Source organism: Scyliorhinus canicula, chromosome 10 (genome assembly GCF_902713615.1).
Source record: "Scyliorhinus canicula chromosome 10, sScyCan1.1, whole genome shotgun sequence".
Taxonomy (NCBI): Eukaryota; Metazoa; Chordata; class Chondrichthyes; order Carcharhiniformes; family Scyliorhinidae; genus Scyliorhinus; species Scyliorhinus canicula.
The window spans coordinates 22,164,348-22,285,913 of record NC_052155.1 but is presented as its reverse complement, the minus strand read 5'-3'; the positions used below and the strand labels follow the sequence as shown (position 1 = coordinate 22,285,913).

The window sequence follows — 121,566 nt, the reverse complement described above, 5'->3', positions numbered from 1 at the left end:
ACCCATTAAACACCAGTGTCACTGGCAAACCTGTGCTGCACGCAAACCACCCCGGGATATCTGCGTTCCTCTAATTCTGGCCTCTTGTGTATTCCCGGTTACACAGTGATTAGTATTGCTGTCTGACGGCGCCGAGGTCCCAGGTTCAATCCCAAACCCGGGTCACTGTCAGTGTGGAGTTTGCACGTTCTCCCGGTGTTTGTGTGGGTCTCACTCCCACAACCCAAAATATGTGCTGGGTAGGTGGATTGGCTGCGCTAAATTGCCCCTTCATTGGAAAAAAAAAACAAATTGGACACTTGAAATTTATTTTACAAAAAGAATGTTCCTGTGAAACACTCGGGATGTTTCATTATATTAAAGGTGCAATATCATAGAATCATAGAATTTACAGTGCAGAAGGAGGCCATTCAGCCCATCGAGTCTGCACCGGCTCTTGGAAAGAGCACCCTACCCAAGATCAACAACTCCACCCTATCCCCATAACCCAGTAACCCCACCCAACACTAAGGGCAATTTTGAACTCTAAGGGCAATTTATCATGGCCAATCCACCTAACCTGCACATCTTTGGACTGTGGGAGGAAACTCGGAGCACATATAAACTGGGTTTGCATTTGTAGGAAACCAACATTTAATTTTGTAATTAGGTAAGGAGACTATCTTTAGTTACGTCGGTACCAGAATCAGTTCCGATCTTTGTTTATTAGTGGGAGAGCAGCACGTGAAGATTCCTCCCCAGGAAGGATGCAGTGGTTCAAGTGGGGGCAGGAATGCCCTTGAAGTGGGTGCAAGGTGACAGGCTGCGATATCTTTCCTTTGCACTTAAAAAGACAGAACCACTGGAATAGATTCAGAAATTGACAGCTGTTAAACTTACTTCAGTAGGACAGCATAAGGGATCTATTATTAACAAAAGTATAGGTACGATCCAAGAATGTAAAGGCAAAGTAAGTTCTGGAAACCACAAGAGAAGTGGAATAACTGGCAGCTTAAGAGCAGCTGATTTGTGAAACACTGCCACCTAGTGTAAATATTGATGTGGTTGAAAAAGAATCCTATTTACTGATTCAGTGGACACTAGGTGGGCTGGACCTGTATTAACAAACAAATGAAACCATTTTGAGCTAATCTAATGGGAGATTTTTGTCTGTCTAAATGTCTCTGGATGAAATGGATTTTCAAAGAGTTATCATGTAACATGGATTGTAACACGGATTGTCAATTTATTTGGAGGTTGGAGACAGTAACAACAGTTCTCTGTTTGACAAGCCTCAGCTTTTCATGATATTTGATTTTTTTTTAAAAATCAGTGATGGGATTAAGGAACAGAGAGTGGCGTTTCTACATCTGAGATAACCAGTAAGTTCAGAGGCAGTTAGTTCTGTAGTTGGTAGCAGAAGTTGTAAGGACCTGCTGAGTTTATCCACGATTTTCTGTTTATATTTTAGAAGGATTAGGAATGGGTAAAACAAAGGCATTTGGGGTTCAATGTTGAGGTCATCCGTTCTGGATCCAAGGCAGACAAATTGGAATATTTGAAGAACAAAAAACACCAAAGTGCGCAGGAAAAGGTGATTTGGATGTCATGTATAGAAATCGCGAAGCTAGCACAGGTACAAAATGTAATGAAATATATTTGTGGAATGTTATATTTTAGATCTGGGGCTTTGTTTGGTGGGTGGAATGTAAGGCAAGGTTGGGGGGAAAACAGAGTTATTCTTTACTTGTCGAGCCATGGTCACGTTCCATCTCGGTACTGTGTTCAGTTTTGGTCACCACATTCACCCCTTGTGGAGAAAGAAGCCTGGGGGGAGGGGGGCGGGGCGGCGGCGGGAGAAGGAAGGTGTGGGGGGGGGGGGGGGGGGGGAGCTGTAGGACTGGTGATATGACTAGAGCTTGTGAGGTGTACCAAGGTCATTGGTGGCTGCCCACTGGCTTGCGACGATTGTGCGAAACAATGAACAAATGAACAGTATACAAGTAAAACGAGAGAGAAAAAATGTGCAACATGTACATTGGAACTCTGATTGACACGAGGAGTCCGATAAAAGTCCAGTGGAAACATCAGATCGACACGATCAGTCTGTTGGGCGCCCTCGATGTTCTGCTGGACCGTCGCAGCGGTGCCGGTGACGTCGGGCGGTGGCCGTCCTCGACTCCGGGAGCGGTGGTTGTGATCTTGTGTCCGTACCCCTGGTCGGTGCCAGTGAAACTCTGGTTGGGGGAGGGGGTTCCTGTGCGCTGGGTTGCTGGGGCGCCGGGGGGAATGGGGACTGGGAGAAGGGCGTTGGTGTGGGGGGTTGAGGCCGCACGACGGTGGGTGCCAGATCTCGAAGGGAGACCCGTGTCCTGTCGCCCGTCGGGATACTCCACGTACGCGTACTGCGGGTTGGCGTGGAGTAACTGGACTCGTTCAACCAACGGAACGGACTTGTGCACCCGCACATGATTCCGGAGCAGGATGGGCCCGGGGTGGCCAGCCAGGTCGGGAGAGGGGATCCTGCGGACGACTTCCTAGGGAAAACAAGAAGACATTCGTGAAGTGTTTGGTTTGTGGTAGTACAGAGGAGAGACCGAATTGAATGGGGGGTGTCGGGGATGACTTCTTGCCAGTGGGAGATAGGGAGGTCTCTGGACCGTAGGGCCAGTAGGATGGTCTTCCAGACTGTGCCATTCTCCCGGTCGACCTGACCGTTACCCCGGGGGTTATAACTGGTCATCCTGCTGGAGGCTATGGCCCTGCTGAGTAGGAATTGACGCAGTTCGTCGCTCATAAAAGAGGACCCCCGGTCGCTGTGCATGTACGCGGGGTAACCGAACAGGGAGAAAATGGAGAGGAAGGCCTTTATGACGGTTGTTGTGGTCATGTCGGGGCAGGGGATGGCGAAAGGGAAGCGGGAGTACTCGTCAATCACGCTTAAGAAGTAGGTGTTGCGATTGTTGGAGGGGAGGGGACCCTTGAAGTCCATACTAAGACGTTCAAAAGGGCGAGACGCCTTTACTAAATGAGCTTGCTCGGGGCTGTAAAAGTGCAGTTTGCACTCTGCGCAAATGTGCCAGTCTCTGGTCACGGTCCTGACCTCCTCGATGGTGTAGGGCAGGTTGCGGGTCTTGATAAAGTGGTAGAAGCGGGTTACCTCTGGATGGCAGAGGTCCGCATGGAGGGCGCGGAGGCGGTCAATCTGCACGCTGGCGCAGGTACCGTGGGACAGGGCATCAGGAGGCTCATTGAGCTTCCCAGGACAAGGGGAGAGGGAGTTCCATCAGGGGGCGCATGCGTTCGGGGTCGGGGCCTATCACTCCGTTACGCACTACGTAGCCGAGGATGGCTAGACGGTCGGTGCTAAACACGCACTTATCCTTATTGTAAGTGAGGTTAAGGAGTTTTGCGGTACGGAGGAATTTTTGGAGGTTGGTGTCATGATCCTGCTGGTCGTGGCCGCAGATGGTGATATTATCAAGATACGGAAATGTCGCCCGTAAGTCGTATTGGTCAACCATTCGGTCCATCTCCCGTTGGAAGACCGAGACTCCATTTGTGACACGGAATGGAACCCTAAGAAAATGATAGAGGCACCCATCTGCCTCAAACGCAGTGTACTTGCGGTCACTCGCACGGATGGGAAGCTGGTGACAGGCGGACGTAAGATCCACCGTGGAGAAGACTTTGTATTTCGTGATCCTGTTAACCAGGTCGGAGATACGGGGGAGAGGATACGCGTCCAGCTGCGTAAACCTGTTGATGGTCTGACTGTAGTCAATGACCATTCGGTTTTTCTCCCCAGTCCGAACTACCAGCACTTGGGCTCGCCAGGGACTGTTGCTGGCCTCGATGACTCATTCCTTCAATAGCCTCTGGACCTCGGACCTGATGAAGGTCCGGTCCTGGGCACTGTATCGTCTGCTCCTAGTGGCGACAGGCTTACAATCTGGGGTGACGTTCGCAAATAAGGGGGGTCCACTTTGAGGGACACGAGGCTGCAGACAGTAAGGGGGGGGGGAATAGGGCTGCCAAATTTGAAAGTCAAGCTCTGCAGGTTGCACTGGAAATCCAGTCCTAAGAGTGCCGGTGCGCAGAGGGAGGATGTGAGGGTCCGTGCCTCAGCGAGGCTCAAGGTGTCCTTCTCTAGCAACGTCTGCCGAATTGCAGAGTGTTGCATGCCTGCAACAAAGGCATCATGGATTAACAGTTCTGTGTGCTCTGCCGCAGTAACTTGTGGGCAGGCGCAATTTCTCCCTAGGACAACTTGGGCCCGATAAAATTCATCAAGCAACTCACCGGGAAACTGTTGCCTTGTAGCTAGGAGATACCGTGCATAAACTTGGTTAACAGGCTCGAGGAAATGTCCTTTCAGAAGGTCCATGGCCGCGTCATAATCTCGTTCGTCCCCAATCTTCGAGTAGACGGCGGTGCCCACGCACGAGTGGAGGATGTGAAGTTTTTGCTCCTTGGTGGGCTGGCTGCCTGTGGTGGAGAGGTGGCTGTTGAAACACGCCAGCCAGTGTTTAAAAGTTGCTGACGCGTTTGTAGCGTGTGGGCTGATGCGGAGGCAGTCTGGTTTGATCTGTAGCTCCATTTTAAACTTCTAGTCGATTAAATTGATGTACTATCAATTGGCCACGAGTCGAGATGAAGATCCAAACATTAGGCTTTAATCGACTAGTTGTGTGCTCGGCCGTCGACTTACAGAAAAAGGCCGACTGCTGGGTCCTACGGGTTCTTATAACCCGCCTCGTATGCGGGACTACTTGCCTCCCGACCATTCGGTGAGCAGTCACATGACTAGTCTCAACCAACCAGCCGAGAGGCACATGACCGGCCTGAGCCAATGGGCAGCGAGTGTTCTACACCAATGGCAGATAGGTACCGTAAACCTCCTAGTCATATCACCACAGCGGGCGTACAAGCTGCTGCATGGTTCAGAATCAAGTACAGAACCTTTGCCTGGATGAAAGATAATAAATCAAAACAGTCAACTTGCAGAATTACTTCATGCCCAGTTGTACAAAAGACTGAGCATTAATTATTCCAAAGTTCTTCGCACCTCCACCTCCCATCTTTCAGCCTTCACAAACCAATAACTTTAACACATCCCCAAGTCCCACTCACCCCCTCAGCTAGGTGCTTACCCAAGTCCAGCAATGTCTTGTGCCTTTTCAGCAATCACTAAGAGGCAGCTTAAAACCCAACACTCTGACTAAGTGTATGGCCATCTGACCAGACTTGGTGGCAATGTTAGCTCGACTACACTCCTAGAATTCCGTACTACATTAAGGAGACACAACATAATTGCAAACAAGAGTATTGTATCCAGTTTTGGTCTTCTTACCAAAAAGAAAGGATATACTTGCCTGAAGGGGAGGGCAGTGAAAATTTATCAGACTGATTCCTGGACGGCAGGTGTGATGAATTAGGAAATTTCTATATTTTATATTTATTGCAGTAATGTTATTAAAAACCTGGGTAAAATACATAGACAATGGACGGAATTCTCCCCCCCCCCCCACGCCAGGTGGGAGAATCGCTGGGGTGCCATGCGAGTCCCACCACGCCGCCCCGGCACCCGCACGCGATTCTCCCACCCCCCCCAAAACCAGCGTGGCGAGAATCACGGCATGCCGCTCAGAGAATCGTCGCTCGCCATTTGCAAAAGGCGAGCAGCGATTCTCTGGGCCGGATGGGCCGAGCGTCCACCCCAACACGACAGGTTCCCGCCGAAGCTGTCCACACCTGGTCGCTGCCGGTGGGAACTGCGCGGGGACGCTGGGGGGAGTTCCTGCATCGGGGAGGGGGGGGGGCTCCGATGGGGTCTGGCCCCCGATCGGTGCCAACCGATCGGCGGGCCGGCCTCTCTAAGGGAGGACCTCCTTTCCTCCGCCCCGCAAGATCCATCCGCCATCTTCCTGCGGGGACGACGGCAACCCCTCGCCTGAATTACAAACAACTCGTTCTTAGCCATGTTCAGTTTGTATCTGGAGAACCGGCCAAATTCCCTCAGGGTTGCCATAATACCGCCCATCCCCACCATTGGATCTGATACATATAACAGCAGATCATCCGCATATAACGAGACTCTATGTTCCACTCCCCCCCGTACCAGCCCTTTCCAGCCCCTAGAAGCTCTCAGTGCAATTGCCAGCGGCTCTATGGCCAGCGTAAACAGCAGTGAGGAGAGAGGACAGACCTGTCTTTTCCGACAGTGCAGTCTAAAGTAGTCCGATGTTGTCCTGTTCGTCCTTACACTCGCCTCTGGGGCCTGATACAATAGCCTAACGCAGTCGATGAACCCCGCCCCGAACCCGAACCGTCCTAATACCTCCCACAGATAATCCCACTCGACCCGGTCAAAAGCCTTTTCAGCATCCATGGCTACCTCTATCTCTACCTCCCTACTCTCCGGGGGCATCATAATCACGTTGAGCAGCCTTCTTATGTTGGCCACCAGCTGCCTCACCTTTACAAACCCGGTTTGGTCCTCCACAATTACATCCGGTACACAGTCCTCAATTCTGGTCGTCAAAATCTTGGACAGTAACTTGGCGTCCACGTTGATCAAGGAGATCGGCCTGTATGACCCACAGGCCTCCGGGTCCTTATCCCATTTCAGAATGAGCGAGATGGTGGCCTGTGACATCGTCGGGGTTAAATTCCCTCTGTGTCTTGCCTCGTTAAAGACCCTGACCAGCACCAGCCCCACTATCCCGGCAAATTTTTTGTAAAACTCCACCGGATACCCGTCTGGCCCCGGGGCTTTACCCAACTGCATGACCTTCAGGCCCCCCAACACCTCTTCGATCCTGACCAGGGCCCCCAGTCCATCCACCAACCCCCTCCCCACTTTTGGGAAGGTCAGTCCGTCCAAGAATCGCCACATCCCCCCCCGGTCCCCCGGGTGGTTCCGAAGTGTACAACTTCCTATAAAAGTCCCTAAAGACCTTGTTCAGCCCTGCTGGATCACCCATTAGATTACCTTCCCCATCCACTACCCTCCCTATTTCCCTAGCCGCTTCCCTCTTCCTCAGTTGCTGCGTAAGCATTCTACTGGCCTTCTCCCCGTGCTCATAAATCGCACCTTTTATCTTTCTAAGCTGCTCTACAGCCTTGCCTGCGGTCAACACCCCAAACTCGGCCTGCAGCCTCTGTCGTTTCCTGAGTAACTCTGGCCTTGGGGATTCTGCGTAACTCCATCCGTCCGTAGAATTTCCTTAATCAGTCGGTCTGTCTCTGCCCTATCCGTCCTGTCCCTGTACGCCCGGATTGAAATCAGCTCCCCTCTCACCACTGCCTTCAGTGCCTCCCAGAGCACCGCTGCCGAGACTTCTCCAGTATCATTCACCTGCAGGTAATTCTGCATGCATTTCCTTAGCCTCTCGCACACCGCCTCGTCCGCAAGTAGTCCAACTTCCAGCCTCCATGGTGGGCGCTGAAAGCTGTCCTTACAAAATTGCAGGTCTACCCAGTGCGGAGCATGGTCCAATATGGCAATTGCCGAATATTCTGCCCCCACCATTCCGGCCAGCAGGACCCTACTCACAACAAAGTAGTCAATTCGGGAATACACCTTGTGGACGTGGGAGTAGTTTGAGAACTCCCTCTCCGTCGGCTGGCTAAATCTCCACGCATCTGCTCCCCCAATTTGCTCCATGAACCCTCAGTTCCTTTGCCATCGCTGGCAACCTGACCATTCTTTTTTAAAAAAAAATAATTTTTATTCAAATGTTTCAACAACGGATTTTCTCCCAACAATAAAATAAACAAGGCATAGAAAAAATAGAAAGAAAAGCCCCTCCCCCCCAATACAAAGCAATAAATTAATAACAAAAAGGAAAGTAACAAACATACAGTTGCAAAAACAAACCGCCTCAACAGACCCATAATTCCGTCCGCCCCCCCCCCCCCCGGTTGCTGCTGAGATTGACCACCCCCTAACACTCCACCAGGAAATCAAGACAAGGCTGCCACCGCCAGAAGAACCCTTGCACCGACCCCCTCAGGGCAAACTTGACCCTCTCCAGTTTAATGAATCCAGCCATTTAAAAAAATAAAATAATTTATATTCAAAATTTTCATAAAATATCATCAAAAAGTAACAATTTTTTCTTACAAACAGAAAAAAAACAGTACCCCCCCCCCCCCCCCCCCCCCGCGCATACAGAAAGGAAGAGGTAAATGAACACCTGCCATTCGCTCAAAACACACGCCCACCCCTTCGACAACCCCCCCCCCCCCCCCCGTGTATACACGGAGAAAGAGATAAATCAACGCCCGCCATTAGCAGAGAACAACTATGCCCGTCCCTTCGGTCCAAAACAACAAAACAACTCCCTCCCCCCCCCGGGCTGCTGCTGCTGCTGCTGGCCTTTTCCTATCGTTCTGCCAGGAAATCCAGAAATGGCTGCCACCTCCTGAAAAACCCCTGCACTGATCCCCTTAGGGCAAATTTCACCTTCTCTAATTTAAGAAACCCTGCCATATCGTTGACCCAGGCCTCCACGCTTGGGGGCCTCGCAGGGGCTGGTTTAGCTCACTGGGCTAATCGCTGGCTTTTAAAACAGACCAAGCAGGCCAGCAGCAAGGTTCGATTCCCATACCAGCCTCTCCGGACAGGCGCCGGAATGTGGCGACTAGGGGCTTTTCACAGTAACTTCATTGAAGCCTACTCGTGACAATAAGCGATTCTCATTTCCTTCCACTGAAGAAGAATCCTCCGCCGGGCTACTAGGGACGCAAAGGCCAGAACACCGGCCTCTTTCGCCTCCTGCACTCCCGGCTCCACTGCAACCCCAAAAATTGCGAGTCCCCAGCCCGGATTGACCCTGGATCCTACCACCCTCGATACCGTCCTTGCTACGCCCTTCCAAAATTCCCCCAGCGCTGGGCATGCCCAGAACATATGGGCATGATTTGCTGGGCTCCCTGAGCACCTGATACACCTGTCCTCGGTCCCAAAAAAACAGCTCATCCTCGTCCCAGTCATGTGAGCCCTATGCAGCACCTTAAACTGTATGAGGCCAAGCCTCGCACAAAAGGAGTTCACCCTCCCCAGGGCATCCGCCCATATCTCCTCACCCAGCTCCTCCTCCCATTTACCCTTCAGCTCCTTGACCGAGGCCTCATCCATCTCCTGGTACGCTGCCGATATCCTCCCCTCACCAACCCACAGCCCCGAGAGCACCCCGTCCTGGATCACGGGAGACGGCAGCAGAGGAAACTCTGCCACCTGCCGCCTGACAAACGCCCTTACCTGCATGTACCTAAAGGCGCTCCCCGGGGGGAGCCCGAACTTCCCCTCCAGCGCACCCAGGCTCGCAAACTTCCCGTCTACAAACAGGTCCCTCAACCTCCTGATAACTGCCCTGTGCCAACTCAGGAGCCCGCCATCAATTCTCCCCGGGACAAACCGGTGGTTGCCCCGTATCGGGGCCCTCATCGAGGCCCCGACCTCCCCCCTATGCCGTTTCCATTGCCCCCAAATTTTGAGGGTAGCCGCCACCACCAGGCTCGTGGTATACCTCGGAGGGAGCGGCAGCGGCGCCGTTACCAGCGCCTCTAGGCTCGTGCCCACACAGGACACCATCTCCATCCTCTTCCATGCTGGCCCCTCCCCCTCCGTCACCCATTTACGCACCATCGCTGCATTGGCAGCCCAATAGTACCCACAGATACGCACCATCACTGCATTGGCAGCCCAATAGTACCCACAGATACGCACCATCGCTGCATTGGCAGCCCAATAGTACCCACAGATACGCACCATCGCTGCATTGGCAGCCCAATAGTACCCACAGATACGCACCATCGCTGCATTGGCAGCCCAATAGTACCCACAGATACGCACCATCGCTGCATTGGCAGCCCAATAGTACCCACAGATAATGAACCCAGCCATGTTGCTGATCCAGGATTCCGGGCTCGGGGGCATCGCGTCCCCCCCACTGTAAAAGAATCCTGCGCCGGGCTACTTGAGACGCAAAGGCCAGAATACCAGCCTCTCTCGCCTCCTGCACTCCCGGCTCCGATGCTACCCGAAAGATAGCGAGCCCCCAGCCCGGTTCCACCCTGGAACCGACCACCTTGGACAAGGTCCCCGCCACCCCCTTCCAAAACCCCTCCAACGCCGGACACGCCCAGAACATATGGGTGTGGTTCGCCGGGCCTCCCGAACACCTCCCACACCTGTCCTCACCCCCAAAGAACCGGCTCAGCCTGGCCCCAGTCATGTGCGCCCTATGCAGCACCTTCAGCTGAATTAAGCTGAGCCGTGCGCAAGAAGAGGAAGAATTCACCCTCCCCAGGGCGTCCACCCACGTCCCCTCGTCGATCTCCTCCCCCAGCTCCTCCTCCCACTTCGCTTTCAGCTCCTCCACCGAGGCCTCCTCCCCCTCCTGCATCACCTGATAAATTGCCGAGATCCTACCTTCACCGACCCACGTCCCCGAGAGCACCCTATCCTGCACCCCCCTTGGCGGCAATAGCGGAAACTCCGCCACCTGCTGCTTAACAAACGCCCTAATCTGCATGTACCTGAAAGTATTCCCAGAGGGGAGACCCCACTGCCCCTCCAGCCCCTCTAAAGTCGCAAACTTCCTGTCGAGGAAAAGGTGCCCCATCCGCCTGATGCCAACTCAAAAACCCACCATCTATTCTCCCAGGTGCAAACCGGTGGTTTCCCCGTATCGGGGTCCAAACTGAGGCCTTCACTTCCCCCCTAGGCCGCCTCCACTGCCCCCAAATTTTGAGGGAAGCCACAACTACTGGACTCGTAGAATACCTTGCCGGGGGGAGTGGGAGCGGGGCCGTCACCAATGCCTCCAAACTCGTGCCCACACAGGACGCCACCTCCATCCTCTTCCATGCGGCACCCTCCCCCTCCATCACCCACCTACGGATCATTGCCACATTCGCAGCCCAGTAGTACCTACACAGGTTGGGCAACGCCAAACCACCTACCTCCCTGCCTCACTCCAGGAATACCCTCCTCACTCTCGGGGTCTTCCGCGCCCACACAAACCCCAGAATACTCTTATTAACCCTCCTAAAGAAAGCCTTCGGAATCAAGATGGGGAGACACTGGAAGAGAAACAAAAACCTCGGGAGCACCGTCATCTTAACCGACTGGACCCTGCCCGCCAAGGAGAGCGGCAACGCATCCCACCTCCTAAACTCCTCCTCCATCTGTGCCACCAGCCTCGAAAAGTTTAGCCTATGTAGGGCCCCCCCAGCTCCCACCTATCTGGACGCCAAGATATCTAAAGCTCCTCTCCGCCCTCTTCAACGGTAGCTCCCCTATCTCCCTCTCCTGGTCCCCCAAGTGCAGCATAAACAGCTCACTCTTCCCCACGTTGAGTTTATAGCCTGAAAAGTCCCCAAACTCCCCAAGTATCCTCAACACCTCTGGCATCCCCCCCCGCCGGATCCGCGATGTTTAACAGTAAATCATCCATATACAGCGACAACCGGTGCTCCTCCATTCTCCCCGCACAATCCCCCTCCAGTTCTTCGAATCCCTCAGCGCCATAGCCAGGGGTTCAATCGCTAACGCGAAGAGCAGGGGAGACGAGGGCACCCCTGCCTCGTCCCCCGGGACAGCCGAAAGTCCTCTGAGCTCCTCCCATTCGTCACCACGCTCGCTACCGGGGCACTATACAGCAGCCTCACCCAGCTAATGAATCCCTCACCAAACCCAAATCTCAACACCTCCCACAGGTAGCTCCACTCCACCCTATCGAAGGCTTTCTCCGCATCCATCGATGCTACTATTTCCGCCTCCCCATCCGCCGTCGACATCATCATAACATTAAGAAGCCGCCGCACATTGACATTCAGCTGCCTCCCCTTCACAAACCCCATTTGGTCCTCATGGATGATCAGCGTGACCACATCCTCCACCCTCCTGGACAGTATCTTAGCCAACAACTTTGCATCCACGTTGAGGAGTGAGATCGGCCTGTAAGACCCACACTGGAGGGGGTCCTTATCCCGATTCAGAATCAGTGAAATTATTGCTCTAGACATCGTCGGGGGCAAAGCCCCCCCCTCCCTCGACTCATTCCGGGTCCTCACTAACAATGGGCCCAGCAGGTCTGAGAACGTCTTATAAAACTCCACCAGGAACCCATCAGGCCCTGGTGCTTTCCCTGTCTGCATGCTCCCCAACGCCTCCATCAGCTCCTCCCAACTCGATTGGGGCCCCCAGACCCTCCACCCGCTCCTCCTCCACTCTCAGGAACACTAGCTTATCCAGAAAGCGGGCCATCCCGCCCACCTCCCTAAGGGGCACCGACCAGTACAGCTCCACGTAGAAGGACCTGAACACCCCATTAACGTCCCTAGCACTCCGCACCAGGTTCCCTCCTGCATCTGTGACTTCCCCTATCTCTCTCGCTGCCTCCCACTTCCGGAGCCGGTAGGCCAGTATCTGACTTGCCTTCTCCCCGTACTCGTATACCGCCCCCCTCCACTGCGCCTCCGCCTTCCGGGTGGTCAGTATATCGAACTCCGCTTGGAGACTGCAACGCTTCCTCAAAAGCCCCTTTGCTGGGACATCCGCATATCTCCTGTCCACCCTTACCATTTCTTCCACCAACCTTTTCCTCTCAACCCTCTCCCCAACCTGACCGTTCTTGAGCATGACTGGTCCAGGCTTGGGTCCAGGACTATATTTAAGTCCCCGCCCATGATCAACTTACGCGAGTCCAAGTCGGGGATCTTCCCTAGCGTCCTCCTAATAAAATCCACATCGTCCCAATAAGGGGCATACACACTGACTAGGCCTACTCTCACCCCTTCGAGCTTACCCCTCACCATAACGAACCTGCCACCCCCATCCAAGACTGTGCCCTCCGCCTCAAATTGTACCCTTTTAATCAATCAGGATCGCAACCCCCCTTGTCTTAGAATCAAGCCCCGAATGAAAGATCTGACTGACCCAGCCCTTCCTTAACCTAACCTTGTCTGCCACTTTCAGGTGCGTCTCCTGCAACAAGACTATGTCCGCCTTCAGAACCCGCAGATGTGCAAACATACGCACCCTCTTCACTGGCCTGTTTAACCCTCTAACGTTCCAGGTGATCAGCCTGGTTGGGGGGGCACCACCCCCCCCCCCCCCCCCCCTTGCCAATCAGCCATCCCCTTTCCTTGGCCAGCTCCTAGCCATGTGTCGCGCTTCCTCTGCCCGCCTCCTGGCTGGCTCTACCCCATACCTCCTCACTGTTACCATGCCCAGTTTCCATCCCTGTCAGCAGAACAACTCCCCCCCCACCCCCGGCAACACCATCCTATGATCTAACCCGTGTCCTAATCTAACCATATGGACATCCCCCACCTCTGCTTCCGTTGACTAGCTGCACTCAGCTAGCCTGGGGCTCCCAACCTCGGCACCAGCCTGTCTCCCATCCATTGTTCCCAGTCACCCCTCCCCCGACCCCTCCACACCACTTCCCTAGATCAGCCCTACTTAAGCAAACACTCTAAACAAGTCATAAACAACCCCCACAATTCAAGTTAAACAAGAAAAAAAAGAGATAAGAAATAACAGGCACTAGTCCAAATCTGATGGTTGTTAACTTTATTTATTTTTCCCGATTAAGGGGCAATTTAGTGCAACCAATCTACATACCCTGCACATCTTTTAGGTTGTGAGGGTGAGACCCATGCAGATACGGGGAGAATGTGCAAACTCCACATGGACAGTCACTCGGGGCCGGGATTGAACCAAAGTTCCTCGGTGTCATGAGGCAGCAGTGCTAACCACTGTGCCACAATGCTGCCCTCACTTTACTTCAAGAAATTTAGAGTACCCAATTCTTTTTTCCAATTTAGGGGCAATTTAGCGTGGCCAATCCACCGAACCTGCACATCTTTTGGGTGAAGTTGTGGGGGTGAAGCCTACGCAGACATGGGGAGAATATGCAAACTCAACACAGACAGTGACCCAGGGCCAGGATTCGAACCCAGGTCCTCAGTGTTGTCGGCCCAGTACTATCCACTGCACCACCGTGCTGCCCTCTAACTTTATTTACAAGTAGTATTTGAACTATATTGGTTTGCTTAATTAGAATATTTAGTGGCAGATTTGGAAGCATGTTAGAGTTCCATCTTTGATTTAAGAACCGTTAACTGTAAAGCTATTCTTTGTTGCTAATGTGGCTAATTTTATATTAAATTAAAGTTTGCTTTAACATAAGAAATTAGTCAGTACTGTATTATCACTCCTGTGATGCAGCCGCCTTTCACAGTGTTACAGATTGCAAATAGCTGGGTTTTCATCCAGGATCCCAACACAGGAGTTTCGCAGAATGAGGCGGCGGGGGGGGGGATTTAATTGAAAAGGTGAAATATTCTGACAGGGCTAGTCAGACTGGATGCAGCGGTATTGTTTCCTCTGGCTGGGGGGGGGGGGGTTCCAGAACAAGGGGTCACAGTCTCAGGATACAGGGTAAGTAACTGAGGCCAGAGCTAAGGAGACACATCTTCACTCAGTGGGTGGTGAACCTGTGGAATTCTCTACCATAGAAGGCCAAGTCACTGAATATATTTAAGGAGGAAATCGATTTATAGACTCTCAAAGCATCAAGGGTATGGGGAGAGCACAGCAGTATGGTGTTGAGATGCAGGATCAGTCATGATCAGTGAATGGTGGAGCTGGCTCGAAAGGCTTAATTGACCTAGTCCTTATTTTCTGTTTCTAAGCTGCTGTTGATTTCACATTCAGGCTAGAATTAAGAAACAAAGTGCAAACTCAATAGTTTCACAATCAGAAACTGGAGTCTTGTCAGTAGTTACGGACCACATACACTAAATAGAGCTGCAAGATAAGGTACTAAACCCCAGTTGGTTTGCATGCACTCTCTTCAGATGTCTGGAGAAGAATCCAAATCACATACAGAAAACTTGAATAGCAACAAGCTATACAGTTGCATATTTATTTTTATTCAGACAAATACAGAACAAATTGTATCACAACAGCTTTTTATGACATGATCAACAACAGGCACTCAAGAGTGCTCACAGATATGTACATATAAAAAAGGTGCAGCATTCAGCCGATCATGATAAAAAGTTAAAATACCTGAATTTTCAGACTTAAAGCTTGTGTGCTAATCCAATTCAAACATACTCTGCAGGACATGACCAGCATGAAATAGACACAAGTACAAAGCAGAATTCTGCATAACACCACAGAAATATGCTGTACTTTAAAATCACTTGACTACTTTGTAGTGTTAGTGCTGAGCCTGAGCCCTTGAGATCTCACTGCACACATTTAAACTCACACAGAAATCTGACCATTTATCACTTTTGCAGCATGTAATATTGGAACATCTGCTAGAGGTAACTCCTCATTTTCTGAAGTGTCCAAAGCCCACATATGGAATGGATATGTTAATTTATTCTGGTGGTGAGAGTGTTGCGGGGGGGGGGGGGGTCAATGCCAATGGTGTGAAGCTAGTCAGGTAAACATTAGCTATTCTGTTACAGATTCATAAATAGAGAACAATTGCCTGGAATGAGATTTGTTTGTCCAATGAGAATTCATTAACGTGACAAGGCTCAAAACAGAAACAAGGGGTGGGTGCAAAAAAAACATGTCAATTCTTCAGGGAGACACTAGATAACCCACTATGTGATAGCTCCTGAAGTAGCCACTCTACAAGTTGAATTCGACTACCATTTCAAGGAGTTCATTATCATAAAACCTACTGCCTCATTTGCCAAAAATAATTCTTCAGAAATATGTTTAACCAATGGTTTCACATCCTGGACTGATGAGAATTTTTCATCGCGTTTACATCTTGCAGCTAGGTTAACCTTTCCATGAAGATGAGAGTTTCATTAGGTTAAATTTACCACAGGCCAGAAACTTTGAAACTACTTGCAATAATGGAAGACAGGTCTATGGATGCTGGTTACTGGAAGCCATTCATTGCAGGTTTTAAAACTGAGCTGATATTGGCCATGGACCAAACATAAAAATCAATTGAGACAGACCCCATAGGCTACCGCTAAGGCACAAAGACCATCACAGCCTGATCAAGATGGTGGGATTGTTAACTCAGAAGAATGGGTTTTATAAATGATAGTCAGATGGATCAAAGTGACCTCCTGGGGCAAAGATCTTTGAGGGAAATTGTTGCATGTTGATTTTCCTTCCGTCTCTCTCTCCCCTCCCGGTCAAGATGGTGGTTTATCTTGTTTGTGTAGAGTGAATGAAAAAAAGGTGCCTTGTGTGATTGAAAGGGAGTCAGGCATGTAAATTTAGATAGACGCAACACCTGATTTGCACACCAAATCGTGCAAAATTCCATACATCTGAATTTCGTCAGATCCACTCAGTCTGAGGTATAAATTCTATATCAATTTGGCAGGGTCTGCACATCTATACTAACAACTACCATTACCCGGTTAGATTATCACTTCTGCGCAGCAATGAGGAATTTGTAAAAAATAAAATACTTGAGTATTTTGTATGACTGCATGGATTTTTTTTGTCCTTTTATCTCTATATTTCAGTCAATTCCTGTGCAATATCCAAGGTAGTTAGAACAAAACCCATTAAAAAAAGGATGAACGAGTTGGGTAAGGAAGAGTTGAAGCACAACAGCGGCAGCCATTTTCTCATACCCACGAGGTTGCAATTAGCTGTAATATGAATGGACAAGCTTTCAGGACACAAAGCAACTCCGCTGTCCATGTTCAAACTAAATGAGGTATAACTAATCCATTTAGGTTAAGAAAACCCTTTACATATCTAGCACAGAACTTTTCAGTACATGAAACATCTTGTACAGTATTAAGAAATACACGTTAACTTGACTCATTCTTATTCTTCGCAAATGCAGTTAATTGTTGCTTATAGACGAGAATTGTCAGTAACGTTTGTATAACATTTTCTGGAAGGAATGATTAGATTTGAAATGGATAATCCCTCCTCAGTTAAGGCGGCTCCAGGTGTTCAAGTTTGTTACTTTTAAGAATACAGGAGTTTAAGGCTTCGGTGGTAAAATCCTCTGAGAATTTTCAGTGGTCAAAATATGAAAAACAAGAGTCACGGCCACACGACTAGTAATAGTCCAAGTGAATCTCAGTGTAATCAAGGGCCACTAAGCAGGTCACCACAAAATGTAAAACGCCATCATTCAGTGTAGAGAACATATCTCACCGTATTCTGGAGCACTCACCCAGTACATTCAGCTGATACACATATTTAAAGCACTCATCAGTGACTCAGTCTGATCAGTCCAATGGTGCAAAATGCATTAGCCCATTTTAATAAGTGGAAGAAGCAGTACTCATGGCATCATCACCAAGTTTTGTGCTGCTGGGATATATGCTGGCAAAGTATCGGACATCCCGGTCTCGATCAGCCTGCAGTGCCACAGCGATTTTCTCTATGGCTTCCTGGTGAGAGCTGCCCGAGTTTACAAAGTATTCTGCAAGAGAATGAGGAGATGAACAGACTTGGTAGGATGACCTAAATTTTCTCTCCTAATTCTTTCCTTCCCAACCCCAACCACAAATTTCCCAGATTTCAAACTGAATAAGACAAGACATAGGAGCAGAATTAGGCCACTCGACCAATCGAGTCTGCTCCGCCATTCAATCATGGCTGATATTTTTCTCAAGCACATTCTCCTGCTTTCTCCCCATAACCCCCGACACTCCATGAATATCGATATGCCAGACTTTGGAAGTCTCCCTTTAAAATTTAGGAGAACCAAATGTTTACCAAACATATCTATTCAAAGTTGTCTCTTGCTACTGTGAGTATGAAGTATTGGCAATCTATATACATCCTGCCTTCCTTCAGATTAATATTGTGAACATTGAGCTTTAGATGGATCAGAGATTGATCCATTTTTCTGAATTTAAAAAAAAAATAAGATGACAATTTCTGACCAAATCAGAAAATCGTAGTTGTTCCAACACAGGAGACCATTCAGCCAGTCATGTTCATGCTGTCTGCAAGAGTAACTCAGTAACTCACCAGGTCCTACTCCCCTACCTCTCCCATTGTCCGACAAATTCTCTCTTCAGATAATTATTCAATTCTCTTTGAAGGCCTTGATTGAATTGCCTCATTACACTCAGGTGCACTCTAGATCCTAACCAATCATATGTTTTCATGTCACCACTGCTTGTTTTGCTAATAACCTTGAATTGGTATCTGTTGGTTTGGATCCTTCCCATAATGGGTACAATTTAACGTGGCCAATCCACCTACCCTGCACACCTTTGGGTTGGGGGGGGTGAAACCCACGCAGACATGGTGAGAATGTGCAAACTCCACACAGACAGTGAGCCAGGGCCGGGATTCGATCCCAGATTCTCAGCGCCGCAGTCCCAGAGCTAACCACTGCGCCACCATGCTACCCCATGAAGCACTTTATGTTGGGGGGGGGGGGGAGAGAGAGAACCCTGGCACAGGCAGTCAACAGCACGGAGGTGTGAGTGGAGGACCCTGGGACAGGCAGTCAGGCAGTCATCACAAGAGAGACATACGTTCATTGGCTGGATGAAACTGCTGTGAGGGAGGGTTATCAAGTTACTGAGAATGAGAAAAACACATTTTTAAAAGAAGGGGCTACTTACATTTAAGCAAAAGATGAGCAATAGGGAAATAAAATCAAGAGCAGGTAAAATAAAGTTATATAAGTAACCAAAAGAAAATAAATTTAACCCAAGGGAAGCAAATTGAAGCCATGGCAGGACAGCTCAGTCATGTAGAATGCATATCTTGTAATATGTAGGAATTCATTGACGCTCTTGGTGTCCTAGATGACCACAAGTGCAGGAAGTTTCACCAGCTGCGGAATCGAGCTCCAGGTTTCAGAGCTCGAGCGGTGGCTGGAGTTACTGTGACGCATCCACGAGACGGACAACACGTTCAGAGAGATGGTCATACCACAGCTTAGGAACCTGGAGGCAGAAAGGGAATGAGTGACCACCAGGCAGTCCTTAAAAACTAGGACGGTACTGCAGGAGCCCCTTGGGGTCCTGTTCACCAATTGTTTTTCATTTTGGATATTGGTGAGGCCATTTGTTCTTCGGAGTGAAATTAGAACCAGTTTTGTGGCACCACAGGTGGCTCTGCTGTACAGGTGTAAAAGTGAAACTGGGAAAATGTCATTTGGAAGTCTGGCAATACCTGACTTAAGGGTACATGAGAGAATGTAGGGAAAAATCCCACAAAGGGTTAACAGCAGCTGCAAAAGAAGGTTTTGAAATGTAGATAGCCTTTTATCAAACAGGCGTCAAGAAAACAGCTTGTGACTATTCAAGCTATAAAACTGATGCATGTCTTTTAAGTCACAGCCGACTGAACTTTTAGTTATATGGAAAAAAAGCAATATTTCGCACCTTCTTTGAAGTTAATTATTTTAGTAAGCAGCTAAAAAAGGATTGCTAGGATCTTCAGTTGAATTGGGTGACAAATGTTTAGGTGTGAAATTCTGCTGACACCAGGTGAATATGGGACACTGGAGACAACGTGACAACGGGAACACACATTTGACTCTGATTTTCGGAGTCAAGAGTTCTGAACTGGGGGGGACTATTTGGTAATAAAGTAACTTTAGAAGTGACAGAAACCAGATGCAACACCCCTCTAGGATCAAAGCACTTTTGAACATCACAAGGGAAACAATGTAATTAGAGTTCGATGAGCTGAAGTCATGCTCAATATGAATACATAGTCATGTTAGAAATAATTCAGATTAAAGGTACCTTGTACAATCTAGGAGTAAAATAAAGTTACTTTACTATAATGTCATATCAACTTAATAACTGCTAGAAGGGGAATATAAACACTAAATTGGGGACAGCCAGCAGAGTCAGCTCTCAAAGCTGCCCTCACTCATGGGAAGTATAGAATATAGCAACCGAACAGAACAGCGAATCCATCTGAGGAAGACCAAAAGTTAGAGAGATTGTCAAGGTGGACCTGAAGGTCTTTTCAACCAACCAGGAGAATCCAGAAGCAAGATCTTTTTACTTTTCTGTAAAGACAGCAATTGCATCTTTTAAAAGAAAAAAAATAATAAAATAACTTGAAGTTTTAACCTGAAACAGTGGTTATTACAAAGTCTACTTTACTTACTTAGCAACGCGGGAGCCAGGACCGATGCTACTAAGTGGCAAGTAGATAAAATTCTTCTTTCAATTCCATGTTATACCGGGGGATAACTTCAAAATATAGATTGACCTGAATAGCACCGACCTGCATAGGAGTCAGGGAGTGAGAATCCCTGTTCACCATTTGGTGTCTTATTGACCCATTTTGGTATAGGAGGAATTCAAAGGATAGTGGTGATTTTTTTTTTACTTCAGAGGGGATAAAGAAGAGCAGTAGTGATAGTGGATTCGTTAGTTAGGGGAGCAGGCAGGCATTTCGGTGGTCCCAGACATGGCTCCAGGATAGAATGTTGCCTCCCCGGTGCCAGGATTTCATGGAGCAGCTGTAGGATATCCTTCTGGAGGGAGCATGAAAAGCCAGGAACTCCACGTTGGTACCAATGAATTGAGCAGGAAAAGGGGCAGCAGCAGGAAAGGAGACTTTCGGGGGCTAGGAAGGAGATTGAAAAACAGGACTGTAAAGCAACAACCTTGCAATTACTGCCAGTCCCACGTGCAAGCCCAAATAGAAATAGGAAAATTGAATGATTAAACATGTGGCTGGAAAGCTGGTGTAGGGAGGGAGGGCATCAGAGGCATTGGGATCAGTTCTGAGGAAGGTGGGACCTGTACACGCCGGATCATCTACACCGGAATAGGGCTGGAATGAATATCCTCAACGATTTGCCAGTGCTGTTTAAACTAGATTGGCAGGGCGGCGGCCGGGGGGCACGGAGGGCAATTTCAGAGCAGGGAACAAGAGATGGAGACTTACTGAGTAGCTCTGAAAGACAGAAGAAGCCCAGGTTTAAAAAAGTGTGCAGCATAGAAATTTAAGTGTTGAAAAATATATGCAAATACAAGGAACATAGTAAATCAAGCCGATGAGCTCAGAGAGTATAGATAGACAAGGCAGCATGATAAAAAGTTATTATAGAAATTTGGTTTAAGGAGGGGCATAAATGGTCCCTGGATATAGAATTTCCAGGCAGGATAGGGATGGGGATAAAAAGGTGGGGGTATTACTGGTTAAAGAATCAATTACAACTGTGAGGCAAGATGATATACTGAATGAAGCATCAAATGAAGCCACATGGGTTGAGCTCAATAACAAAAACACATCGCTAGGATTGTGCTGGGCCAAATAGTGGAAGGGAATGAGAAACGCAAATATGTAGGCAGATTTCCAAATGCAGAAACAATAAGGCAGTTATCGTGGGGACTTCCCTACCCGAATATCAACTGGGATATGAACAGTGTGAAGGACACAGGGGGCACAAAATTCTTGGAACTACATTCAAGAGAACTTTTTTAGCCAGCACGTAACAAGTCTAAAGAGAGGTGGCGCAATTCTAGATTTAGTCTTGGGAAATTAAGCTGGGAAAGTAAATGTAACACTGGGGAAACTATTTTGGAAATAGTAACCTTAATTAGTTAGATTTAGCACCATTGTGGAAAAGGACAAAGATAGAACATGACTAAAAGTTATAAATTGGGGGAGACACATTTTACAAAGTGGAGAGATGAGCTGACAAGAGTGGACTGGATACAACTATTAAAAAGGAAAGAAAAGGTCAAAGCAGTGGGAGGCATTCAAAAGTGAAATTCTATGGGCAGTGTCTCCACAAAGAATAAGAGCCTCCTGGTTATTCAGAAACATGCAGGTAAGATGAAAGAGGAAATAAATCTTATGACAGTCAGAAAAGACCTAAACTAAAAAAAAAAATCAATTTTACAGGATGTGGGCACTGTAGGAAATGTAGGCATCTCAGGCTATGCCAGCATTTATTGCCGATTCCTAGTTGCTCTGAGAAGTTGGTGGTCAGCTGTCTTCTTGAACCACTACAGTCCTTGAGGTGTAGGTTACACAGTGCTGTTAGGGAGGATTTTGACCCAGTGACAGTGATAGATTGGCGATATATTTCCAAGTCAGACTGGTGAGTGAATTGGAGAACCTCCAGGTGGTGGAGTTCCCAAGTATCTGCTGCTCTTGTCCTTCAAGATGATAGGGTTTGGAAGGTTCTGCCCAAGGATTCTTTCGTGAGTTACTGCAATGCACCTTGTGGATGGGACACATGGCTGCCACTGTTCACCAGTGACGGAAGGACTGAATGTTTGTTGATGGGGTATCAATTAAGCAGCTTCTTGAGTGTATTGGAGCTGCACTCATCCAGGCAAGTGGAGATTATTCCATCAGACTCCTGATTTGTGCCTTGTAGATGGTGGACAGGCTTTGGGGATCAGGAGGAGGAGTGTTATTTGCCACAGGATTCCCAGCCTCTGACCTGCTCTTGTAGCCACTGGCTAGTCCAGTTTTGTTTCTGGTCAATGGCAACACCCACAATATTGATAGTGGGGGATTCAATGATGGCAATGCCGTTGAATGTCAAGGGACGATGGTTAGATTCTCTGTTATTGGAGATTATCATTGCCTGGCACTGTGTGGCTCAAATGTTATTTGCCATTCGTTAGCTCAAGCCTGAATATTTGCCATGCCTTGCTGCTTTTGGACATGGACTGCTTCAATATCTGAGCAGTTGTGATCGGTGCTGAACATTGACTGTGCAATCATCAGCGAGCATATCCACTTCTGACCTTCTGATGAAAGGAAGGTAATTGATGAAGCAGTGGAAGATGGTTGGGCCTCGGCTGCTAATAAAGAACCCCTGTAGTGATGTCCTGGAACTGACAATGATTGCCTCCAAATACCATAATCATCTTCCTTTGGTGCCAGGTACGTGTCCAATCAGCTGAGTGACCCTGGTGGAACCCAAACTGACTTACTAGGGTAGAAAACCTAGAGGAGTATAGAAAGTACAAGGGTGAAATAAAAATGGAAATTAGGAAAACAAAAAAGGATACCAAAAACTATTGGCAGGTAAAAATCAAAGAAAATCCTAAAATGGTTCACCCATACATTAAAAGCAAGAGAATAACTAAGGAAAAGGTACGGCCCATCGGAGATGTGTATGGTAACTTGCAGGTTGATTCAGAAGATGTGGGCAGGGTTTTCAATGAGTACTTTATCTCGGTCTTCACTAAAGAGAGGAATGACTCAGACATTCTAGTCAAAGAGGAGGAGTGTGAAATATTAGATACAATAAATAGTGAAATAGTGGAGGAACTCGCATTCTTGCAGGTGGTTAAATCACAAGGACCTGAAGAATTGAAAGAAGCCAGGGAGGAAATGGCAGATGCTTGGAGGACCATTTTCCAATCCTCACTAAATACAGGTGAATTAACAAAATTGGAGATCTGTGAATGCTGTACTGTTATTTGAAAAGGGTGTGAGGGATAGGCCAGAAAACTATTGGCCAGTCAGTCTGACTTCAGTGGTGGGCAGATTATTGGAAACAACTCAGAGACAAGAAGGGCATGGATTGATCAGGTGATTTTGAGGTAAAAATAGTGTCCTACAAACTTAATAGAATTTTTTGAGGAAATAATGAGGATTGGTGAGGGCAGTGCAGTGGAAGGGCAGCAAGGTGGCACTGCTGCCTCATGGCATCGAGGTCCCACGTTCGATCCCGGCTCTGGGTCACTGTCCGTGTGGAGTTTGCACATTCTCCCAGTGTTTGTGTAATGGGCAATTTAGCATGGTCAATCCACCTGAACATAGAACATAGAACAGTACAGCACAGAACAGGCCCTTCGGCCCTCAATGTTGTGCCGAGCCATGATCACCCTACTCAAACCCACGTATCCACCCTATACCCGTAACCCAACAACCCCCTCCTTAACCTTACTTTAATTAGGACACTACGGGCAATTTAGCATGGCCAATTCACCTAACCCGCACATCTTTGGACTGTGGGAGGAAACCGGAGCACCCGGAGGAAACCCACGCACACAGGGGGAGGACGTGCAGACTCCACACAGACAGTGACCCAGCCGGGAATCGAACCTGGGACCCTGGAGCTGTGAAGCATTTATGCTAACCACCATGCTACCCTGCTGCCCCTGTCCAGTACCTGGACTGTACATCTTTGGGTTGTGAGGGCGAAACCCACGCAAACACGGGGAGAATGTGCAAACTCCACACGGACAGCGACCCAGAGCCGGGATCGAACCTGGGACCTCAGCGTTGTGAGGCTGTAGGGCTAACCTACTGCGCCACCGTGCTGCCCCCCAAATCACTGTTAATGTTATCTGAATGATTCCCACCACTGGCCTGTAGTTGCTGGACTTATGGATGCAACATTTGTAATTCTCCAGTTTTCTGGCACCACACCCTGTATTCAAGGAGAATTGAAACATTAAGGCCCAGGTCTCTATAATTTAATGAAATTTAAACAACATTTTTTCTCTCTCTACAATTTCCTCCCATACTTGCCTCAATTCATCGTCCTAGGGACATATCAACTTTAAGTAACCAAATACCACCCCTTTATCAATTTTGAGTCGATCCAATGTCTCAACTACCTCCTCTTTCTCTATGACTTGTGCATCTTCTGACTAAATAAAGACAGATGCAAGTACTCATTTAGTACCTCAGCCACGCTACCTCCTCTATGGGAAATCCCCTTTACGGTTCTTAATCAGCCCTATTCCTTTTACTGTTTATATGCCTGTAAAAGATTTTTGCGTTCATTTTGTGTTAGCTGCCAGTCTCTTCTCATACTCTTGCTTCTCTGGTTTGCTTTCTCAATTCTCTTTTGAAACTTCTACATTCAGCCTGGTTCTCAGTTGTATTCTCCATCTTGACGTCAGTCATAAGCACACACTATCTCTGCCTCATCTCTTTTATCACTCAGGGAACTCTGGGTTTGTTTGCCCTACGTTTCCCTTGTATGCCAATGTACCCAAATGTTCTCTTCAAAGGTTCTATTAGTTTTGTCTGCCAGTCTTGGATTCCAATTTACCTGGGCAAGATACATTCTCACTCCACTGAAATTTGTCCTCCCTCAATTAATTTTCACTCTGGATTTCTCCTTTTCCCTTTTCAAGCCGAGCTAAATCTAATGATGTTATGGTCACTAGTCCATAAATGTTCCAATACACTTGATTCTCGACATTCCCCAAATCAGATCCCAGTAATGTCTGTTTTCTCATTGGGCTGGAAATATACCAATGTAGAAAATTCTCCGGAATATATCCTAGATATTCTTGCTTTCTCTGTCCTTTACCCCATTCCCCTTTTTGAGCCAGATCTTCATTATCTCTAGAACGTACTTCCACCTCACCAACCTTATCCACCTCGCATATAGCCAGTATGCTCAATTTATATTTTATTACATTCCCTCCTACTCTAATGCCTTAGTATTTTCCACTCTGTTGTAATTTGTCTTTGTCAATTCACTGTGCAACTCAAGTTTTCCTCTCAGGACAAAGCTTGGGAAAAATGGTCACCCTCATTCATAGTCATCAACATGCAAAAATTAAATTAATCCTTCAAGAAGTCTTTAAGGTAAACCTCAAGCACTTCTAATAGTTACACAAAATTAAAAAATCAATTCAAAAACAAATCTAATAATTCAGAATATCATTCTACAGGAATAGAAATGGGCAGAAAAAAAACTCACCTTTTTCCAATAGGGTTTGTCTCAACGTTTTTGCCAGTAACACTCTGACATTTGGAACAGGATCAGATGCTAATTGTAGTAAATGTGGCATCAAGTGCTCAGTGAACTGTTCTATAGGAATATAATCATCTTCAAGTACAGCCTGCATTTCAAAAAGATATGTATAGAAATAAAGCTTTCAATATGCAATTTAATATATTTAGACGTAGAAAACAAAGCTGACACTACCGTGGAACGCTCACCAGTTTTAAAGAAAATGGCACTAAATTATAATTTTACAACGGTTGTGAAGCATTTGTTTCTCTGGTTAGCCAAGTAATAGAAAAGTGTGCATGAAAATAGCATGGTCATGACTGGGGGAATTACAGAGAATCTTTCCAGCAATACTCTGCACACATTTGCGACAAACATGCAAGCCTGCAATGCTAACTGGATCGCAGTTAGTAAAAGTTTGCACTGACATGATGGGTTTTGACACAGAGATGCTATCAACGACGGACACTACTTAAGTCTGGCGCCTTAGACCACTCAGCCATCCTGACGACACGGAGATGCTATGATTACAAATGCTAAATCGCATTCACACTTTCATCACAAACCGTTGTGTGTCGACTACATTGCATATTTCTTGTACAAACCGACAAGAGAAACAGCAAACAATTAGAGGGGGGGGGCACAGTTTTATCGTAACACTCCTAGGGAGTTCACTTCTAGAGTCTCTTTACCTGGCAGACAAAGACAAAGGCTTGACGACCTGACCATTTCACACAATGGCAGAACCTATCGACAAGTTCAGCAATAAGGTCCACTGCTAATGCAGGAGTTGAAGCTGCATAGAATTTTCTAATCATCTCACCAACCTGCAAAGAACACAGAGACCATCTATTATTTGTGTCAACTTTCTTGCACGAAGGAAACAGTAGTTCATAAAGCAGATGTTTTCTAAGACTATGGTTACACACCAAATCAGGTGATGGTCATGAAGTTTGTGGGTGGTGGGGGGGGGGGGGGGGGGGGGGGGGGGGGGAAAGGAAGTACATATTAACTGCGGAGATTAAGTTTTAATTTCTCAGTACACAGTTTTACTTTTATTAGGAGTCTAAAAAGCCAATTGGGTCATAGGCTGCGTACACTAGCACCAAGCACGATTAGTAAACTTGGGATGCAGGCAGAAACCACATTGTGAAACAAATGTAACCATTTCACAGCCAGGCACATTCCCATTGTTTTGTTCTACTCCTCCCTTTCATTATTGTCCCTCAAGCTAGTCTCAGTTGCCAGAAATTCCTTCAGAGTATCAGGAGTTCAAATTCTGGGTGGAATTGAGCACACAATCTAGGTTGACACGTCAGTGTTGTACTGGTGGGAGTGTAGTAATAAACAGTGTGCAATCTTTCAGATGAGATGTTAAACTAACTAAGCTGCACGGCACTGTTAGCACTGTTGCTTCACAGCTTCAGGCTCCCAAGTTCAATTCCTGGTTTGGGTCAGTCTGTGCAGAGCCTGCACGTTTCCTCCAAAGATGTGCAGGTTAGGTGGATTGGCCATGCTAAATCGGCCCTTGGTGTTCAGAAGGGTAGGTGGGGTTACTGGGTTACAGGGATAGGGTGGAGGTGTGGTCTTAAGTTGCGTGCTCTTTCCAAGGGCTGGAGCAGATTCGATGGGCCAAATGGCCTCCTTCTGCACTGTAAATTCTATGATCTATGAAGCTGCAATTGAAGCTGTTCAGGAGGACATAAAGATTCCATTGCATGATTCTAAACAAGGGCAGGGAATGAGTTTGGTGGTGGCATGCCCACGCAAGTGGCAAAATATCAAAGGTGATTTATTCAAAGGAAATATACAAAGGAATCCAAATTACATGATGAGACAAGGGCGGCATGATGGTTGGCACTACTGCACCACAGTGCTGGGGCACAGGTTTGATTCTGACCTTGGGTCATGGTCTGTGTGGAGTCTGCACGTTCTCCCAGTGTCTGTGGGTTTCCTCCGGGTGCTCCGATTTCTTCCCACAGTCCAAAGATGTGAGGGCTAGGTAGATTGGCCATGATAAATTGCCCCTAGTGTCCAAAGATGTGTAGGTTAAGTTATGAGGTTACGAGGATAGGGGTGTACAGGTGAGTGGACATGGGCAGTGTGCTCTTTCGAAGGGTTGGTGCAGACTAGATGGGCCGAATGGACTCCTTCTGTACTGTCGGGATGCTATGATTCTAACATACAAAAGGCAAGCCTGTCCTTGTACTTCATACTGCAATATACTTCCAATGACTGCTGGACAGCATCAATCAAGTGGTTGCACTTCTCATGTGACCTTAAACAGCAAGCCTCAATCAGCCTGGGAGAACCTACACTGTTGGACCACATTCAGTCTGTGGCTCCTTGTATACGAGCCCCTCAGATGTAAATCATGCCCTCAGCAAAGATCAGGAATCAAACCTGGTGCCTTCCTAGCTTGTGCTCACATTAGAAAGTGCATTTGTTCACTGCATCACCAAGCAGTTCCTTAGTAGTTTCCATTACCATATGTAAAGCTTACCAATCGATAGGAAATCCATCGGACTGAAGAAACCTTATCTGCACAGAGGCTAAGTGAAATAGGCCGTAGATAGTCATACACATCCTTGGGGTTGTACAGTTCCAGCAGCAAAATCAGTTGTCTGAAATTTTAAAAAGTTGGAAGCAGTCAAAAGCTACACTACTTAAGCAAAATACTTTGTCAACTGCAGACTAATCTAGTTGGGGTGGAGGAGATGAAAAGAGCAAGAAATCAAGAATAAAACATCAGTAAAACACAAACAAATAGAATAAAATTCACAAAGAAAGAGAGAGAGAGAAATAACAAGAGAAAGACAAGGACAGAGAAAGAAATAAAGAATATAATTATGTATTGTTTTAGGCCACATTCACTCTTCAAAGAGATCTATTTTAAAATAGTTTACCCTCAATCATGGCCCACACCTTGATCAACAGGTATGATTGCTATCAAAGCTGTTCTGTAACCAGCAGATTCTTGAACAACAAAAGAACTGCTTTCTCAATAACAGATTGACCTATCACTAACAGCAAAAAGCAGCCATCAAGGTAGCACAGTGGTTAGCACAGTTGCTTCACAGCTATAGGGTCTGAGGTTCGATTCCCAGCTTGGGTCACTGTCTGTGCGGAGTCTGCACATTCTCTCAGTGTGTGGGTAGGTTTCCTCCGGATGCTCCGGTTTCCTCCCACAGTCTAAAGATGTGCTGGTTAGGTGGATTGGCCATGATAAATTGCCTTAGTGTCCAAAAGGTTAGATGGTGTTACTGGGTTACGGGGATAGGGCGGAGGCATGGACTTAAGTAGGGTGCTCTTTCCTTTCCAAGGGCCGATGCAGACTCGATGGACCAAATGGTCTCTTTCTGCATTGTAAATTCTATGATTCTAACCTTGAACTGACATGAACAAAGTGAGACACTCCTTTAGTACCATTCAAGGGTGGAGCAGCTTGAACATTGATATTTTACTAATTTTATAGAATCAAATCAATGGAAGTTGTGATACTAAAGACATTTTTGAATGAAGTGACTTTGAGATATGTACTTGGCAGTAACAGAAGCTGACTGAATACTCATGGTTTGGCAAAGTGTAATGTGAGACCCTTCCTGTTTATTTCCTTTGATCCCATTTCTTTTATTTTATTAGTGTTGGCCCGTGGACCCAATATCGGGAAGTGCGTTTGCCAGGACAGTGTGTTCCTAGGTTTTGTATTTTGGAAGGGAGAAACCAGACTTGTCGGCTCCGAATGAATCTTGGGAACCAGTTTTGGAGGAGGTTTGTTCGGTTGCTTCACTGGCAACTGTTGGGTTGGCCTGACAACAATCGATGATTGGTTCCTGTGTGATGCTTTCTGAGAGAGCTTGGCAGAAGCTTCCAGACCCTCAAAGAAGAGGAGCTGTGTGTCTCCCTCTCTCTTTGCTGCCAGTTACTTGCTGTCTCTGTGAGTCTGCAGTGAAGATCACGATAGACTGAAGGAAAGAAAGTACCGAACTGAAGGCCTAACCTTGAGAAAGAAACTAAGTGGAAGACATCCATATCCTTCTGAATCAAAGATCCTTATCCTTTTATTCTATTATATTTGCTTTAACTTTCAAACACCCCAGTGTTGTTTGTCGTGTGTGTGTGTGTGTGTGGGGTGGGGGGGGTGGAAATTAGGTAGTTGTATTTTTTAACCTATTTAATTGTAATTACCGTTAATAATAAACTGTTGTTTGGGTTTAAATTTTGCAAACCTGGTGACTGTCAATTTAACTCAAAAAATAAATAAATATCTGTGGCATTGGTTAATTTAGAGTACCCAATTCATTTTTTCCAATTAAGGGGCAATTCAGCGTAGCCAATTCACCTACGCTGCACATCTTTGAGTTGTGGGGGCGAAACCCACGCAAACACGGGGAGAATGTGAAAACTCCACATGGACACTGACCCAGAGTAGAACCTGGGACCTTGGCGCCGTGAGGCAGAAGTGCTAACCCCTGTGCCACCCCAAAGCCACAGATAGTGATGTAAAATCCAATTTAACCTGTGTTGCAACTCGGGCCAAGTGGGGCTGGAATTGACAGCATACTAACCCAGGGTATTTTAACAGTAAGGAGGAGATCTTAAGACTGCAAAGACAGCTGGACAAGTTCTGCTTCAGCTGGGCCAACATTAAAAATACATATTCACTCCTAGAAAATGTAGGACAGCAATTTAAAAAAAAAAGGTACATTAATTAACTGATGGTGACAGAAAGGCAAGTTTAAAATGATATGTAAATTAATAAATAGTACACAAATAAATCATATTTGGGAGTACATTATCAGAAGGAACTTGCTGATAGTTCATAAGATCTGGATAACCCAAAGCACTTTATAATCAATGTGCTTTTAAAACTGTAGTCAGTGCCTTTCTTGTCAGCAAATGCAGCAGCATAACGGCCTGACAAACAGTAAAAGACTAGCCAGGTAACCTTTGGTGGTGTTCATTCAGGGTTAAATATCGAGCCAGACCCCAGGAATCTTTCCTACGCATCAGTGGCTAGGTACACCATCAAGAACAGGCAGATAGTCTTTTGCTAACTGAGTTAGATTAGGAGGAGAGATTAAACTAGGCTTGTAATGATATAGAAGGTTACATCAAGCTTTGATAGAGAATTTTAGGTTTCCGAGAGGAACCGATAGGTCCTTTTGTTGGTGAAGAACTCTAGGACAGGAACATATAACCGTAATAATTAATGCTAGGTCATTCACGAGGGACGATAGGAAACACTTTGTGCAAATGGTGTTTGAAGTGTGGAATACTCTCCACCAAAGTAGTAGATGCCAGCTTCATTGATTTTAAATTAGAGATAAATAAATATTTGCTCAAAGGTATAAAACGAGAGGGAGGTAAGGGAGCCAGATGGAGTTAAGATACAGATCAACAACAAACTTACTAAATTGTGGAACGGGCTCAAGGGGCTAAATTGCCAGCTCCTGCTCAAAAGTATTCTATGATCACGCGTCCTTTGTATGCAGTAATTTCTCCTAATTTTTCTCCTCACTAATTTGAAACCCATCTGGACAGTGACAGCCAGGAAGAGACCTAATGGTGCACCTAGCCCTCCCACATAGTTGTGAGGTCTTATGCATCATAATGTATTCCAAGAAAGAGCCCGGGAGAAGGAAAAAACCCAGGCCAATTCTTACAAAATAAACTGGAAAATTCCTCTAACACAATTTTCAATTATCACAGAATTTCTTTCACGGGGTGTGGGCATCGCTGCCAAGTCCAGCATTCCTAATTTCCCTTGAACCGTGGCTTTCAAGGGCCACTTCAGAGAGCAGTTAAATGTCGACCACACTGTTGTGGGTCTGGAGTCGCATGGAGGTTAGACTGGGCGAGAACGGTATCTTCCCATCCTGAAATGACATTACTGAACCCGATGGGTTTTTACAACAATCGATGATAGTTTCACGGTCACCATTACTGATTACACCATAACAGCTTCTGCGGTGGGATTTGAAACTCCATGTCTCCAGAGCATTAGCCCAGACCTCTGGATTCAATATCATATACCATGGTCTCGTCACTGATTCCCAGCAAAAACAGATAATCTTTCTGTACTTATTCAGTTAAAATCTTTCATAATGTTAAAAATTCCAATGGTATTTTAGGTTCTCTGCTCCATTACAAATTATCCCAGTGTCTTACATCTCAGTTATAGTTCTCAATCATCACAATATCAATGCCAGTCTATGCTAAATGCTCTTGACAGTTTATATATTCCGCAGCCTAAACAATGACTGGTTCAAATATATTATCACTCTTCTATATTTTATGCTGGCTGCCTTTTTTGATTTTTTTTTCATTTACCCTTGCTCATAACTTCAGGGAGTTTCCTATTTGAACCCATGGGTCTCTAGGTTTACCCACATCCCAGTGCCTGCTCTTTTGGCATATATTCCCCCCCCCTTTTTTGCTTTTCCTGTCAAAGTGTATTACCTCACATTTATCAACATTAAAATGCATCTTTCACCTTCCATCAAATACTGTTAAACTTCTCTATATTTTCTTGAAGTCTTCTACAAGCTTCTATGCAGTTTATCAGACCCCAAAATTCATGTCATCAGTTGTGATCTATCCATCAACCAACTCACCATTTTAAATTTATTTTTTTTTTAAAATTGAGAGTACCCAATTCTTCCCCCCCCCCCCCTAATTATGGGGCAATTTAGCATGGTCAATCCACCTACTCTGCACATCTTTGGGTTGTGGGGGTGAGAACCACACACACGGGGAGAATGTGCAAACTGCACATTGACACTGATTCGGAGCCAGGATCCTACCCGGGTTCTTGGCACTGTGAGGCAGCAGTGCTAACCACTGTGCCACCGTGCTGTCCTGCAACTCTCCATTTCTCATGCTTTACCTGAATTTTTCAGAAACCTTCAGACAGCACAGTAGTGAGGCGCGGTGGTACAGTTGGTTAGCAATGCTGCCTCACAGCACCAAGGACCCTGGTTCGATTCCAGTCTTGGGTGACTGTCTGTATGGAGCTTGTATGTTCTCCCGCGTGGGTTTCAGTCCAAAGACTCACTGGTCCAGCTATCCAGTTTATCCTTCAGGATTTGAACATGGACAGAGACGAAATTCTGAGTGTTACGGACCCACAGTAAACTACACTAGATCAGCAAAGTTGGCAGAAAACACTGAATGCAGGTAAATGTAAACTAATACACAGAGGGAAAAGTGAAAGGCAATAGAGCTGAAAAACCAAAATTGAGGATGAGACCTAGTGGAGCAGATACTTTGACGCAAAACAAAAATGGGGGTGGGGGGGGTGCAGAAGGAGGCTGCAAGCAAAAATTCAAAACGCAATTCTGATTTGCAACACTGAAGATAAAAGGAAGAAAATCATCTTGAAATAGATGCATAATTGATTACACCACATGTAGCTCTGGGAACATCAGAGTAAGACTGCTGAAGCCATGGAAAAGGTACAGAAGATTCAATAGCATTATATAGTTTTGAAGAGTTATAAAAAAATATAAAAAGGGAGACTTTAAAATAGTTTTACCCTCCCACCGTCCCCCCAAACAACTGAAGCAGAAACGGTTAAGGGCAATACAATTGAAGGGCTTGGCTAGTGGGCGGCATGGTAGCACAGTGGTTAGCACTGTTGTTTCACAGCGCCAGGGTTTGCAGTTCAATTCCCAGCTTGGGCCACTGTCTGTGCGAAATCTGCATGTTCTCCCCGTGCCTGCGTGGGTTTACTCCGGGCGCTCCGGTTTCCTCCCACAAGTCCCAAAAAACATGCTGTTAGGTATTTTGGACATTCTGATTCTCCGTGTACCCGAACAGGTGCTGGAATGTGGCGGCTGGGGGATTTTCACAGTAACTTCATTGCAGTGTTAACATAAGCCTACTTGTGACAATAAAGATCACAAAGAAAGATTATTATTATAAAGATTATATTATTATAATAGCAAAAGATCATTTTCCATCAGTTGGCAATAAGTGGTTATAAACTTGGGACTCAGTACAGTGGCAGAATGAAGGAGGAATTAAGAATTTATTTCAGAGTTTTATTAGAACATCGAATGCTTCACCACAGGAGGCTATTGAGAATAGAATTCCTTTACAAAGGAACAAATTGCTATGTGAAAGTTATGGAAAAAAGGCAAGGAAATTGGATTAATAGTGACAGCCCCTGATGAAGAACTATCATCAGCACGGTTGTCGAGATTCCCTCTGTGCTGCTATTTTTATTACAACTGCAAATTTACAACTAATATACACTCCAAACCGTTTCTCAAGAGAGTGTTCAAAGTTTAAAATTATAACGTCCTGTCCTCTGCACAGATCAGGCTCATGTAAACAGTCTGCCTGACCTAGATTTAACTTGGAGAACCATTAGCCCACAATTCAAGCAGGTACTGTATTACCCAGAGTTCACTCTCCCTGTACTCTGGAAAACACTTCACATCATTCCGACCATGGCTGATGAGAATTTGGAATCAGTTTCCAAGTACAAAATCTCAAGCTGAAAAATAGAACTAGTCATGTATCGAGGAGAATTTGATTATCACTTAAATGATCAAGAAAAAAAAGCACAGTTCCTTTAAATTTCTGGGTCAAGAAATTAAGTTGCTATTTTAAATGAGCTGCAAAAAGACAATAAGGTAACAAGTTTGTTCAGAGATTAATTCTGGAATAATTCGCTGCACGGGAGAGCTTTTGAGAGTTTAAAAATTAGTCACTCGGGCCAATAAGAAACCAAATACAGGTCTTGAACAAAGCTACTGAAAGTTCAAATATTTGCTGGTTCGAGAACATACTCAGAAAGCTCAGCTCTGAAGCGCCAATTCCTGCTGTTGTCCGTTACCATAAATTCTTGGAGCTGAGAGAGGTATTCCCTTCTCTTTTCTGCTTCGAGCAACTGTGGAAGCAAAAAAAAAAAACACATTTTAAAAAGGGCAATTTAAATAGATGTCAGCACACAGGCACATTTGAAAAACAAGGCAATTGGCACATGTTTGAGTACAGCAGACTATGGCCAAAATTCTCCGGCCGTTGCGATTCTTTCCTACCAGCAGCACAATCCCACCAGTTCCCCAGCAGCATGGGGTGGTTTCAATAGGAAATCCCATTGACAAACGACAGGAATAGAGAATCACGCCGCCAGCAAATGGTGCGCCACGGAGAAATACATGGTTGGGGAACTGGAGAATCCAGCCCTATATGAAGCTGTCATATTTAGGTTTTCAGAATTAACTTTCAGATCAGAATTTAATGTGTCAGGTGTCAATGTTTACAACCACATCGGTGTTCTGCTCAAAATAGTTACAGTTTCCAAGCTGACTTCTCCAACTTTCTGGTTTCCCCAATGTATACTGAAATATTTAGCGAGCTTTGTGCAAGGATTGAATTGGTGAGTTGAACACTTTACTTCTTGGTGACCTAGTGACCATAGCAAACATTTTCAAGTTAGGTACAGCATGATTCAAATGTGGAATAAAATTCCATCTAACATACTCCAGTTTTGGCCCAACATCAGGCGGAACACCAGCCAGTTCCAAGTTCTTCCATATTCTTCACTTCCGTCCACTGGCTTTACGGTAGGTTAACACTATTTTATCACCATTCGCTGTTCACATCAGTGCCATGTAAACAGGACTGGCTAGACAGCAATCAGGAACAGTGGTTGATGCTCCCTTCTATAAACAGACTGATTGTGTCACCCCTACTGCTACCGCAGATCAACATCACCTATTCAGCAGACCTGATTCAGCAAGGATCAAATCTGTGACCTTTCTGTATGCAACCACTGACTTGTCAATTTCACTAAGCATTCCGACAGCCAGAAAGAGAAAGATAGTTTACATCCTATCCTTAGAAGCTGCATTTGAGAGCAGTTGAATAAATTTGGTTTGTTCCCACTGGAACGACGGAGGTTGAGGGGCGACCTGATAGAGGTCTACAAAATTATGAGGGGCATAGACAGAGTGGATAGTCAGAGGCTTTTCCCAGGGTAGAGGGGTCAATTACTAGGGGGCATAGGTTTAAGGTGCGAGGGACAAGGTTTAGAGGAGATGTACGAGGCAAGTTGTTTTTGTTTTTTTTTGTACAGAGGGTAGTGGGTGTCTGGAACTCGCTGCCAGAGGAGGTGCCAGAGGAGGTGGTGGAAGCAGGGACAATAGTGACATTTAAGGGGCATCTTGACAAATACATGAATAGGATGGGAATAGAGGGATATAGACACAGGAAGTGTAGAAGATTTTAGTTTAGACAGGCAGCATGGTTGGCACGGGCTTGGAGGGGCGAAGGGCCTGTTCTTGTGCTGTACTTTTCTTTGCTCTTTGTTCAAAGTCCCAGAAGTATAATGACAAGACTGCAAAAACCTTGCACCACTCTGTAGTCGCTGAGTTGGCAGATTAGTCATTACAATTTAGAAACTACCTTCAAGAAGTCATACAAGTGCTTCAGGACGCCTATCCGTACTTCATCAAGATCTTTCAAAAAACCATTAAAAACAGGAACTAGATCTGCTGCAGTCAACTGATCTCCGAGAATGACTGCCAGCTCATGAATGGAGAATGCAAGAGTCCTTCGAACCTTCCACTGAAAATAAAAATAAAGAACACTTAACACAAATTAAGCAGAATAACAGTACTAAATGTTGATTTATGCATTTAAACTCATTGTACAATTATATCAGTTGCTAATCATGCTGGTGCATGTAGGCAGTTGAATTATGAATGAGGCCGCTCCTCAATACCAGGTTCTCTTTCTCATTGATCTCTTCTCAATGGCAATTAGGGCCTGCAGAAAATGTTGGCCTTGGTAGAGATACTTATGTCCCATTAAAGAATAAAAAAAGCTCCACAGTACAAGACAAAAAGCATTGCAACATTTGGCTTTCATCAAAATGAGATTAATCTAAATGTTTAAAAAGTAAATCCTTACATAATTAATCCAGTGAACCTTGTTTAGATTCACTGTGAAACAGTGAAAGAGATGAAAATTATTTTTATTTTAAAAAATTTCCTAACTTGGTATAAGAGTAAGGATTTACTTCCTAACTTGGTATTTACATTATCCAGCACAGAAAACCCCTTCGGCCCATTGCTCCTGTGCCGGTCAAAAACAGCCACTCAACCATTCTAATCCCATTTCCCCGTACTTGGCCCTTGGCCCGTATGCCCTGGGATCACACATCTAAATACTTTGTAAATGTTATGAGGGTCTCTGCCTCCACCATCCTTTCAGTGAATTCCAGACTCCACCACCCTATGGTGAAAAAGTTTTTCCTCACATCCCCTCTCAACCTCCTGCCCCTTACCTTAAAAACTATGCTCCCAGTCATTGATCCCTCCAGCAAGCGGAAATGTTTCTTCCTATCTAATCTTATCTATGCCCCTTATAATTTCATACATTTCAATCATGTCCGTCCCCCACCCTCAGTCCTCCTCTGCTCCAAGGAAAACATTCCAAGTCTATCCAATGTCTCTTCAAAACTAAAACACTCTCCAGCCCGGGCAACACCTCTGTACATCTCCTCCATACCCTTTCCAATGCTATCACATCCCTCATAATGTGGGTTCCAGAACTGCATGCAATACTCTAGCTGTGGCCTAACCAATGTTTTCGTAGAATCCCTACAGTGCAGGAGGCCATTCAGCCCATCGGGTCTGCACCGATCCTCTGAAAGAGCACCCTGCCTAGACCCACTCCGCCGTCCTATCCCTGTAACCCCACCTAACCTGTACACACTGGACACTAAAAGGGAAATTTAGCATCGCCAATCCACCTAATCTGCACATCTTTGGACTGTGGAAGGAAACCAGAGCACCTGGAGGAAACCCACACAGACACGGGGAAAATGTGTAAACTCCACAGTTACCCAAGGCTGGAATTGAACCTGTGTCTCTGGCGCTGTGAGGCAGCAGTGCTACCTATTCTGCTATTTTGGTTACAGGGAGCACAAGGGCCCAATTTACAGGTGTGATGCAACAGAGAAGTAACCCCCCCCCCCCCAAAATGATACAGTACTCTATAGATAACCCACAATAACTTTCCAAACAACATCTGTAAATCAAAAAACCCTTATTATCAAAGACAGTAGGTTTGCATTCCTTACAGAAACAGGTATTACTTTGAAATCAAGTGATCTGGAGACATTCTTTAGAATGTCCCATTTTATTCAGTTTTACATTAAGTATTTAGATCGGTCATGTGAGAGTCTCTTTAAGAAAAGTGTGTTTCATCAAATGGCTGCAGTGATGTCATTGTGGGTGGAGCTCGAATGTGATTCTGTCCTTTACTTTTGTTTTGAGCTGGGAGCTGCTCCATGTCTTAGTTTCACTTTCAGTTGGAGAGCTGCATTCAAACCAAGCAGATGTATGTATTGATCCCCCTCTGCAATCTAAAGAATGTCTCCAGATCACTTGATTTCAAAGTAATATCTGTTTCTGTAAGGAATGCAAACCTACTGTCTTTGATAATAAGGGTTTTTTGATTTACGGATGTTGTTTGGAAAGTTATTAAGGGTTATCTATAGAGTACGGTATCATTTTGGGGGGGGGGGGGTTATCAGTGTTGGTAGTTGGTAAGATGATTACTGTGGATTTATAAAATGTTAACTGGATTCATAGAATAAACATTGTTTTTCTTTTAAAAATACTTTTAGTTCTCTGTTGCATCACACCTGTAAATTGGGCCCTTGTGCTCCCCGTAACCAAAATCTATTAGATGTTGTGGGTCAGGGGAACTCCGTAATATACTTTGGTGTTCTCCAAACCCTGGCCCATAATAGATCACCATCACTAAACCATCAGAGGGTCGGTGCAGACTCGACGGGCCAAATGGCCTCTTTCAGTACTGTAGGGATTCTCCACATAGTTATGTAATTTTGTTTACACTGTCCTGATGGAACGCCCGCGCCCAAAATTAACTATACTGTTCGACACGCGTTTCATTTTCCCACTTTTTAATGTATTATTTTACTTTCCAAATTAGTGTCAGGTTCAGAAAACTGGAAACCAATGAAGCTGGCAGAGAGTGACTTCAGCCTACAATTTTCCCGTGTATTCAAATCAAGTATCTAACTCATTGTGCCACCCAACCGAACATCAAATACTCTCCCTGATGTTACAACAGATTAAAATGAGAAACCGAGATTTCAGCTTAAATTTAACAACTTCATAAACACTCCTATTGTTGAATATAATTTCCAATTTTAAATATGATTGCATGCACAAAGTAGTGTAAGGGGTTATACCAAATGATCAATAAAATCCAGGAGAGATGACACATGGTGGGAATTGGTGCCAAAGACAGAACCACTAGATTTCCTTTGTGTCCAACTTTAGTGAGCATCAGCTAGACCAGGGGTGGGCAAACTACGGCCCGCGGCGAAGGTCTTTATGCGGCCCACCAAGATAAAGGCATTAAAAAAAAAATTTAAATTAAATTTTTTTTAAAATAAGGTTAATGGGGGGGGGGGGGGGGGGGGGGGGGGTGCTGGCTGTTGGGTTACTGGTATAGGGTGGATACGTTGACTTGAGTAGGGTGATCATTGCTCGGCACAACATCGAGGGCCGAAGGGCCTGTTCTGTGCTGTACTGTTCTATGTTCTATATGAGGCGCCCAGAATCATAACCGGGTGAAGCGCCATTTTTGAAAAGTAGAGAAAAAGAGGGCTAAAGGCAGGATGCCGCAGGGGGAAGCGCTGAGGTATATGCCGCACGCTAATTGGTTACAACCGGGACTATTAATTAATATACTATGCGGCCCTTTAAATTGTGAATTTCTGAATGTGGCCCTTGCACGGAAAAGTTTGCCCACCCCTGAGCTAGACATTATACAGCAGAGGGCATCGTAGCCAAACCAAATTCTCATCCAATTTGAACTTTTGTACCAAAGGGTCTTTTATAACTCCAGGCACCGAGGCCAAATGCAATGCTCTAGACTTACAAATGCCCCAATGAAAATCATCACCACAGATCTTTAGGGTTAGTCGAGATGAAATAATTTGGATTACAACTTTTTCTCTGTGTAAAACGGCACAGACTGCATAATATTAGTTTTCAGAACTGCATAATTACACCATGTACCTGCATGTCTGAAGCCAGTATCTCATAGGTATTTTTCAGACAGTGCCAGTTTTGCCGACCCAAAGTGAATGCTACACCAGGGAGACTGTAAGCGCAGTGCTTGGCTATCTCTGTATCAACAGTCTGGGCACGGGAAGGCTCAGTCATTGAAAGGTATTGATCGAGCAAAGCTTGAGGGATCACATCCTGAAAATATTGAAGAGAAAAAGTTAAATTAACAGTCTAGATCTTATAATATAATAAACTTTATTGCACAATACTATTCTTTATTGGAAGGCTGTTTTGTGAATAATTACATACCTCATTTTCACATTCAGCCTCTCCCTATACTCCCAAATCTCCATCACCATTCATAGATACATAGAAGATAGGAGCAGGAGGAGGTCTTTTGGCCCTTCTAGACTGCTCCACTGTTTATCACGATCATGGCTGATCATCCAACTCAAGAGCCTAATCCTGCTTTCTCCCCCTAACCTTTGATCCCAATCGCCCCAAGTGCTATATCTAGCCGCTACTTGAATATATTCAATGTTTTAGCATCAACTACTTCCTGTGGTAATCATTTCCACAGGCACACTCTTTGGGTGAAGAAATGCCTCCTCAACCCTGTCCGAAATGGTTTATCCTGAATCCTCAGACAGTGACCCCTGGTTCTGGACTCACCCACCATCAGGAACATCTTCCCTGCATTTATCCTGTCTAGTCCTGTTAGAATTTTACAAGTCTCTGAGATCCCCCCTCATTCTTCTGAACTCCAGCGAGAATAATGCTAACCTAGTCAATCTCTCTGCATATGACTGTCCCACCATCCTTGGAATCAATCTGGTAAATCTTCGCTGAACTCCCTCGAGATCAAGAACATCCTTCCTCATAAGGAGACCAAAACTGCACACAATACTCCAGGTGTGGCCTCACCAAGCCCCTGGCACCAGGGGCTGGTTTAGCTCACAAGGCTAAATCGCTGGCTTTTAAAGCAGACCAAGCAGGCCAGCAGCACGGTTCGATTCCCGTACCAGCCTCCCCGGACAGGCGCCAGAATGTGGCGACTTGGGGCTTTTCCCAGTAACTTCATTGAAGCCTACTCGTGACAATAAGCGATTTTCATTTCATATAATTGCAGCACATCCCTGCTCCTGTACTTGAAACCTCTCGCAATGAAGGCCAACATACCATTCGCCTTCTTTACCACCTGCTGCACCTGCATGCTTACCTTCAGCGACTGGTGCACAAGGACACCCAGGTCCCACTGCACACTCCTCCCAATTTACATCCATTCAGGTAGTAATCTTCTTTCCTGTTTTTGCTTCCAAAGTGAATAACCTCACTTATCCAAATAATACTGCATCTGCTATCGATTTGCCCACTCGCCCAATCGGTCCAGATCTTGGTGCAGGATCTCTGCATCCTCGTCACAGTTCACCCTCCCACCCAACTTGGTTATCATCTGCAAACTTTAGGATGATATATTTTGTTCCCTCATCCAAATCATTAATATATATTGTGAATAGCTGGGGTCCCAGCACCAATCCCTGTGGTACCCCACTAGTTACTGCCTGCTAATTTGAAAAGGACCCATTAATCCCTACTCTTTCCTCTCTGCCAACCAGTTTTCCATCCACCTCAATATACTTCCCCCAATCCCATGCGCTTTAATCTTGCACAATAATCTCTTGTGCAGGACTTTGTCAAATGCCTTCTGAAAGTCCAAATATACCACATCGACTGGCTCCCCCTGGTCAACTGTACTGGTTACATCTTCAAAGAATTCCAACAGATTTATTAAGCATAATTTTCCCTTCATAAACCAAGTTGACTTGGACTGAACCTGCTACTGCTTTCCAAATGTTCCGCAAAAAGTCCTTGATTCAAGGATTTTCCCCACTACTGATGTTAGGCTTACTGGCCGATAATTCCCTTTTTTTTCTCTATCTCCCTTTTTTAATATTGGGAGTGACATTAGCTACCGTCCAATCTGCAGGGACTGTTCCAGAATAGAATCCCAGAAGATGACCACCAATGAATCCACTATTTCGAGAGCCATCTCCTTAAGCACTCTGGGATGCAGATTATCAGGCCCTGGTGATTTATCCGCCTTCAATCCCATCAATTTTCCCAGCACCATTTCTCTACTAATATTCATCTCCCTCAGTTATTCCCTCTCATACACTTTTCATTTTCCAACATTTCTGGTATCCGATTTGTGTTCTCTTTTGTGACGACAGAACCAACATATGTATTCATTGGTCAGCCATTTCTTTGTCCCTTATTATACATTCCCCTGTTTGTGTCTGTAGGGGTCCTGCATTTGTTTTTAACCAATCTCGTTCTTTTCACAGAAATTCTTAGTGTCAGTCTTCTTGTTCCCTGCAAGCTTACTTTTGTACTGTACTTTCCCCATCTTAATCAATCCCTTCGTCCTTCTTTGCTGAATTCTAAACTTCTCACAATCCTCAGACTTATTATTTTTCTTGGCCAATCTGTGTGCTTCTTCCTTGGATCGGATACTATTTCTAATTTCCTTTGTAAGCCATGGATTGGCCCTCTTACCCATTTTGCTTTTGTACCAGACAGGAATGAACAATTGCTGTAGTTCCCCCAAGCGTTCCTTGAATGTTTGCCATTGCCTATCCACTGTCATCCCTTTAAGTAACTCTCCCCAATCTATCAAGGCCAATGCACGCCTCATATCTTCATAGTTTCCTTTATTAAGATTCAGCACTCTAGTCTTCGACTCAACTACTTCACTCTCCACCTTGATAAAAAATTCTATGTTATGGTCGTTCATCCCCAAGGGGTCTCACACAGCCAGATTGACAATGAGTGCCTTCTCATTACACAATTCCCAGTCTAAGATGGCCTGCTCTCGTGTTGGTTCATCCCGTATACACTCCAGGAATTCCTCCTCTGCAGCTAATTTGATTTGCCCAATCTATGTAGAGATTAAAATCACCCATGATCACCGATATTCCCTTATTCCCTTACTGTGGTGATCACACTTTCAAGATTTTGTAAACATGTACTTTCCACACGAGGTACTGACAGTACTGGTCCCTAATCACCATGCAACCCAAGTCAAGGACATTAACTCAGCTAACTCTACAAGTGAAACCCAGGATCCTAACCACCCAGAAAAACGGTAACTTTAGAAAATTAAAAAGGTTTTCTGATGGATTGGCTGAAACATGTATTTTTCTTCCCTCACAGAATGTTCATTCATAATTAAATTCACATTTCAAAAGGAGAGTACTGAATTATTTACTGTACCCAATCCGTGGCTGCTAATCTCAAAAGTTTGCAAAGTGAGTATGATCTCATTTCGGTTTGAATGTACGGGATTTTCTTTTTAAAAGTACTGATCCTGGAATACTTTCAAAATGTGTGCAACAATGCAACTGGGCTAGTTCCCTGCTGAACATTAATCAGCTCATGTTTCAAGATATCTTTACATAAGCAAGGCAGAATCGCAAAGCACCACAACAGGTATCTTGGCCAAATTTCTAATCGGACAGGTCTGATTTTCTGATGAGCATTTAAGTTCCTTCAGATGTTCGATTCTGCATAATGGTTTTATTTAAACAGAGTGCATGCAGGTTAGCTAAACATGAAAATGCTTTCAAAGACAATAAACAAAATGGATTTTCTCAAAATGATTAGAGCTTGTACAGAACCAGAGGAAACATTATATCCAGTATATGCAGTTTAAAAATAAAGTCAATCAGCAGGAACCAAGCTCATGTTTACAATGATTCCACTGTGAAAACCATGTCAGAAATCATAGACAGTCAAATCGTCACATTAATCACAATGCTGCATACACCACATTTCTGACCATATTATGAGAGACAATAGGGAGGCAAAATATATGGAGAGATTCCTGCAACCATCTCAATGAGGGCATTGATATAATGCTAGGAGGAAGGATCAATACACAACAAAAGGCGAGAGAGCATGTTACATAAAAAAAAATACTATTTTTTGTATTTAGAGGATGCTTTATTTTTTATTCGTTCATGGGATTTGGGTGTCACTGGCTGGGTCAGCATTTATTGCCCAAAATGAGGGCAGTTAAGAGTCAACCGCATTGTTGGAGTCACATATAGGCCAGAAAGATTTCCTTCCGTAAGGACATGACTGCAACAGTTGGGTTTTGACAACAATCAACGATAGTTTTTTCGGTCAACATTTTAATTCCAGATATTTATTGAATTCAAATTGCACCATCTGCCACGGTGGGATTCGAACCAGTGTCCCTCGGACCAGTGTCCCCAGAGCATTACCATGGGTCTTTGGATGACTTAGTCAAGTGATAATACTACTCTGCCACTGCTTGCTGAAAAATACATGAGAACTAACTTTAAATGAATGCATGTCTATACATTACTGAAAATCTCCATCTCTAATTAAAACAAAAACAAGCAGGTGTGATTTAGAAATAGAATTTCAGGGTTTAACCATACAATCTGTGAATAGTTCCTTTCATAACTTTTGAACGGGCAATGAACATATTAAAATGGGGGCAGCACAGTGGTTAGCACTGCTGCCTCATGGCGCCTCGGACCTGGGTTCGATCCCGGCCCCGGGTCGCCGTCATCAGTGTGGACTGTGCACATTCCATGCGTGTGTGGGTCTCACGCCCACAACCTAAAGTTGTGCAGGGTAGGTGAATTGGCCACACTAAATTGCCCCTTAATTGTAAAAAGAGAATTGTGTACTCTAAATTTATTAAAAAGAAAACATTTTAAAATGACTAAAATAGGTGAATCATCACTCCTTGCAGACGTAAAACATTGTTTAATCAGAATCACACCCAATTATATCGGAATAATATAGTGCTAGATATAAGCTAGACATTACTCTTCAGTAATCTCATGTGCAATGTTACACCTTTGAAACCAATAAATGAAGACGATGAGAACAAAAAACGAATACAGCTTTACTCAAAAGAGAATTAACAAGGGTCCATTCAAAGAATTGAAGAAAAGGTTTTTTAAAAATCCTGCCAATTTCTCTCCCACTTTCCTGAAAGCATCGATTGTTTTGCTGGGCTATTGGTCTGTCAGCTGCCTTTAGTACCTCAGCCAAGTGGTCATGTATACTTAAAAGCAAGAGTTTCTGGCACCAACACAGAATTTTCACTCCCTTATTCAGGGGCTTAAATTGATTCAGCACAGACCAAGCACCGAATTTGAGACCTGGTTGGTATGTATAGCTGAATAGAGTGGAGCCATTTAGTATTATCGGTTCATGGAATAGTAAAAGTAGTGCTTCAGGTCATTGAGGCTGTAAAAAATAAATGTAATGGAATTCTGTGTAAATCCTTAAAAATAAGAATATTGAGGATTTAAGAGGACATTAACGGCAATGCACTAAGATGCTTTTTCAGGATGGCAGCCGGTGACTAGGCGTTCCACAGGCGTCAGTGGTGGGACCACAACTATCACGATATACATTAACAATCTGGAAGAAGGGACTACGGGCATTATTGCTAAGTTTGCTGACGGTACAAAAGGTGCGTAGGAGGGACAGGTAGTGATGAGCAAGTGGAGAGGTTGCAGGAGGACTTGCGCAGGCTGGTAGAGTAGGCAAAAAAGTGGCAGATAGAATACAATGTGGAAAGGTGTGGGTGGGGCAGCACAGTAGCACAATGGCTAGCACTGTTGCTTCACAGTGCCAGGGCCCCAGGTTCAATTCCTGGCTTGGGTCGCTGTCTGTGCGGAGTCTGCACGTTCTCCCTGTGCCTGCGTGGGTTTCCTCTGGGTGCTCCGGTTTCCTCCCACAAGTCCCGAAAGACGCGCCATTAGGTAATTTGGACATTCTGAATTCTCCCTCAGTATACCCGAACAGGCACCGGAATGTGGTGACTAGTGGTTTTTCCACAGTATCTTCATTGCAGTGATAAAGTAAGCCTACTTGTGACAATAAAGATTATTATGCACTTTGGTAGGAAGAATAGAGGCATAGACTATTTTCTAAATGGTTAAAGCTTTGAAATCTGAAGCACAAAGGACTTAGCAGTCCTAGTTCAGGATTCTCTTGCGGTTGATATGCAGGTTCAGTTGGCAGTTAGGAAGGCATTTGGAGAAGGCAAGTATACAAGAGCAGGGATGTAATGCTGAGGCTGTATAAGGCTCTTGTCAAACCCCATTTGGAGTATTGAGAGCAGTTTTGAGCCCCATATCTAAGGAAGCATGTGCTGGCCTTGAAGGGGGTCCAGAGGAGGTTCACAAGAATGTTCTCAGGAGTGAAGGACTGGTCATTAGATAAATGGTTGAGGATGTTGGTCTGTACTCAATGAAGTTTAGAAGGATGAGAAGGGGATCTCTTTGAAACTTCCAGAATGTGGAGAGACCTAGGTAGAGTGGAGATGGAGAAGATATTTTCACAAGTAGGAGAGACCAGGACTAGAGGCCACAGCCTCAGACTGGAGGGATGAATATTTCAAACTGTGATGAAGAGGAATTTCTTCAGCCAGAGAGAGTGGAGAATCTGCGAAACCCCCCGCAGAAGGCTGTGGAGGGCACGTCACTGACTATCTTTAAGACAGAGATAGATAGGTTCTAGATTAATAAGGGAATCAGGGGTTACAGGGTGAGGGCAGGAGAACGAGGAACACATCAACCATGATCAAATGGCAGAGCAGCATTAATGGGCACAATGACCTAATTCTGCTCTGATATCTTATGGTCATAAGCTGCCTGATATTAAAGAACCCTCTTTTGAAGATGTTTACTGTGCAATGAAACAGAATTATTTAAATCATGCAAGAATGAGTAGAGAGAAGCAGCCCATTTCCAATAGTTGATACAATATTTGACGCAACAAATTTAGAAGAGGGGAACTTAAAAAAAATATATATAAATTGAGTATGGTTGCGACATCAACCTTCAAAGGTTGGTGGTTGAGACAGAAAATCACAAGACAAGAATGGATATCTGGATGAAGGACAAGAGATTGAAGGGATTTGGCAACGAGTGGGCAGCACAGTAGCATAGTGGGCAGCACGGTAGCACAAGTGGATAGCACTGTGGTTTCACAGCACCAGGGTCCCAGGTTCAAATCCTCGCTGGGTCACTGTCTGTGCGGAGTCTGCACGTTCTCCCAGTGTCTGCGTGGGTTTCCTCCGGGTGCTCCGGTTTCCTCCCACAGTCCAAAGACGTGCAGATTAGGTGGATTGGCCATGATAAATTGCCCTTAGTGACAAAAAAGGTGAGGAGGGGGTTATTGGGTTGCGGGGATAGGGTGGAAGAGTTGATGGGCCAAATGGCCTCCTTCTGCACTGTATGTTCTATGATGGGTAAATGCATATTTCTTCATGTAAACAAAACTCTGGCATGAATTTAAAGGATAGTCTCTAATGTTGTGTAGGCCCTAAAGCTTGGCTTAGATAAGGAGCATCATGGGCAAAATATGGCTTACTTTAGAGATTATAGATCTGAATTGGGTTGGTAACATGCTGGGAAAGTATAGATATTCTAATGATAATCTTTATTAGTGTCACAAGTAGGCTTACATTAACACTGTAATGATGTTACTGTGAAAATCCCCTAGTCGCCACACTGCAGCTATCTGTTCATGTACACTGAGCGAGATTTCAAAATGTCCAATTCATCTAACAAGCACGTCTTTCAGAACTTGTGGGAGGAAACCAGAGCACCCGGAGGAAACTCACGCTGACAGGGGGAAAACGTGCAGACTCCGCAGACAGTGACTCAAGCCGGGAATCGATCCAGGTCCCTGGCGCTGTGAAGCAAATGTGCTAACCACTGTTACCGTGCCGCCCTCAATCACGTAAGCTCATCTTCTACCGATGAGAACTGAAGCCATTAGTGAGAATGAAGTATTATGCTGCAACATTGTCACCTGTTGGTGCAATAGTAAATGAGATACAAGGAGGGACAAGTATTAAATTTAACATTTAAAACAAACACCCGACATTCCATAGGATCGCCACAGTGCAGAAGGAAGTTAATCGGCCCATTAAGCTGCACCATCCCTTCCAAAAGCACCCTATTTAGGTCCATTTCCCTGTCCTATCCCTGTAACCCCACCTAGGTTAGGTGGAATAGTCATGCTAAATTGCCCCTTATGCTCCAAAGATGTGCAGAGGTTACGGGGATAGGGTGGGGGAGTGGGCCGGGGTCGGGGGCTCTTTCAGAGGGTTGTGTAGACTTGATTGGCCAAATGGCCTCCTTCTGCACTGTAAAAATTCTATGGTTCAAACCTGCACTCGTTGGACTGTGGGGGAAAACCAGAGCACCCGGAGGAAACCCACACAGACATGGGGAGAAAATGAAAACTCCACACAGTCAGAGGCCAGAATTGAACCTAGGTCCCTGGCGCTGAGGCTTCAGTGGTAACCACTGAGCCAAGGCATTGCCCCTTTGCTTAGGAATTGTCCATCAGATGTGCACAAACAAGTTTAAAGTATTTTACATACAAGTAGAGATATATTGCATATTTTACTCAGTCCGCTGTGCTATCTTAAACAGTTTCATCACTATGAGAACCCATGAGATATAACTGTGCTGTATTTTTCTTTGTTCTTTATTCCATCTCATGGGTTCTCAAATCTGTTGCTTAAAAGAACAAAAAATAAGCGTAAAGCTAACATGCAGGTAAAGCAAGCAATCAAGACAATCAGTACGTTGGCCTTTATTGCAAGAGGATTTGAGTAAAGATGTCTGACTGCACTTATATGGAACCTTGATGTGTGCAGCTTTGGTCTCCTTCTTTGCCAAACAAAGGTCCCTGGGATGCAGTGATTGTCCTGTGATGAATGAATAAATAGGCTGGGCCTTTCATTCATCTAAATACCAGAGAACAGAGGTCATCTCATTCAAATATACAAACTTTTTACTGGGCTCGACAGGGCAGATGCAGGAAGGATGTTTCTCCTGGCTGAGGTATCTAGAACCAGGGGACACAATAAGAACTAGGAGCAGGAGTAGGCCATCTGGCCCCTCGAGCCTGCTCCGCCATTCAATGAGATCATGGCTGATCTTTTGTGGACTCAGCTCCACTTTCTGGCCTGAACACCATAACCCTTAATCCCTTTATTCTTCAAAAAAAACTATCTATCTTTATCTTAAAAACATTTAATGAAGGAGCCTCTACTGCTTCACTGGGCAAGGAATTCCATAGATAATCTCAGAATAAGAGGCAGACCATTTAAGACTGAGATAAGGAGCACCTTTCACTCAAAGGGTGGTAAATCTTTGGAATTCTCGTCCGCAGAGGGCTGTGGAGGTCGTCGCTGAATGTGTCCAAGACGGAGATAGTCAAGATTGCTACATATTGACTTCCGGTTGCGGCTATGACCAGCTAAGTCGCACTTTTGGCTGCTCCTGTGAGGAAGGTGTTTTCGGGCCGATTGGAGGGCCCCTAACGGCGCTGGAACGGCGGTTCCCGGTGGGGGAAGGTTCCCAGAGGAGAACCCTGAAAAATTTATGGTCGTTACCCGAAGTGGGGCAGGAAAAAAAGCAGCAGCAGCTCCCCGAAAAAAGCGGGGGAAGAAATCCAAAATGGCGGCCGGCGGCGCACCCGAGGACTGGAGGAAATGGGCGGAGGAGCAGCAGGCCGTTCTCCTGCGCTTCTTCACGGAGCTGAAAGTGGAGCTGCTGGAGTCGATGAACGCGACGACCACCAAGCTGATGGGGGCACAGGCGACCCAAGAGGCGTCAATCCGGGAGCTGCAGCAGGAGATGGCCGTGAGGGAGGAGGAGGCCACGGTCCTCGTGGGAAAGGTGGAGGTGCACGAGGCACTCCACCTGAGGTGGCAAAACAGACTGGAGGAGATGGATACCCGCATGAGGCGGAAAAACCTGAGGATGTTGGGCCTGGCAGAAGGGCTGGAGGGGTCGGACCTCCCGAGGTATGTGGCAGAAATGCTGGGCTCACTGATGGGGGCAGGGGCCGTCCCTTCGCCCCTGGAACTGGAGGAGGCCTACAGAGTAATGGCCAGGAAGCCAAGAGCAAACGAACCTCCGAGGGCGGTGCTGGTTCGGTTCCAGCGATTCAGTGACCGGGAGAGGGTGCTGAGGTGGGCCAAGAGAGAGAGGAGCAGCAAATGGGAGAACTCGACGGTGAGGATCTTTCAGGACTGGAGTGCGGAGGTGGCAAAGCGGCGGGCCCGGTTCAACTGGACGAAGGCGGTGCTGCATGCCAAGAGAATCAGATTCGGGATGCTGCAGCCAGCGCGCTTGTGGGTGACCTATAAGGACCAGCACCACTATTTCGAGTCCCCGGAGGAGGCGTGGGCCTTTGTCCAGGAAGAAAAGCTGGACTCGAACTAGAACCAGGGGATACTTGGCGGTCGTTGCCGCTCTGGTACTTTAAGCTGGACACGTGGCTTTCTTTTGGCTGGATTTTCACTTGGCCGTATTTTTGGACCCTTTTTTTTCTCTCTACCAGTTTTTTCTTTCTTTTTTCTGTTATTTATAATGTTATGTTGGGGGGCGGGGTGGGGGGGGGGGGGGGGGGGGGGAGTGCCGGGGGTATGTGTTTCTTGTGGGGTTTTTGGTTGTTTTGTATTTATCGGTGTGAGATCGGGGACGGGGGTGGAACTGAAGATGGAGGGGCGGGGAGGGGCAGGGCGAAAGCGCAGGCTTTCCTCTGGTTTCCCGCGCACAGGGCAGAGGAGGGAGGGGGGTGGGAGTAAGGGGCGTGGTCAGCAATGGCTCACTTTCCCGCGCTGGAGCGGGGTCAAGGAGGGGTGGTAAGGGGGGGGATGTCCCCCATGCCGGGAGGAGTCGGAGTGTGGCAGGGGCAGCCGGGACAGCGTAAACCAGCTGACTTACGGAAGTACTATGGAGGGTGCATCGCGGCTAGGAAGGGTCCTAGCCATCGCCATGGGGAGCGGGTCAGAAAGGGAGGGCTGACTCGGGGCGAGCAGGTGACAGGATATGGCTAGTCGGCAGGGGAAAGTGGCGGGCTGCCCTTCGACCCGGCTGATCACTTGGAATGTGAGGGGGCTGAATGGGCCGGTCAAGAGAACGAGAGTAATCTCGCATTTGAAGGGACTGAAGGCGGATGTAGCAATGCTACAAGAGACCCATTTGAAGGTGGCGGACCAGGTCCGCCTGAGAAGGGGGTGGGTGGGACAGGTGTTCCACTCAGGACTGGACGCAAAGAACCGGGGGGTGGCGATCCTGGTAGGGAAGAGGGTGTCGTTCATGGCGGCGGAGGTGGTGGCGGATAAAGAGGGTAGATATGTCATGGTGAAGGGTAGGCTACAGGGGGAGAAAGTGGTGATGGTTAACGTGTATGCCCCGAATTGGGACGACGCTGGCTTCATGAGGCGCCTACTGGGCCTCATTCCGGACCTGGAGGCAGGGGGCCTGATCATGGGGGGGGACTTCAACACAGTGCTGGACCCCGTGCTGGACAGATCGAGTTCAAGGACGAGTAGGAGGCCGGCAGCGGCAGAAGTGTTAAAGGGGTTTATGGAGCAGATGGGAGGGGTGGACCCCTGGAGGTTTGGGAGGCCGAGGGCGAGGGAGTATTCCTTTTTCTCCCATGTCCACAGAGTCTATTCTAGAATTGACTTTTTTGTATTGAGCAGGGGACTGATCCCGAAAGTACGGGAAGTGGAGTACTCGGCCATAGCGGTCTCAGACCACGCGCCACACTGGGTAGATTTGGAAATGGGGGAGGCGCGAGACCAGCGCCCGCTGTGGCGCCTGGATGTGGGGTTGCTGGCGGATGAGGAGGTGTGTAAGAGGGTCCGGAAGAGCATTGAAAGCTATCTGGACATTAATGACACGGGGGAGGTGCAGGTGGGGATGGTATGGGAGGCCCTGAAGGCGGTGATCCGGGGGGAGCTGATCTCCATACGGGCACATAGGGAAAGGAGGGAGAGACAGGAGAGGGAGAGGCTGGTGGGGGAGCTTCTGGACGTGGATAGGAAATATGCGGAGGCACCAGAGGAGGGGCTGTTGGGGGAACGGCGCAGTTTGCAGGCTAAGTTTGACCTGTTGACCACCAGAAAGGCGGAGACACAGTGGAGAAGGGCGCAGGGCGCGATTTATGAGTATGGGGAGAAGGCGAGTAGGATGTTGGCGCATCAGCTCCGCAAGCGGGATGCGGCTAGAGAAATTGGGGGAGTGAGGGAGAGGGGTGGGAACGTAGTGCAGAAGGGGCCAGAAGTAAATGGGGTTTTCAGAGACTTCTATAAGGAGCTGTATCGGTCAGAGCCGCCGACGAGGGGAGGGGGGATGGAGGGCTTCTTGAACAAATTGAGGTTCCCCAAGGTCCAAGAGGAGCTGGTAGAGGGGCTGGGGGCGCCGATAGGGTTAGAGGAGCTAGTCAAGGGGATTGGGCATATGCAGTCGGGGAAGGCGCCGGGGCCAGACGGGTTCCCGGTGGAATTTTATAAAAAATATGCGGATTTGGTGGGCCCTGTGCTGGTACGAGCCTTCAACGAGGCATGGGAGGGGGGGGCTCTGCCCCCGACAATGTCGCAGGCACTGATCTCTCTGATCTTGAAGCGGGACAAGGACCCCGTGCAGTGTGGGTCATATAGGCCTATCTCGCTCCTGAATGTGGACGCCAAGCTGCTGGCAAAGATCCTGGCTACCAGGATAGAGAATTGTGTGCCAGGGGTGATACACGAGGACCAGACGGGTTTTGTGAAATGGCGGCAGCTTAATACGAACGTGCGGAGACTGCTAAACGTCATCATGATGCCAGCAGTGGAGGGGGAGGCGGAGATAGTGGTGGCATTGGACGCGGAGAAAGCATTTGATAGGGTGGAGTGGAGGTACCTGTGGGAGACGCTGGAACGGTTTGGATTTGGGGAGGGATTTATTAAATGGGTGAAGCTGCTCTATTCGGCCCCGACGGCAAGTGTAGTGACGAATGGTGGGAGATCGGAGTATTTTGGGCTCCACCGGGGGACCAGACAGGGGTGCCCCTTGTCCCCCCTGCTCTTCGCACTGGCAATTGAACCGTTGGCGATGGCACTGAGGGGCTCAGGGGGGTGGAGAGGGCTGACAAGGGGCGGGGAGGAGCACCGGGTATCGCTATACGCGGACGACCTGCTGCTATACGTTGCAGACCCAGAAGGGGGAATGCCGGAGGTGATGGAACTGCTAGCAGAATTCGGGGACTTTTCGGGGTACAGGCTAAACTTGGGCAAGAGTGAGGTATTTGTGATACACCCAGGGGACCAGGAAGAGGGAATCGGGAGACTCCCGTTGAAGAGAGCAGGAAAGAGTTTTAGATATTTAGGGGTGCAGGTGGCAAGGAACTGGGGGACTCTCCACAAGTTGAACTTCTCCAGGCTGGTGGAACAGATGGAGGAGGAATTTAAAAGGTGGGACATGGTGCCGCTGTCGCTGGCGGGCAGAGTGCAGTCCGTTAAAATGACGGTCCTCCCGAGGTTTTTGTTTTTATTTCAGTGCTTGCCCATCTTCCTCCCTAGGGCCTTCTTCAAAAAGGTGACGAGCAGCATCATGAGCTATGTGTGGGCGCACGGCACCCCAAGGGTGAGGAGGGTCTTCTTGGAGCGGAGTAGGGAGAGTGGAGGGCTGGCATTACCCAACCTTTCGGGGTATTACTGGGCGGCGAATGTATCGATGGTGCGCAAGTGGATGATGGAAGGGGAGGGGGCAGCTTGGAAACGAATGGAGAGGGCGTCCTGTGGCAACATAAGCCTGGGGGCCCTAGTAACGGCGCCATGGCCGCTCCCTCCCACGAGGTACACCACGAGCCCGGTGGTGGCGGCCACCCTCAAGATCTGGGGGCAGTGGAGGCGACACAGGGGGGAAGTGGGAGGTCTGATGGAGGCACCGTTAAGAGGGAACCATAGATTCATCCCAGGGAACATGGACGGGGGATTTCAGAGCTGGCACAGGGTGGGCATCAGGCAGCTGAAGGATCTGTTTGTGGATGGGAGGTTTGCGAGCCTGAGAGAGCTGGAGGAGAAATTTGGGCTCCCCCCGGGAAACATGTTTAGACATTTGCAGGTGAAGACATTTGCTAGACGCCAGGTGGAAGGGTTTCCCTTGCTCCCCAGTAGGGGGGCGAGTGATAGGGTGCTCTCGGGGGTCTGGGTCGGAGGGGGGAGGATATCGGACATCTACAAAGTAATGCAGGAGGCGAAGGAGGCATCAGTAGAGGAGCTGAAAGCCAAGTGGGAGGGGGAGCTGGGAGAACAGATAGAGGATGGGACATGGGCTGATGCCCTGGAGAGGGTTAATTCTTCCTCCTCGTGTGCGAGGCTTAGCCTCATTCAATTTAAGGTGCTACATAGAGCCCATATGACGGGGACAAGGATGAGTCGGTTCTTTGGGGGTGAGGACAGATGTGTCAGGTGTTCGGGAAGTCCAGCGAACCATGTTCATATGTTTTGGGCATGTCCGGCACTGGAGGAGTTCTGGAAGGGGGTGGCAAGGACGGTGTCGAGGGTGGTGGGATCCAGGGTCAAACCAGGATGGGGACTAGCGATCTTTGGGGTTGGGGTGGAGCCGGGGGTACAGGAGGCGAGAGAGGCCGGAGTACTGGCCTTTGCGTCCCTAGTTGCGCGAAGAAGGATACTAATACAGTGGAAGGACGCGAGGCCTCCAAGCGTGGAAACTTGGATTAATGACATGGCAAGCTTTATTCAGTTGGAAAGGGTCAAATTCGCCCTGAGAGGGTCGGTACAAGGGTTCTTCAGGCGGTGGCAGCCTTTCCTCGACTTTTTGGCTCAGAGATAGGGTACAGAGGTCGCAGCAGCAGCAACCCGGGGGGGGGGGGGGGGGGGGGGGGGGGGGGGGGGGGGGGGGGGGGGGGTGCAACAACGGGTGTGGTGGGTTATTTACAGTTGTAATGCGGGCAAATTTGTTCGCAGTTCATGTGTGATGTTGATTGTTGCTTTGTTTGTTTTTGGGGAGGGGGGAGGGGGGAGGGACAACGCGCGCGCGAGTTCGGGCGGGGGGGGATATTTGTTAAGAGGGAATATTTTGTAATATTCTATAGTTAGTTGGGGTAAATATTTTCATGTAAAAAATCTTTTCAATAAAAATTATTTTAAAAAAAAGATTGCTACATATTGAGAAACGTCAAGGGATACGGGGTTAGTGCAAGAAATAGTGTTGAAATAGATCAGCCACGAGCTCACTGAATGGTGGAGCAGGCCCGAAGGGCTGAATGAGTTGCTCCTGCACCTAATTGTTATGTTAAGAGCTAGACCGATTGGTCTACGCCAATATAAAATCCAACATGGAAACAAACCATATAGTCCAGCAATGTTATAACTTCTACATATTTCTGACAGTGGCAATGCAGGTCACTATTTCAGATTGTTGTGATATACATCACCACATGGCAAGAAATTGTAACCTTTGAATAATGAACATGGACTTTGTAAAACAGGGGTGCACGATTTCGGATTCGGTGAATAATTAATGACAACACTTTTAATGATTCAGTATCACTTTCAGCACAACTGTTTTAAATTGGTTAACCCGTTACATTTAATTACCTGAATTTTAGACTTTTTATCGTCTTCAAAGCTGCTTTGCCTCCGACAAGAATGATCTTGGATAAACTGAAGCCGGCCTTCCAGGTTCTGTTGATGGAAAGAACAATGAATTAACAAATTTCAGTTTGCAGCACAATTCTGCATGCTGTACACATGAACACAAAAGGTTGACGCAAGACTACATTATAAAAGCCTGCAAATATTAAATAAAGCAGTTCTGTTTTAAATCGTTTCATATAATCACTCAAACCACAGAGATATCCCATTCCTTGTTCTCTCAGTAGGACTTAAAAAAGTGAGAACAATTCAAAGCACTCCTTCAGTGCAAAAATTAGGATTTCTGAAGTCAAATAAATATTACATGCAATCATTTCACGAGAAGGTTGCATTTTGCCCGATTTTAAAACTGTGGGTAAAATGTCTTGTTTGTAATGTGTACAACACATTAGTACAAATATAAAACTTCTGCATTTTATTGAAGCTATTTGTTGCAAGTTAACAAAATCTAAACTTGCATGTTAAAAGTGAAACTTGGAGACTAATAAAAAGGAAAACTATGAGGAAAACTTTCATCATGCCACTTTGTATGCATTGCACGAATACTTGATTTAAGATTCGGCATAACCGAACGCTGCAGGGTCAGCCCAATAAGAACACAAGAAATTGAAGAAGGAGGCCTTGGGCCTGCTTCACCATTGAATAAGATTGCAGCTGATCATAGACTTCAACACCATTTTCGCACCCAATTCTGAACTTGATCCCCTAAAGAGGCCAAAACCCGATCGCAATCTCGACTGTAGCCAGTGGCTAAGCATCCACAGTACTCTTGAGGTGCAAAATTCCAAAGCTCCAGTACTTGTCTCAGTACTCAATGTTCACCCGCTTATCCAGAGATTATGCCGCCTAGTTCTACAATCCAACCAGGGGAAACAACTTCACCACATCTACCCCGACAAGCTCTCATCAGAATTTTCACCATTTCAATGAGATCCCTCCAACATTCTTCTAAATTCAGACCATTCTACTTAATCTCTCCTTGCAAAATAACTCACTCATCCCAGGAATCGATCCAGCCAACCTTAGTTTCACCCCTTTCTAAGGCATGAGCATGTACATAGTTACTTGAAATGTGATCATGTCAAAGCCATGTAAATATTCAACAAAACTTTCTTACTCTTATATTCCTATCCCCGAGCAATAAAGGAAAACATACCACTTGCCTTCCTAACTGCTTGCAAAATTTATGTTAATTTTCAAGAACAAGGATACTCAAATCGTTTCAACAATGTTTAATCGTTTGCTACTGAAAAAATATTTTTTTTATACACCTCCTACCGAAGCAAATAACCTCACATTTATCCACATTTTATGCCAGGTCACCATGGCCACTCACTAAACCACTTGCAGATATTAATTACCTGCCCACACGGATGCTCCTCTGGTCAAGCAGGTTAGTTTTGATTCAGCAAAGTGCTCCATTAGGTGGTAAGAGAGGGAACTGCTAAACTCACCGTTTGTCACCTGGATTAAGTTACAGATGACTTCGGGAAATTGAACTTCAACACGACTCTCAACTGGACCACAAAGTTGTCCACGTTGCATTTATTTAAAAACACTTTTCTTCTTTAAAAACATGCTTCAAGCTTTTCACAAACTACGCCGCACTTAAAAACTACTTTTTAATAACCTCACCGTCTCAAAATAAGTGAACACGCGATCATCTGGCACCATTGCTGAAAAGGGAGATGCCTCCTGTGTTTGGCTGGTGGTATATACTGTATCACTTACACAGTCTTCCTGCAAAATAGACAGAAACAAGTGTGATAAAGCGGTCTTCATTAACCATGGTTAAACTTCCAGAATTCAGACAATTAAAGCATTCTCTGAATGCTATTTGTCTGAAGTACCGAGCATATTTTAAATGGGAGGAGTGGTGCGACGGGAAAAAAAAAAATCACTGCATCTTAATTCTTTGAATAAATAGTTTTTTAAAAAACCCACGGAATTAGCTTCCTACAGGTTGCAGGACATGTCTAACTGCCAGCAAAGCAGTCTCATCCAAACTATGAACGTGGAATCAATTGAATTTTTGACAACCGTAGACCACAATACAGCACTGACTTGTGATCCAAAAGAAACGCAGTTAATTAGTTTCTCAATCAGGCTCCTCAACTGATAGTCAAAGCATGAGATACTGCACTCAAAGGTTAATGGGCACCACATATCACAAAAGTGTGTTCAAAAATATAGACTTAGCAGGAACTGAATATGTTAAATGCCAAGCAGCAAACAAAACAAATTCTGAAGTAATTACTCAAAAAATAAGGCAGAAAATGCCACACTGTGCTCTCTCTGCATAGGCAGCACCCTGAGTATTGCAACCAGTTCCAGTGAGAAGCACAAGTACATTTGAGTCTGGAATTTGCTCACGAGGTGGTCGACAAGGAGCAGAATGGTGGTACAGTGGTTAGCACTGCTACCTCACGGTACCAAGGACCTGGGTTCAATGCCGGCTCTAGGTCACTGTCCGTGTGGAGTTTGCACATTTTCCCCGTGCCTGCGTTTCGCCCCAACAACCCAAAGCTGTGCAGGCTAGGTAGATTGGCCACGTTAAAGTGCACCTTAATTGGAAAACATTAATTGGGTACCTGAATTTTTGTGTTTTAAATAGTGGCCGACTCTTAGCACAAAGGAATAATTCATTTTTTAAAAAAAACATTTTAATTCTCCTTTTTCACATTTTCTCCCAAGTTTACACCCACCAACAAGAACGAATAATGTCAATCCCCATATCAATAACAACAATCCCACCTCCCACCAAACAACTGCCCGCATGTTAACAAACAACAAAAAGGAATCAGGAATCATCCATAGTCACCATTAACACACACTGTCCCTCTCCCCCCAACCCTGCCCCCACTAATGTTCGATGTTATCCAATTCTTGAAAGTGCACAACGAATAATACCCATGAATTGTAGAACCCCTCCATCCTTCCCCTCAGTTCCAACTTAACCTTCTCATGAGTCAAGAATTCCAACAGGTCCCCCCCGCCATGCCAGGGCACAGGGTGGAGAGGTCGCTCTCCATCCCAACAGGATCCGCCTTTGGGCGATCAACGAGGCGAAGGCTACAACAACTGCGTCCGCACCCGTTTTCAACCCTGGCTGGTCTGACACCCAGAATATGGCCTCCTAGGGCCCGGGTCCTGTTTCAAGTGCACCAGTTTAGAAATTACCCTAAAAACCTCCTTCCAGTAATCCTCCAGCTTTGGACAGGACCAAACCGACCCCCAAGAAACAAATCTTTTAGTGTCTTAATCACCTTCTCCTCCCATTTCCAAAAATTTCCATCCCACTTCCCTGGCTCAAATCTATGGTTCCCCCGAATTGTCATTTCCCTTGACCCTGCCCCCAACCCAAAGTGTTGGCGAAACTGCCTCAAAATTCTCAATGAAGCTATTATTACCGGACTCCGAGTATTTCCCCGGGGTCATCTGGGAGCAGCACTGTTGCTAACGCCTTCAATCCCGACCCCCTACACAAACTCTCTTCCATTCTGACCCACTGGGAATCAACCCCTCTGACCCAGCACCGCATCTTCTCCACATTTGCCACCCAGTAAGAATACATCAGGGTCAGAAGACCCAAACCCCCTGCCTGCCTTTCCCTCTGTAGCAGCACCTTTCTAACTCTGCCCACCTTCCCTCCCCATATGAACGAGGTGTCATGTGAGAGTGCCTTTAAGAATTCAATGTTTAAGAAAGAAATGAAGCTGATCATATTACTGAAGAGATGTCACCGGGGGGGGGAGGGGGGGGGGGGGTTTCAGTGTGGCTGTGAGCTGCATTGCTGGTGATCTCTGCCACGAAGGACTAGCTCTTAATCCTTCGGTGAAATACTGAATATAAATCTAATGTGCTTCTGTTTGAAGGATTTGGTAAGTCTTTTGGATGTGTAAACGAGCAATTTGCAGGGTTGGGTAGTGTTGTATTATTTTCAGGATTATCTTTGAAGTAAGGGGTGTTAAGAGATCCAATGTTTATTTAAAAGGTTAATTTGAGTTCATGGAATAAACATTGTTTTGTTTTTAAAAACTACGTGTCCATAATTATAATACTACACCTGGGGAACAAGCCGTGTGCTTCAAAAGCAACAATCCATTAAAGGTGGGGGTTGGTTTAACTCCATGATACATTTTGGGGTTCTGAAAATACATCTCCCATAACAGAGCTAAGCATTCCTTCAATCTCTCTAAAAAATACAGTTGAAGGAAAATCGGCAGGCATTGGAAAATAAACAGAAATCATGGCAACACGTTCATTTTAACCGCCTGTACCCTATCCACCAGTGACAGAGGGAGATCATCCCACCTTGCCAGATCAGCTTTCACTCTCCCCGCCAAACTAGAAATGTTGTACCTACGGAACCTCCAAAATCCTGAGCAACCTGCGCCCCCAGGTATCTAAAGTGAGTCCCTGCCTACGGAATGGCAGCCCCCCCACTCCCAGCCGAGGCACCACAAAATACTCACTCTTGTCTCGATTTAATTTGTAGCCCGAGAAAGACCCAAACACCCGAAGCAGCTCCACTATTCCCCCTATTGACACACTCTGTTCCGACATATATAACTGGCCATCGGCATACAAGGACACCCTATGCTCTATTTCCCCCCCCCCTCTTCCCGCACTATCCCTTCCCATACCCCCGAAACTCTTAACGCGATGGCCAACTGCTCAATCACGAGTGCAAACAGCAGGTGGGAGGGACATTGGACACCCCTGCCTAGTCATAGAAATGATTCATGAGCAAGAATTGGAGAAATCTGGCTTTTCTCCATGAAATTAATTTTAAGAGAAAACCTTTTGTATAAGAGGTCGCAAAAAGACAAGAAAGACAAAGAGGTCTCAAAAAGACAATATGGGGCAGCACGGTGGCACAGTGGTTAGCACTGTGGCCTCAAGGCACCGAGGTCCCAAGTTCGATCCCGGCTCTGGGTCACTGTCTGCGTGGAGTTTGCACATTAGAACATAGAACATAGAACAGTACAGCACAGAACAGGCCCTTCGGCCCTCGATGTTGTGCCGAGCAATGATCACCCTACTTAAACCCACGTAACCCGTATACCCGTAACCCAACAATCCCCCCATTAACCTTACACTACGGGCAATTTAGCATAGCCAATCCACTTAACCCGCACATCTTTGGACTGTGGGAGGAAACCGGAGCACCCGGAGGAAACCCACGCACACACGGGGAGGATGTGCAGACTCCACACAGACAGTGACCCAGCCGGGAATCGAACCTGGGACCCTGGAGCTGTGAAGCATTGATGCTAACCCCCATGCTACCGTGAGGCCCCACAATCCAAAAGATGTGCACGGTAGGTGGATTGGGCATGCTAAATTGCCCCTTAATTAGAAAAATTGAATTGGGTATTCTAAATTTATTTTAAAAAAAGACAATATGGAACAACATTAGCTTGCAACACTAACAGAATCAAGCTAATGCAAGGCAAAGTTGTGATTGATATCTAATAAGGACAAACCTACAAATGCTGGAAATTGAAAACAAATAGAAATTGTTGGAAACACAGCAGGTCCGTCAGTATCATTAGAGGGGCGAATTGTTACTCTGGCTGCAAGCAGCGTCAGCACTCATCTTTCAGATGGGCAAAGGATCTGAATCCAAAAGTGTACCCCCTATTTTGTATGCTGAAGGATCTGCCACACCCTTCCGGCATTTTCAATATTACCAATGACAGAAAGTTCATCATATTGGTCAACGGGTGAAATGGGTTTCTGGAGGGAAACTACAGGTTCGCTCAGAGTCCAAAGTATGTGGGATTTGTGATCACTTGTCAATTTGTTTACAAGGGGAATCGGATTTAAAGACAGCTTAAAACAAGTGATTCAAATTTATTTTTGTTAATGTGTTTTTTTTCTTAGCACTCAAAACTAACTCAGACCAAAAACAATTCAGCTTCGGTCAACTGATACATTTAGCCAATATCATTCTTTTCAATCACTAAGGAAGCATATGAATCCGAAACGTTCATTCGGGCTATCTCCCCACCTCAAGCGTGGCTGAAATTTCAGCAGTTAAAGGCACATGGTCTTGGTCAACATTTACAAGGTCAACTTTCATAGCATCCATTTGCGGCTGCATTCGGTTCCACAGCGATTCCATGGGTGTTTCGTCTTCAAAATCAAGGTTGGAAGCTCTGAGGGCAGCAGTTAGAACATCCACTTGTGCTGTTGGACAAAATAATACAGTTCACTTTCCTGTTCTCCAACTTGGTGAACTAAAGATTCAAGTTTATGTAATTGGCTGTGCTCAGTTTATGTCAATACATAATTTCATAATATTTATTTGTGAACTATGACTTAAAACATATTGTTGACAGATATATTTTTATTAGGCAATGGTATTAAAAAGGTTATGGAACAAAAGCAGGTAGATAGAGCTTTGATACTGATCAGCTATGATCTAACGGAATTGTAGGACAGGATTGAATGGGAGAATGCCTTCATCTCAGTACTCCTGTGATATTCTGAAGGCAGACAGATGGTTAATTCTCATTGCACTACTCTGTAATATGCTGCTAGGTGGTGCACAACAGTATGACTGATGTTGACTTGGCTTTTTGACATCCAGCCCGGGATATGAAACCACTGTCGCCTCAAAATGCACTTCCATAACTGACCACCTCAGCCAGACAGACTCAAACAGAATATTCACCAGCTGGATTTCTTGTTGAACTTTAATTTCAATATACACTACATCACAAAAATTGGTTATTTTCGCAACAAACTTTCAAAGCTTGCCTTTGCCAGCTCCCCACTTTTCATTTGTAGGACTTGCTGGCATCATCCTGTACCCTTCATAATCTCTGCTGATTCTACCCTGTCCAGATCACCCATCACCCCAGTCTTTGCTGATTTACATCAGCTTCCCCAGTAGCTCAAGTTCCAAACCTTCTAATCCCACTCGGCCGACACCCTACCATCAGACTCAACTTCAGCTCTGTATCAATTTCTTAGATGGAAGAGTTTATTGCAACCTCTTTTCCTTTAATCAGTGATGGCACAATCTTTAGTCACCAAGTCCTATTCTCTCTAATTGTCTTCTGAAATCTCTGCCTCATGCTCTCCTACAAAGATAAAAATGCCCTCAAGGCATCTCAAAATCTCATCTGCCATTCAGGGTTTTCATCAACTCCTTTCCACATTTCAATGAAGTGCTGGATTGTGTTTTTTTGAAAAATGTATTTCAAAAGTTATTTCATAACTGAAATCTGCTGAAAGAGGAAAATTGCTGCACAGTGGTAGCATCTATTATATTCTTACAGTATTGAGTGAGATCCCACCAAACATCTGATGGAGTGGCAACTGAGTCAGATTGCCACTCTACTTTAAGGTTCTTACCTTAAAATCCAGCTGATCCTATCTCACCTGACCTTCTGACTCAGGCTGGGCAGGATCTAGACAGTGCAGCAGATCCCCAGGGCCCCAAAGTCGAAGGGCTTTAAAGCCCAAGTAAAGGAAGTCACGTCCTCTTTTAAAAAAAACAGCAATAGCCGCCGTAAACCAGCTGAGTTTAAAGGTCCACCCAGGTTTAAAGGATCGGGGGTTGGGGGAGGTGCTTTGGGTCAGACCTAGGCGGGGTGGGTGAGGTAGGGCGAAACCTCTAGCTTGGGGAGTGTAGTCAGGTTGTGTAGTCCCTTGGGGTTGGTGGGGGTCCTGTGGGAGGTCAGCGCAAGACTGTGCAATATTTACCCAGAAGTTAAATGTGAACTTTTTCTGGGTAAATATTGATAACACGGTCGGTTTGTGAATTAAATTGCATTTCCAGATGATTTTGATGCAGGGCAATTTTTAAAAATTAATTTACCTCATGTCTGCCTGGGTTTCACCCCCACAACCCAAAGCCAGGCTAGGCGGATTGGCCACACTAAATTGCCTATTAATTGGAAAAAAACAATTGGGTATTCCAAATTTAAAAGAAACTATCTTAAAACTAATTTACGAGATGTGGGCGTTATGGCTAGACCAGTATTTATTGCCCATCCCTACTTTTCCTCAGAAGGTGGTGGTGATGATGGTGGGTTTGGAAGGTGCTACCACCTCGAAGGACAAGAGCAGCAGATGCCTGGGAATACCACTAGCTGGAGGTACCCCTCCAAACCACTTACCATTCTGACTTGGAAATATATCATCGTTCCTTCACTGTGCTGCCTAAGGAACCTTGGCAAGTTAAAGTAATCTTTATTGTCACAAGTAGGCTTACTAGGCTAACACTGCAATGAAGTTACTGTGAAAAGCACCTAGTCACCACATTCCGGTGCTTGTTCGGATACACAGGAGAATTCAGAATGTCCAAATAACCCAAAAGCACGTCTTTCAGGATATGTCGGAGAAAACCGGAGCGCGCAGAAGAAAACCCACAGACACAGGGAGAACGTGCAGACTCCACACAGATAGTGACCCACAGAACATAGAAAAATACAGCACAGAACAGGCCAAGCCGGGAATCAATCTGGGACCGGAGTCAGGAGGCGGGTTAGTCGCCGCAGGAGTCTTTGATCTGCTCTTGTATCCACAGTATTTATATGGCTACTCAGTTCGGGACTTATGGGAGGAAATCAGAGCACCCGGAGGAAACCCACGCAGGCACAGGGAGAACGTGCAGACCTAGCAGAGAGAGACCCAGAACCTGGGACCCTGGTGCTGTGAAGCAACAGTGCTTCCCATTAATGCACTCACTTTAGCAAATTCTCATTTGCACCTATATTTACAAATTCACATTCCATCTTACTCTTAAAAACTTCAGTGGGCTTTTGCCTCATGATTTGAGGCTCTGCATTCCACATAATCCCACCCCTTGAACAAAGTTTCCCGGATTTGACAAACTCAAAGTCAGAAATATGCCGCCATATTTTGAATACCTTAACTGAAAGGGAAGAGTTCTTCCTAATCAGTCATAACAAACCCTTTCATTAAATACCTTTCAAATCACCCCTTAACCTTCTCAACTCAAGGAAACGACTCAACTTCACCCAATTAGAACGAGAGGTCATAGTCTCAGGATAAGAGTAGCAAATTTAAAACAGAGATGAGGAGAAACTTCTTCTCCCAAAGGGTTATGAATCTGTGGAATTCACTACCCCAGAATGTGGTGGATCCTGCGACAGTGGGTAAATTGGAGAAGGAGTCAAGACATTTTTAATTAGTAATGGATTGAAGGGTTACAGAGAACGGGTTACAGAAATGAGGCCATGATGAGATCAGCCATGATCGTACTGAATGGTGGAGCAGGCTCGAGGCGCTAAATTGCCTACTCCTGCTTCTTATGTTCTAAGAAATAACAATGCTGTCTAAATTTGCCTTCCAGTCCTTGGTCTGTAGCTGTGTAGGCAATAGCACCTCAAGCACAAATCTGGTGTTCTTGATCAAAAAGGGGATTTCCTGATTAACTAAGGGGGTCGGGGGTTATGGGGAGAAGGAACACATCATCCATACTCGAATAGTGGAGCAGGCGCAATGGGCCAAATGGCTTAATTGTGCTCCGACATCTTATGGTAATTTACCCTAACGGAGTTCCATCATCGATTCTAGTGAATTGCTCTAAACTGAACATTCCAGGCACTGTTTCAGCAGCTTTTAGTAAAACATATATTCTCCCTTCTGATACAATTATACCAGAAAACTAAAATATACCAGAATACAACAAAGAATTAAGACTTCATTGTTCGAGTTTAAGCTTCATAGCTTATGTAACATGAATAAAAATCAATGCTCATTTTGAGGGATTTGCACGCCACAGCGGCTATGCAGGCGAGAGGCAGTTGCCATGCCAGTCCTCAGCATCAGCTCCAAACCTAGTCTCATGGCGTCAGGTGAAACAGGGGCAAGAAAGAATACTGTCCATCTTGTCCCCCATTCTGCCATTACCAAACCAGGGGTACAATCCTGGTTCAATTAAGATTACAGGACTGCATGCCAGGTGCAGCACCAAGCATTCCCAGGAAAGGAGTGCCAACTTGGTTCAATATACAACTCAGGACTACTTTTATGTCAAACAGAGTAAGCAATAGACAGAGTTACTCAATACCAGTCAACACATCAGATCTAAGCTGGGCAGTCCTGCCACAGCCAGTCGTGAATGGTGGTGGACAATTAAACAACTAACTGGAGAAGGAGACTCCACAAAATATCCTCATCCTAAATGAGGAGCCTGGCATATCAGTGCGAAAATAAGGCAGAGAGGAGGTAGCATGGTGGCAGTGGTTAGCATTGCTGCCTACGGCACGGAGGACCCAGGTTCGATCCTGGGTCGTGGATGATCCATCTCGGTGTCCTCTGGAGGTCACCAGCATCAAAGATACCAGTCTCAGTCCATTCGATTCACTCCTGTGCGATAAGGAAACAACAGAAGGCACTGAACACGGCTATGGGCCCAGCCAATATTCCAGAGGTAGCACTGAAGACTTGAGCTCCAGAACATGCCATGCCCCGAGCCAAGTTATTCCAGTAACAGTTGCAACACTGGCAGTTACGCAGCAATAAGGAAAATTACCCATGTATACTCGATCAACAAAAAAAACCGGACAAATCCAACCTGTCCAATTACTGATCTATTAGCCTCCCCATGGTAATGTGATGGAAGGGGTCATCAACCATGCTATCAAGCGGCATTTGTCAAATTTTATCTTGGAGACTGAGAAACCCAGCCATGTCACTAACCCAGGTCTCTACACTCGGTGGCTTCGAGTCCCTCCACATGAATAAGATCTGTCTCCGGGCTACCAGGGAAGCAAAGGCCACGACGTCGGCCTCTTTCGTCCCCTGAACTCCCGGCTCTTCCGACATTGCAAAGATCGCCACCTCCAGACTCGGCACCACCCGTGCTTTGAGTACCGTGGACTTAGCGAAACCCTGCCAAAACCCTCTTCGGGCATACCCAAAACATGTGGACATGATTTGCTGGGCTTCCCGCACACCTTGCAGACCTGTCCTTTACCCCAAAAAACTTGCTCATCCGGGCCGTCATGTGTCCCCGGTGGACTACCTTGAATTGTATCAGGCTACGCCTGGCACATGGATGAGGATGTATTAACGCTGCTTAGGGCATCTGCCCACAGACCCACCTCGATCTCTCCTCCTAGTTCATCTTCTCACTTGCCCTGAAGCTCCTCCGCCAGAGTTTCCTCCAATTCCAAAAGTTCCTGGTAAATATCTGATACCTTCCCCTCTCCCACGCAGGTACTGGAGACCACTCTGTCCTGTATCCCCCGTGTCAGCAGCAGCGGGAAGGCCAGAATCTGCCTTCTCAAGAAGTCTCGCACCTGCAGATACCTAAACCCATTCCCTGCTGGCAATTCAAAGTTATCCTCCACAGCTTTCAAGCTGGGGAAGCTCTCGTCTATAAATAGATCCCCCATCCTCCTAATTCCTGCTCTTTGCCATCTCCGGAACCCACCATCCAGCCTAACCAGCACAACCCAATGATTATTATCAATCGGAGTCCAAACCGATGCTCCCTCCACTCTCCATATCTCCTCAATTGCCCCTAGATTCTCAGAGCCACCACCACCACCAGACTTGTAGAGTATCGGGCGGGTGAGAATGGAAGAGATGCCGTTATCAGTGCTCCAAAACTTGACATGACGCCACCTCCATCCGCTCCCACACAGACCCCTCCCCCACTATCCACTTCCTAATCATGGCTATATTAGCCGCTCAGTAGTAATTGCAAAAGTTCGGCAGCATCAACCCACCCCCGACTGCGCTCCAGCAACACGTTCTTCACTTGTGCGGTTTTACCCGCCCACACAAAGCTTATTCACCCGCTTGAAAAAGGCCCTTGGGATGAAGATAGGGAGGTACTGAAATACTAACAGAAATCTGGGGAGGACTTTCATATTCACGGTCTGCACTCTCCCTGCCAGTGATAGCGGGAGCATGTCCCATCTCTTAAAGTCCTCTTTCACCTGTTCTACGAGCCAGGATAGGTTTAACTTGTGCAGTGCCTCCCATTCCCGGGCCACCTGGATTCCCAGATACTGAAAGCTCCTTCCTACCATTCTAAACGGCAGCTCTCCCAGTCTTTTGTCCTATCCGCTTGCCGGGATCGCGAACATCTCGTTTTTTCCCCCCCCATGTTCAATTTACACCCTGAAAAATTGCCAAATTCCCCAAGGATCCGCATAACTTCCCCCATCCCCTCCAACGGGTCTGAAATATACAAGAGCAGGTCACCTGCGTAAAGAGAGACCCAGTGCTCCACCCCCTCTGAACCAGCCCTTTCCAGCTCCTCGAGGCTCTCAACGCCATGGCCAATGGCTCTATGGCCAGAGCAAACAGTAGCAGGTAGAGAGGGCACCCTTGCCTCGTCCCTCGGTGTAGTTTAAAATACCCCGACCTCAGCCGGTTCGTACGCACATTCGCTACTGGTGCCTGATTCAGTCAATGAAGCCCTCACCAAACCCAAACCTTCCCAGTACCTCCCACAGGTAACCCCACTCCCACCTGATCAAAAGCCTTCTTCACATCCATCGCTACCACCACCTCCATCTCACCTCCTTCTGAGGGCAGCATTATAACATTTAAGAGCCTTCGAACATTGGCCTCCAGTTGTCTGCCCTTTACAAATCCCGTCTAGTCTTCCCCTCTCACCCCCGGGACACAATCCTCTATCCTTGTGGCCAGTATTTTAGCCAGCAGTTTGGTGTCCACATTCAGTAGAGAATTGGCCTGTATGACCCGCATTGCTCCGGATCCTTCTCCCATTTCAGGATCAATGAAATCGAGGCCTGCGACATTTTATCTTCTCTAGCCGCAGGAAGTCATACAGGCCACCCAACCATGTTGCTACCCCCGGTGGCGATGCCGACCACCACTCCAGCAAAATTTGCCGCTGTGCAAACAGATAGGCGAAGGCCAAGACATCGACCTTCCTCCTCTCCATGAGCTCCTGATTCTCTGAAACCCCAAATATCGCCACCAAAACATGGTCCAATCCCTCCTCCACTATCCTGGCTAAGACCGTGAACACTCCCGCCCAGAATCTTCCCAATTTTTCACAACCACAAAACATATGCACATGATTCACTGGCCCCTGCCCACACATCTGCTACCCCCTGAAAGAACCCATTCATTCTCGCCCAAGTCACATGCACCCCGTGCACCACCTTATACTGTATCAGGCTCATCCTTGCTGTATCAGGCTCATCCCATTTAACCTTTGCAGCGCCTCACTCCATACTCCAATTGATCTCCAATCCCAACTCCGCTTCCCATTTCTCCCTGATCTTCACCACCCGCTCGCCTCCGTGCTCCCCCAGCCACTTATATATATCACACCCCCCACCCGGCTCAAATCCATGATTCTCATACAGCGGCGTTAGCACCGACATCCCTTCCACCCTAAAATGCTTCCTCAACTGATCCCATATCTTCACCGTGGACTGCACCACTGGACTCCCTGAATAGCTACTCGGAGCCATTGGCAACGCTGCCGTCACCATAGCCCTCAAACTAGACCCCTTACAAGATTCCTCCTCCATCCTAACCCACTCTACACATTCTCCTTCCCACCACTGCCGCACCTTGTCCACATTCGCCGCCCAATAATAAAAGTTTGGCAACGTCAAGCACCCCCCCACCTCTGTCCCCACCCTCAGCACCTTCCCCACCCATACAAAGAGATGAAGGTGTACACTTTCCGAAAAAAGGCCTTTGGTATAAAGATCGTGAGAGCCTGAAAGATAAACATGAACCTCGGCAGAATATTCATTTTCACCACTTGGACCCTCCTCGCCAACGTTAAGTGCCGTGTATCTCACTTCTTAAGATCCTACCTGGCCTCCTCCACCAGCTTTGTTAAGTTCCACTGATGGAGCCCCGTCCATTCCCTCGCTACCTGAATCCCCAGGTACCTAAACCTGTCCCTCGCTACCGTAAATGGCAGCACCCTAAATTAGCCCACTGTGCCAGCTCATTCACTGGGAATACCTCGCTTTTCCCTACATTCTGCTTGTATCCAGAAAACCCACCAAACCTCCCCAACAGGCCCATAATCCTTCCCATACTCTCCAACGGATCCGAACCATACAGCAAGAGGTCATCGGCACTGAGCGACAGCCGATGCTCCCTCGGTCCCCTCATTATCCCCTGCCACTCTGCCGACCCCCTGAGAGCCATCGCCAATGGCACTATGGCCAGTGCAAACAGCAGCGGCGACCCTGCCTCATACACCTGTGTAAGTCAAAGCTTTGTGAGCTCATATCATTCGTCCTCCCCCTCGCTCTTGGTGCCACATACAGCAACCGCACGCATGCCACAAATCTCAGCCCAAACCCAAACCTTCGAACAAGTACCACCACTCCACTCGATCAAATGCTTTCTCCACGTCCACGGACACCACCAACTCCGGTACCAGAGCTCTCGACGGATTCACCATCACATTCAAAAGCCGTCTAATATTACTTGCGAGCTGCCTGCACTTCACAAAGTCTGATTGATCTTCTGCAACCAACCCTGCGATACAATCCTTCATCCTCCCCGCCAACAACTTAGCCAATACATTCACATCCGTGTTCAATAGTGATACGGGTCTATACGACCCACATTCCACCGGATCCATCCCTTTTTTGGGGATTAGTGTGATTACTGCCTGCTTCTTCATCTCCGGCGTCTCCCCCATCTCCAGTGCTTCATTAAACGCCCCCAACAGATGCGGTGCCAGGTCCGCCACAAATTCCTTCTAAAATTCTGCCGGATACCCATCCGGCCCAGGGGCCTTCCTCGACTTCACCCCTTGATACTATCCAGCACCTCCCTCAGCCCCAGGGGCTCCTTCAATGCCTGCCTCTTTGCTTCCTCTACCTGGGGAAATTCCAGCATGTCCAGAAACCACCCCATGTCCCCCTCCTCTCCTCCTGGGTCTGCCTCATAAAGTCCTTGGTGATACTCGCTAACTGCCTCATGTATCTTCCCTGGCTCTGACACCACATCCCCAGTCCGGATCTTTAATACTTCCCAGGATGCAGCCTGCCTCCATAGCTGGTGCGCCAGCATGCGGCTCACCTTCTCCCCATACTCGTATTGCATCCCTCTTGCCCTACCGCCCTCCCCGTTGTTAGCCTGTCAAATTGCCCCTGCAACTTGTTCCACCTCACCAATCCCTCCACGGTGGGCACCCTTGAATATTCCCTGCACGATCTCCATCTCCACGATCTCACTCACTAGACAGTAATGTTCCACCCTCCTTTCCTTATTCGCACGAACCGTAAATGAGATAATTTCTCCCCGGACCACTGCCTTCAGTGCTTCCCGAAAAATGTCCGCCGACACCTCCCAATTCTGATTGAACTCCACATAATCCCTAATCGCCAACCGCACCTTATCACAAAAACCTCCATCCGCCAACAACCCCGAGTCAAACCTCCACCTTAGCCTCTGCTCTCGTCCCGTACTGAACCGAATATCCAACCAGTGGGGTGCATGGTCCAAGATAACTATCCCTGCATACTCTGCCCCCTCCGCTCCAACCAAAATCTCCCCACTCACTACAAAGTAATCAATCCTCGAATACTCCTTACAGACGTGTGAAAAGCAATACTCCCTTCCCCCGGGTTCTGAAAGCGCCATGGATCCACCATACCCATTCTCTCCATACAACCCCCCAGCTCCCTCGCCATTCGTCCCGGCATACACATTTACCAACATTACCGGTGCCCCTTCCAATACCCCACTCACAATCATATATCCCCCACATGGATCCCTCACCTCCTTCCAATCCCGAATCCCATTTTTTTGCTCAAAATCACCACACCCCTTTATTTCAAATCAAACCCCAAGTGAAAAACCCGACCCACCTCTTCCTAAACCTAACCTGGTCCTTCACACGGAGGCGTGTCTCCTGCAAAAAGACAACCCCCGCTTTCAAGCTCCTGAGGTGCGTGAACACCCGCGACCTTTTAACCGGCCCATTCAGTCCCCGGATGTTCAACGTTACCAACCTTACCGGAGGCTTGCACCTCCAATCCCCTCTACCGTCAGTCACCTTCCCCACTTCACCCTCGGGAACCTCAACTGACGCAAAAACTGCCTCATCCCCTCCACATCAGGCAGGGGTTCTGACTCATAATTTTCTGTTAAAGTCTTTGAACAGTTCATTCACCCGCACTGGGTGTAGGACCGTATTCCCACCTCTACTTTTTACTCTCCCTGGCTGCCTCCCTTTTTCGGAGCTGGTGCGCTAACATTCTGCCTGCCTTTTCCCCATACTCATAAATCACCCCCTCTTGTCTTCCTCAGATGTTCCACTGCTTTCCTTTAGTCAACAGCCCAAACTCCGCCTGTAACCTCCGCCGCTCCCTCAGCGTCCAGGGCCTCAGAGTATCTCAACTAACCTATGCCTTTCAGCCCATTCCACCTTTTCTCTGTGGGCCCGTATCGAGATTTAATTCCCATCTGACCATTGCTTTCAATGCTTCCCAAACCATTGCAGCAAAGACCTCCCCCGTATCATTTGTTTCCAGGTAGTTTTGGATGGACTTGCTCACTTGCCCACAGATCGCTCCGTCCACTAGCAACCCCACATTCAGTCTCCACAGCGGCCGGTGTCCTCTCTCCAAACTAACCTTTAGATCCACCCAACGTGGGGCATAATCCGACACTGCGATTGCCAAGTACTCAGTATCCACCACCCCCAGTATTGGAGCCCTGTTCAGAACAAAAACGTCGATGCGCGAGTATACCTTGTGGACACGGGAGAAAAAGGAAAACTCCTTTGTCCTTAGCTGTGCAAACCTCCATGGGTCTATTCCCCCCCCCCCCCGCCCCCCAAATCCATAAACCTCTTCAATTCCTTTGCCGCGGCTGACACCCACCCTGTCCTGGATTTTGACCGGTCCAATTCCTGATCAATGACTGTATTAAAATCTCCACCCATGATCAAGTTATGTGACTAAGTCTGAGATCTTACCTCACACCCACCTCATAAATTCAACACGTCCCTACTCGGAGCATATACGTTCACGAGTACCACCTGCACCCCCTCCAGCTTCCCACTGACCATTATGTGTCCCCCGCATGTCTGATACTATTCTCCCTGCCTCGAATGCCACTCATTTATTGATCAAGATCGCTACCCCCGTTGTCTTTGAGTCCAGCCCGGAGTGGAATACTTGGTCAACCCACCCCTTTCTCAATCTAGTCTGGTCTATAGCCTTTAGGTGTGTCTCTTGTACCATTGCCCCAGGTTCTATTCCCGGCTGGGTCACTGTCTGTGCGGAGTCTGCACGTCCTCCCCATGTGTGCGTGGGTTTCCTCCGGGTGCTCCGGTTTCCTCCCACAGTCCAAAGATGTGCGGGTTAGGTGGATTGGCCATGCTAAATTGCCCGTAGTGTCCTAAAAAGTAAGGTTAAGGGGTGGGGGGTTGTTGGGTTACAGGTATAGGGTGGATACGTGGGTTTGAGTAGGGTGATCATGGCTCGGCACAACATCGAGGGCCGAAGGGCCTGTTCTGTGCTGTACTGTTCTATGTTCTATTGCCACGTGCGCCTTCAGCCCCCTCAAATGCGCAAATACGAGAGCCCTCTTGACTGGCCCATTCAACCCTCCAATGCTCCAAGTAATCAGCCTGGTCGGGGGTCTGTTCGTTAAATAGGCCCTCGCATCCGATCCCTCACTGCCTTCAGGGAGGTCGACGATTTTCAGATTCTGCCTCCTGCACCTATTCTCCAGGTCATCCAGCTTCTCCTCCATTCTTTCTGGCGGTCGTTCATCATCTTCACCTTGGTCTCCAGCACGGTTATGTACTCCTCGTGCTTGGACACCTTTTTCTCCATCTCCTGGATCGCTCTTCCGTGGGTCTCTGGATTCTGCACCACTTGATTAATCAAAGCCATTATCGGGTCCAGCATGTCCTTCTTAGGCTTGGCGAAACAATCTTCAAAAAAACAAAAACTTCACCAGCTACTTCGTCGGCCACTGTGCTGTCTCCCCACGGCCCTGCTTCTCCGCCATGCTGTCCCACGTTGCCAGCTCTGCTCATGTCCTCCTTGTCGAACTTTGTCTTTTCACACGGCCACTTCTGGTCCAATTCGCCATACACTGGAGGGGGATTTCTCCTCACTGTCTCGCTCTTCACTGATCTATCCAATAAAATCTGGAAAAAATTGTGACAAAAAATGTCCGAACGTCCGTCATAGGCAGGAGCCATCACTGCGGGGCAACTTAGCATGGCCAATCCACCTAACCTGCACCTCTTTGGACCGTGGGAGGAAACCCACGTAAATATGGGGAGAACGTACAAACTCTACGCTGTCACCAACGGTCAGAATCGAACCTTGGTCCCTGGCACTGAGGCAACAGTGCTAGCCACTGTGCCAACATGCCACGGTTACTTAGCAATAACCTACTTACTGACACTCAGGCTGCCCATCATCTACAAGGCACGTCAGGAGTATGATGGCAGCATGTACCATCTACAAGATGCACGGCAGGAACTCACCAAGCCTCCTTTGAGAACACCGTCCAAACCAGCAATGCCCACCACCTAGAAGGATAAGAGCAAGCGATGCATGGGAACACCATCACTTGGAAGTTCCCCTCCAAGCCACTCGCCATCCTGGCGAAGAAGTTTCTTCACTGTCGCTGGGTCAGATTTGTGGAACTCTCTCTCTAACAGTACTGTGCAGGCACCTGCACACAGGGATTGTAGCTTCAAGGCAGCAATAGACAGTGGCCTAGGAGGCAGCGATACCCATATCCCATGAATGAATAACAAAAATTTCCATTTAGATTACATTGCCAAATGCAATTCTTATGTTTGAAATATGCTATCACACAGTTTCATTCATTCGCTTCAACTCTTCACGCATTTAATTTTCTGCTCCCTCCAGAATTCATTGCACCTCTAGTTGACTATCGAGGTACTAACGGTTTCTTTACAGGACCAGTTAAATAAATGTCCTGCTAAGTTTGTCAGATGGGCACAAAGATCCTTGGCACTATTTGAAGCAGCAGGGAAAACCAGCAGGGTAGCATAATGGTTAGCACAGTTGCTTCACAGCTCCAGGGTCCCAGGTTCGATTCTCAGCTTGGGTCACTGTGCACGTTCTCCCCGTGTGCGTAGGTTTCCTCCGGGTGCTCCGGTCCCACAGTCTAGATGTGCAGGTTAGGTGGATTGGCCATGCCAAATTACCCTGAGTGTCCAAAAAGGTTAATTGGGGTTACTGGGTTAAGAGGATGGGGTGGATGCCTAGTATCCCTTAAAGAATAAAAATACAACGGCTGCCATGTTTACCTTCATAATAGTGATTGAAATTTCAATGTTTGCACAAATCTCAAGACATCCTGACAATTTGATAATACATGATATAAATGGAAACTCCTTTTCTTAGCTTCTAGTTTATATTCAAAAGCCTCTCTCAATTTCCATATATCTCAAAAATTGGCAAAGAATGCTTTGTGCAGCACTGTTGAAATCCACATGACCTCCATTGTCATGCTATATTCATCATCTAACAGAGAGAACTATCACACATCAATAAGTCAGCTTGAGTATTGTTGGAAAGAGAGACATGCTGTTGAAATTTTCCGTCTTGCACTCATCGGGACAGATGGAAGAATACGAAGTGAACAACAATTTATAATGCATGCAAAGAGGATGCTGATTGGTTAGCAAATGGACACGAAAAGTAGACATTGCCATGGGGAAAGATTGTCCCTGATTGTTGTTCAATTGAAAAAGACAATGCCTGGACATATTCGCTTTGCAGAGGACAGGGCCCTGCATATGAATATGTGCAACTTCCAGCAAACATTAAGTGAGCCACATTGTAAGCTTGACTGATTATCTTGCATGGTTTGTTATTTTAATTTTTAGACCAGGGGCTGGTTTAGCTCACTGGGCTAAATCGCTGGCTTTTAAAGAAGGCCAGCAGCACAGTTCGATTCCTGTACCAGCCTCCCCAGACAGGCGCCGGAATGTGGCGACTAGGGGCTTCTCACAGTAACTTCATTGAAGCCTACTCGTGACAATAAGCGATTTTCATTTCATTTCATTCTGGATTGTTCAGTGAATGCTGCCTAATTGAAGAAGCATATCCAACACTTGATTCAGAATTTTGCAAGCACAGGCTGGTTGAGTACGGTTAGCACTCCACCAATTATAAATAGTCAAACAGTCCACCAGTCATTGGTACGTCTGGCTTACATATCTGACATCACCCTGACTCTGGAACTCGTACACGCATTACTCATTTGTGTGGTAGGCAGAACGTCCTCTTGGCTTGAAGCAGCATCCTGTTTGATTCGCCTCATTGGCAACTCATAAATCAGGTAATTTGCTCACCGTGTAAGCTTGATGCCAAAATAGAGCTCATCAAAGGTTTCATGTGTGATAATGGTGACCCCATCAGATCCTGCTCACTGTATCTCAAGCAAGCTCATGAATGAGCCTTAGGGCACCTCTTTTGGTTCTGAAAATTGCCCAGTCTACCTCAAATTACCCTGCGAGGGTACAGGGTCTCAAAAATGTAAACAGGTGAAGCCAGCCTTTCATGCTGCTATTATGCAGTAGAACACGAGCAGTATTCTCCTCCAATAGGAAGCCCTTTGAAATTTAGTATTTTTACACCTGTCTTGGTGAATGCAAGATGAAAAGATTTCACGTTTTCTTTTGGCAATACTCATGTTCTGCATAACCAAGGAACTTTATTACACAGCTTCTCCCCGCCTGGTTGATGCTGTTACTACAAAATTGAAAAAATATTTTTTTTATTAACGTGCGATCACACTGAGGATTCAGGCTAATCCACGTCCAACAATCTGCTCTAAAAACTCGGCTCACAAAATGTTAAAAAAATTCCACCACAGCAGCTGAGGCAATTCACAATAGTCTTTAAAAAAAAGTACATTTACCTAATTTTCAATATTTAAAAATAAAATAAAATTCAAGTACCCAATTCATTTTTTCCAATTAAGGGGCATAAGGCATAGGAGCAGAATTAGGCCACTCGGCCCATTGAGTCTGCTCCACCATTCAATCATGGCTGATGTTTTCTCACCCCCTGATGAGCTTCTCCTGCCTTCTCCCCATAACCCCTGACCCCTTATTAATCAAGAACCTATCTACCTCTGTCTTAAAGACACTCGGTGATTTGGCCTCCCCTGCCTTCTGCGGTAAAGAGTTCCACAGATTCACCAACCTCTGGCTGAAGAGATTCTTCCTCATCTCAGTTTTAAAGGATCGGCCCTTTAGTCTGAGATAGGTGTCCTCTGGTTCTAGTTTTTCCTACAAGTGGAAACACCCTCTCCACGTCCAGTCTTTCCAGGCCTCGCAGTATCCTGTAAGTTTCAATAAACTCCAACGAGTACAGATCCAGAGTCCTCAACCATTCCTCATATGACAAGTTCTTCATTCCAGGGATCATTCTTGAGAACCTCCTCTGGACCCTTTCCAAGGCCAGCACATCCTTCCATAGATACGGAGCCCCAAACTGCTCACAATACACCAAATGGGGTTTGACCAGAGCCTTATACAGCCTCAGAAGTACATCCCTGGTTTTGTATTCTAGCCCTCTCAACAAGAATGCTAACATTGCATTAGCCTTCTTAACTGCCGATTTAACCTGCACATTAAACTTGAGAATCTTGAACAAGAATGCCCAAGTCCATTTGTGCTTCTGATATCCTAAGCATTCCCCCATTTAGAGAATAGTCTATGCCTAAATACCTCCTTCCGAAGTGCATAACCTCACACTTTTCCACATTGTATTTCATTTGCCACTTCTTTGTCCACTCTCCTAGCCTGTCCAAATCCTTCTGCAGCCCCCTTGCTTCCTCAATACTATCTGTCCCTCTACAGGTCTTTGTATCATCTGCAAACTTAGCAACAGTGCCTTCAGTTTCTTCTTCCAGATCATTTATGTATATTGTGAAAAGTTGTGGTCCCAGCACAGACCCCTGAGGCACATCACGAGTCACCGGCTGCCATCCTGAAAAAGACCCCTTTATCCCCACTCTCTGCTTTCTGCCAGTCAGCCAATCCTCTATCCATGCCAGGATCTTACCCTTAACACTTTTAACTTATTTAAGAGTCTCCTATGCGACACCTTGTCAAAGATCTTCTGGAAATCTAAATAAATCGCGTCCACTGGTTCTCCTTTGTCTAACTTCCCTGTTACCTCCTCAAAGAATTCTAAACAGATTTGTCAGACACGACCTCCCTTTGACAAAGCTGTGCTGACTCAGTCCTATTTTACCATGCACTTCCAAGTACTTTGCGATCTCATCTTTAAGAACAGACTCTAAAATCTTACCAATGACCGAAGTCAGGCTAACCAGCCTATAATTTCCCATCTTCAGCCTCCCTCCCTTTTTAAACAGTGGTGTTACATTAGCCACTTTCCAGTCTTCTGGGACCCTTCCTGCCTCCAGTGATTCCTGAAAGATCATCACCATTGCCTCTATAATTTCCTCAGCTATCTCTTTTAGGATCCTGGGGTGTAGCCCATCTGGTCCAGGTGACTTATGCACCTTCAAGCCTTTCAGTTTCCCCAGAACCTTCTTCTTAGTAATGGTCACTGCACTCACCTCTGCCCACTGGTTCTCTTGGAACTCTAGCATCCCACTGGTGTCTTCCACCGTGAAGACTGATGCAAAGTAACCCAGAGCCAGAATCGAACCTGGGACCTCGGCGCCATGAGACGGTAGTGCTAACCACTGGGGCACCATGCTTCCTTCATTGTCAATATTAATGGACCCTTTAAAACATTCCAGGATCCAGATCCTCAGCTTAACCAAAAATTAATCAGTTCCATACCCTGTGGTACCACCTTTTGTTGAAATAGTTTATTAAATATATTGTTTAAGACAAAGAGGCGAAAACATTACCTCTTCCGACCTTCAGTGGCAGAGGTAATAAAAAATGAAGTGAAATGAATGAATAATCAGCCAACAAAGATGGTATCACATATTTAAAGCGGCGAGATTCATTTGGAGATGGGAAGTGTTGGGAGGGGGGGGCGCGCGCAAAATTTTGTAACATTCTATACATTGCATATTTTAATCCTAAACTGGATTTCAACTGCAGTGAGCTGGCTAATAATTTTATTTTGAAGAACACAAGTGCAACTTAAATTGGCAAAATATTGAGAGAAATGCTCATGGTATTATAATTATATAATTACAAAAGGAATGATGTTTAATATGTCACTTTACCTTTTACATCTGGGTCATCTATATGCGGCTCTAAGTTTTCCAGCATTTCTTCCAGTTCTTTTCGAGTAGCTGTGCTAAAGCTTGGACAGTCTGATAGCACTTCTTCCCGTGTTGAATCTTTACTTTTCTGCTTATCTGAACATTGTGGCTGCTCTAGTTCCAAATCAAGATCTATAGTAGGGATAGGAGTCCTCCAATAATGGAATGAGTTGTACATGTCGTCCAAAATGGAAGTCTTTTCTGAACTGGACCCAGATTTTTGTGAAGACAAGATTGAATTTGTACGGTCTGAATTTGGCAACTGACTTTCGCTGAGAACTCCTCTTGCTTCAGATGATCCAGATTTAGTACATACATAAGAATCAGAGTGTGACTGTAACGATATTGCCTGGGCATGAATGGCATCACTTTTACATTCACCATCACCGTTTAGTTCAGCTGCATTTATTGACTCCACAGTACAACAGCTAAAGTTTGAAGTTTGATCTGTTTCAACAAGATCGACAGCTTTGTCTGTAACTTCTGCTGCACATTTTGCACTAAGATGAAAGATAACAGACAATTTATTTCATCAATAATAACCAAAATCTCAGTAAATGTTATTTCCACGTACGCTATTTTAATAAAAAATCCTGAACATGGTGAACTATAGAATCTTTAGCTTTATGGCCTGTTTGAAAGCATTAAATTCACCCAAAGTTATCCTCTGGAAGAATACTTACAGATGAACAAATGAAGCCTCCCATAAAGTTAGGTGCCGAGAGATTAATCTAACAAGACAAAATTTGAAACGTCTTCTCCCAGTCCTGGAATTTAAGCATGCAATTTGAAATGAAGCCAGTAAAGACGCACACACCACTTTTCTTGTAGAATGTGTAATCTAGATATAAACTAGCCACAAGTTGACATACTTTCTTTTTTTAAAAAGGTCATGCCACGTTTCCTTTCATTTAGGTCTCTAAAGTAACACATTATTCTTGATTCAGAAGTCAAATTTCTAAAGGTGATCCAGGAAATTTTACCCATTTATTTTTCTACCTATATCACAGAACTGCCTAGCTTATGAATGCGCAAGGGTTTGGTGGCCCTGCACACTGACTGGCTTAATTGTGATATACTCCTTTTGCGCAATGCATTTTGGCCACAATGTTGTATTGTGTGAACAGGTTGGAGTCATCAGTACAGGCTCCGAATTAACACTGCACTACTTTGTATTAGAATCATTACAACTATCCAGAAGTGAAGGGTGTGATCATGGAACCAAGTGGGCTTTGCTGGTATGAAAGCTTTGGAAAATAGCACGGTGACCAGGAAGGCCATATTCGCAGAGCACCAATGTTCAAGTTTGGTTCTCAGCTTCATGAAGATTCCAGCTTCAGCAGATAACCACATCCGTGGCTCACTCCAAAACTCACGTCCATTTCTTTTTCTGCACTCATCAAGTACCCATTTTGTCACTGGCTCCCAGTTCTCAAATTTAAAATTCTCACCCTCAAGTTCATTCATGGTCTTGCTACCCTCCTAACCCTGATATCTTCCACCCCCCGCCAAACTCAACTTCTGTGCAATCTCACTTACTTTCTTCCCACGATTAGCAACCACTAAGGTTGAATACCATGAAGTTCCCCTTCAAGACCCCTTTCAAACTCCTCCTTCAACCAATCTTTTGGTCACCCTTCCCAAGAACTCCTTTAGATAATCGCCCATTTTTTGATCATTGTATCTTTCTATTGGCCTCAACATACAAGTTTTTAAGTTGATTAAATATACTGTTGGAGAAGCAGTAATATAGACTAGACATTAGAACTTGAAGCACCTTCTGCTCAGGTGTATGAGAAAAACCTTGACGTTAACGTCCAAAATACAAATTGTTCCTCAAGAATTAAGACCAAAATAGATTTTCTGGTTATACGCTCTGTATGGCACCTTGCTGTGCACTGACTTACACATTGCTGACTGTATTTCAAAAGTAATCCAATAATCCAAGACATCACGAAAACCTATGATGCAAAGCTATTTATTACTACACAATGGCCTTATCCAAGGGCATTCCTTGCAAAATCCATAACTACAATTTTGCACTGCGGTTATTTAATAATAACATTCAATCTGCTACTTCAACAACATTGCCCAGATTTGTTTTAGGAATTAGTGGTAATAATAATAATCTTTATTGTCACAAGTAGGCTTACATTAACACTACAGTTCAAATACAAAAGGCTTAAAACTACTCTCAGCCACAAAGGGAAAACACTGTTACAGAAGGGCACCAAACAGAATAATGGTGAGGAACAGACTTCACATACACCAATCAAGTTATTTCCATGGAGAAATAAAATAGATAAGAGCATAATAGCCTAGTAGTCAGGAGCGATACAAACATCGCAGGTTCAATTCCCATACCAGTTGAGGTTATTCATGAAGGCCCTGCCTTCTCAACCTTGCTCCTCACCAAGTGTGGTGACTCTCAGGTTAAATCACCGTCAGTCAGATCTCTCAAAGTGGGCGAGCAGTCAATGGTCCTATGATGACTTTCAGTAGTCTGGTTACTGGAATTAATAAAATGGCATGCTGCAAATACTTCAAAAATTAAGTATAAAGATACAATCAAAATCATTGATTACAGTGCACCTGCTATTGTTTTCTGTCCCTTTGCTCTCCGATACATTCTTGGATGAAAGCAAATCCTCCTCTTTGAAGTAATGGCCAGCACCAGAGGAGCCAGCAAAGGTCGAGATAAAAGGCCCTAATGACTGAAAGGCAGCTTGACGAACCTGCAAATCAGAGTATTTCAGTGTTAAAATGCTACCCCACTTAATAGTTTTCCGCCACCATATGCATCTGCAGTATTTCTTGCAATTGCAAAGTAAACTACCCCGAGTTACGAAGAATAAAAGCAGAAAATGTTACAAATACTCAGCGGGTCAGGCATCCTTTGTGACAACAGAAACAGAGTTACTGTTTCAGGTCTGTAAACTTTTGTCAGAATTGGAAAAGGTTAAGAGATACAACGGCTTTCAGCAAAGTAGAGAGGCTGTGATTGGGAAAGAGGCTGTCATTTTAACAAGTTACATTGGTATATTTATTCAATGGAAGAACTGCAATCACCATTTTCTGTCTCAGCTGACTGTTTACCACATCAGAAACAAGCTTAAAAAAAAATTATTTTGCCCCAAAATCTTCAGCATTACCCATCCATTTGCATTTATGGCACCATACACTACTATCGCTACATATTACGTTGTGGAGAAAAAAAAACTAAATTGAGCCTCTTCCTTTTGTCAAATAAGTTAGATGTTTTTGGCCTGTGATTGAGATTCTGCCCAAATAACAATTCCGTCAGACCGTTGGTATCTTCTTGCACAATCCCACTCTTAATCAGTGAGAAACGTCACAGGAAATGAACTGGATTACTGCTATTTCCTACAACAATTGCACAGGCTAAGAACAATGCCAAGCAAATTTGCTCAGTTTATGTTTAGATAGAACACTGGAGTTAGAAATCAGGGCAATTGAGCAGGTCAGAGCAAAGTACCTCAGAAAGCAGAGGGCGGAACAGACCGCAATAAACCCAGAAAGGAAGTTGAACCCTGTGATAAAGCAAGAAATGCTCGTTAGCGAGGAATACTACCACAATGGGGAATATTTGGACTGAGGTTGGGGAGTAGGATGTTCTATGGCAGCTATCATTATGATTTTTGCCCTTAACAAAATAGAAATATCTATCAGGGAGAAAAACAAAGTATTATGGTGACAATTAGAAGTTCAGACATGGCCCTACAGACATCAAAAAATACCACATCGAGTCGGATAGCACACATGGATGGGAGCTCATGCACCATATGCATGGTCAGTTCACTATAGGAAATTACAGTACAAACATGCTCGTTTCAACACCAAAGATTAACAGAAAAGACATTGCACCTCACCCATCGTGAAGGGTCGCTGATCAGATTAATGAAGAGTGAAGAAAGTTTTGCTCTCCGAACTTCCTGAGAGGTTGCACAAGAAATGCCCATAAAGCATTCGGCACATGCTTTCCGTACTCCCCATACATTGTCAGAGCAGAGCTGGAAGAACCTGGGTAACTACACAGAAAAATCCAAGGGAATGGGATTTTCAGTTATGGTTGACACTTTATTTCAGGTGGGAGATTTTGTTTTTGAATATGACTGTCAGCACATTTAGAGATCACCATTACAAGTACTGGCCTATAGTTACATGAAAGCATCCATTTTAAACTTCAGTTTTTTGGGCCTTTGGAACAAACCTTCAGAAGCAGCAAATATTAATTAAAAATAAATTTAACCTATTTTTCATTGTATTTATAGAGCCAATAAAATTTCAAGTATTTGCTCTGCATTTGCAAAGAGACAATTGCCCCATGGCACTTTATGAAATGTATATCAGAACAAAAGCAGAGATGTTTAAAACAGTCCCTAAATTGAACACTGATTTCAATGCTAAGTGCCTGAGGTGATTTGCTTCCAAAAAACTGAAACAGCTTATTTGAGACGTGCATGGAAAATAGTTCAAATTCAACTTTTTTAAAATCACATTTCAATTGTGGTCAGTTCAAAATTCAATATTTTAAGATCCATTTCCCCAAGAGCTGGAAGAAACTGGTGAAAAGCAAAACATAAATTCCATTGACACTTGAGTGAGTAAATGCATTGCCTTGTATATTACTGCGCTTTATGCATTAAAGTGATTCATGACTCAAACCCTGCTTTGTCCTGACTTGTCTGATCCCAGTAACTGCAGTGGCTGGAGTGTTACAATTGATCTCTGCACCTCTGTACTTAAGTGAGAAGGATTCCTGCACAGATTTCTATCCAATGACTGCCCCCACTAAGTGAATGCTTTGGGCAAGGGTCAGATTTAGCTCCCCCAACCCCATCACCATGCATGGTCAAATACCCTGCTGACACTCACTGTCAAGGTTCATACATTAATAATGGTTCATTGTAAATTACCCGAAAGCTGCCGGCACCTGTCGAACCTTACCTCAGGATAAGCCTTCTAGGGAAACAGAGGAAAAGAAGGAAATAGGAGACAAATAATAGGAAAAACCACTAAGACCTACTCAGTTCTATTTAAAAAAAATATATAGCTTTATCGCCAACTAACAAAGGAATCCTCAAGAATTACAAAAGGGATAAATGTCAACAGACCAATACGATTTGAATCATGTGGCCATCATGAGTGTGACGTGAGGTTATGATGTGGTTTCACAAAATTATTTCAACACCAAGTTGTTAGAAAATGAAGTGTTGAAGTGAATGTGATTATATTCCAATTCCGGAAAACACAACAATTATTAAATGCACATCTATATGCCATCAACCAAGTTCTGATCTAATTATTCATGAGGAAAGATCAACTGTTTTACTGTACTGGACAAGCCTAGCAAGACTTTTAATCAAGTTACTTACTCAGAACAATATCATGCTAACACAAATGATTAATTAAAACTTTTAATTTGGGTTATATTTTCTCCTTGCAGTCCTTGATAGCCAAGGGCAACAATATTTAGTAGAGTGTTGATTACTATTTTATGCATACCTACCAACAATCCTTCAGTGGCCTCACGACCAACGACACTGGATATATCTCCAATATTGGCAGCACACACCTGAAAGAAGAATTAATGTTTCTTACAAATTAAGAGGAACCAAAAAAAGGGGATGAGGTGAGAAATCACCGGGTGATAATTATGCAAACTAACCTTGCGAACGTGGAACATGCGACAATCACAACACATCTCACAGAACCGGTGCAGTATATATTTTTCTGTGATAGCCTTTCCCACTATGGGAGCCATTTTACACATTATCTATAATCAAAACAAAACAACTATGTATAAAACATCTTATTCAAATCTGCAGCAGGTTTTTCTTAATTTTTGTGAAGCAGAATTGGTGTTCCTTTTGGGGACATGTACAATTCCTGCAAAAACACTTTCAATATCCACAGCCAATTGAGGGACATACAACATAAAACCCATGAGCACTTCTTCGCTACAAACCTTTACCACGTGACCTATAATGTCTTGAAGGAAAACTAGTGAACATCAATTATTTTAATATAGTACTTATGCTGTCCTCTTCATTCTTAAAATTACACACAACTATTCACCTAATGGAAAGCTACCATTCAGCTTTTCCTTTAAAGGAATCAATGCTGAAATAACCACCTTGCCTGTCGCACATACTCTATGCTTGCTGCATAGTAAAGAAATCTGTCCTTGCTTGACAAAAGCAAAATCACACATTTATCGCCCAGTTCCTCTGTTCGATTTGTGCTTTTCTACAATTATGGTAGCACAAATGAGTAACACAGTATACGAATTTCAGTGCCAGTGCGATATCAAGTACGTAGACATTCTAATGACTGCCAAATTATGTCAGACAGCACATCCTTTTGGCCAATGCAGTAAGCGGAGTACTGATTGTGCTATGAACCCATGCTAAAGCTCAGAACATTACAGTGCAGAAGGCCATCGAGTCTGCACCAGCCCCCGGAAAAAGCACCCCACTTAAGCTCACACCGCCACCCTATCCCTGTAAACCAGTAACCCCACCTAACCTTTTGGACACCATGGGGCAATTTAGCATGGGCCAATCCATCTAACCTGCACATCTTTGGATTGTGGGTGGAAACCAGAGCACCCAGAGGAAACCCACGTAGACACGGGGAGAAAGTGTAAACTCTACACAGACAGTTAGCCAAGGCGGGAATTGAACCCAGAACCCTGGAAGGCAGCAGTGCTAACCACTGTGCCACCACACCGCCCATGATGTTTAACATTAGATGTGATCCTTCAATTGGACAACAATTGCTGCACCAAGTGTGGTACGAATTAGACTAATAACCAATTTATTATCGGCTTCATAATAAATTTTACTAGTAAGTTCAGCAGAAGAAAACAACTATGACTACACTTAACTGTCCCAGAAGCAGGAAATTGAAATGGGAATTAATATTTAGTAGAATACAAACAACAGTGAAACTCTTGAGAAGATGAAGGAGGGAAGTATAATTCTTAAATTTTAATATAAAAAAAACTGAAGTATACAACCAATCTAAGATTATAAATACCTGTAAATAGGAGTTACGGGTAAGAAAGGGTTCAACATATCACAGAGAAGCAGAAAAGCTCTTTTTAATCATTAATTAGAAGGGGGACCTTGGAAGCCTTATTTAAAATAAGTATCTGCCTGAAAAAGATCAGCCGCAAAGTTAGGAAATGTGAATCAAGTAAAAGAGTTGGCCATTAGCGGCTCTAAGGAATAAGCATAAAGCAGTGTTGAGTTATATTTAAGAAGAAATGCAAATTGTCATGTAGGAAGGATGAGAACAAGATACAAAAAGTGAGCACCGGAATGGATACTTTAGAAATCTATTAAGATCAGATAACAGGGGCAACACAGTGGCGCAGTGGTTAGCCCTGTTGCCTCACAGCGCCGAGGTCCCAGGTTCAATCCCGGCTCTGGACAACTGTGGAGTTTGCACACTCTCCCCGTGTTTGCATGGGTTTCACCCCCACAACCCAAAGATGTGCAGGCTAGGTGGATTGGCCACGTTAAATTGCCCCTTAATTGGAAAAAATGAATTGGGTACTCTAAATTTTATTATTTTTTAAAAAAAGATCGGATAACCAAGCTGTACTGTTAACACATCTGAATTCTCCGGAAAAAACGGTGTGTTTTCAGTGTGTGTTTACTTGCTGTTGGCTTCATAAATGGGTTCCTTCCGATAATGTCATGAAGCTTATTAATTTGATTAATACATTGTAAGAACATGTCAAACATCTTTTCCTAAATGGACATAATTCCATGATGTGTAATTTACTTCACTTCCCAAATTACCTACTAATGCATGAAGAACATGAAATTTCAGTTGCTAATCTTATAGCTTAAACACAGTGGGCCCATATCCTCTTGAATGTTACAAATCTTCCCATTTGTAATTATACAGCAAAATGAAAATCCCCCAAAAATATGCGTTTCACTTACTGCTACAGCTTCAGTTTTCAGATCATCATTGCTTTCAGGAGCAGTTAGATCCAGTAGAACAGGACATACTTTTGTCTCCACATCATATCTTTCTATTATCTCTTGCTCTAACACCACCAGCAATGCTGCCTGGCTCGTTTTCCTCACCTACAAGTAGTAACAAGTGAAGAAGTCTGTAACTAACTAACTAAAGAGAAAGAGCTAAAAACAGACTACATGCAACACAAACTTATTTTATCAATTGATTGATTTAACACAAGTGAAAAATCTTCAAACTGGATGAAGCCTTTTAAAACTATATTTCTATTTTTCAGTCTTTAATTATAACAGTGGACGTGAGGGATTTTATAACATCCTAACACAATTATTATAATTGGTGCAAATTCAAATCTATCTATTCCTTCATCAAGGTAAGAATCACTTACCCGAATAATATTGAATAGCAATAGTTAACTCTCAGTACATTACATACAAGATTGATTTACAGATTCAGTTCACAGGGAATCTCAGTGCTTAAACTATTTTTCTGAGATTACTTTGGTTACTGAATTTTTGTGTTCCCTTTTCCAGTAGATTTTTTTTCCTGTTGTAAGATACAGCTGAAATGTAGTTTTCCTTATTTCCTACTCGAGGCTCACTGAAAGTGTGTGCTATCATTAAATAGTCTAAACTAAAATCAATCGAAAGGAAAACCTCCTGTAGAAAGAAAAAAAAAGACACCGTACCTGGTTGTTGGTGTCTGCAAGGCATCGAACCATAAAGGGCAACAAGTATTTGGAAAAAGCATAAGGAATAGAAGGTCTATTCTCTTGGCAGAATATGGCAATATGAGGCACCTGTTCCATCAACTCGGCACGGACTGTTGGTTCTGTAAAGAAAATGACCTATTTTACATAAACTACCAATAAACAGGAAAAACTATTGAAACCTACTTTGCCATGGGTTGCGGATTAGAAGGTGGTTATTTTCTGTAGTCATCTAATTAAGACGACTGGAAGTGTATTGTGGATTTTCAAAAATTTATTCATGGGATGTGGGCACTACTGGCTGGGGCCAGCATTAGTTGCCCATCTCTAATCACCCTTGAACTGAGTGGCTTGCTAGGCCATTTCGGAGGCATTGCTATGGATCTGGAGCCACATGCAGGCCAGACCAAGGAAGGATGGCAGATTTCCTTACTTAAAGGACACCTGCGATCAAGATGGGTTTTAATAACAATCAACAATGGTTTCATATCGGCTTCCGGTTGCGGTGATGCGGAGCTAAGCTGCACGTTTGGTAGCACCCACCATTTTTGGTCTTTTGGGCTCTTTTAAGGACCCGTAGCGGTGCTGGTTGGACTTTTCCCCGTGTGGGAACACTTCCGCTAAGATTATCTGCCGGTGGATGGACTGGACCAGGAGCGGAGCGGTCAAAAAAATCGGCTTTGGAGCAGAGAAAGGTGCGAGGCAGGAAAGGCAAGATGGCGGCGGGGAGGAACCAGCAGCGTGGCAGCAGTGGGCGCGGGAGCAGCAGGAGCTGCTTCAGAGAGCTGAAGGCCGAGATCCTGGAACCGTTTTAAGGCCTCGCTGGACAAGCTCACGGTGCGGAGGATCCGAGAGCTACGGCAAAAGGCATCAGAGAGCGAGGACGAACTCCTGGGCCTGGCAGTGAAGGTAGAGTCAGACGAGGCGCGCCACAAGAAGTGGTTAGCGAGGATGGAGAAGATGGAGAACCGCTCTAGTCGGAATAACCTGCGGATTCTGGGTCTCCCGGAGGGGCTGCAAGGTTCGGATTCGGGGGCCTATGTGGCTATAATGCTGAACTTGCTAATGGGCGCGGGGTCGTTCCAGGCACCCTTGGAGCTGGAGGGTGCCCATCGAGTGCTGCTGAGGAAACCCAAGCCTAATGAGCCGCCCCGGGCGGTGCTGGTCCGTTTCCACCGCTTCGTCGACCGTGAGTGTGTGCTGAGATGGGCGACGGAGAGGAGTAGTAAGTGGGAGAACGCGGAGATCAGGATCCATCAAGACTGGAGTGCGGAAGTGGCAAGGAGAAGGGCTGGTTTTAACCAGACGAAGGCAGTGCTTCACAAGAAGGGAGTGAAGTTTGGCCTGTTACAGCCGGCACACCTCTGGGTCACGTATAAAAACCGCCAGCTCTATTTCGACTCTCCGGTGGAGGCCTGGGCTTTTTTCCAGGCAGAGAAGCTGGACTCAAACGGAGTACTGGGGGCTGGGGAATGATGTACATTGTGCGGAGGCATTGTCCTCCCTGGGATCCTTTTGCTTTTATTGATTGTATTTGATGATGCCTTTTTGCGGTTCTGCTTTTTCGATTTTTGGGACTGTTATTTGTTTACTTGGGTGCTTTTTTGTTCTTTTTTCACGGGTGAAGGGTTGGGGAGCGGTTTTGCGGTCCTGCTGGGTCATGTGCCCGTCTTTTCCCGCGTGTCGGGGGGGGGGTTGGGATGGAAGCGCGGGCTTTCCTCCCGCACTGGAGCAGTAGGCGGGGCCGGCACTGGGTTGGGGGGGAAAAAGAGTGGTGGTTGTGTTGCATCGGGGGTGGGGGGGGGGTCGTTGGGATGGCGGGGGCAGCTGGGGTCAGCAGGAGTCGGCTGCCTTACGGAAGTACAATGGAAGGGGTTACGCAGCTAGGGGGGCCCTAGCTTTGGGGGGGGGGGGGGGGGGGGGGGGGGGGGAGAATGTGGGGGGTACCGGGTTGCGGCCGGCAGGGGAACTGCTGGTGATTGGGGGGGGGGGTCTGCCACCGTGGGGAACGGGCCTGGGGAGTTCAGCGGGCACGTGGTGAGCCGAGGGAGAGCTATGGCTGACCGGCGGAGGGAAGGGGAAGACCCCCCGGATTTGGCTGGTCACGTGGAACGTGAGGGGGCTGAATGGACCGGTGAAGCGGTCCCGGGTCTTCCCCACCCTTAAGGTGGCAGATCAGGTGAGACGGAGACGAGGTTGGGTTGGACAAGTATTTCACTCGGGGCTAGATGCGAAGAATCGAGGGGTGGCGATTTTAGTTGGCAAGAACTTGTCATTTGTGGCGTCGAGTGTGGTGGCAAACAGCGCAGGGAAATACGTAATGGTGAGTGGTAGGCTTCAAGGGGAACGGGTGGTTCTGGTTAATGTGTGCGCCTCCAACTGGGACGATGCGGCTTCATGCGGCGAATGATGAGCCGAATCCCGGACCTTGAGACGGGGGGCTTGACCTTGGGAGGGGATTTTAACACCGTGTTGGACCCAGGTCTGGATCGTTCGAGGTCAAGGACGGGTAAGAGGCCGGCGGCGGCCTCAGTGCTGAGGGGGTTCATGGATCAGATGGGAGGGGTAGACCCTTGGAGGTTTTTGAGGCCGTTTTCCTTTTTCTCCCATGTCCGCAAGGCCTATTCCCGGATTGACTTTTTTGTCCTCAGCAGGGCGCTAATCTCGAGAGTGGTGGGGGTGGAGTATTCGGCGACAGCTATATCTGACCATGCCCCGCACTCGGTGGACTTGGAGCCGGGGTTGGGGAAGGATCAGCGCCCGCTGTGGAGGTTAGATGTGGGGCTGTTGGCAGAGGAGGAGGTATGTGGGTGGGTCCGTAGGAGCATAGAGGGGTATTTGGAAGCCAACGACAATGGGGAGGTGCAAGTTGGGGTGGTCTGGGAAGGGCTGAAGGCGGTGGTTAGAGGGGAGCTGATATCTATTCGGGCACACATGGAGGAGAGGGCGGAGAGGGAGAGGTTGGTGGAAGAAATGGCGAGGGTGGACAGGAGGTATGCGGATTACCCGGAAGAGGGGCTTTTGAGGAAGCGTCGCAGTCTCCAAGCGGAGTTCGATATACTGACCACCCGGAAGGCGGAGGCGCAGTGGAGGAGGGCGCAGGGGGCGGTGTACGAGTACGGGGAGAAGGCAAGCCGGATACTGGCCAACCAACACCGGAAGTGGGAGGCAGCGAGAGAGATCAGGGGAGCCACAGATACAGGAGGGAACCTGGTGCGGAGTGGTAGGGATATTAATGGGGTGCTTAGATCCTTTTATGAGGGGCTGTACCGGTCGGTGCCCCCTAGGGAAGTGAGCGGGATGGACCGCTTTCTGGATAAGCTGGAGTTCCCAAGAGTGGAGGATGAGCGGATGGAGGGTCTGGGGGCCCCAATCAAGTTGGAGGAGCTGGTAGAGGCACTGGGGAGCATGCAGACCAGGAAAGCAACAGGGCCTGATGGGTTCCCGGTGAAGTTTTACAATTCTCAGATCTGCTGGGCCCGCTGCTTGTGAGGACCCTGAATGAGGCGAGGGCAGGGGGGGGGGGGGGGGGGGGGGCTTTGCCCCCGACGATGTCTAGAGCAATAATCTCACTAATCCTGAAGCGGGATAAGGATCCCCTCCAATGTGGGTCTTATAGGCCGATCTCGCTCCTCAACGTGGATGCAAAGTTGTTGGCCAAGATACTGTCCAGGAGGGTGGAAGATGTGGTCCCGATGGTTATACACTAGGGCCAAACGGGGTTTGTGAAGGGGAGACAGCTGAATGTCAATGTGTGGCGGCTGCTCAATGTAATGATGATGGCGTCAGCGGATGGGGAGGCGGAAATAGTAGCAACAATGGATGCGGAGAAAGCTTTCGATAGGGTGGAGTGGAGCTACCTGTGGGAAGTGTTGAGGAGATTTGGGTTTGGTGAGGGATTCATTACTTGGGCGAGGCTGCTGTGTAGTGCCCCGGTAGTGAGTGTGGTGACGAATGGGAGGAGGTCGGAAGACTTTTGGCTGCCCCTGCTCTTTGCGTTAGCAATTGAGCCCTTGGCCATGGCGCTGAGGGATTCGAAGAACTGTGGGGGGGGGATTGTACGGGGGGGGGAAGCACCGATTGTCGCTGTACGCGGATGATTTACTGCTGTACATTGCGGATCCGGCGGGGGGATGCCAGAGGTGCTGAAGATACTTGGGGAGCTCGGGGATTTTCGGGCTATAAGCTCAACGTGGGGAAGAGTGAGCTGTTCGTGCTGCACCCGGGGGACTAGGAGAGGGAGATAGGAGAGCTTCCGTTAAAGAGGGCGGTGAGGAGCTTTAGATATCTTGGGGTCCAGATAGCTAGGAGCTGGGGGGCCCTGCATAGGCTAAATTTTTTGAGGTTGGTGGAACAGATGGAGGAGGAGTTTAAGAGGTGGGATGCGTTGCCACTCTCTTTGGCGGGTAAGGTCCAGTCAGTTAAGATGACGGTGCTCCCGAGGTTCTTGTTTCTTTTCTAGTGCCTCCCCATATTGATCCCGAAGGCTTTTTTTTTTTAGAAAGGAGGGTTAACAGGAGTATTCTGGGGTTCGTGTGGGCGCGCAAGACCCCGAGGGTGAGGAGGGTATTCCTGGAACGAGGCAGGGAGGTAGGTGGGTTGACGTTGCCCAACATGTGTGGATACTACTGGGCTGAAAATGTGGCAATGATCCGTAGATGGGTGATGGAGGGGGAAGGTGCCGCATGGAAGAGGATGGAGGCGGCGTCCTGTGTGGGCACGACTTTGGAGGCGCTGGTGACGGCCCCGCTTCCACTCCCCCCCGGCAAGGTATTCTACGAGTCCAGTAGTGGTGGCTTCGCTCAAAATTTGGGGACAATGGAGGCGGCATAGGGAGGTGGTGAGGGCTTCAGTGTGGGCCCCGATACGGGGTAATCACCGGTTTGCACCAGGGAGAATTGATGGTGGGGTTTTGAGTTGGCACAGGGCAGGCATCAGGCGGAAGGGAGACCGTTTCCTCGATGGGAAGTTTGCGACTTTAGAGGAGTTGGTGGGGAAGTGGGGTCTCCCCCCGGGAACAATTTTAGATATATGCAAATGAGGGCGTTTGTTAAGCGGCTGGTGGCGGAGTTTCCGCTATTGCCGCCTAGGGGGGTACTGGATAGGGTGCTCTTGGGGACGTGAGTCGGTGAAGGTAGGATCTCGGCAATTTATCAGGTGATGCAGGAGGAGGAGGAGGCCTCGGTGGAAGAGCTGAAAGCGAAGTGGGAGGTGGAGCTGGGGAGGAGATCGACGAGGGGACATGGGCGGACGCACTGGAGAGGGTGAATTCGTCCTCTTCTTGCGCACGGCTCAGCTTGATTCAGCTGAAAGTGCTGCATAGGGCGCACATGACTGGGGCCAGGATGAGCCGGTTCTTTGGGGGAGAGGACAGATGTGGGAGGTGCTCGGGGGGGCCCGGCAAACCATACTCATGTTCTGGGCTTGTCCGGCGTTGGAGGGGTTCTGGAAGGGGGTGGGGGGGACCTTGTCCAAGGTGGTTGGTTCCAGGGTGGAACCGGGCTGGGGGCTCGCTATCTTTGGGGTAGCATTGGAGCCGGGAGTGCAGGAGGCAAGAGAGGCCGGCATTCTGGCCTTTGCGTCTCTAGTAGCCTGGCGTAGGATTCTTTTGCAGTGGAGGGACGTGAAGCCCCGAGCCCGGAGGCCTAGGTTAACGACATGGCCGGGTTCATCAGTCCACAATGGCCTCTCCATATTGCAGAAGAACTAGCGATTCTTCACTGCTGGGAAAAGGAAACCTGACTGTAATTTTTAATTTCCAAATGGCCTACAAACCCCAATGCATTAACTTTAAGAAAATGAATACGTTGAAAGTTATTTGCCTCCTGCTCTTCATTTTTGTGTTTTTTAATATTTGAATTTCTGTTTGATGATTGGCTAACCTTTTATAGAAACATAGAAATGAGAGCAGGTAGGCTATTAGGCCCTTCAAACCTCTTCCGACATTCATAATAATAATAATAATAACAACCTTTTATTGTCACAAGTATGAAGTTACTGTGAAAGCCCCTAGTGGCCACATTCCGGCGCCTGTTCGGGTACGCTGGTACGGGAATTGAACCCGCGCTGCCGGCCTTGTTCTGCATCACAAACCAGCTGTCTAGCCCACTGAGCTAATCATGGTTGATCTTCCAAATCACTAACCTTCCCGCATCCTCTCCTCCTTCCTTCCTTCCCCCCCCCAACCACCACCACCACCAATATCCTTTTGTTCCCTTCGGCCCCAAGTTATATCCAAATCCTTCTAGTCCAAAACATGTTTTGGCCTCAATTTCTGTGGTGGAGAATTCCACAGGCTCACCACTCTGGGTGAAGACATTTCTCCTCACCTCAGTCCTATTCTGGCAACTCAGAGGGCCCCCAGCCCAGAACTTTAGGGTTTCAATTCTAAAGATTATGCTACATAGAGACTATAGTACTCTAAAATGAAGGATTAACTGGTCATGTAGACGGAATAAATCTGGAAGAGTTATGTAACTAGTACCTCCACAATACATTTCCAGTCTTACCGATTAGATTTCTGTAGTACTACTGAAATTAGATTTGTTTATTTAAAAGGCTAAATGTATTAATTACTGATCAACACAAATTAGGAGGCTCTTGGAGTTCCAGCTCTTCATACGTCTAAACCGCTCAAGCTATTTTCGGAAGAGAAGTGCTCCTGCTTATTATACGTTCTTTAAAAGTAACTATTTCCTGGTTTCACATTTACTTAGCGACAGGTTTGGTGTTTTTTTTTAAATTACACACAATGACTAGTGTATGGGCATTGTAATTAAATCATCTGAGCTCCAGTCCCTTGGGCAGAAATAAATCGGCACACCTAGCAACAATCACAAATGCATAAAACACCTTCTGTTACTTCACTATCCAAATTCAGTTCAACTCTTCAAACATGTTTATACAAAACATACAGTGTGGAACACAAAACTGTTGTGCACTAGTTATTTGAAATCTGGAAAGAATCCCATTTTAACAACTGACTGAATCAGCCACCAGCAATTAAGTGCTTAACTTGAAGCAGTGGTAAGCATGTAATACAATCCCAAAAACAAACTTGAGCTGATAAAAAGCACTTAATGATTTGTTGCTGATCACTAATTTACAATATTCTACCACACTTCAGACAGAATAGGCCCACACTGTAATCAATAGTGAAAAAGGCAAACACCTTCATTCCAAATAACATTTAGCTCCAATCATCACTGTCTCAGGTCACCCAAGATATTAGGTGAATTGGACATTTTGAATTCTCCCTCGGTGCACCGCCGGAATATGGCGACTAGGGGCTATTCACAGTAACTTAATTGCTGTGTTAATGTAAGTCTACTTGTGACAATAAAGATTATTATTAATGTAGAATAGCAACTACATTATAGCCAGAATGCCTCATGCAGTTGCCAATTCCATGACTGCAAATATACACCGATGTTTAAAAAGAGTAACTAAATCAGCTATTAAATTAACTGAAATATTTTGAAGTCTTGGACTCCAAGGAGACACTGCTCACCAACTGTGAGACTAAAACACTTCACAGGATCTTTAAGAATATTAGTACAAAAGTCACTTTCCTTGCTTCTTCCCTGGGCATCATGAGTGATTGTTCGACCATCTTTTATGGATTTGGCTATAGTAAAGTCAATAGTCGACTATTCTGCATTTCTACTCAAGAATAAACATCCTGCAGATATATAATAGAGAAAATTGCAATCTTTTGCTCCTTTACTCCCAAATATTTCTCCCAGAGACAGGCCTAGCTCTTACACTGTAAAACGACAAGGACGCTCCTTTGGTCAAATATGTGTAGTCAAATCAGAACGAACAGGTTCAAACCACAAATGCTATTACATCTTCTCACAATATTAACAGCAGCTGCAGATAATGCATGGTTAATAAATTGGCAAATAATATTTATAAAACACCAAACTGCAAGCATACATTTCCCTCATTTGGTTTTCGGGATGTGGACAAACATTCCCCACAAACTCACTCGCTTGTCTTTTGCTCATTCACCACTATTAAAGTCACCAAGGGCACTCTAAATTCTTTCGGCAGTTCAGTACTGTATTTTCTCCACTGTATAATGAATAAGTAGATGTTACACAACTGATAATCAATAGTGAAAAAGGCAAACACCTTCACTTCCAAATAATGAGGGGACGGGAGGACAGGGCACCCCATTGTTAGATAGTGCTCTGAACTGCCAGCAAAACCTACATAGACCACAACACTTGCTTCAATCCAGATTTTGACACTGATTGGTAGGGGATAAGTATCCACATATACTGGAAATTCAGGACAGGATTGAGTAGTTAGAAATGTAACAATTAACATGAACTATTCCTAGGAGCTACATACAGCAAGCAAGTCAGAAGATATAGTCAGGATTAACCCTCTCCATTCCTGTATTTTCAAACACTTTATACTACATTACAGATAATTCATATAGGTTAAATACAAAACATTTGTTACCTGGATCTTCTGCTAGTTTACTGATTCTCTCCAGCACTGCGAGGCAGTCTTTTTCATCATCGCTGACTGCCCGCAGCGTATCGAGCAAACCTCGTGCTACCATTTGTCTGTTAAAGAAAAGAATCAAAAGCCAAATGTTTTAACATTTGATCTAACTGTTGAGAAGAACTTATTTCAACCACTGCATATTCTGCTCCTCCCCAGGGGATTAGAATAAGTTTTGATTTGCCAAAACCCCAGTGACGTCAAAAAGATACATTGGCCAAGTTGTCGAAAATTGCATAAAATTTTGATAAGAGATGCGGTGGCACTTCTCTTAAGAACAAAATTAGGACAATGCGACGTTTAATACAGGTCTACCCAATGGGTAGAGATCAGGAATAAGAAGGTTGTAGTCACAATGTTGGGGGTTTACTACAGGCCGCCCAACAGCCAGCGGGAGATAGAGGAGCAGATAGTCAGACAAATTTTGGAAAGGAATAAATGCAACAGAGTTGTTGTGATGGGAGACTTTAACTTCCCCAATATTGACTGGGACTCACTTAGTGCTAGGGGCTTGGACGAGGCAGAGTTTGTAAGGAGCATCCAGGAGGACTTCTTAAAACAATATGTAGATAGTCCAACTAGGGAAGGGGCTGTACTGGACCTGGTATTGGGGAATGAGCCCGGCCAGGTGGCAGAAGTTTCAGTAGTGGAGTATTTTGGGAACAGTGACCACAATTCAGTAAGTTTTAAAGTGCTGGTGGACAAGGATAAGAGTGGTCCTAGGGTGAATGTGCTAAATTGGGGGAAGGCCAATAACAATATCAGGCGGGAACTGAAGAACATAGATTGGGGGCGGATATTTGAGGGTAAATCAACATCTGACATGTGGGAGGCTTTCAAATTTCAGTTGAAAAGAATTCAAGACCGGCATGTTCCTGTGAGGAAGAAGGATAAATATGGCACATTTTGCGATCCTTCGAGAACGAGGGATATTGTAGGCCTCGTCAAAAAGAAAAAGGAGGCATTTGTCAGGGCTAGAAGCCTGGGAACAGACGAAGCCTGTGTGGAATATAAGGAAAGTAGAAAGGAACTTAAGCAAGGAGTCAGGAGAGTTAAAAGGACCACGCAAAGTCATTGGCAAATGGGGTTAAGGAAAATCCCAAGGCTTTTTACATGTACATAAAAAGCAACAGGATGGCCAGGGAAAGGGTTGGCCCTCTGAAGGACAGGGGAGTGAATCTACGTGTGGAGCCAGAGGAAATGGGCGAGGTACTAAATGAATACTTTGCATCAGTATTCACCAAAGAGAAGGAATTGGCGGATGCTGAGTCTGGAGAAGGGTGTGTAGATAGCCTGGGTCACATTGAGATCCAAAAAGACGAGGTGTTGGGCGTCTTGAAAAATATTAAGGTGGATAAGTCCCCAGGGCCTGATGGGATCTACCCCAGAATACTGAATACTGAGGCTAGAGAGGCAATTTCTGAGGCCTTGACAGAAATCTTTGGATCCTCACTGTCTTCAGATGATGTCCCGGAGGACTGGAGAATATCCAATGTTGTCCCTTTGTTTAAGAAGGGTAGCAAGGATAATCCAGGGAACTACAGGCCGGTAAGCCTTACGTCAGTGGTAGGGAAATTACTGAAGAGAATTCTTGGAGACAGGATCTACTCCCATTTGGAAGCAAGGGGTCGTATTAGTGAGAGGCAGGAGTGAAGGGGAGTTTGTGTCTCACTAACTTCGAAGAGGTCACAAAGATGATTGATGCAGGTAGGGCAGTGGATGTTGTCTATATGGACTTCAGTAAGGCCTTTGACAAGCTCCCTCATGGCAGACTGGTACAAAAGGTGAAGTCACGCGGGATCAGAGGTGAGCTGGCAAGATGGATACAGAACTGGCTAGGTCATGGAAGGCAGAGAGTGACAATGGAAGGGTGCTTTTCTGATTTGAGGGCTGTGACTACCGGTGTTCTGCAGGGATCAGTGCTGGGACCCTTGCTGTTTGTAGTATATATAAATGATTTGGAGGAAAATGTAACTGCTCTGATTAGTAAGTTTGCGAACGCCACAAAGGTTGGTGGAATTGCAGATCGCAACGAGGACTGTCAGAGGGTACAGCAGGATTTAGATCGTTTGGAGACGTGGGCGGCGAGATGGCAAATGGAGTTTAATTCGGACAAGTGTGAGGTGATGCATTTTGGAAGGTCTAATACAGGTAGGGAATATACAGTGAATGGTAGAACCCTCAAGAGTATTGACAGTCAGAGATATCTAGATGTACAGGTCCACAGGTCACTGAAATGGGGCAACACAGTGGAGAAGGTAGTCAAGAAGGCATACGGCATGCTTGCCTTCATTGGCCGGGGCATGGAGTATAAAAATCATGTTGTAAGGGCAGCACGGTGGCGCAGTGGGTTAGCCCTGTTGCCTCACGGCGCCGAGGTCCCAGGTTCGATCCCGGCTCTGGGTTACTGTCCGTGTGGAGTTTGCACATTCTCCCCGTTTGTGTGTGGGTTTCACCCCCACAACCCCAGGATGTGCAGGGTAGGTGGATTGGCCATGCTAAATTGCCCCTTAATTGGAAAAAAATTAATTGGATACACTAAATTTATAAAACAAAAAGAAAGAAAAATCATGTTGTAGCTGTATAGAACCTTAGTGAGGCCACACTTGGAGTATAGTGTTCAATTCTGGTCACCACACTACCAGAAGGATATGGAGGCTTTAGAGGGTGCAGAAGAGATTTACCAGGATGTTGCCTGGTATGGAGAGCATTAGCTATGAGGAGAGATTGAATAAACTTGGTTTGTTCTCACTGGAACAAAGGAGGTTGAGGAGCAATCTGATAGAGGTCTACAAAATTATGAGGGGCATAGACAGGGTGGATAGTCAGAGACTTTTTCCCAGGGTAGAGGGGTCAATTACTAGAGAGCATAGTTTAAGCTGAGAGGGACAAGGTTTCGAGTAGATGTACGAGGCAAGTTTAAAAAAAAAAAAAGAGGACAGTGGGTGCCTGGAATTTGCTGCCGGAGGAGGTGATGGAAGCAAGAACGATAGTGACGTTTAAAGGACATCTTGACAAATACGTGAATAGGATGGGAATAGAGGGATAGGGAAGTGTAGAAGATTTTAGTTGAGATGGGCAGCATGGTCGGCGCAGGCTTAGAGGGCCAAAGGGCCTGTTCTTGTGCTGCACTTTTCTTTGTTCTTTGTCACATGGCAGCACTGCAGAAGCCGAGGAATATTACTCTTCTACAGCTATCAGATCACAACTGAACCGATTTTTATATTGTATAAAGGGTACCAGTTTGAAAACAGGCCCTACTGTATAATACTGAAGTAACCAGCAAACTCAGCCACTTGGTTTAAAATCTGTGCTTTGTAACTTGATTTTCAGGCCAATGCATCTTGTCCCAAAGGTGAATATCACTGCTTCATCGGGTTATGGCCCCTCAGAAGGCAATAATACATTGTTATTTAATATTACTTATTTTGCAGCTTTGCGACCAAAACAGTTGGTATCAGAGGCTGCTATGTAAAGGGGCATCACACACATTTAATTCTCTTCTCCTATAATCTTGCTTTCTTTTTATAAAATCTTCACTTCTGCTTTAAGTCATGTCTTCAGGACCCAAGCTCTCCAAATAGCTCAGTAGGATTAAGCTAGAATCATAGAATTCCTACAGTGCATGAGGCCATTCAGCCCATCCAGTCTGCCCCAACCCTCTGAAAGAGCACCCTACCTCGGCCCTATCTCTGTTACCAGACCTAAACTGTACATCTTTAGACAATAGGGAGCAATTTTATCATGGCCAATACACCTAACCTGCACATCTTTGGGCTGTGGGAGGAAACCGGAGCATCTCATTGTACCGAGACAGTTGAGACAATTCAGGGTGGTGGTTGCAGTTAGTGGCTGACTAGCCTGCTGACACTTTTTTAAATTATAAATTTAGAGTAGCCAATTTTCTTTTCCCCAATTAAGGGGAAATTTAATGTGGCCAATCCACCTACCCTGCACACCTCTTTGGGTTGTGGGGGTGAGACACACGCAGACATGGAGAGAATGTGCAAACTCCACATGGACAGTGACCCGGGGTGCCAACACTCATTTTTGCTAATACTGGTCATTTGATTGTGGTGCTGGAGGGTTGCCAGCACAAAGCATCAATTTTAAGGCAGGGGAAAAGAAAAATCAGTTGCGTGGGGGGTGTATTCCTGTATTATTGGGTACTATTCGAGAGGTTTTCAAAACATGTTCAGCACAGTAGCACAGCGTGGGCAGCACGGTAACACAGTGGTTAGCACACCTGGAGTGCTTAGCCGCTCCAGGGTCCCAGGTTTGATTCCTGCCCTGGGTCACTGTCTGTGCGGAGTCTACACGTTCTCCCCGTGTGTGCGTGGGTTTCCTCCGGGTGCTCCGCTTTCTTCCCACAATCCAAAGATGTGCAGGTTAAGTGGATTGGCCATGCTGTATTTCCCTTTGTGTCCAAAAACCAAACAAACCATGAGGTGGGGTTACTGGGATCGGGTGGAGGTGTGGGCTTGGGTAGGGTGCTCTTTCCAAGGGCCAGTGCAGACTCGGATGGGCCAAATGGCCTCCTTCTGCACTGTAAATTGTATGATTCTATGATTCAAAAAGGTAGACCAGTTTTCCCACACTGGCAATAAAATGGCATTATTCAAAACGTAAATGTAGATCTGCACCCTCTCCTACTAACCAGTGGAGTTATGTGACAGATACACCAACAAGGAGATGAACGGTGGGATAGAAACAAAATACTGAGACATAGGAGAACTGAAATAAAAACAGAAAGTTCTGGCAATACTCAGGTGAAGCAACACTTGCGGAGAGAGAAAGAGTCAATGTTTCAAGTTTATGATCTTTGACCAGAACTTTTAAAAAGGCCATATGACATGAAACGTCAACTCTTGATCTCCACACAGATGCTACCAAGATGGCAATGTATAGGAACTGAAGATAAAAACAAAATGTTAAAGGTGACTACTGCGTGTTTGAATGGCTGTTCAACATTAGCTGGTGGAGAATTATATTTTCTTATAATTTTCTCCAATAGGTGCTGTATAATTTCAAATTACCACGAGAGAGTAAACTATACTGGACATTACAGCTGAGCCCAATACGGCCTACGAGACACCCACTTCCAACAGAATTGACGGGATAGGTGATCACAAATCCAACTGTTCATTCAATCACCATTCTGGCTGAAATCAGCTCACTCGGCAGACGTTTGAACTTGGGACTTCCTTAAATGGGTGGTTCAGCTACCACCTGGGGCCCAGGAGGCAAACTGTCACTTAAATCAGGCATGTTGTGCTCCCCAAAACCAGAGTTACAGTTTCTCAAATACATACAGCAGAGTGACTGAGATATTGCTCGAATGAGTAATGCTATAGATGAGTAACATTGTCACTTATTGCTTCTCGTCAGCAATTTTGGGCCCCAAGTGCCCATATTTATCAACATTATTAGTACAGGATTTCCATATAATTAAGGTTCTAGCTGTTTAATCATTATTCACTGGGGAATTTACTTGCCAGAACAAGCAAAATTATCAAATGTGTTGCAGAAAATCTAAGTAGTGTGCAGTGCTGATTGAGCTAACCAGACAATGTTTAATTCATTAGTGCTAGTAGATGCAAGAATTAATTAGAAAACCTAAAATAGTCAGCATTAAAGCAAGATAATACCTTAATAAGTGATGTTTCAAAGAAAATGCAGGAAGCAAAGCTACAAAGAAAGCAAAAGCCACATTTCCAATTTATACTTGTGATAATTACTTGAAAAGTATTTTACGTCCTAAATAACCTGCACGTCTTTGGACTGTGGGAGGAAACCCACGCAGACACGGGGAAAACATGCAAACTCTACACACCCAAGGCCAGAACAGAACCTGGATCCCTTGCACTGAGGCAGCAGTGCTAACCACTGTGTCACCACGCTGTATGTTTTTAAAAAAATGATCGTGGGAAATTTGCTGCCCGTACTATTTCATTTTGTACTATCTCAAGGCCAACTGAGGATTACATTTATTTAGTCTGCACTTATTAAGACCTTGGTGCACATTTTACTAGTCAGAAATCAAGGTAATCATAGTATGAAAAGCTGGCATGATTAAATTGTGTGCGCAAGAGTGCCCTTTTAGCTGGGAAGATGACAAGACAGACTGTTAATTCCTTGAGAATACAAAGTTGTCAAGCATTCATGAAAAAATATTTGGAACCAGTACAAAATTATTTCTCCTCTGCAATCCCCCATTCCTGACTGAATTGAAGAAGGAATTAACTGGAACGGCCTTACAGAAACCAACAAAATCTTTATAAGTAGTTTTTCACAAAATCTAAACCTCATCATCAGCATATTTTTGTGCGACTTAAAATCCAAATTCAACCGAAAAGCAACTTTAAAGAATGCACACAACCCTTTCCTTGTATGTACTTCAAATAAAAGTAGAAATAAATTCTAGAAAATACATTTAATGATCTAACCAAATTCAATAATATTTCACAAAATAACTTTGCACAGCCACATTATACTCAGATCTAAAGGTTATTTGCTTTAAATGACATTTTATGGACTGTGTACTCACCTTATTCTTACTTCTGCACTACACCCATATATAACCACTGCTAATTTTGACAACTGCAAGCTTAACTATGAACAAAATTGTCATTTCCTTCCTCAAAATATAATTCATTTAGTGTCTCAAAATCTACACCCAAACTTACTACTTCCGCTGTGTTTTTGTGACAGCACTGCTGTGTAATCAGATGGTGTAATGCATGAAAGAGCACCTCAAAGTGTATTCCCGGAACAGCTAGCTACTGGATACCACATAGTACGACTATTTTTGGTGTGACAGAATCGACACTTGCTCCATTGCCAATCCTGTCTGGATCATCCAATATGGAGCGAAGCTCGTAGGTAGAAAATTAAAAGATGGGGTTGACATTTAAGCAAGGGTCAATGATAGTTTGCTTTTGTCTCTCAATTTGCTTCTCAATGTAGACTCTGCAGATTCTAGAGTAGCAGGAACTGACGCAGCCAGAATTATTTCTGTACACCAAACTCCATGTCAGGACATGCTCAAAAGGATGGCTGTTACATAACCTTTCCAGCTGTTGCATTTGCTCCTCTAACATCCTGCTACTGTGACTGAGATACAAATATATTGTCACATCTACACAAGACTTAATTATATTAAGGACAAGCAAGTGCACTTGACATTTTAAGTATAATTTCAGAATTATTCAAGAACTGTCATTTGTTTTTTAAAAATAAAAGCACAATTGGGTATTCAGGTAGAAATGGCACCAGTATCTCATACCACATTGCAGTCAACATGGGTTTGTACCATTGATTTACCATATTTTGGTCAGGATAAGCTTGGCATTTTACTTGCAAGTTGCACAGCATCACATCAAAATTTTTTCGAATGATCAAATAAGATATCATGCAAATATTTTATGTTCTCCTGAGGGAGAATGCACATTTACCCGCTACAAACGTGAGGTTTTTTTGTAAGATAATCAAGAGGGTCACGTGATGTGCCTAAAATTCTACCTGACAACAATCCTGCGTGACTTTGTTATCATGGACACCGGGCCCAGGTTGAGACTCAGTGAGAGCATGGTGCAAAATATCCACACCCGAAAACAAAGGCAGAAGACGTTGGGCTGGCTGTGGGGACAGTGAGCAGTCTGAAGAGACAAAACCTACAGCTGGTGTGGTCAGCAGAGAGGAAAAAGTTGCCAGTCCGCTGTGAGCGACCATGCAGAATGTGGGAGGCGGGGTCAAAGAGACAAATCCCATGGCACGCACAAAGCTCCGAAATATTTGCCCTGGCGAGGCCGAGGAGAAATGGCCAGAATATGCCTTACTGTGAATTCTCTGAAAACAGAGGGAAATGCCTATCAAATGGTCATTCAAATGTCGCAACTTGGTAAAATGGGGTGAACACGTCGGAAGCTTGAGTGACTTTAGATTGCTTCCTGAAAATACGGTAATCCTGTTTACTGTAAAATATATACATGCGCCTTGGGGTTATCAGCCATGTTAAGGCATTAACAAAGGGTTAGCATTTCTGGATAGTATTAGTTGCTGGAGTAATGTTTAGTCAATGTTGATTTTAGTTTGCTTGTTACAGTAAGAGTTTTAAAACTTAAAGGAATTGCACAACAAAATTTCAAGTTGGTCACTGGGAATTAAAATAAGTCATCAGTCTTGATGGGGATTTTAACACCTTGCACCGAGACATGTTAACTAAACCCAACGGAGGAGGTTCAGGTTGGAAAGAGCCAAGGCTCGCAGTCTCTCCTTTCTTCCAACTTCCACACTTCCAACTAACTCAGTGCTTAAAAAGGAACACAAAACTACTCTGCTTATCAATGCATAGTAAATTTCTCTATATCCAGCTAGTTCCTCTTACCCATTATAAAGCACTGGTGTGCAAAGTTATCTAGAGTTGGTTGAAAAGAATACAACCTCAATGACAGGTGCAATTAAGAATGCAGCACATGCAGAAAGGTAAAATCAGGCTGTATTCACACTTCTATTTAGAGCGCAGAACATGCACAGCTCAAGAGCTCATCTCTAGTCTAACCACTTTGCTAAAACGAAGGATTCTGATATGGGAATCAAGTAGAAAATTTCAATTGTCTGTCATATTACAACATGCTGGAAAATAAGTTCAAATCAATTGGATATCATCTTTTCTCCATCAATTTTATCCTTTTCCTATTCCCCTCCCTAAATGCAGTAATTAATGTTGGAGTAAAGCCTCACTGGTAAAGACAGCCACCAACGTGAGCTTTACCAACCAAGGCAGGCATCATATTCACGATTGTGTCAGCATTTACTCAACATCTGCACATTTATAGTATTTAGCAGGGGCCAATGGGTCAGGAGTAGGCAACTGCTCTTCCCAAATCTCCAGGTAAGGCCAACTGTAGTGTTCACCACTGTGTAAGCCAAGATCATTAACAGACCAGAGGTCAAACCTCAACAACCTAGTATGTGGCTCAGTACCATCCCAGTTACATACACAGTAAATACTATATCAAACAACAAAGTTTAATTATGTTTCCAAATTAGCAAAGAGTACATCATAAACTACATTAATACGTTACAACACTATCTAATTTACAGGTGGCTTGTGAAAACACTGTAGTTCAAAGTTTAAGTGCTTAGAATTAGGCTTTATCTTAATCGTACAATGGTCAAATCACAATCTTATGTTTTGTAGCTATACTTCCTCATACAACAAAATAGGATAAACCCAATATCCTGCCCTGTCAGCTTTTGTAAGTAAATGCTATATTGCACCCAATGTATAATCAGAGATTGTGGTATGAAATATGTTCACGATTGAAACAGAAACTTTAATCTTTAGAAGTTTAAAATAGAGGTAAATATTTATTTCACAGGGATTATCTGCATTAAGTGTACTTCTCCACATCATACCTGTTAAACGTGTTCTCACTAGCAATGTACTTATCCAGTCGACCCAACGGTGTTAGCATCTCGTCTTGAGAAACAAAATCCAAGGCTGAAGGTATAATAAGGACATCAGACTCTGAGCTGTAGTCATCCACACCAACTGGCAGAGACATCAGAAATGTTAATTGTAATTGCAACCTGTTTGAACTATAAATCTGAACGACTCCTTATACAGTGCTGATATAATAGGAAAATCGATGTACTGCATTATAGTCCCAAATCTCCAGCCGGTTCAGACCAGATATACAGGAAATAAAGGCACCATAGGATGTAAAACAGCATTTGCAACCATCACAAATGTCGCTTTGATATACATTATAATTGAGCTGTTTGAAATACATCTTTGATGCATTGAAAGCTTCATTAGACCAACTGCTCAGTGATATTCAAGAGTCTTTCTTCCATACATTCCACTGCAAACACGCGACATTCACAGCAAAGTGAAGCCACATTCTATTATGTTCATTTGGTCACAAAATGAGCATAGGTGCAAACAGCAACCAGAAGGTCTTCACGTGAACATTGTAGTCACTTCCATCACGTTTCCTACTAAGTGTCAGAAGCAGGCACGCGAGGGCGGCATGGTGGCGCAGTGGTTAGCACTGCTACCTCATGCCACCGTGGACCTGGGTTCGATCCTGACCTGGGGGGTCACTGTCTGTGTGGAGTTTGCACATTCTCCCCCAAACTGCTTGGGTCTCACCCCCCACATTCCAAGAGATGTGCAGAGGAGGTAAATTGGCCAAGCTAAATTGCCCCTTAATTAGATGAAAAAGAAAAGAAAAAGAATCAGGCACGCGAGTTAAAAGTGAACGCTTTCTCTCAGTTAACTTCATGGTCTTGTCGACATTTGCCTGGGTAATCCAGTGTCAGCTCAAAGGTTCAACAAGTTTTGAGGTCAGAGTACTTTAGACCATATCGTGGAACGAGGCAGGGGTGCCCTCTGTCTCGTCTGCTGTTTGCTTTGGCAACTGAGCCATTGGCCATGGCACTGAGGGAATCTAGAAGCTGGAGGGGTTTGGCCCAGCGGGGTGTGGATATTATGGACCCGGTAGAGGGGATTGGGGAGGGGTTATGCAAACCCTCAGGGAGTTTGGAGACTTCTCGGGGTATAAGCTTAATGTTGGGAAGAGCGAGCTTTTGGTGGTGCATACGCAGGGCCAGAAAAAGAGGTTGGAGGAGCTGCCGCTCAAGATGGTGGAGAGGAGTTTTCGGTATTCAGGTCGCCACGAGTTGGGGGGTCTTGCATAGGCTCAATCTGGCCCGACTGGTGGACCAGATGGAGGAGGACTTTAAGAGGTGGGACATGCTACCGCTCTCCATAGCAGGTAGGGTGTAGTCTGTTAAGAGGGCAGCACGGTAGCATTGTGGATTGCACAATCGCTTCACAGCATCAAGGTCCCAGGTTCGATTCCGGCTTGGGTCACCGTCTGTGCGGAGTTTTCCCATCCTCCCCGTGTGTGCGTGGGTTTCCTCCGGGTGCTCCGGTTTCCTCCCACAGTCCAAAGATGTGCAGGTTAGGTGGATTGGCCATGCTAAATTGCCCTTAGTGTCCAAAATTGCCCTTAGTGTTGGGTGGGGTTACTGGGTTATGGGGATGGGGTGGAGGTGTTGACCTTGGGTAGGGTGCTCTTTCCAAGAGCCGGTGCAGACTCGATGGGCCTCATTCTGCACTGTAAATTCTATGATCTATGACGGTCCTCCCTAGGTTTTTGTTTGTGTTTCAGTGTCTGCCCATCCTCATCCCTAAGGCCTTTTTCAAGCGAGTGAGCAAGAATATCATGGGATTTGTGTGTGTGTGTGTTGGGGGGGGGGGGGGGGGGGGGTTGGCACTGCCGAGTCTATGTCGCTATACTGGGCAGCAAACGTGTCGATGATTCGGAAGTGGATGATGGAGGGAGAGGGAGCGGCATGGGAAAGACTAGAGGCGGCATCTTGTGCGAGTACTAGCCTGGGGGCACTGGTGACGGCACCGTTGCCGCTTCCGCCGATGCGGTATACCACGAGCCCGGTGGTGATGGCGGCGCTGAAGATTTGGGGGCAATGGAGGTGGCACGGGGGCGGGGGCCTCAGTTTGGTCCCCAATACCCCGGGCAGGATGATGGTGGGTTCCGAAGCTGGCACTGGGCGGGAATTAGAAGGCTGGGGGATCTATTAATTGACGGGACTTTTGCCAGCTTAAAGGCACTGGAGGAGAAATTCAGGTTACCCCCGGGAAATGCCTTCAGGTACATGCAGGTTCGGGCATTTGCCAGGAAGCAGGTGGGAGAATTTCCATTGCTGCCTGCCCGAAGGATACAGGACAGGGTGATTTTGGGTGTGTGGGTCGGAGAGGGTAAGATCTCGGAGATATACCAGGAGCTGCAGGAGGCGGAGGAAGCCTCGGTGGAGGAGTTGAAGGGCAAATGGGAGGAGGAGCTGGATGAGGGCCTGTGGGTTGACGCCCTGGGCAGCGTCAATTCCTCCTTATCTTGCGTCAGGCTCTGTCTGATCCAGTTTAAAGTGGTACACAGGGCACATATGACAGGGGCGAGGATGAGTACGTTTTTTGGGGTGGAGGACAGGTGTGTGAGGTGTTCGGGGAGCCCAGCAATACACGCCCATATGTTTTGGGCGTGCCTGGCGCTTGCGGAGTTCTGGAAGGGCTTTGCAAAGGTCATGTCCAAGGTCTTGACACTCAGGTAAAACCAAGTTGGGGGAGAGCGATATTTGGGGTATCGGAGGATCCAGGAGTGCAGGAGTCGAAAGAGGCCTGAGTTCTGGCCTTTGCCTCCTTGGTAGCCCGGATTCTTGTTATTGTGGAGGGACACGAAGCCCCCAAATGTGGAGGCTTGGATCAATGTAATGGCAGGGTTTCTTAGGTTGAAGATGATAAAGTTTGCCTTGCGAGGGTCCTTGCAGGGGTTCTCCAGGCGGTGGCAACCGTTCCTTGACTTTCTCGCGGTACGTTAGGAGGAGGTCAGCAGCAGCAGCAACCCCAGGCCGGGGGGGGGGGGGGGGGGGGGGGGGGGGGGGGGGCACTGAATTATTTTCCCTTTTGAAAGGGGCGCTTGCCCTATTTTGTTTTGAGTTGGGTGTCAATTTGTTAAACTGTTTATCGTTTAGAGGGTTAAAAATTGTTTTGTTTGGTTGGCATGTTGCCCGTTTCTCTTTGTATTATTTTCCTTTTTGGTGTGTTCTGTAAAACTTTTTGAAAAACTTTGAATAAATACATTTTTAAAAAAAAAGGTTCAACAAGTTTATCCAGTGACGGACTGAATATTTAGAAGGAATTAGGTGTGCGTGTGACGTCTCATGGGAGCTTGGTCAGGATCTTTGCAATAGTTACCCAGAAGTTGGAAGAGGTTTTAATTCTTATCACTTTTTCCTCAGAACTTTTGGTGTTTCCCTTTCAGAACCATTTGAAGTTGCCGATTTAAAATAGATTTTACAGATGGTTCATAGCAGAGGGCAATTGCCATGGCGAAGTTTGCACTTCTGGGCAATATTCCTGCAACACTTACCTGCAAAGATCCTCTGAGCGCTCCATTGGGGTCCCCCCACCGCCCAATCTGACACTGGAAAGCTCAGAGGTTACAGCCAATACCTTCGCTGAATTAATTTACCCTACTCAAGCAGTTGTTTACTTCAGCAGCTGGGAATTTGTAAACTTGCTTTCCTCTTTGGCCCAGAAGGGCCTCAGATCATGTCAAGCAGAGCAGTCTCTGGACACTCCAGCTTTAAAGGGTGGATGCAACTGGAGCACCTTTCCCTGTCCTGGCCACTCCTCTGTCCTCACAAATTAAAACTAAGACTCACACTGCCACCAGAACAAGTCAGTCGAAAATTTGGTCGCAAGAGGTTAAGGCATCATGGGAAGTGGGGAAAAAAAGATGGTGTTGGAAGTGGAGTACGCAGAATATGTGGAGTAAGCAGAATATGAGAACATAAATATCAAGCAGTTTAGTATGATTCAACATCTCATGACAGGCTTTATGAATTTCTACACTTACCATATACAGCTCTCAAAATTACAACAATTTGTCAAAAATCTAATTGGCCGCAAAAATACCAGTTTCTCAGCAAATTGGAGCAAATATTTTTTTTAAAAGTCATTCACCGCAAATCCCCCAAGTCCACATCTAGAGTACCTGAACAAACTGTTGGACATACAGTTCTAATTATTCCATACCTACAATTACATGTACCCTTGAACCAGAAAGCTGCTCTGACGTCAGTTCCCGAATGTGCAGCTGTGACCAATCCACCGAGCAACATGCAATCGGGCCATCCTCAATATTGATCAGAGGAACGATAATCAATACCAGCTGGATACCTAATGGTATTCAACTGGTGCTTCCGTTCTTAGTTCAGGCATTTAAATGCCCACCACCAGAGAGAGAGAGAGAGAGAGAGAGAGAAAACAGCACAGAAGGCCTGGTAAGAGACCTCCAACCTGACCTCTGAGCTGTGGAATGTGTGGAGCTTTCAGAGGGAAGACATTTTTTTTTATTTTTTAAAAAGGGCACCATCTAAGGCTACAATCTCAGAAACAACAGTTGTGAAATGACGAGAAAACATTGGACAAATGCGACACTACTTATTCCTTCACATTTTGATGCATTTGAGTCTGAATATACAACAACCCGAAATTGTTCAAATTAGCTTAAATAAAGTGAATGACAAGTCTAATCAACACTTCAAGTTACCAGATAAAAGGGCTAATTTTATCATTCCAAAACACTGTCAGAATTATTTGGGTATCATTTAAATCTCCAAAAAGCTTCTATAGGTTACACAAACACGCTAACTTTTATAAAAACGTGACACTACATGCCTGGATTCCAGCAATTTTCATACTGAAGTGAATTTCACTGACCTGTAGTTACTTCTATTTCCAAATACCCTGGCACAGGTATTGTCCAGTGAAGTTGGGACATTGCCACAACTCCCCAAAGCCTGCCCACCACCTACAAGGCACAAGTCAGGAATGTAATGGAATGGAATACTCTCCACTTGCCTGGATGGGTGTAGCTCCAACAACACTCAAGAAGCTCAACACCATCCAGCGCAAAGCAGCCTGCTCTTCAAGGTGCACTGCAGGAACTCACCAAGGTTCCTTAGGGATCACCTTCCAAACCCATGACTGCTACGATCTCGAAGGACAAGGGCAGCAGATACATGGGAACACCACCACCTGCAAGTTCCCTTTGAAGACACTAACCACCCTGACTTGGAAATATATCATTCCTTCACTGTCACGGAGTCAAAATCCTGGAGCTCCCTCCTCTAATGTCACAGTGGGTGTACCTACACCACATAGGGGAGGCAATGGTGCAGTGGTATTGTTGCTGGATTAATAATCCAGAGACCTAGGGTAAAGCCCTGGGGGTACCGGGTTCGAATCCCATCAGGACAGATGGTGGAATTTGAATTCAATAAAAATGCAGATTTAAAAGTCAAATGATGACCATGAAACCATTGTCGATTGTTGTTAAAAACCCAACTGGTTAATGAATGTCCTTCAGGGAAGGAAATTTGTCATCTCCACCTGGTCTGGACTACATGTGACTCCAGACCCACAGCAATGCTGGTGACTCGTCAATGCCCTCAGGGTGGGCAATAAATGCTGACCCAGCCAGCAACTCCCACATCCCGTGACCGAATAAAGAAAAAAAAACATTTGCTACAGCAGTTCAAGAAGGCAACTCAACACAACCTTCAAGGGCAATTAGGGATGGGCAACAAATGTTGGCCCAGCCAGCGAAGCCAAGATCTCGTGAAAATTAATTCAGAAAAAACCCCCCGGCATTTTGGTACCTTAATGTTGGAAAAAAAACCTCAATGTTTCACAGGAACATAAATGTGGCAAACCTGACACCAAGTCAAGGAACTAAAGATTTTCCATTTTCTCACCGTAGTCGTGGAATAGCTGCCATTTTTTCCCATTCGCAGGATATCACACCACCGGCAAGGTAAAATTGTTTGTGAAGTTGGGGGTGAGCCATCTTCTTGACCACTAAGTGGCCTGCTCTGCCATTTCAAAAGCAGTGAAGAGGCAAACACATGCAGCCCAAACTAGACACGGTTGGCAGTTACTTTCAATATAAGGATATCAGTGAACTAGATAGTTTTTTTTACAGCAATCTGGGAGTTACATGTCATCATTAGATAATAGCTTTGCATTCCACATTTATTCAATTGCCATGGGTGGAATTTGAACTCACGATCAGATTATAGGTCTTGGCCTCTGATTAATGTGCTATCGTTCCGGATATATGTTTATTCCTTCCAACGATGCTCTTATACCTGTATTAAAATTTGCAAGCACTGTACCTTCTCTCATCTTCCAAAAACTCCAGCAACCTCCTTTTCCACCATATCCTTGTCTACTACTCTCAACCATACGTATATAAAAGGTCACCTTAATGTACCTTTTTTTTCATGTATTAGTTCATTAATTCATACACGTAAATTACTAATGCCAAGACACATGGTTTTCAGCTAATTATCACCCATGTGGTATGGGTACAGTTTGATTAACATCCAACATCCTCTGTCATTCATTCAATTGGCTATAAATGTTTTAACAAGTATTACACATTGTTTAAATATGGCTGTGAGAGGGTGGATATTAAAGCTTCACCTGATCCTACATTAATTCATGCACTTTGAAAAAGGAATTTCTAGACGGTAGTCAGGATTAGGAACCCCAATTACTGTTTTTCTCATTCATCCTGAGGCACTCTGGTCAACTGCAATCCAAGCGGAGATGAAAAGTCTATGTCATTTGAGACCTTCCTGGTATACACAGTTCAGTCACTAAATTACAATTTATGAATGCCAAGTAGATCACTTTAAAAATGTTGCTCAACTTAATCTTTATATTGTTTAATTTCCTAGTTAGATCTACCTAATGCTGTCCCTACCTTTGAGAAAGAACCGGTGGTACAACTTAAGAATTAAGTGTGCAAAAAACAAATGTCACATTGATGTGAAGCTTCGCTGAGATAGCTGGCTTTTTAGTAGCTGGGCAGCTAAATTAACAAGCCAATGTGGATGCTTTCCAAAAGGCTCAGAGTGTCATAACATGCTGAATGAACACGAGGGAGGAGTTAAACATTTGGATCATTTAAAAAGGGTTCTCAACTTTTAAAATGTGACTGAATAGATATTTTTTTTAAACATCTGACTACCTGGAATCCTTCAAGTCAGGTACCACACATGCTGCCCCTCCCCTCCACCCCACCAAAGACACTTGATCGTCTTCTTTGAAAGAGCTACCAACTCATCTCAGTCCCCTTCTTCCACCACATCCACCACCCCACAACACTGAACCCCCCCTCCCCCAAAATATACATTCCAATTCCCTTCTGATAGTTAATCTACTTCCACAACCCTTTCAGACAATGTATTCAAGAACATAATTGCATTAAAAAAACAGCACCACCTCTCTGGTTCTTTTGCTATTCATCTCAATTTATTTCTGGTCACTGATCCTCCAACCAGTTTCTCCCCATCTTCTCTATCAAAACAGTACTTCAGCAATTCATAAAGGTTTAGAACAAACATAGAAAATTACAGCACAGTACAGCGCCGACCTGTGAAACCACTCTAAAGCCCATCTACACTATTCCCTGATCATCCATATGTTTATCCAATGACCATTTAAATGCCCTTAATGTTGGGGAGGAATTTTGAATGAACATTGCTTATTTGTTTTTGGCATTCTCTCCTTTGTCAGGCCAAGGTTCTCGACTATTTATTTTTCTTTAAAAAAAAGCTTTATTAAATTGTCCTGTAACCTTCAAAAAGGAACATAGGAAGGAACAGGAGCGTGGCATTTTGCACTTTCAGCTGTTCTGCCAATTACATCTTGGCTGATCTGTACCTCAACTCCATCTACCCATTTTGCCTAACAAACATCTATCTATCAAACAGAGTTTTGAAATTTTCAATTGACCTGGCCTTTTTGAGCAGACAGAATTCCAGATTTCACTACCATGTGTGTAAAGTGCTTTCCAACATCACCCTTCAATGCCTCAGCTCTAATGTAGTCTAATTTTAAGATTATGGCCCCCTTTGTTCGGCTTACCCCCAGAAGAAAAAGAGGTTCTCCCCATCTAATCCTTTAATTATCTGAAACAATTATATCACCCTTAATCTCGACACTCAAGTCAACTCAAGCCTGGTCGTTGCAACCTGTCCTCATAACTTAACCCTTTTAGCACAGTATTGTTCTAATAAATCTGCACTGCACCCTACTGTCAATATATCTTTCCTGAGGTACTGTATCCATAACTGAATTCAGTACTCCATGTGGTCTAACTAGAGCTCTGTACAAATGAAATAGAATTTACACATCCTGTTTACCCCAGTGAGTTTAAATAACGGCCAACATTTCACTAGCCTTATAAATTGTCTATACCAGTTAGTAATTCCTGTACTAGGACCCTCTAAATCTCTCTTCACCCACACTTTCTGCTCATCGTTTAGAAACAAATCTTATCTGGCTTTCTTGTATTCCAGATGAACTCTCATCTTTCCAGTTTGAATTCCATCTGCCACAGATTTGCCGATTTACAGCCTCTCAATGCCACTTTGCAACTTTCTGTTCATATTTACACTATTCACTATGCAACCTAGCATGGCATTGATATGCAGCAATATTTTGTCACCAAAGTCAGCACTGAGACCTTCTAACCTACCAGGTGATTGCAGGCGGATGAAGAGCTGCCGGCCCGCCAGGAAATTCGGAGCAGAACTCACCGAACACAATTAATGAGGTTCCAAGTGCAGAAACAAGCACAGGATACTGCCATTCTGACCAGGGACACCAAAATACACCGTTTCGTGTCCATGTTGCCTTTGTCTCTAAATTGTGTAGACTTGTTAACAAAATTAAAGCCTTTTTATGGCCACTTACCAAATACCTTTAGAGAATCCACTTACACAACATGAACTGCACTGCTTTCATCAATCTTGCCATTATTTCAACAAAGAACTCAATCACCTTTGTCTTTAACAAACCCGTGCTGTCATATACTAATCCATGTTTTTCCAAGTGAAAATGAACTTTGTCCCAGATATTGTGTCTCAAGCTTTCTTTACTGCCATCAGAGGGATGGGATGTAGTTACTGGATTTAGCACGAGTTCGATTTTTGAACAAGGATACAACATTTGCACTCCTCCAGTCCACTAATATTACTCATACCCAGAGAAAATTTAAAAACTGCACTGAGAGCCTCTGCTATTTCCATCCATCCTTCCCTCAAACACAACATACATTCCATACTGACAAGGTGGCTTTTCTACTTTAAATGCATGAACATTTAAAAACTTTGATTTTGATCCTATTCAATTTCTCTACGCCTCTGCCTTTAAATGTGACTTTGCCAGCACCATCATCTCTTCTCAAGACTTATGCAACACATGCATTTAGTATCTCAGCCATGAACTCTGCCGCCACAAGATTTTTTTCTTTGGTCCTGATGCAGCCCCACCCTTCCACTGCCTATCCTCTCACTCTTGGTTTATACATCAGTGGACTGGACCCTCTTATATTACTCTTAATTATTTCCTCAACATTCTTTGCCCCTCTCATTCTGATACAAAAACTGACGCCTATCCTTTTGTTTGATTGCAACTTCCATTTCTGCAGATTTACAGATTTCCCCGTTCAACCTTTTCAGCTTTGTATAATTTCTTATGGCAGTTTTCTTTCTCCTCATTTGCTGTCACAATATTAGATTGGGACCTTCCACCCGAGAACAGAGGTTAACATAGATGAATGGAGGGCGGCTTGCGGCGCAGTGGGACTGCGGCGCTGAAGACCCTGGATTGAATCCCGGCCCTGGGTCACTATCCGTGTGGAGTTTGCATATTCTCCCCACGTCTGCGTGGGTTTCACCTCCACAACCCAAAAGATGTGCAGGTGAGGTGGATTGGCCACGCTAAATTGCCCCTTAATTGGAGAAAAAATAATTGGGTACTCTAAATTTATTTTAAAAAGCATAGATGAATTGTGGTTAGCACTGCTGTCTCACAGCACCAGGAACCTGAGTTCAGTTCCAACCTCAGTTAAATATATATGTGGAATTTGCTTGTTCGCCCATGTCTGCATGGATTTCCTCCAGGCGCGCTGGTTTCCTCCCAGTCCAAACATGCACAGGTTAGGTGGATTGGCTGAACTAAATTGCCCCTTAGTGCCCAAAGGTTAGGTGGGGTTATTGGGTTACGGGGATAGGGCAGGGGAGTGGGCCTCGTTAAGATGCTCTTGCAGAGGTTTGATGTAGATTCGATGGGCCTAATGGCCTCCTTCTGCACTGTAGGGATTCTATGATTCTATCATTCAAACCTCACACATCCTTGGAGATCAAAACCTGTCGAATTAACGAATAGGGCTGATGCATCCAAGTGAGCAAAGACAGACAGACTACAGAAATCCACATAATGGGCACTGCAGCTTTTTCAATTATCTTTCTTTACTTGAAACCTAACCAACACCTCCCAGCTCTCTGTAGGTGTGCACTGCAAATAAACCCCAGTCAAAATTGTTTACAGGAAACGAATATAATCCAAAGCATCAGCCCTTTAAGCTTTCTCGCAAAATTTTTTAAAATGTATGAATTTGCTAACATTCTATTTATGGAGTTATGAATTAAATCAACCCAAAACATTTTGTTACTTTACTAGGGCTGTGTACAGTTTTGAACATTGATTTGCAATGTTACCATAGGAGATTTTGAATGCTGTTGAAAATAATTGACAATTTTTAAAATAGTCAGCAGGGAGATGTATTAATTACACATCTCAAAATGAATGGATACGAATAGCTCCCATAGTAAGGATGGTTGAATTGGTAATAGGAAACCAAAGTATCGGTCCTGGTGATGAAAGCCCTCCATATGCTCATGTCACTCTACTCAATTCCTTTATTTCAGCACTTTGCAGTCAGCATAAATGAAAAAGGCATACAACTGACAACGGTGGCATTAATCTACACATCTGACAAGGTAAAACACCTGCTGTCCAGAGATAGCCATACATGAAGCAGCGTGGTGGCACAGTAGTTAGCACCGCTGTCTCCCAGCACCAGGGACCGATGTTCAATTCTGGCCTTGGGTGACTGGCTGTTGCATTTTCTCCCCATAACTGCGGGGCTTTCCTCCAAGCGCTCCGGTTTCTTCCCACAGTCCAAAAATGGGCACGTTAGATGGATTGGCCGTGCTAAATTGCCCCTTAGTATCCAAGGATGGGGACTAAAGGTGGGATTATGGGGTAGGTCGGGGGAGTGGGCCCAGGTAGGGTGCTTTTTCAGAGGGTCAGTGCAGACAATGGGCCAGAAGGTCTCCTTCTGCACTGTAGGAATTCTATAATTCTAAGCCTGGCTGGTATGCTACCCTTCCTAGGTATCTGCAAAAAGCTGCAAATAGTAACTTTCAAGTGCTTGTGTTGTATTTCAGCTTGCTTTCATCTGGTGCTGATGGTGTACAAACAACACATAGGGGTTCAGTTGCTTCAAAGTCAGGAGCTATAGGAAGGACCACAGAACCATTTACCAAAGTGGTTCTGCATGTACATTATAAAACAAGATGTAATTTTTTCCTTTCTTTCCCTCAATCACTTAAAAGGTTACAACTTCAGGGGCGGCAGGTGGCACAGTGGTTAGCGTTGCTGCCTACAGCACGGAGGACCCAGGTTCACATCCCTGCCCTGGGTCACTTTCCGTGTGGAGTTTGCACATTCTCCCCGTGTCTGCGTGGGTTTCACCCCCACAACTCAAAGATGTGCAGGTTAGGTGGATTGGCCACGCTAAATTACCCCTTAATTGGAAAAGAAATAATTGAGTACTCTAAATTAAAACAAAAAGATTACAACGTCCACCATTGAATCCCAAAACATCGCCAACTTCCAAGGTTATTAATTGAGAAATTACCTTACTTATTTTTGAAATATTTTAAATTCCAAAAATAGAAACGGAAATTTCTGTAGAAAGTCAGCCGTCTGCTTCGCCTCCTCTTGCGAAATTTCTCAAACAAGGATCGACAGGGAAGCTACTTTAGGCTTCTGTGATTGCAACTTCAAGGTGTAGCGTGCAAAAGAAGATCCTATACCTTCTAGCTTTCCAATCAGTAAGGAAGCACCTCAATTTACACTTAGCAACTTGCTCAACCGCTCAGATAAGACCAGGAAATTCAATGCAAATCTGTCACCCACTACTCCATGGGACGGCACACAATAAAAAGCTACTCCGTCATTGTGCAAGCATGCATGCAAAGCTTGTGTACACATTGCATCAGCCATTATAGGTGCAGAGATCACAACACCAATGCAAATTAAGACTAAATGCATATTTGAGCAAAGTCTATCCAAGGGCCTACAACTACATATAACTTACACATTATGCCTGCATACAAGATGTCTAAAGGGCAGTCAAAATCAGATGTCAATTACTCAAAAACATACAACTGGAAAGGAATAAGGGACTTATGCATGCGCCTTATACTTCAGATTGTCCATTTGTCATTCAACTCAAACATTAAAATATTTAAATATTCAAATCATTAAAAAATATTCCAAAACATTATTTGCATTTTAAGAGTGCGACATGCCAAAAAGCCCCAATTCAAAACAAAATGGTGGTGCTTTTAGAATTGTCTTTTCCCTGCATTATTTCTGTAATGGTTGTTAAAATCCCAATCACACAAACCTCAACACTCCCAGGTCTTTATTCTGTTAACATGTCAGCAGCAACAAGAGCTGCTACAATGGGTCTCTTCTGGGTTAGAACAACTGTGACAGAATGTCAATGCTGGATTGATATTGGAATTGCTAAGTTTTGGACAAGAGACGAGGCTAAGTATCGGACTCAACTGTGGTGCAGTGAAGCAGCCTGCTGCCACTCTCCCAACCAAGTTACAGATGAAAAGTACTGGGGGGGGGCAACTGTAACACACCACCATAACAGAGCATGGAACAAAACCAAATTTGGGGGGGGGGGGGGGGGGGAGAAGAGAAGAAGAAGAAGAGAAATCAACTAAACTGCACCCGTTTCACAATCAATTTGCTGCTTTTCGTTACTCACTCAACTTCCAACTTACAGATAATACCAAGCGAGCATTTTCAACTGCCGCTTTGACAAGACAAACTGACAGCATCCAAGAAACATGTTCCCTATCGAGACACAAAGAAATGCCTTTGGTGACCCCTCCCCTCAGAATAAAACCTCGAAGATAACTAGGACATCTCCACACACCCTCTATTTTAAAAAAAAACTCCTCGCATTTCCATTGTTTTTAAAAAACAAGTCTATTTTCCTTCCAATTTCCCAGCTTCATCATTTCCGCTCCGACCAAAGTCCAACAGGGACAGACACTACCCGCCCACCACACACACTTCCTTCTAACAACTACATTCCCCACCCTCTCAAAGTGAAACAATCAAAAGGTTGGAAAGTGTATGTTTTTTTTATATAGAGAAGGTTTCCCGTCCCTCTCTGAGCAGGGGGGGGGGGGGGGGGCGCGAAAGGGGGAAGGAGGAGAGGAGGGGGAAGAGAGAGTGTGAGAGAGAGAGGGGAAGGTAGAGAGAAAGGGGGAGAGAAGGTAGAGAGAGGGGAGAGAAGGAGGGGGGAGAGAAGTAGAGGGAGAGAGGGGAGGGGGAGGAAGAGAGAGAGGGGGGAGGAAAGAGAGAGAGGGGGGAGAAAGAGAGAGAGGGGGAGAAAGAGAGAGAGGGGGGAGAAAGAGAGAGAGGGGGGAGAAAGAGAGAGAGGGGGGAGAAAGAGAGAGAGGGGGGAGAAAGAGAGGGGGGGAGAAAGAGAGAGAGGGGGGGAGAAAGAGAGAGAGGGGGGAGAAAGAGAGAGAGGGGGAGAAAGAGAGAGAGGGGGGAGAAAGAGAGAGAGGGGGAGAAAGAGAGAGAGGGGGGAGAAAGAGAGAGAGGGGGGAGAGAAAGAGAGAGAGGGGGAGAAAGAGAGAGGGGGGAGAAAGAGAGGGGGGGGAGAAAGAGAGAGGGGGGGGAGAAGAGAGAGGGGGGGGAGAAAGAGAGGGGGGGGAGAAAGAGAGAGGGGGGAGAAAGAGAGAGGGGGGGAGAAAGAGAGAGGGGGGAGAAAGAGAGAGGGGGGGAGAAAGAGAGAGGGGGGGAGAAAGAGAGAGGGGGGGAGAAAGAGAGAGGGGGGGAGAAAGAGAGAGGGGGGAGAAGAGAGAGGGGGGAGAAAGAGAGAGGGGGGGAGAAAGAGAGAGGGGGGGAGAAAGAGAGAGGGGGGGAGAAAGAGAGAGGGGGAGGAGAAAGAGAGAGGGGGGGAGAAAGAGAGAGGGGGGGGAGAAAGAGAGAGGGGGGGAGAAAGAGAGAGGGGGGGGAGAAAGAGAGAGGGGGGGGAGAAGAGAGAGGGGGGGGAGAAAGAGAGAGGGGGGGGAGAAAGAGAGAGGGGGGGGGAGAAAGAGAGAGGGGGGGGGAGAAAGAGAGAGGGGGGGGGAGAAAGAGAGAGGGGGGGGAGAAAGAGAGAGGGGGGGGGAGAAAGAGAGAGGGGGGGGGAGAAAGAGAGAGGGGGAGAGAAAGAGAGAGAGAGGGGGGAGAAAGAGAGAGAGGGGGGAGAAAGAGAGAGAGGGGGAGAAAGAGAGAGAGAGAGAGCGAGGGAGAGAGAGAGCGAGAGAGAGGAGGAGGAGGGAGGGAAACCCGAGTGAGGGGGATGAGGAGAGGGAACAGTCACCACTCACATCCGTCCAGCTCCTCCTGCAGCTCCTCCTGCACCAGCGATAAATCTGCAGCAGGAAAGCAAGAGAAAACTAATTTTAAAAACACTTCCCGCAATCGGAAATTCCAACGAAACACGAACAGACTGTCAGCAGTTGTCAGGGGGAGGGGGGGTTGACACCAACTTTTTTTTCTCTCCCCCCCCCCCCCCCCCCCGGCCCGTGTAAACAACAAACGCTTTTTTTGATCACAACATCGGCACACAAACTTTTATCAAATATCTCTAAAAATAAATGTCAAAAGAGCAGACTAGAAGCGCGAGTTTGGGGATAACAATCCCCGCGAATGATTAATTAAATAAATAAATAAATAAACGAGGAGCCAACTCTCCCCTACCCGCCATCTTGTTGCTCCACCCCCCTCCCTCCGGTCCTACATTTAAAACCATCCCCCTCCCTCCCCCTACCAACAGCGCCTGCTCGGTGTGTCCCCGCCGGAACTGACCGGGCAGCACCCGGTGCACCAGAAGGAGAGGGCCGACGCCCCTGGAGTGCATCATCAGCAACAGAACACACAATGTTATGATTTAATTTGACTGTGTTTCCCTCTTCTCAGAAATTGTAATTTGGTGTTTTATGGCTCCTACCCCCCTTTTTAAAAAATAATTCTTTTGATTTTGTTGCTGACACAACTGTCAATTTCACAGGAAGAGTGGAAATGTCTCCCCACAAACACCAACCATTCCCACCTATATTTGGATAGGAATTAGTGACCATAGATAAAGCATAATCTCACTTAAACACATGTGGAGCTGTGCTTATTTTAAGAATGGTATCACGCCCTGTGAGCTCACATTTTTACTTGAAAATAAAGCATGCTGCTAATTAGTGTTAATTACGTCAAGAGTTAATTTAATTGTTTCAGGTCAACAGCTTTTACTCTTGAAAAGCGAAAATTACTGCATTGTGCACTGAAGCCAATTGGAATCTGTAGGAAAATTCGACATAAGCTGGAATCATACCTAGCACAAAGGACGAAGGTTGTGGTTGTTGCAGCCTATTATCTCAGTCCCAGGACATGGCGACTGCAGTCCCTCAAGATGTCCAAGGCCAGACCCTCTTCAACTGCTTCTTTAATGACTTTTCCCTCCGTCATCAAATCGGAAGTGGGGATGTTTGCAGATGATTGCACTATGTCCAGTGTAATTCGCAGTTCCTTGGTTGTTGAAGCAGTAACTGTCTGCGTGGAACAAGACGAGATAGTATTCAGGCTTTGGGTAATAAACGACATGCAATATTGTGCCACACAAGTGCCTGACAGTTACTGTTGGAGAAAGTTGTGTGTTTCCTAAATCACCGACAACACAGACTTCCAACTTAACAGCTATATGCAACACTTCTGCTCTTCCCACGCTTCCGGGGATAATACCTGCCCCTTTTGTAGCCGGACTCTCACTTGATCACTCAGTCTATAACTATTTCCACCAAGTGAGTCTAACTCTCTGTCTTACATTCGATGGCAGTAGCACTGGTCGAATACCCCACCAACAGCCATTCACTTGCACTGATGAAAAAGTTAACTGGAGCAGCCATGTATATATTGTAGCGACCAGACCAGGTCAAAGGCTGGGTATTCTGGAGGGAGTAACTCAACCCTGACTCCCCACACCTGTCCATTATCTTCAAGGCACAAGTCAGAATTGTGATGGAATACTCTGC

General features: G+C 45.8%; 1 protein-coding gene across 11 annotated transcripts; it reads right to left on the bottom strand.

Moving 5' to 3' along the window:
• Positions 1 to 14,894: 14,894 nt before the first annotated feature.
• On the bottom strand, positions 14,895 to 120,272 carry ppp4r1 (protein phosphatase 4, regulatory subunit 1). Of its 11 annotated transcripts, none has more exons than XM_038808677.1 (22): positions 120,245 to 120,272; positions 119,872 to 119,916; positions 105,145 to 105,280; positions 95,680 to 95,786; positions 87,187 to 87,329; positions 86,462 to 86,608; positions 84,172 to 84,279; positions 84,013 to 84,078; positions 83,451 to 83,465; positions 82,373 to 82,531; positions 81,075 to 81,217; positions 78,444 to 78,982; positions 61,282 to 61,460; positions 56,901 to 57,005; positions 55,209 to 55,295; positions 39,746 to 39,931; positions 36,090 to 36,251; positions 34,469 to 34,569; positions 28,174 to 28,294; positions 26,363 to 26,497; positions 25,638 to 25,779; positions 14,895 to 17,435 (listed from the first exon to the last, which is right to left on the bottom strand). In XM_038808677.1, exons 1-22 carry the CDS (start codon positions 120,249 to 120,251, stop codon positions 17,272 to 17,274), a joined length of 2,997 nt encoding a protein of 998 aa, XP_038664605.1. In that variant the 5' UTR covers positions 120,252 to 120,272; the 3' UTR covers positions 14,895 to 17,271. The 11 variants fall into 11 exon arrangements, 10 of the variants coding, with proteins under 10 accessions (XP_038664605.1, XP_038664608.1, XP_038664606.1 ...); XM_038808680.1 differs by having other exon boundaries at positions 105,145 to 105,229; positions 120,245 to 120,267; XM_038808684.1 differs by lacking the exon at positions 14,895 to 17,435 and adding an exon at positions 17,875 to 18,921.
• Between the last annotated feature and the right edge of the window lie 1,294 nt (positions 120,273 to 121,566).

Coding starts and splice junctions, on each gene's coding strand:
- ppp4r1 (XM_038808677.1), bottom strand. Junction 105,281..119,871: donor GCAGGAGGAGCTGGACGGAT/GTGAGTGGTGAC, acceptor TGTCTCTGCCAG/TTGGTGTGGATGACTACAGC. Junction 84,280..86,461: donor TGAAAACTGAAGCTGTAGCA/GTAAGTGAAACG, acceptor TTTTGATTATAG/ATAATGTGTAAAATGGCTCC.